This window comes from Vigna unguiculata, chromosome 8, assembly GCF_004118075.2.
Source record: "Vigna unguiculata cultivar IT97K-499-35 chromosome 8, ASM411807v1, whole genome shotgun sequence".
Classification (NCBI taxonomy): domain Eukaryota; kingdom Viridiplantae; phylum Streptophyta; class Magnoliopsida; order Fabales; family Fabaceae; genus Vigna; species Vigna unguiculata.
In genome coordinates this window covers 7,045,618-7,189,796 of record NC_040286.1, presented here as the reverse complement: position 1 = coordinate 7,189,796, position 144,179 = coordinate 7,045,618, and the positions used below count along the sequence as shown (strand labels likewise).

The 144,179-nt window shown below is 33.8% G+C and overlaps 6 protein-coding genes and 1 pseudogene across 21 annotated transcripts; 4 read left to right on the top strand and 3 right to left on the bottom strand.

The window, feature by feature from the left end:
- Window positions 1-9,069: 9,069 nt before the first annotated feature.
- Window positions 9,070-15,958, top strand: LOC114193129. Its single transcript, XM_028082834.1, has 3 exons — window positions 9,070-9,292; window positions 10,807-11,307; window positions 15,129-15,958. The coding sequence occupies exons 1-3, from the start codon at window positions 9,085-9,087 to the stop codon at window positions 15,653-15,655; spliced, it is 1,236 nt and encodes a 411-aa protein (XP_027938635.1). The 5' UTR covers window positions 9,070-9,084; the 3' UTR covers window positions 15,656-15,958.
- A 14,997-nt stretch (window positions 15,959-30,955) lies between these two features.
- LOC114194055 (peptidyl-prolyl cis-trans isomerase CYP95-like) lies at window positions 30,956-38,137 on the top strand. Of its 7 annotated transcripts, none has more exons than XM_028084097.1 (15): window positions 31,048-31,158; window positions 31,272-31,340; window positions 31,634-31,751; window positions 31,846-31,900; window positions 32,093-32,181; window positions 32,489-32,513; window positions 33,185-33,223; window positions 33,341-33,458; window positions 34,087-34,214; window positions 34,415-34,766; window positions 35,077-35,195; window positions 35,755-35,959; window positions 36,046-37,149; window positions 37,243-37,314; window positions 37,502-38,137. In XM_028084097.1, the coding sequence occupies exons 3-15, from the start codon at window positions 31,674-31,676 to the stop codon at window positions 37,809-37,811; spliced, it is 2,694 nt and encodes an 897-aa protein (XP_027939898.1). In that variant the 5' UTR covers window positions 31,048-31,158; window positions 31,272-31,340; window positions 31,634-31,673; the 3' UTR covers window positions 37,812-38,137. The 7 variants fall into 7 exon arrangements, with proteins under 7 accessions (XP_027939896.1, XP_027939899.1, XP_027939898.1 ...); XM_028084094.1 differs by having other exon boundaries at window positions 31,629-31,751; XM_028084095.1 differs by lacking the exons at window positions 31,048-31,158; window positions 31,272-31,340 and adding an exon at window positions 30,956-31,041 and having other exon boundaries at window positions 31,629-31,751.
- A 21,617-nt stretch (window positions 38,138-59,754) lies between these two features.
- LOC114194549 (peptidyl-prolyl cis-trans isomerase CYP95-like) lies at window positions 59,755-72,545 on the top strand. Of its 3 annotated transcripts, none has more exons than XM_028084860.1 (15): window positions 59,755-59,998; window positions 60,349-60,473; window positions 60,566-60,620; window positions 60,874-60,962; window positions 61,231-61,255; window positions 61,854-61,892; window positions 62,010-62,127; window positions 62,698-62,825; window positions 63,060-63,110; window positions 68,263-68,566; window positions 68,847-68,965; window positions 70,211-70,409; window positions 70,498-71,676; window positions 71,774-71,845; window positions 72,055-72,545. In XM_028084860.1, exons 2-15 carry the CDS (start codon window positions 60,396-60,398, stop codon window positions 72,338-72,340), a joined length of 2,742 nt encoding a protein of 913 aa, XP_027940661.1. In that variant the 5' UTR covers window positions 59,755-59,998; window positions 60,349-60,395; the 3' UTR covers window positions 72,341-72,545. The 3 variants fall into 3 exon arrangements, with proteins under 3 accessions (XP_027940661.1, XP_027940663.1, XP_027940664.1); XM_028084862.1 differs by having other exon boundaries at window positions 59,788-59,998; window positions 60,354-60,473; XM_028084863.1 differs by lacking the exons at window positions 59,755-59,998; window positions 60,349-60,473 and adding an exon at window positions 61,372-61,420.
- An 8,523-nt stretch (window positions 72,546-81,068) lies between these two features.
- LOC114194091 (peptidyl-prolyl cis-trans isomerase CYP95-like) lies at window positions 81,069-88,299 on the top strand. 5 transcript variants are annotated; one of them, XM_028084146.1, is made up of 16 exons: window positions 81,090-81,201; window positions 81,896-82,012; window positions 82,088-82,142; window positions 82,378-82,466; window positions 82,598-82,646; window positions 82,771-82,795; window positions 82,915-82,963; window positions 83,443-83,481; window positions 83,597-83,714; window positions 84,335-84,462; window positions 84,678-85,032; window positions 85,361-85,479; window positions 85,738-85,942; window positions 86,032-87,312; window positions 87,409-87,480; window positions 87,686-88,299. In XM_028084146.1, exons 3-16 carry the CDS (start codon window positions 82,135-82,137, stop codon window positions 87,996-87,998), a joined length of 2,850 nt encoding a protein of 949 aa, XP_027939947.1. In that variant the 5' UTR covers window positions 81,090-81,201; window positions 81,896-82,012; window positions 82,088-82,134; the 3' UTR covers window positions 87,999-88,299. The 5 variants fall into 5 exon arrangements, with proteins under 5 accessions (XP_027939945.1, XP_027939947.1, XP_027939946.1 ...); XM_028084144.1 differs by lacking the exons at window positions 82,598-82,646; window positions 82,915-82,963 and having other exon boundaries at window positions 81,069-81,201; XM_028084145.1 differs by lacking the exons at window positions 82,598-82,646; window positions 82,915-82,963 and having other exon boundaries at window positions 81,099-81,390.
- A 4,125-nt stretch (window positions 88,300-92,424) lies between these two features.
- LOC114195606 (kinesin-like protein KIN-7O) lies at window positions 92,425-120,351 on the bottom strand. Of its 4 annotated transcripts, none has more exons than XM_028086130.1 (33): window positions 120,144-120,351; window positions 119,969-120,058; window positions 119,748-119,866; window positions 115,186-115,299; window positions 115,008-115,089; window positions 114,590-114,657; window positions 114,436-114,510; window positions 114,132-114,277; window positions 113,954-114,056; window positions 113,571-113,651; window positions 113,247-113,315; window positions 113,069-113,128; window positions 112,830-112,991; window positions 112,076-112,132; window positions 110,578-110,820; window positions 110,428-110,496; window positions 110,160-110,342; window positions 109,384-109,488; window positions 107,118-107,204; window positions 106,824-106,973; window positions 106,534-106,647; window positions 106,378-106,464; window positions 106,075-106,278; window positions 105,805-105,981; window positions 105,211-105,417; window positions 104,217-104,306; window positions 103,971-104,111; window positions 97,039-97,136; window positions 94,509-94,590; window positions 94,289-94,429; window positions 94,046-94,156; window positions 93,600-93,671; window positions 92,425-92,880 (listed from the first exon to the last, which is right to left on the bottom strand). In XM_028086130.1, the coding sequence occupies exons 1-33, from the start codon at window positions 120,262-120,264 to the stop codon at window positions 92,674-92,676; spliced, it is 3,915 nt and encodes a 1,304-aa protein (XP_027941931.1). In that variant the 5' UTR covers window positions 120,265-120,351; the 3' UTR covers window positions 92,425-92,673. The 4 variants fall into 4 exon arrangements, with proteins under 4 accessions (XP_027941931.1, XP_027941932.1, XP_027941933.1 ...); XM_028086131.1 differs by having other exon boundaries at window positions 110,428-110,493; XM_028086132.1 differs by lacking the exon at window positions 94,046-94,156.
- A 16,456-nt stretch (window positions 120,352-136,807) lies between these two features.
- On the bottom strand, window positions 136,808-140,489 carry LOC114194788 (annotated as a pseudogene).
- A 2,103-nt stretch (window positions 140,490-142,592) lies between these two features.
- On the bottom strand, window positions 142,593-143,864 carry LOC114195218 (transcription factor MYC2-like). The gene is made up of 2 exons (XM_028085612.1): window positions 143,103-143,864; window positions 142,593-142,948 (listed from the first exon to the last, which is right to left on the bottom strand). The coding sequence occupies exons 1-2, from the start codon at window positions 143,768-143,770 to the stop codon at window positions 142,756-142,758; spliced, it is 861 nt and encodes a 286-aa protein (XP_027941413.1). The 5' UTR covers window positions 143,771-143,864; the 3' UTR covers window positions 142,593-142,755.
- Window positions 143,865-144,179: the final 315 nt, after the last annotated feature.

Here is a 144,179-nt window from a genome sequence, read left to right as displayed (position 1 = left end):
TTAAGAAAGAAGAAGATGATGAAGTGGAAATTTAATTTCACTTTTTAAATTAATTAATTTGTCACGTGTCCCAAACAAAGATTGATGTGGATTATCGTTTTCTACATCAAAGAAAACACTAACGATGTTAGCCATTGAGAATTGATTCCATAAATTTTGAAAAGATAGGGACCTAATTAGACCAAACGTTTGGTATGTATTTGTAGCGTGAATGAATAGGTCACTAGTGTGTTGAACTTAAAAGTAAGAACCACAAGCAAAATCCTATCCAGGGAGATGTTAATAGCCCTCCAACAATAAGTTACTATTAAAATATCATCAACCAAGTAAATGCATGCGCGAACAAGATGAGCAACTGCGCCAACAAGAGGAATAGATGAAATTTATGTTGCATTATATTTAATTGAATAATCTTATGTCAGCTCCTTCCAATCATGGTGGTAGAGGAGATGATATAGTAGACCAATCTAGTGATGGTAAATCACTTGACCATTAGTTGTAATTTTAATTGTATGGTGACATCAAAACTTGCATATTTTTTTAGAACTATTTCCATTTTGTTTTTATGTTGAATCATATAATATCTATAATTAATTTTTATACTACTCTTTATTACATTATATATTTGAGTTCATTATTATTTAACATAATTAATTTTGTAGTATTTATAAGTAGGTTAGAAAATTGTTTATAAGTATGTCAAAATATTATATCTAAACAAGTAAAATTATGTACATAAAAGTAGCTATTGAGATATATTGGTTGTTAAATTTTCTCTTTTTTTTTTTAATTGATTTAGCCACCAAAATATATTGCTCGCTAAATGTTTTTATTTTTTGTCATCGATTTACCTATTGGCGACTGAAAAATAAGTGGCACTATATTATGACTTTTGCAACCGAATTTGCGACCAATTTTTTTTAAAATTTTAATAACCTTTTTAATGTTAGCAATCGAAAAAGGAGTCACTAAATTTTTTTGTTTTGTGATTGATTAGCTAGTGAAATTTCAGTGGCCAAATTGGTCTCATAGAAGAAGGTGACCAATCATTTCATCGACGAATTAGCAATTGAAATTTTGGTGGCTATTTAGTGACCACTTCTCAATTCGGTCGCTTATGGGTTTGCCACCAGAATTTTCGCAACTAAATAATTTTGGTCGCTAAAGGATTTACAGTCGATTTTAAGTCTTTTAACAACCAAAATAGTTGGTCGCTAAAATGCTTTTTTTTGTAGTGAATTTTGAGAGAGGAACTAAAACCAAAATCGTCTAATAGTTTAGGAACAAAATATAGTTAACCCAAATATGTAAAAAGAATTATATATTGTTAATATAATTAATTATGTTATAAATATTATATTATTATTTATGAACATAATTTTGATTATGTTAAATGTAACACCCCAAATTATTAAAATTATTGTACTAATTAAAGCATTATATATCATAATTGGTATTAAGCATAAAAACTACATAGATTTGCTTCATGTATTACATTATTCCTCAATATTTTACATAGGAAAGTTTTCAAAAACATGGTATTAAAACAATTGAAAGAAGAACTATGCAATACTAAAGGATTTAACATAAGTAACTTCCACTATCTATACATCTTTAGGATTATCTCACTACCCATGCCCCTCACCTACACTCAGAGGCAGAAGAATGAAGGGACAAGGGGAGCCACGGCTCCCCCCAATCATGTTTTTTTTTTTACTTTATTTTCTATATATTTTAAAAATAATATTTATAAATTATTATTTTATTTATATTAATTGATTTTTATTTTATTTTATTTTTTATATATTTAAAAAAAATTATATATTACTACTTTATTTATATATTATTACTTTATTTATATATTATTACCTTATTTATATTAATTTAGTTTGAAAAATCTTTTTTAAAATTTAAAAATCACGTTTTTTTCTCTATTATAATTTCTTATGCTTTTTTATTTGGTTTCTCTCTTCCGTGCCTCCATCTCGTTTTTTTGTTTTATTTTCATCTCAATTTTCATCATCAATTCCTTATTATTTTCAAAATCAAATTGCACTACGGCAAAATTGAAGAGTTAAGAAACATTTTGGACTGAACAATTTCTTCTTTTGAGTAAGTTCATCTTTTCCTCTTTTTTTTTTGAAGCAATATGTTTCCCTCTTGTATGTGGCTTTTCTGCGCTCTAAGCATATCTCTATCTATATGTTAGAGATCATAAAATCATGCTTTAATTGTTGATCAAACTCTTCTTTGTGTAGATAGAGTTATTTTTGGCTTTGAAGTTGTGTAAGGGAAGAACAAGATTAGGAATCTACTCTAAGGTAAGGGAAGTTAATCATTTAGAAGTTATTAGTTTTTTTAAAATATTGAGTCTTGCTTTTAAGATTTAATTTGGGGTATTCATAATTTTATCTTTTTGTAAATAGGTGAGAGGTGAAAATTTTATAGTGGAGCATTATTTCAAAGTTGAAATATTCTTTGTTACCGTTGATAAGCAATTACAAGAGTTAAATTGTAGATTTAATGACCAAGCAATGGAGTTATTAATTCTAAGCTCTGCTTTGGATCCTAAGGATGCTTATAAAGCTCTTAATATTGATAAAATTTGCACTCTTGTGGAAAAATATTATCCCATGGATTTCAATGAGCAATAGAAGATTAATTTGAATTTTCAACTTCAACATTTCATTATTGATGCTCGTCAAGATTCAAATTTGAAGAATTTATCAACAATGCAAGAGTTATGTACGTGTTTGGCAACAACAAAAAAGTCTGAAGTTTACTACTTGATAGATAGATTACTTCGTCTTATCATGACTCTTCCAGTTTCTATAGCTACAACTGAAATTTTTTTTTTCTGTAATGAAAATAATCAAGAACAAGTTGAGAAATAACATGGAAGCTGAATTTTTAGCAAGCACTACGATAATCTATATTAAAAGGGATATTGCAACTAGCTTCAGCTCTGATTCAATTATTGAAGATTTTAAGTCATTGATTCAATTATTGAAGATTTTAAGTAATTGAAAGAGCGTAAAGGAGCACTCTGAATATAGGTAACTTTTTTATATATATATTATTGTTGATGATAAACTTTATGTTACTATTTCATATATATTATTATATATTATTGTTATATTGTTTAGATTCTATTGTTATGAGTGCTTATTTTGAATAAAAAAATATGTAAAGAAATTATTATTTTTTAATTAAAAGAAATTAAATTTTTTTAATTAAAAAAATAATTTATATATAAAAATATAATTTGCCACCCCCCAAAATTTTTGGTCAAGTTCTGCCACTGCCTGCACTATCATTTGCTCATGTATTAACATACAATTATCATAGGTCAATAAAACCACAACAGACACAAAAATACAAGGGTAAGTTATAGTTATTAAAATTTTAATAATAGATCTATATTATGGCCATAATAAAAGATCATACATATATTTATATAGATTTACACATTATGGCCATAATAAAATATTTATCATATAATTATATTCATACACCATTTCATGAAACAAGTAATATCTCAAAGATGGAAGATGATGAGCTCCTAACCCCTATCAAAGATGAAGGAATGTGCTAGAAAAATAAACATTAGGATGAAAGCTTCTTCACCTTCTTTCATTTACTTGGTTTAAGTTTGTGTCTTAAATAAATTCTATACTCATGTTGTTTCTTGTGTTTTATAGGGTTGCTAGTGGCATCTCCCCCTTTGAGGTTCCACCTTCTAGTAGAATGAAGGGTCTAGGAGGAGTCTAGTCTAAGGGAGTGTTCTCACCACATCCCTAGTTTTGCTAAGAAGACCCCTTGAAAGTGAAAAGATGAGGAGAAGAGAACATCTTGGAGTGGGGGTACCATGCACACTTGGAGGGGAGATAACACACATTTTTTATGATTTTGTAATTAGTGGAGAATATTCTCCTCTCATTTACCATTAGGCTTGTAGAAAGATACCCTTTAATTTTGCTAGTGTATCCCTCATATTTGTATTTTTGCTAGGAGGCCCCTTTCTTTGGTTATTCAAGAAGACCTCCTCCCCACTTGTAAAGGGTTGTCGAATGAAGAAGTAAAGTTATTATAGCCATATTTTGTTGTGAGTCCCTCTCTTTGAGATTGATTTATCCCTTGGTCTTATCTTGAACTTTGGTTCAAGTGGTGACAATCACCACTCATCTTGGGTTGGTTCATCTGCCAAGTGGCGTGCCTCCTTCCCCTTCCTCCTCCATTCCATTTCTTTTCCATCTTTGTTCTTTTAATTCAATTTCTTATGTTCTTATGTTCATCTATGCTTCCACCATCTTATATTGTCTTTGTTATGTTATATTCTTTCTTTTGTTAATTTGAATTCATCATCTCTTATTTTTTTCTTGGGTTTCTTGGAATGAACATTCACATCTAAATAATCTTATTATCTTAATGTCTAGTGGGAATGTTCTTAAGATTTTTTTAAGCAACTTAAACACAACTTAATACATTATCCTCTTAAAAACAACAAAAATAACTCTTATCATTAAATGTTAGAAACTCATCCAAGTTCTTTAAACTACTAGTAATAGTAAATCTAGTGATTAACAAAAATCAATTTCCATAAAATGTTTGAAATGTTTAAGATACAAACACAATGCCTCTAATTGACCAACCAAACGAACAATAACTTTCAAAGAACAAATAAAAAATAAACATTCCTCCTTTTCCCTTCCAACTTCCTTTCTTCTAAAGTTAATAAGTTTAAAGTTATTAAGAAATACATTTTACTTGAAAAAAAGATGATTTTTTTTACAATGATTATTATCAAAACAAGATTGTGAAAGAAAATGGAAGATAAATTGTTTTCACATAATATAATTATTTATATTGAAAAATATATGACTAAAATTTTTAGTTTTAACTTAATTATTGATGGGTTTAATAATTTAAAAGAACAAAAAATAATCTATTATATATATATATATATATATATATATATTTTATAGTTATAATTATATTAAATTATATGTTATTTTTATTATATTAGAGACCGATAAAATATATAATTTTTAAGTATATTATTTTCACTTTCCAACTCAAAATTCACTTGTATGTATAAAAGAGAAATCTTAATATTAGATGAATGTTTGGACAATTATAAAAGAACTTTGATGATTCAGAAAGAGAAAATATTTTTCATAAAAGATAACTAATTATGACAAATTATGTTCGGTCATTATTGATATGGGAAGTTGATTAATATAGCTTACACAAGATAAGAATTGTAAAAAAACTTGCTAATACCATTCAATATGTCAAGTCATGTTATGTTGTGATGAGGTTTTGCATGATAATATGTTCACAAAAACTTACATTTTAGTTGGTGGCATGGCAATTGATAGAAAAGTTTCACGTGATAACTTAACTAATAAGTTTTCTTTTAAGCACAAAGTTACATTAAAATCTATATTACCTCGAGAAGTCAATGAAAACAAACATAAAAAAAAAAGTGAAATGTAACAATAAAAAAAAATGTCATTAACAGTTAAAAGATAACAAATTATTGACATATTACTAATATATAAAATAAATATTACATATCTTTATAATTTATTAGTCTACTAAAAAAATGTTTAAGTACCTTTTAAATTATAGGTGTACACAGTAGAATTTGCCCCTCATAATTGCCCAAACCTAAAACTTCACGGTCAACAACATAAATTCTAATTTTATATCATATTTATCTGTGACCACTCTCATTATTGTTTTAGAAAGTTTAACTTTGTCATTATCATGCTAATGACATTCATTGCATGCATTATCAATTATTATAATTCCAAATTATCATATACGTGGTCTTTTCTCAACATTTGTTAACCAACTTTTTTGAACACTCTTTCTTCCCAAATCTTAAACATGCCCTAAACAAACAGCACGTCAATTTTTACTTTCCTCATTCATCTCAATTTCTATTTCAGCAAAGGAAAGTTGGTGAAACCCTCTTTTCATGTCACAAAAAATATACTAAATTTCTTAGTACGTGGAGTAAAATAACGAAAAATTGAAATAAAGTGGAGTGAAAAACAAATTACTTGGAACATTTTCAGAAGGAAAGTTCTTGTCGGGCATACAAAAATTCCTTAAAGTAATCCACTTAATATGTTTCTAGAAATATATTTTTAATTTTCACTCCTATGTTGTTTTGAAATGTTTTCTTTTAATATATTCACCCAAAAATGTTTGAACTATAATAATTGTTGTTGATTAACTTTTTTGTTACAGGTTTGATTAATTACCCTTTAAGATGTGAATTTGACTCGCTAGAAAAACTAATCACTAGAGATTTCCTAAACTATGTGAATCAAATGATACAAAATTGTTTTAATTTAATCACTGGTCTCAAATTTAAATTTGGATATGCAAGTGTCTTAAATATATATAATTGTCACCATAATAATCCTACAATTTAGATCTTGTATATTCTCGACCAAAAATTCGAAATAATTTCTTGCTAGGTTGTATCCAGTACAGAAAATTCTTCAATCGGCTTCAAAAAATAAATACAATGTTTAGAAAACTCAACCGTAAATGCACATTAAAATCTGTTAATGGGAATGACTGAAATAGCATATACTCAATTATGATTCAAGATATAAAATGTTTACTGGAATTGAGTGACAGTGTCCGAAAGGTTATTTTTTCCGAAAAAAAAAAAAAGTCACTGTGAATTTGTATTATGTTTCCTTAATTTCAAGTGAAGCATATATTCACAATTCATATTCAAATGAAACTATTTAGAATAAATCTTTATATTAAAAAAAACGTGAATATGAAGCTTCAAACATCACACTAAACATATACAAATTTATGTATAAGTTTTATTTTTCTTAATACATCTGTTGTTGCCTTTATCCTTTCTCCTCTTCTTTTCTTGTTTTTCCAAGATTGATTATGTACGTGTGAGTTTTCCTTCAGCTAAAAACTACTTTGAGTGACTACTATTTTTCATATAAGAAACCTAGATATGAAACTTCAAATACCAAACCAAACACGTAAAAGTATACTTATTAAGATATATAATTTTGCTTATTTCATGTGTATCAATCATTTCCCTCTCTTTCTCATAAGATCTATCGTGTATTTATAATCTTTTCTTTAAATGAAAAAATATATGTATAAAACATTCATATAATGTCTATTTCTCTATGATTTATCATTCGTTACATCTTATAATAATATAAGGATTATTTCGATATATTTAATAGTCTCACATTCATATCGTTTAAGAACGGAGACTAATAACATTTTAAATATACATTCCTCTTCCAACACTTTGAAACATCAGAATTCAGATTTCAAAATGGATAATACTTTAAATACAATAATTGATTCTAATAATATTATTTCAATGAATTTGAGATTCAAACAAAAAAATATAAGAAAAAATCAAGTGACACAATTTTTCTATAAATATTATCAGACCTCCAAATGAAAACAATATAAATCAATTCCTAATATGAAATGCATGTCGGTAGATTATAATTACACATTGATTTGCATATGGAAGTCTCTCTAAGATGAAAATAAATGAATAATTTAGAATTGAATGATTGGGGATGGAAGATTGAAATGGACCTCATCCATGCATGAGGGTGAGAGTGAAAGCATAACCACTTTCCATATGAAAAGGGCCACATATCTTGAAAGCATGAATGAAGGCCCATGAACAAAACCAATGTGTATGTGTGTGTGTGTGATCTTTCCCAATTATAGGTGGGTGACTATTTTGCAGCAATCCCATCATCATGAAACAATGCCCAATACAGTCCACTTAGATCCTTTTTGTGGGTCACTTTCTCTTACTCTCTCTCTTCTTGTCCTCACTTTCTACCTCTTCCCCACCTTCCTCGTGATGTGTTTTCTCCATGGACTCTAATAACATGCAAATGTTTCATCTTTGAATGCACCATTAATGATTTCAGCTCCAAGTAGTATCTTTGTTCTTTTTCTCTTTAGTCTATCATAACATATTTCACTCTTCATCTTCGTAAACTTAAACTTGGGTATCAAGAAGTAAGGTTTCAGATTCAAGTTTTATAAATATAAAAGCAAAGTCACTTAATATTACAGTTAGAAAAAGATATATTTTTCTAACTGTAATACTTAACAAGAGAATGTTATCAACTAATAATTTAGAGACACCAGATTTATTTGATGGGTTTAAAAGAAATGGTAGAAGAAGTTGTGAGTTTAACTCTCTCACTTATAAAAATCTAACCACTAATATTTACAGATAAAAAAAAACAAATCGAAATGTTATCATATCTTTTATATGGATTGATTCGATTGTCAACAAAATCAGTAAATACTTTTTTACATTTTTGACATGATCAGTAAAAGAAAGTGTAGTTTGTTGACCTAAAAACTATGCCCATTCTGTTTAAAGAGATTACTATAGTTGACCTAAAAAAACTATTTTGAGATAGAAAGTAAGATCTATCAAAATCATACAAAACTATTTTTCATGTTTCATTGTCATCGGGTCATAAATAATTAGTGGTTTTTAATAAATTCATAACTTTTAAAAAATACTAAATTCCTTAAATATATGTATAACATAATTTTAAAAAGAAAACTCGTGTTTGAATGAACTTAGGTATATGTTAAAAATTAGAATCATAAAGTTTAAACTGAAATATTTGTTAATCAATAAAAAGGAAAAATATTGAAAAGGAATCTGTAAAATAATCCATTTTTGTAGGAATTTGAAAAGAAATAATCAAGATAATTTGTTTTGGAAGTACAAAAATTATAATGGGAACCTAATATTGTGAAAATACAAAAGAAAAGTGTTTTTAATGATTTTTTAATCTATTTTTGTATGATTTCGAATAACAAGTTTCTTCTTCTTTTTTTTACTGGCCACCTAATGGAATTTTATTCACAAATGTACTTGGTTTTTTATTAGCTCCCAAAAGAGTGAGATCAGTTGATATTCTAAAACCCCAAAGAAGCAGGGGCAAATCCGTCAAAATAAAACCTAATGATCTTGAAGATAAACATCGAGTGGCAGATTTGATATTTTACGTCAAATTTAAGTCTGATATGGTAACAAAGCATGCATATAAGGCCAAACCTCTCCCTGCACTGATCCACAATGCTTTTTCTCCCTTCTTTCATCTTCTTCCTTTTTCACCTCATTATTATCCCAAAATTGCAGAGTTTCTCATCCCAGAAAACATGAAGGGAAGGTTCTTATTTCTGTCGGTGCTCTTCTGTTCCACCTTCCATGTCTCCTTCTCCATTATCGATGGTAAGCTACTCATTTATAATGCACTTTATACAAATACATCTATTCTATTGTATATACATTTAAGCACTTAATGCTTCACTAATTAAAGTAGGTTTTGTAATGAAACTTTGTTAACAAAATTTAATCTTTAAACTCTATTACTGCCATTATACACTACTTGCTTATAAGGGTATTCTTGTTACACAAAAATACCTCTCATCTAATTTTATACACTTCAACAATTTGATGCTCATCTTCTTTAGCAAACCCAATACTCCATTTGTATATTTAAATTTGAGTGTCTTGGGTTGCAATTCATATAAGTGCATTTATCTCTATTTCAAGTTAGATATACAGAAAGAAAAAACACAAATAAATACAAAAGATTATGAAAATACAAAAGAAAAAACAAAATATATACATTAAGTGTAAATCTATATATTTTTAGGTCTCATGTATAAGACTGTTCATTACAAAAGTCTAAATTATTGAACTAGGTTAAATTCTCCATTTTAAAAACTTATGTGGGTTTAAAGTCACCTAGGAAAAACCCTATTTGGTCATATTTACTATGTTATCTATGAATAAAAAGGTTTTTAAGAAAAAAAAATTAACTTCATGGTGAATTATTAAGACAAAACTGTTTGAACAGTGGTTATGATTATTTAATGTGACATGTGCCTCACTCAAGCATGTTGGTAGTGAATCAAAAGGTAGAAATTAAAGTGTAGGTAATACAATATCCACAGAGGGATGAATTTATTGTAGTGTTGTTCCATGATGTGGACATAATTTATGCATGTACCCTTAACAATAATCTTTTTTTTCCTTCACTGTTGGGGTCACTGCCCTAGCTATACGACGGTGACCTTAACGTTGCACGGCTGTCATAAATTCCATATTTTAAATTCGTGATGGGACCCACAGTTTAGGGTCAGCACAATGCATGCATGTTGCTCTGGAATTTCACATGGCCCTGTGTGTTGCTAGGGACATGTAGGTGGTGGTGGTGGTCTTGGTCTGCACCTCCCCACACATGCCTTCAGAGAAATGCACTTTCTCAGGACACTGTTCCGTATGGTAAAAAAAAAAAAAAAAAACTAGCATATGCAGCAGAGATTTTAGGATTTGGATTAGACTTGCTTTTTGCATTTGACTCTTATTGTCTGTAGCAAGTTTTTTACAAATACAGTTAAAGTAAAAAAGAAAAAAGAAAAAAGAAAAAAAAAAAAAAAATATATATATATATATATATATATATATTAAGTTTTATTATTTTAATATTTTTTTAAAATTTTATCTCTTCATTTGATTTACAAAATCGAAGAATAAATGTAGTTGTAGAAATAAATCGTCGTGTTATTATCTCATTCTCGAAATAATCACCTTTTAATATTCTCCTCTCACTTGTCACTAAATAAATGCATCATTCTATTTTATCTAACAGAAATAAATTTATTTTAAAAAAAAAGTATTTATTTGAGTAAAAGGAGATTGTTCTGAGAACTAACCTCTCCGGTGAACGGTAAGCGCAGGACTGGTGGCGAACGGGAACTTCGAGTTAGGTCCAAAGGCGTCGGATCTGAAAGGGACGGTGGTGGTTGGAGGAAGCAAGTCGATTCCAGAATGGGAGATATCGGGATTCGTGGAGTACATAAAGTCGGGGCAGAAGCAGGGGGACATGCTGCTGGTGGTGCCGGAGGGAGCGTACGCGGTGCGGTTGGGGAACGAGGCGTCGATAAAGCAGAACATAAAGGTGATGAAGGGGATGTACTACTCGATCACGTTCATGGTGGCTAGGACGTGCGCGCAGGAGGAGAGGATTAACATCTCGGTGACGCCGGACTGGGGAGTGATACCGATCCAGACGCTGTACACGAGCAGCGGGTGGGACCCGATTGCGTTCGGGTTCAAAGCGGAGAGCGAGACGGTGGAGATGCTGATTCACAACCCTGGCAAGGAGGAGGACCCCGCCTGTGGGCCCCTCATTGATTCGGTTGCTCTCAGGACTCTCTACCCTCCCAGACCTACAAACCGTAAGTTACACTTTTCTCCTCTTCTCTTATTATTATTTTTATTTTTTTATCATTATTACCGACAATTTTTAAATACACTTTTTAATGTTTCTATATTTAAATACTTTTCTAATTATATATATATATATATATATATATATATATATATATATATATGCTAAATAAGGAAATTCCTCGTCTATGATTATAGATTATGTTCATAATTTCTCCTTTCTTTTATAGTTATAAATATATTATTAAGTATATGCAATCAAATTAAATTTTATTAACTTTAAATATATAATATTGTATTTAAATATCAAAATAGTATTTTATTTCAATTGTTTCTCTTACTTTTCATGGAATCAAATCAATAGATTGAGGGGAATAATTTGATTTTAATCATTTACTTACTTTTTATTGTTTTTTCTTTTGAAATTTTTAGTTTTGAACATATAATAATGTAAATGATGTTATAAACAGATAAATATGATTTAATTCCCAAACATATAAAAAGTCCAACAATTACGTAATATGTAGTTAAATTTCTCAAAGCTACGTGTCGTTAAAATGTTTTTCTAACCAATTTCATATTAAATTTGAGATTAGTTAATCGTTAAATTATAATTAAATTTTTTTTACATGTTTAGAAAATAAATCGGTATGTTTCTCAAACTAAGTTCGGTTTGTTTGACCTTATTACTTTCTTAACGAAAACAACTTTTATAAAATAAACTGATTTCTACCTTTTGATGTATTTATCTAATTAACTTATTTAAAAATAGATATTTTTCTACTTTTTTAATAAGCAATATTAATCAACTCATTAAATAAATATTTTTTACAAATTATTTATTCAAAAACAATTATTTTCATTAAACAAGTTCATCCTAATGTTAAATAACACTTTCAAGAATCGAATTCTTTTCACCCAAGGAAACTCGATCAAAATTCATCTTTGATAAATCTTGTTTAGTCGTGATCATTAAGCATTGGAGTTAACTAATTTAATATTAGTTCCTCTAATAGATATTATAGCTTTAGGATGTTGATAGTGTTTATGCATTGGAATTTGAATAGACAAAACTTCAAAAATATTCAATTTCTTAAGGGACTGTTTGGTTATTCTAGAATAGAATAAAATATAGATTACATATTACATTTGTTTGATTTAAAAGAAAAGAGAGAGATATTTAAAATTTAATTATTTTATATTAACTTGAAAATTAAAAATAGAAATAAGAATTTTTTTAATACACTTGAAATGTTTTAAATCTTTCTTCTTAAAACATTCCAATGTTGAAGGAAACAAAAATTCAGTGAGAGATTTTGTTCTCCAGCATTTTTTTTTTCTAAACATAAATAAAAAATAAAAGAAAAACTCGTCCCTTACATTCCCTTTATTTCTCTACAACCAAATACTATATATATATATATATATATATATATATATATATATATATAGTTTTGATTTAAATGGTAATAATAACATTCCCTTTAATATATTTTTAAACATTTTTAGTTTAGATTCAAATCTGTTAAAAAGTTATTTAGTTTAGTAAGTCTTGTTTGTCATTTATTAACTCTCTCCCGTCCCGATTTAAAAAATGAAATTTTCAAAGTTGTAATCTTTTTTAGAAGAATTTACTAATAGAAGAAATAAAGACTGTTGTTTTTTTCGAAATTATTGTCGCATTAAATTATAACTTTTGTTATCCATTCTACGTAATAAATGTAAATTGCCTTTGTCTTTATCTTGTTTTATTAGGTTACTTTTTTCAGTTCAAATGGTCCTAAATTTTTAGTAATCTTTATAAAAGTGAATATTCTAAACAATTTATGGCTTCGGGTTAATCTTGAAGTGTAACTCCATCAAATTTTTGAAAAGAAGACTGAAAATCTAAAAGTATTTTGTTTCATATAAATTAATTTATTTAAGACTAGACGCGAGGATTTATTTTAATTTTAAAAGATCTACTTTCAATATACTTTGTTAAAAATATTTGTTTCCTTATATAAAGTAATACTATTAATTTTTCAAGACTTTTTTTCCAAAATATCTTGTTCAAATTATTCCTTTGAGAAAGAAAAGACAAATCAGAGAAAGCTGGACAACAGTACCTTTTATAAAATGATGTGTCTAGAAATCCCAACTAGGGAAAAAAAAGACTAAAATAAACTGAATTAAAGAAATTTCATTTAAGACACTAAAATCTAACATACGAAATTTTTTACACTTATTTAATATTATACTTTTTCATATTTTTTATAATTATTTTACTATAATATGTTGCCAAATGAAAATGAATGTAATGTATGTTAAACTTTCATTATTCTAATCATAATCTTAATTTTTCATTAGCTATATCAAATAATCACATGCACACAAGGTGTTTGATTTGATGTAACATTCCTTGTGATTATTGCTGCATACCTGTTTGATGAAATGCTTATTACACAACTAAGAACAAACATTAATAGTTCAAGAAAAAGAAGATCGATTAAGAAACAGGTTAAATATATTTATATATATATATATATATATATATATGTGTGTGTGTGTGTGTGTATTATATGCATGTTTATGCATAGATATGTCAGAAAATTAAGTAAAAACAGGTTGGAAGTGGTCCTACATTCATAGTTCATCATATTATCTAGGTAGGTAGGATGTTCCAATCATATTTATGAAATGCAATTATGCATCCTATCCCTCTGAAACTGCTATAGGAGATAGTACAAAAAGCAGCATAAATTCAAATTCAGAATGTGTCTGATATTAGAATATAACATCTGTGTTCTTACTTGGTCTTCATTGCATTGCATCTGTGATGTGGAATCAGATCACTGTTCATTACTTATCTAGGTGAATAAAAGGCTTCTGATAGAACAAAACATTGCTCCCTTTAAAGTAGAAAAAAAACACTGCTACTGAAAATTAAATAAATGTTTGTGTATTAGTGTGTATGTGTTTGTCTTAAATTATACATATGGGACCACAACATGTAATGAATAACCAACTATCCCCTTTATTTCTTTAGTTATGTGTATTTATGCACAATGAGTCTCACTCGTAATTCAACTATACATATATGCATTAATGTATAGTTGAATCAGTTCCTACAAGGAATCAAGCTCGGTTGATTTTGTGTGTGTGAATTATTTGTAAATTTTTAGTATTTGTGTTGGATATCTATAAATAAAAAAAGTCTTAATGTATTTATGAACTTTACATTATTTCCATAATATACTTTTGGAAAAACTCAGATAGGGATTGGGATTTTATTTTCATTCAATATTCCCAGTGAAAGGCATCGAGATCCCTATATGAGATTGCATAGCATTATTACAAAACTTTCATTCTTACCCTTTTAACTTATTTTGCACCCACTTTCACAGAAATTTCCAGCAATTGGTCAAACATTTTCTTAATACAATATTCAAATATGGCAGTTCCATCATTATTATATTATCAAGTGTTGTTATAAATCATTAAAGAAGACTAATTGATAAAGAGAAGATAAATTGAAATGAATTTTTTTCGAAAACTAAAATTAAGTGAATTTTTTAAGTGTAATTTAATATTACAAAATTGACTTATAAAAGGTTTGTACTTATTCATATACTCATTGTATATATAATTTATCTTTAAATCTCCAACAAATTAATATATAAGTATCTTTAAAGACAGAGTGTACTATGAAATTTTATTTTCATGATAAATAATATACTTTGACACCAAAATAGTTTTTACATTCATTTCACATTATCTTTCACTATTTTTCATTCTCCCTATCTCTTATATTAATGTCTTAATTAACTCATTTCCCATTCCTCCACAGAGAACCTATTGAAGAATGGTGGATTTGAAGAAGGACCCTATGTGTTTCCGAACTCATCATGGGGTGTGATAATCCCACCCAACATTGAGGATGACCACTCTCCTCTCCCAGGGTGGATGGTAGAGTCTCTAAAGGCAGTGAGGTACATAGACTCAGAGCATTTCTCAGTCCCTCAGGGCACAAGAGCAGTGGAACTAATAGCAGGAAAAGAGAGTGCCATTGCTCAAGTGGCCAGAACCATCCCTGGCAAAACCTATGTGCTCTCATTCTCTGTAGGGGATGCCAGCAACTCCTGTGAAGGATCCATGATTGTGGAAGCATTTGCAGGCAAAGACACCATCAAAGTGCCCTACGAGTCCAAGGGCAAAGGAGGGTTCAAACGTGCAGCCCTTAAGTTTGTGGCTGTTGGACCAAGAACAAGAATCATGTTCCTCAGCACCTTCTACACTATGAGAAGTGATGACTTCTCTTCACTCTGTGGACCTGTGGTTGATGATGTCAAGCTCATAAGCCTGCGTAAGCCATAAGAATTTGGATCATCCATAAGGGTTCTGAGCCTTGAGCCTTTGAGTTTATGATATATAGTTAGAGAATAATTTTATGAGCATGTGTTTCTTAATTTCTGTCTTTTTCTTTTTTACTAAGAGGCCTGAGAGTAATGACTATGATCTTCATTCTGATATATGGAAATAAGTGTGTATAACAAGTATCATTATATCGTATAGACTTATATAGTATACAAGTGGAGGGTTTCTAACCCCTTTTATGTATTTTGAATAAATTATGCTGAAAAATATAGATTATTCTTAAATAAAAATGTTTCACTCTAATTGATCTTCTATCATGTCATTGTAGTTGATGTTAAAGAAAAATATTCATTTACATAAAAAATAGTTATCAACACTTTATATATATATATATATATATATATATATATATATATATATATTATACCTATAAAATGAATAATAAAACTAACGAAAATAATATTTTAATACCAAAAAATTATTCAGTTTTATGTCAGCGGGGTAAATTTATGAAAATAGCGCTAGGATTTTCTCTATCATTCGCTCTTGTTCTCTTTCTCTCCTTCCTCATGACCATTCCTTTAGGCTTTCTCCTGCCATTCTCCAACTCTCTTTCTTTTGTCTCATGACCCATCTTTAAGGGAAGTTAATTACACTATTTTGAGTTGTAAAAATACTAAATTGGTAAATTGCATGATTTTATTGATATCATGTGGGAATTTGAGTTGTTGTAACTTTCATTATGTGGGAATTTAGGTGTTAGCTCTAATGTTGCATGCTTAGAAGCATTTTTTGATTTGATATTTCATTAAGACTAATTGTTACTGATGTTTGTGGTGAAACTGTGTTTGGTATGAATTAGGCATCTGCAAAATTATGTTGACTCGTTGATCGAGTGCGAACTCGTTGAGCGAATCCCAAGTCAGGAAGTTTCTGAGTTGGTAGTCGTTGAGCGAGTATATGCTCGCTGAGCGAATCCAAAGTCAGAGGCTCACTGACTTTAGAGTCGCCAATTAGGTATATGTTTGCTAAGCAATTCCAAAGTCACAGAACTTACTGACTTTGTAGTTGCTAGTCAAGAATACACTCGCTAAGCGGATTTTGGAGGAATTTGCTTTTGTGAGTTCCATTGATGCACTCGTTGGGCGAGCCATATGATCGTTGGATTAGTGGACTTTTGTACATTTTTTGTCTAGTGAGTGGATGGTCTCATTGAGCGAATGTATCAAAGTCTAGTACTCATCCTTATGTGCAAATTTTGGTGTGTTGTAACAAGTGTGGATGATTGCTTAGGTTGGCGTGTGTGATTAATTTGAGATTTATTATATGATGAGCTTCTCAAGATTTCAAGGAGAAATTTTATGATGGTGGTATTTTTAGTGTATGCATTAACATAAGGATTAAATATGGAAGTATCTTTTCTCTAATAACTACTCACACTCAAATAGAGCATAGTAGGTTATGTGGTGAAGAGAAGAAGAAGGTCCAAGTCACTAGATTAGTTTGGTCCTAAGCGTGAAGGGGACTTACCTTGTGAGTGGTTAGATGATAACCCCTTGAGGCCAAACTTTGCAGAGTTTGAGAACCACCACAGGTGCACACCACCAGTGAGTCTGATGTCAAGTGTATGTATCCAGATAATATAGTTTAGTATCAGATGTTTGTTTATATGTTTATATGTGTGTGTGTATATGTGTGCGCGCGCGCGTGTATGTGTGTGGGTGGGTGAGTGCATGTGTGTGTGTCTTAATACTCCTTGTTCACATTAGCTTATCATGTTATGTATTTGTGTGCTTATGCTTGGTTATCTTTTTTGCAATGATCACTTAATTATATGAGTAAAGGAGGATACAAGTGAGGATACCTCTCTGAAGGATAGTAGTAAGTGTGCATAGAAGGGTCCATTAACTGTGAGACAATTTATGTTTGTCTAGTTTTTTAAAACTTCTTAGACTTGTGTGTTTGGTTATGTATATATTTATATTATTATGGTTATTGTTTGGATAACTGTATTAATATTTTATATGTCTTCCATTATCTATTTTTCTTTGTCAATACTTAATATTTTGTTTAATAATTTTAAACTATTAAATGGGATGTTAATTTTTTTATTATTTTTTCACTGCTTTGTCATAATATGGATATTAGTTAAGTCATGTTATCTATTTTTTTTATTATTGCTTTAAATAACTATGTAATTTATTTCTACCCTTGAATTACATTAAAGAAATACAACATATACATTAGAAAAAAAGTATAAAGAAAAAATAATATGGAATGAACGGTTAAATAGAAAGTAAACATGTTTTTAAAGATATTGTAACAGATAAGTCTTTAAAAGATTCTTTATTTATAAGGGCTTTAAAACCAAGGTTTGAAAGTGTGAGGATTTAAAAACCTTTACCAGGTTCAAAGTGTGAGGATTTATTTAAGTTGTAAAAAGTGGTAGGATACTGATCGGGCTTTTCAAAATTGAGCATAATAAGAAAAAGTTAAATTATGGGCAGGGAGTTTCTTCCTGCACCCCTAATATTTCTTTTGCACCTCTAAAGATATGTGTTTTTCCATTTATGTCCTTGAAAAATTAAATTAAAATAAAAAAGTGAATTAGGTAAATAAGTATGAAGTTCTAGAGTTAGGTGGTTGCCTAAACAAAGTTATTAATTGATAGTATTTGGTATATATGGACCCGTTACACCCGTAAGTGTTTCTTGCCCTTTCACTTTCAGTCACAGAGTTTAAAAGAATTTTTCTTACTATCTTGTTGTTCTGAAGTGGATTTTGCAGTTCATCTGTTTGTTTATGTTGGGTCCATTGCTATTTCACCATCTGAAACCTTGATTCATTTCATTTCAAAAAAAAGATACGCATTGCAATGTCTGATTGTGATTTATTTGTTATGATATGTTTATATTTGAGGTAGAGAAATGTTAGATGAAAAAAAAACGGAGCTGGGTTTTTAATCTTCTACAAATGTGGACATCCGACTATGGCTTTGACGAAAGTGAATTCTCAAAACAATACACATATACAGAAGTCAACTTTCAGAACACAATAAAAGAAATCTCACATTTCCGAAAGTGGACTTCCAGAATTTCCTATAACCGAATGTGGACTTTCGATCTTTAAATGCCCGAAAGTGATATTTTTCTGTCACACTCTTCTAGAAGTGGACATCCAAAAATGAAATTAACCGGATGTCAACTTTCGGTATTTATCATTTTTGGAAGTGGTGTGTTGATTCCATTTTCTTCTAGATGTGGACATTCGGAATGTCCATTCCCAGTTTTGGTTTTATTTGTTTGTATGGTACATAGGTTTAAGGAATCCAATATATTGTGAGGTGCATGTTTTGTCTTTTTTTTTTTCTTTATCCCTGGACATTTGCAACCATGAGGTGTGAAGACATTGAATAGGGGAAAACATGAATGGCATGGATGTGTTGTTTCAATTGTTTATCTAATTGTTTATCTTTGGTGTGTTTTATTGGAAGTCCATTTCCGGATAATGTACAAAGATTCTTAATTTTTTATTTTGTTTTAATTGGTAATCTTTTTACAATAACTTAATGCTAATGCTTTATTTATTATTTATTTATGTTTTATATTTAATTTTTAGTTACATGAATATTTTTTTTGTTTTTATATTTTTTATTGTTATATTTTTCAGTGTTTTAATTGTTATTTGTTTGCATTTACTATTTATTTATGGTTTTTTTGTTTTCTTTTATATTTATTTTATTGTTACACAAATATTTTAATTTTTTTATATTTTTTTTATTTTGAAAAAAGTGGTATTGAATACTAATGTTAGATTATAGGTGGGGAAAGTTCTCTAAGATGGACGATCTCCCTTTAACTTTCATGGAATCACAAGTAAATTCGAGTTTCATCTCATATTTCTCTTCTTTTATAAATGAGATGTGTGACGAAGATTATATAAATAATTTTATAAGTGATAAGATATTTTCAACACAATATGAGTTGATTCAGTGGGTTGGAGGGATAACATTTCATCTTGATTTTGTTATTGTCACTATAAGATCTGACAAAGCTACTAGTCAACCTAGGAAGAAAATGTACGTATTGTTAGGCTGTGAAAAGGGTGATAAGTATATGAAGTATAAATCTAATGTTCAGCCTAGTGTTTCTTGCACAAGAAAATGTGATTGCCCATTTAAATTCAGAGGTAAACCAATTAGTAATGGAGACGGTTGGATGTTGAAGGTAATTTGCGGATATCATAACCATGATGTGTCTCAGACGCTAGTTGGTCACCCATTTGCTGAGAGGTTAAAATCTTTTGAACAGTCCTTGCTTGTAGATATGTCTAAGAGTCAAGTCAAGCCTGCAAATATTCTACTCACTCTGAAAGAAAATAATGAGTGTAATGTCACAACGATAAAGCAAGTTTATAATGCAAGATAGACTTATAAACAATTGTTGAGAGGTTCAAGAACTGAATTACAACACTTGATGATGTTGTTAGATCGTGATAATTACATCCATTGGAGTAGATGTCAAGACGAATCTGAGGTGGTTAGTGATCTGTTTTGGACACATCCTGATTCCCTTAAATTGTTGAAGGCATTTAATATTGTATTCTTGATGGATACCACCTACAACCCAACAAATATCGATTTCCATTACTTGAGATAGTGGGGGTGACATTACATGGTTGACTTTCTCTGATTGGTTTGCATTCATTTCTAATGAACGAGAATCTAATTTTACTTGGGCCTTGGAAAGACTGAGAGGATTATTCATGACCTTTGAGGGTGGTCCACAAGTATTTGTGAACGATAGAGACTTTGCTTAATGAATGCTATTGGCAGTGTTTTTCTTGATTGTTTTCATCTCCTATGTCGATTCCATATTCAGAAAAATGTGCAAGCGAAATGCAAAATGTTAGTGAATTTTGTTGACGCATGGGATGTTGCGATGGAAGCATAGGAAAATGTTATGTGTTGTGAAGATGAGTCGATCTTCACTAATTGTGTTGACCGCCTTCATGTTTGTATTTCATGGCCTTTATTTTATGAATATATCAATGAAAGTTGGACAATTCCTTACAAAAAAAAACATTGTAAAGGCATGGACAAATCGAGTAATGCATTTAGGAAACACAACATCAAACAGGTATGTTTCATTGTCATTTTCATCAGTTATCTTCTTACTTCACTTATTATATTGTTTTTGTTAATTATAATAGGGTTGAGAGCCATCCCACTAGAGCCTGAAGAAAGTTCTGGGAAGTAGTATGTGAGACCTATGCTTGTGTTGGGATGCAATTTATAACGTGATTATCCTCCAACATAATGAAATCAAGGCGTATTTTGAAATAAGTATAAATCTGATTAGTGACGTGTATAAAGGAGACATGTATAAAAGATTGTTTGGAATTGTATCAATACATGCTTTAGGACTCATTGCTGATGAGGTTGAACAAGTCATACATATAGGATTTGATAGTGGGAGTTGTGGATGTGTGTTAAGAGCGACATATGGTCTACTATATGCTTATGAATTAGCACGATATATCTGTGGGGTGATTCCTCCGACTATTCTTCATATAATGTGGACTAGATTAAGCTTCTCAAATATTTCATCAAATGCATCGCTTCCAAGGTAATGCATTGACAAGGAAATTGATATGGTGGTCAATCGTTTCAGTGAAGTCGACATTATAGGAAAAGTAACAATCAAACAAAAGTTACTTGAAATTGTGTGTCCTGCAATGACATCAATGGTGACTCCAATGCAAAAAGTTAAAACCAAAGGTGCACAACATAAAAAAGTTCATCGATCTTAACGGTCTACTAAGCGTGATCCATCCTACTTTGAGCATGTCAACACCTTCTTTCCCCCTACATAGTGGTCATTCCTTGAAGAGTGACACGAAATCTAAAAGGAAATGTAATGAAATTTTTGGATTTACAGAAGAAAGTGCAATTCCCATGTTAGATCAGTTTCATCCTATCTGACACCTTTATATTGTCAATGTTATTGATGTGGTTGTTGATGGTCATTATGGGTATAAATGTATTGCTACCTTGTTAGGGATGGGTGAGGAATTGTGGCCCCTAATCCAACATGATCTTTTTAAAGAACTTAATTAATGGCGTGATGAATACGCAAAATTAGTGGGATCTTATGACCGTTTTCAAGAACTAAGGAAGTCACTGTTAGTGAGTCACAAGCAGGGGTATGCTATATCTGTTTCCTCAAATTTTACTTTTTATTTCTTTCTAATACGTTGCTTAGCCAATATTTATCATTAATTATATATGGATAAATGGAAGATTATACATGATATGGGCTACGCGATTACTAATCGATATAATGTAATCTTAGTTTGCTTATCATCATGGAAAAATATTAAAGTTTTTTCACTGCGTATCAGACCACCTACTGATTCAAGACAACATAAACTAATATGTATAGGACATGTTCATGGTTCTCATTTTGTGCAGGTAAACTAATTGTTTTCTTTTAATTTGATTTACTATTTCAATGTATTACATCATTCATTTCTTACAGGTTCACCTAAAATATGGTTGTCCTATACCCATGGTAGATATCATATCATCTACACATTGCTATTCTGAGGCTCGAGCTTGGTCTATGTTTTACGCTAACTGGATGCAGACATTTGTGCACTTGATGGGTGTCAATACTAGTTATGTGGACCTGGGCATCGATTGATATTTTTATTTTTATTTTATTTTTTTAAGGTAAGTTATTTTTGTTACTTAATATTTTGTCTTATGGACATTAAAAACTATTAGTAGTTATTATGCATATTTATAAAATCATAACTCCTTTGGCCAAGGGACAAATATATTTTAGCCTTAATGCAATCACCATTAAGTCAACAATGTCAATAATTGTAAAGAAACACACATTAAAACACATAATGTGAGTAAAAAAAATAAGAAGTTCTACAACACAAAATATCAAAATTTCATGACTATTTAACTAATATATCGGGTGGAAATAAAATCATGTCCACATAAGAATATATAAAGGTCTCATATCCAGAACTAGTTGAGTGCCTCCCTCGCACAATTCGACCTCCTCTATTACTGTTGCCATATTATTCGGCTATTTGGTGACCTATCTGCAATGCCTCATTAGTGCATTCCCATGTTACTGTCTCATCACTAACATCACGACAGTTTATCATCCTTTGTAAGACGAACATCATGCGTCTAATAGCACCTTGTAATGACAACATCAAATGAAGTATATTTAAAATTTTACATGTATAAATATAGTTTTGAGATACTTACATATAAATCAGATGATGAATCTGGTGATCTCCTCTACGGTGAAAGATCATCTGGTACATGTCGTCAAAGTCGGGGGATATGTTGTAGAAACCCAAATTGGGGCAACACACGTTCCAACAGATGACGATGAGCGATTTCACCCACCCCGATGAAGCTAGAGAATAAAGCAATGGTGATAAGGGGACGAGTAACCCGATGTGAGGCATATGGGTTCCATTTGACCCCATTGTACGTTAGTGCATCCAACTGTGCCCTAACCTCATGCAGAGTACAATTCAGTATGGGTGTCAAAAAACACGTCGCCCGAGATCTCTGTTCATCATAATTGTCCAATAATTTCTTCTTTCCCAATTCCGAAAAGTGCTCATATATCCAACTATACAAATAAATGCAAAGGTTTTTCAACAATGAAGCAATAAACATGACCAAAGTAAAAAATAATTTTTGCAAAAATAATTGTGTACCTATAAAAGAGTAAGATATCCAACTAATTGTCTGGTGTGTGCAAGACTCGCATTACCAAGTTGCTTATAAAAGTGCAGCAACTCCCCATGCAAACCTTCCACATGATTGCAGATCTACAAACATATTCAGGTAGGAGACACTGATGGACGTAGCACTCTTATACACAAAAACGGTGTAGCCAACAAGATGCAGCAAATATGCCCATGTCGCAAACTGCCATTGCCGATTCTCACAACACTCAGTGTAGAGGTCTCTCAACCAATTGAGTCTTACATGGGGACCACGACATTGTCTGAGCTCAGATGACGCCCTCGTCCGTTCATCGCCTAAAAGATTAATCACACGCTCCAAAGCAACATTGAAGTCTAGTGCTTTGTTTCTAAAAAGCTCTCCTACTACAGACAAATGGAGGAGAACAACAACGTCATCTAGTGTCATACTCATCTCTACAAAAGGAAGATGAAAGTTGCTCGTCTCTGTAACATCACTCCTAGAAATTACTTAAATAAAAGAAATAACTTATAATTGAAATTCAAATCGTCATAATTATTTATTCCTAAACGCGAGAAAATTTAAAATTCATACAACTCGCCTAAATCCGAATTAACAAAATCCATAAAACCATAATAGTTATACAAGTTCCCAAAAACAATTGAATGAAAACTAAAATCGTAGATAAACATAATCAAAATCCCATGCTAACCCTCTTTCCGTCTCTAGGCATCATCATTATCACCTGAAATATCATTTGCTCCCGTGTGACAAGTCACACGATCATCGCCAAATACAAACAGAAAGGGTTAGCTTATAACATCATAAAACATGCACAAATAATAAATATAAAGATTCAACCAACCCATTTTATTTCATTTAATACTTATACTTGAAACATTACAACTCTAAGGGTTTCCGATTATCATCTCATTGTTGCAATTGAGACTATTGACCCAAGCATAATTAGAGCTGTCAAAATTGGTTGGAACCCGCGAGCCAACCTGGCTCACCACGGGTTTGGGTCGGGTTGGGTTGAAATTTTTTTACAAATTTCAATACGGGTTGATTTTTGACCCGACTCACCTTGAACTCGGCTCATCCAGGTTAAACCCGTGATGAGCCGAGTTGGTGGTTGGCTCACCAACCCGTAGATAAAAGGGTACACAAGAGTTTTTTATTAAGTTGGGCTTTACATTTGGGTCATGTTAGGTTTTTTTTAGCCAACACATAAATAATTTGTATTTTTTTTATTTTGGTTTGTATTTTGATTGTCTTAAAGTTTATTTAGATTTTAATTAGAATTATAATTTAGTTTTGACTGAAAAAATAAAAAAATTGTATTTTTTTTTAATTAAGTGAATCCGTGAGTCAACCCGTTTAACCCGCCAACCCGTGGTGGGTCGGGCCGGGTTCAAATTTTTTTGGCTCGCTAAAAAGTGAGTCGGGTTGGCTTGACTCACTAAATCATCAACCCGTGGTGGGTTGAGTCGGGTCGAGTCAAGTTACCCGTTTTGACAGCTTTAAGCACAACATACAATTACATGACAATGGACCCAGGATATAACATGCTTCCACGAACCTGTCCGCTCGTGGTCTTGCCTCTTTGAACCTCCCCGCTCGTAGTCCAATTCTACGGACCTCTCCGTCCGTAGTCCAACACGCGTGATCCAACCAGCTACGAACCTCTCCGCTCGCAACAGTCCTAAAGTGTAAGCACGAAACATACGAACCTCCCCGCTTGTATCCTCACACGAGAGCATCATAATATGAGCCTCACCGCTCATATTATCACTTGTTCACGACCAACCATGAACCTACCCGCTCATGACACAATCAAGCATCTCCTAGTCTAAGCCTAACATCATAAACACGCAAAACACAAGCCAAAAGAACACACTACTCTTTGCGTTATCGTCTAGCATTGCCTAAGCACCGTAAGATGACATTCTAGCGCAAACCGCTTGGCGGAAACCTCTCATCGTCAAGCGCTACATCCAAAATAGACTCATTGTTCTACTGTCTATCGTCTGGCGGTTCATCCGTCACCGTCAGGCGCCACGTGATCCAAGTATACCCTTGGTACCCCTTCCGCCTAAGACCTCTCCCGCACCGCTGGACGATATACCAGTAATGTGACTTTACTGATTTTAGCACCCCCAAAGCAGGTAAAAACAGTCCAAAACACATATAAAGTTTATAACACGCATCCAACTATCAGTGCATAATTCAAAATACACTTCACACAACATATGCTTCTATTATATATGCACACACATATGTTATTCATCCACTTAACTCAACCAAAATCTGAAATTTGGAACCAACACAACCATAGTCCGCATTTTACTTATGACAACCATAATTCTTATCTCAATCATAATGCAATTACAGTTGATTACAATATCACATAATTAACATATTTGAGCAACTCTCACAATTATTCAATTAAAATGTCCAAAGTCCTAAAAGTTTAAACCCAAAGAAATCAAAATTCCTAGAAACATGCAATTTCCATTATAATTAATAGGGTTAAATATGTTTTTGGTCCTTTAACTTTCGGTGAAAATTGGAATTAGTCCCTCCTTGAAACTTTGAACCAATTTAGTCTCCCATCTTTAGAAATACGTGGATTTAGTTCTTTAAACCAAATTTTGTTAAGTTTATTTGACATTTCAAGCATATTTCATGATATTATTTGAGTTGTTTGCATCGTTTGATACATTCTCCCTTCAATGTTAACTCAAAAATTATCCTAAAATGTCCTTGAAATGTTAAATAAACTTAACAAAATTTGGTTAAAAGGACTAAATTCATGCATTTCTAAAGTTGGATGACTAAATTGGGTCAAAGTTTCGAAGAGGGAATAATTCCAATTTTTACTAAAATTTAAGGAACCAAAAATATATTTAACCCTAATTATTAGTTATCTCCTTTCAATTGCAATTTCAACACCAATTTCCATATACACTTTATTATGTACATACCATCACATTCTCTTCATTGACTCGTTCCAAATTACTCCTGTTTAGTTGCACTATTATCGCAACCCTGAATTTATGAAAAAATCCCATAAAACCCAAACCTCGCGTCCTCCACAGCTATAATGCAAAATCTGCGAATTAGAGATATCACCTCGCAATAGATTATGCGCCACAAGGCGGCGTAACAAATTTTGGGGAAAATCCCAGCTTTCCCATTCCTGTGAGACTCCCTATCCTTTCCCAACCCAACCTAGTCATACAATTAGACCACATTCACGGGATATTCATGGAATACATTGCATAAAACATTTATACGATTCAATTAATAACTAAACATTGGAATCAGATTACCCATTTAACCTCTTTCAAACCCCTCTCATTATTTCATGGTAACACACGCACAATTGCTCCAAGGCATTACCATACAACCCAATTCCATTAATTTGACAACATTACTCACTCAATAGAATACCCATAAACAAATTCTAGATTTCATTAGAACCATTGCACAAACCAAAATCAAAACGGACCCAAGCAGCTTCACGTCACCTGGCGAAAACTTATCATCGTAGGCTAACAAAACCCAATAATCTCGGTCAAAAGGAGATGAGTCGCTTGGCGGGTCTTTAACGTTGCTAGGCGGTTTTTGGGAAGAACTTAGAAAATTACGAAAAATAGCACAAAACATATGAAATTTCATGCATTTGATTCATAATAGTACACAATAATTCACACACAAATAAAACACGTAAGAACAGCTCCCCTTACTTGGTAATCCTTGCTCCAAATGAAATTTCTAGGGTTGCTTTTTGATCCACAAGAGCCTTCCTTTGCTTCTCCAAAACTAATATTTATCTCTCTCACTCACCAACACACGTATACTGCTTTGTAAAATCTCACCCCACTACTCACCACTACCTAAGGGGTTTTTCAGCCTCCCGAGCTGCCCCCTCTAACGGTTAGGGTTTATGTCCCTCCCATCCATACCAAAAAGAAATTTGGCAAAAAGGAATATATTTCAACCACACAATTACCAAGCCAATGCACAACCATTCAACCAATTCATGTTTCGTGATAATTCATACTCATCTAGGATTATATTATCACGCACTATGATCAAGCATATCATTAAAATAATAATCATAATTAAATAAGCATACTAATGGCATACACAAGACTCAAACCCAAGTCCTCTGACAATAGTCAAATACTCTCAACCACTTGAGCTAGTATTATTCCTTATCATAACTTTCTACATTAAATGCCATAAATAATCTTTACCCGCATTTATATTAAATAATTATTTAATTTTCTCGGATCTTACAGTCTCTCTGTGCCACCTCTCAACAAAAGCCAATATGAGACCCTTATCAATATATTCATAACATATATGACATAGTGGTATCAACCCAAAATTTTGAACAAATGGCTCAACAACTTCATGAAAAAGTCTGAATCTTTTTCATTTTTTGCCATGAGACACTAACTTCATGTCCATTTGGTCCTAATAAAAACCATTATACAAATATTTTAAATTCATCCACCAATTTCAACGAAGAAATTATTAAAGTACTATATTAACCTTGTCATCCTAAATAGCACATGCGACTTAATCAACAAATCTTGTCAACAAGAAGTATCCTTAGGCCCTCCGAGAAATCCTCCTAAAACATTATGGTCCTGATCCGTAATAACCTCCTCGTGTTGGATTACATTTTCTTGCTCAGCAGGCTCTGGTGATGATGGACTAGCTTCTCCATAACCTGCTGATGAACCAGCTTCCCCATGAGCTGATGGACCATTATCTCCATGACGACCCTTACCTCTTTTGCGAAAAAATGTTGTAGGTCTACGTCTAGGCTCCTAGTCAGAAGCCTCAGCATGTGAAACTTGAGCCACCACGAGGTACAAATGTTCCTCTTGTGCAAGCCATGTTTGTAATTAACAAATTTAAAAACATATTAAAATTATAATTAATTAAATTTAAAATTATTGAAAAATATATTTAATTAAAATTCAAATTAACTACAAATAAAATTTACAACATAACAATAAAAAAATTATATAACAACTAAAATATTTCACAAATATTAAAAATAAAAAATTAAAATGAAATAATAAAAAATTAATAAACTGGAAGTCGACTTTCGGAATCAACTATCTCCAGAAGTCAACATCCATTGAGTAAATCTACATCTGAAAACCAACCACTTTGCCATTTAAATTCACCGAAAGTCGACATGCGTCCAGCAACCTTACGGAAGTCGACTTCCGGTTACAGTTTCTACTTATGGATGTCGCGTTCTCTTACGGAAGTCGACTTCCGGTAATCAATCACTTACGAAAGTCGACTTCCGAATGTGGGTTTATGAAGATTGGTTACAAATGTCACACTAGTTACAAAAGTGGCGTTAGCTTACAGAAGTCGACTTCCGATAATCAATAAATTACGAAAGTCGACTTCTAGAAGTGGTTCCTTTGAAGCATTACTACGTAAGTCGACTTTCAAAATTCAATAATTTAGGAAAGTCGACTTTGGATTTTTGGTTCAATTTTTCGGCACCGTTTCGTATACATCTATTCTCATATAAACTAAATCATTTGTATATATATACCTATGTATGTCATGGCAGCAACAAGTAAAACGAAATAAACCAAGAAGGAAGATGAACATTACATGTTAATGGTTAACGAATATGGGAGACGAGAAGAGAAGAGACCACAATTACTAGAGGAGGAAGGACTTAAATGCGAGGAAGAAGAGTGAGACAAAGTGGGATTTGGGGACAACTAGGTTAAAAGAAGTGGAGAATTCGTTTTCATTAAATAAAAGAGAGGGGAAAGATTCGAATTTCAAACATTTAATGCAGCGTGTTCAAGTGGTTAAAGGACCATTCTAGATTTTACAAAATATTCTGGGGTGTAGATGAAATATTAAGGGTGCAGGAAGAAAACCCTCATGGGTAATACATTAAACTTGGACTACAATGGTCAACAAAGTGTAAGAAAAAAAACAACACCTTCAGTTAAATACAATTTGTTTTGTTTGATAAACATATTATATTAATATAAACTAATGATTGATAACTTAAATGAGTTTGCCATATAATTTTGTGTATAAACAAGGTTGTTTAAATATATTTGTTCATCATTTTTTTTTAAAACTCAGTCACTTTCCTAATTAAGAATAATGTTTGAAAAAGAAAAAGAAAATACATATTTAGAACACTAAACATCAACAACATATATAAATAAAATCAAAAAATAATCTGTATGAGTGCAACACATATATTATAGCCTCCCAAACCTTAACTTTCTTATCCAAATCTTAATTATTTACTTGATGTCATAATATATATATAATTTTATATATCACTTTTTTATGCATAGAAAAATGGAAAATAATTTTTTTTAATTATTAATCAAAAATAATAATGCAAATTTCCTCCTATCATATTCATTAATATGTGAATTTAATTCTACAAACAATTAATGATCCATCGTCCATCATTTATTTCTAAAAATCCTATAAATTTTTCTATTAATATTGAACTGATCAAAGTTATTCCAATCAATTCTTTCATAATAATTAAATCATTCTTAAAATATTTATTTTATTTAAAAAATATCTTTGAAATTAAAAAAAATTGAATTTTACTTTTCCAAAAATATTATTTCAATGGGCATATTGAATATCCCTTCATGAAAAAGATTAATGAATGAATTATTTTTTATTAAATAGATCAAAATCTTAATATATCAAATTTTATTAATAATTTTTTTTATCTTATTTAGTATAATCCAAAATAAAATTTAGGCTTAAGTCAACTTTTATTCCTGCTAGTTTTGTGAATATACAATTTTAGTTTCTACAAATTTTAAAGGTAGATTTAGTTCTCTACTTTTCTAAAATTAGATGTGTATTTTCATATAATTGCTAACCGAAACTGTTATTAATTGAATGATATATTATTAATGAACTAAAGTTGCTTATTAAAAAAAACAAAAACCACCATTAAAATTAAAATTTAATGGAGATGGAAATTCCTCATTTATAAAATTATAGAATTATTGGAGTAAAAATTATTTAAGCTAGAATTTTCCTTTATCCTTTAATTATGTGCCACGTGTGCAAGTTAATAAAAGGGTTAAATATGTTTTTGGTCCCTCAAGTTTGAGCGAATTTTGGGTTTAGTCCCTCATCAAAACTTTTGACCAATTTAGTCCTTCATCTTCCAAAATGCATGAATTTAGTCCTTTTAACCAAATTTTGTTAAGTTTATCTGACATTTCAAGCGCATTTCATGATAGTATTTAAATTATTTATACTGTTTGACACATTTTTGCTTCAATATTAACTTAAATACTATCATGAAATGCGCTTGAAACGTCATATAAACTTAACAAAATTTGGTTAAAAGGACTAAATTCATGCATTTTAGAAGATGAAGGACTAAATTGGTCAAAAGTTTTGATGAGGGACTAAACCCAAAATTCGCTCAAACTTGAGGGACCAAAAACATATTTAACCCTTAATAAAATAAAGATATTTCACTTCAGTGTATTTGTAAAATTGTTCTACAGAAGCTTCTTTATTTCACTTTCTATCCCTCATGGCTCTTCCCTCTCACAATATAATCACTTACATCGCTTAGGTAAAATGAGTTCCAACGCGTGCTTAACATCTTTGTTAGGTTACATTTTAACACTGTTGTATCTATCTGTTGTTTATGCATATGTGAATCGTTTTTCGCGTTCAGCGTGTTCTTTAGGTTAGTGTCTCTAACTAGCTAGGGTTTTAGGGTTGTATCTCAAATTCTACGCAACTACTGCGATTTCGCGTCGTTTATTCCAATCTAATTGATTTTACTGTTAATGCTTTCAGTTCCTTTCGCACTTCTCGATCTGCGTTGCTTGTGGTTTGTCGTTTTTGAATGAACCAGTTGTTTTGGTGGTACGAACTGCGAATTATTTGCTAGGAGTTATTTTTTATTTTTTATTTTTAATGTGATGTGATCTTTGTGTAGCTCACGTTCTCTCATTTTTTGTTTAGTTTAGGGCTGAGTTGAGAATGCTAGTGGAATAGAAATATTTTGAAAAAAATATATTGCGTGGAAATGCAGCAGTGTAGTTCTGTTGTGTTACTAGGTTACTAGGATTGGTATTTCTTTGCTTAGTGATGAATTATTGCTTGATATCATCTGATAGAGGGTGTTTGTCTAATGATGTTTTGTTTATTCAGATCAGCTGTTAAACAGATTAAGTTTTGATTAGTGAGCGGAGGGGGATGGCAAAGAAGAAGAATTGTCCGGTATTTATGGATGTGTCCATAGATGGGGATCCGGTTGAAAGGATGGTTTTTGAGGTACCTTTTTTGTCCCTATGAATTGTCATTTTTAATCTATGCAGAATGCAGTAATTTTGCGGTATTTGATATAAGTTCCTGATTGTGCCGCCAGCTTTTCTATGATGTTGCTCCGAAGACTGCTGAAAATTTCCGTGCATTGTGCACAGGTAATAAATTTGACCTGCGTGAAAAATTCATTTAATGTTGATATTTGTTTATTAGACCTTTTCAATATAAAATTCTATGTATTGAGTTGTGCTTGAAAAATTGGAACATTATATATAGTTATTCCTTGTCTAATCAATAAATAACTGATTCCCCTACCCCATTTCTTTTCCGAAATGTCATTGTATGTTCAGGAGAAAAAGGAGTCGGTCCAAACACTGGAAAGTCACTACACTACAAGGGTTCTTTCTTTCATCAAATCGTTAAAGGCTCCATTACCCGGGTATGTTGTTTTAAATTTTTTGTGCATTTAGCTCTTACTGTAGTAGTTCTCTATGTCCTCACATCTTTTTGTGGTTAAAATTGGCTTAGTAGTGTTCCCTCTTTTAGCCAGTTACTGTTGTTTATTCTGTAGGATACAGGGCTGATGGTCACAGCTACCTTTCTTGTGATATAGTTTTAAGGTTGTACTTACTAAGTTATATCTCATTAACACTCATAACTCTAATAAGGCCCATGATGACCAAACACAAGTGTATGAAATGTTATTAAGTGATTGTATGTGCTAATGGTTGGTTTACTTTTTGCAGGGAGGTGATTTTGTAAACCGAAATGGTACGTATTATGTTGATACACACCACCTATAATGAATTATTTCACCATTTTTTGAATATTTCTATTAATACAGTATATGTAGTTACTTTCTTTTTTATCATTTGATCATTCAGTTGACCGAGTAACAAGCCTTGTTCCATTTTCATGTTTCCTGTGACAATGGTATCTTCTTTTCTAGGTCAATTAGGTAACTAACAGAGCTCCTTTGCAAGTATATATTTGCTTGTAATGGGGTGGGTAGTATCAAAGGAATTTTATTTTCCATTTTTGGTTAGTTTTTTTATATTACCATGATGTGGCTTGTTGTAATTTTAAAACTATAGCCATGCCATCATATGCTTTTTATCTGTCGTGTAACTTCTTCAATTGTTCTCTAGCATCTCTTAGTGTGTTTTTGTTAAAATCATGCTATGCTGGGGTTGTTGCTTTTTTTCTGTTAACCAAATTGATCTTGAACCACTGTAAAGCAAAAGGGGTCTTTAATAATCACATTCAGCCTTCTCTTCTATTGTACTTTGTAGTTATGTGGAAGAAAAGCAGGCTTGTCTTTAAACCTGTTAAACCTCACTGGCAGTCATCTATTATTCTTTTTACAGCATTCCAAATGCTGCACATGTTGTATACTACATCCTTCTACACTCCCACATCACATTGTCCTGTGTGTTTTGCAGGGACTGGTGGAGAAAGCATTTATGGTTCCAAGTTCCCAGGTGAGAATGCTAAGCTGTGGTCTATAGCTTTCATAATCTACAGCATCAATTTGGAACTGTCATGTTTATGCATCTAAGTTGATGTGGTTTTAACAGATTGTACTTGTGATGTTTCAGATGAATCACCTAGGCTAAAGCACGATGCTCCAGGCCTTCTTTCCATGCCAGTTGCTGATCGTGACACTCTTGGTTCTCATTTTATAATCACTTTTAAAGCTGATCCACATCTTGATAGGTTTGCTTATGTGGCTTTTTTAATGGCATTTAGCATTTCGGTCCCATTTGGATAATTTTATTTTCAGCTAATTTGAGCTTATCTACTGCAATAAGTGACTATGAAACATTTTAGTGCTATTTGGATGAAATGATTATTGAAACAACTCTTGAAAACCCCATTTAAGCTGTCTTTGGATTATTTTTATTAGCTAAAACCTAACCAGCACTGGCTTTTGTAGATGTTAACATCAGTTTACGTGGTAGCTATTTTTAAATAATTCATTAATTTGATTAAATTAACTGTAATGCATTGTCAAAAGTCATCTAGTGGGACAAGGTTTTATTATTGTATTGTGGTAATTCTATTTTTGCTTCAGTGTTCTCTATACATATATTCATATGCCATCTGCCTTAATTTAAAATTTAGTCGAGGAAATGTAGCATTGAACCTTATGTTGCAAGAATTTTTCAATTTGAAGTACATGATTTGTTGTATTGTTTTTATGAATGGGATCTTTGTCTCTCTGGTTATTGAGTGGGAGAAGGTGAATTGCCTTATGTTTAGTCTTATTTTTAGTGGAACTTGCCTTATGTTTAGTCTTATTACCAACTTGCTTATCTTGTTCAATTCTGAGTTTATTTTGCAGGAAACATGTAATCTTTGGCAAGCTTGTGCAAGGACATAATATATTGAAGAAAATTGAAGATGTGGGTGATGAAGAAGGACTTCCAAGCGTAACTGTTAAAATAATTAATTGTGGTGAACATAATGAGGGTGAGAATTCCTTTGACCTGTAGGCAGAATACTAAATTCTACCCTTGATGTGAACTATATTATTTGAGCAGTTAAATTCTTAATAATCTTTCAAGTACACTTATTAAAAATGCTGAAGCATAACATTATGTGTTGTTCATTTGAATGTGATATATTCTGATTTATATTTGATCTGTTGATTTGAATCTTTACCTTTGTAGATGGAAAGAAGATAAATAAGTCAAAAAAGGGAAGAGATGGATCTACTGAAATCCATAGTCCTGAACTGCATAGGGGAAAGCACAAAAAATCTTCAGGTGACAAAAGGAAAAGGAGAAAGTATTACTCATCAGAATCGAGTAGTTCCTCAGATTCAGACACGAGTTCTTCAGAAAGTGATAGTGATTCTGACTCAGATACATCTTCATCTTTCACAAGTTCCTCCAGTGATGACAGGCGGAGAAAGAGAAAGAGGTCTAGGAAAGATAAACATAGACGAGGAAAAAGAAGAGAACAACACCGAGACAAGAGACGAAGGAAACAAGACAAAAGATCAAGACGCAAATCAAGAAGGTATTGATTTTGATTTTGTATTTGGTTATGGTTTATAAATTCCACATTCTAATTATAGATGCGTGCTTGTGAAGAACTTACAATAGCTGTGTGTATATTTTGTGGTTTTATGGGTTGTGGTTTATTTATTCTATTAGCATATTGCATTTTCTTTGGTTATGAGTAGAATCATAGCTGCTGTCTCATTGAACGATGCTGCATTCATTGCTCTTGAGATAAACATTTATATGTATTGAAGGGGCTATAGATGTAATCTTTAGTGCAACACTATCAAAAAGTTGGCTGACACTGAGATTGTCTTTGGTGTTAGGGAATTGACCTGTCATACTGATTCAGATAGTGATAATAAGAGTGGCAACAGCTCTGGCGGTGAAAGTTGTGGTGCTCAAGCAAAAGATCAGAAGCATAAAGATCATTCTCAGAAGCATGGTAATGTTTTAGTCATTCACTTTTTTAGTGTATTGTGTACAAGAAATATAGTTTATCTATTAAACCGTTTTCTTTTTCTTTACCTGGTCTCTAAAGATATAAAATCCTGAAATATTAGCTAGAATTTTGTAAAATAGTGATTTGTTGTGGGCCTATACTGGCCTAGATTTTGGTTGCATTGTATATTGAATTGTTGCCTAGAGACAATCCAGTTCAGGTACCTACTTGGCAGGGAGGGGCGACTGCTTTGATTTGCCTAACATTGTATTATTTTACCATGTTGATACTGTAATTGTGAATACTTTTGTATTTTACTTTTCTTTAATTGATCCGTACTTAAGCTTTTGGAAAGAAATATGATGTTTTCTTTGAATTGGCAATGTCAAGCAAAAATGATTGTATGTTTTACCTTCTCGGTATGTAAGTCACTTAAATGCGGCATCTAGAAACTTGTAGCTTGTGTAAAAGAACAACGTTATTGTGTAGATTATAATTTTATTAGTTTTCATTTTTTGGCTAGTGTAACATGTCTTTATTCTTCTTTTTCATTTTGTTGCAGCTGAAGGTCAGTCTTCCTTGGTTGTGGAGAAAGATTTACCAGCTGTGCTCCTTACAAAAGGGGAGAAATTGGATATGCTGGAGGAGGAAAAAATCCCAAATGAAAATGGAGAGCGGCGTAGCAATGGCAATGGAGCCAACTATAGATCTGACAGAAGTGAAGGCAGGCAGCCTGATGTGATGGATGATCAACCAGGCAAATCTAGGTCTACTTTCCACTCTTGTCGCACAGTTATTTCTTATGCTTACCATTTCTTCAAGATGTGGTATTTTATTAAAAGTTGATAAGCAGGAGTCAAAGCATGAGTATTAGTCCAAAGCGTGAGAGCAGAAGTCCTAGCGTTAGTCGAAAAAGGAGGTTGAGCAGAAGTCCTAGTGGTAGTAGAAGCCCTCAAGCTCCATTACGGAGGAGTTTGAGCAGGAGTCCAAACAGAAGAAGCATCAGCAGAAGCCCAGCGAGAGGTAGAAAGGGAAAAAGTGTCAGTAAAAGCCCTGTCCGATCTCGTGGATATAGAAGTGTCAGTACAAGCCCTGTTAGATCCCTTTCTCGGAGCCACCAGAGGACTTCATCCAGAGTACCATCACGAAGATCAATCAGCAGAAGCCCTGTGATTAATCATAATCATAGAAGTGTCAGTAGAAGTCCTGTTAGATATCGTGATCATAGAAGTGTCAGTGTAAGCCCTGCAAGATCCCTTTCCCGGAGCCGCAAGAGTTCACCCAGAGCACGATCACAAAGATCAATCAGCAGAAGCCCTGTGAGAACACACAATCATAGAAGTGCCAATAGAAGCCCTGTAAGATCTAGTGGTCGGAGAAGTGTCAGTGCAAGCCCTGTGAGACCCCTTTCTCGGAGCCGGAGGAGGAGTTCACCCAGAGCACCATCTCGAAGATCAATCAGTAGAAGCCCAGTGAAAACTAATATTCGTAGAAATGTTAGTAGAAGCCCTGTGAGATCTCATGGTCATAGAAGTGCGAGTGCAAGTCCTGTAAGATCGCCTTCTCGGGGCCGCCGGAGGAATTCACCCAGAGCACAATCAAGAAGATCAATCAGCATAAGCCCTGTAAGAGTGTCCAGAAAGACTATAAGCAGGAGTCCAGTTAGATCATCTGCCAGAAGCATGAGCAGAAGTTTGAGCAGAAGCTCTGGCAGAGTCCCTTTAAGAAGCATTAGCCGAAGTCCAGCTAGAGTGCCAAGCAGAGGCAATCGCCACAGTTATTCTAGGAGTCCACGTGGTAGAAGCTTGTCTAGAAGTGTGTCACCTGATGTTTCCCCAAAACGTATTAGAAGGGGAAGAGGTTTCAGTGAACAGTACTCCTATGCTAGAAGGTATAGGACTCCCTCTCGATCTCCTGTGAGGTCGTACCGCTATAATGGAAGAAGTTACCGTGACAGGTAAATCGGTAAAGTTGTTTAGAATTTCTAGTTAGCCATGGTGCTAAGGTGGCATGTTGAGAGTTAAATAACCTTTTTACACTTTCTGCTCAGATATTCAGGTTACAGGAGGTACTCCCCTAGGCGTAATAGGAGCCCACTGCCACGTAGAAGAACTCCACCAAGGTTTTCCTTTTGTTTATTTATTTATTCCAACTTCTTATAACATTTACGTTACTTGAATTTCTTAGTAAATCTTGTAGAGGCATAATTACTTTCCCATCGATCTATTTGGCCACACATTTTGTTTTCTGAGGCAAGTCTTATTTCTTCCCCATCATTTATGAATATGATTGTGAAAATCTAAATACAGGTTCCGGAGGAGGAGCAGGACACCATCTGTATCACGCAGCCCGCGATATCGAGGTCGAGGTCGACGATATAGTCGAAGCCACAGCCGAAGCCCTGTTCGCAGTGGTTCACCTGTAGGTACATATCGACCTCGTGTTGAGAAGAGCAGGTCTTTGTCCAGGAGTAGAAGTCCATCACGATCCAGGGCTTCTATAGAATCACAATCTCCACTGAAGGCGAGCAGGAACAGTAGGTCAAGGTCCCCGTCTGAAAGCCCAGATGCAAAGAAAGGCCTTGTATCCTACGGAGATGGTTCTCCCTATTCAAACTAAGGTGAGATAATATGTCTGGCGTGTCTAGTGAATCTGTTTGCTTGCTGGAATTCACCGACATCTCTTATTTTCCTTTATAGACCATTCTTTGGATATTTTTCTTCTATTGAATTGAAATGGCTTGCAAACGGTAGTTGTGTTAGAATATTTAGAGACTAGAATGCAGTTGTGTTGTTTCGGTGTAGTGACCGAGATGATTCGGACATGTTACCTATGAAGTTATGTCGTAGTTATTAAATGCATCTGAGCTGAATTATGAAGTTTTGGCCTCCAAACATGCTCTTGGTTAGTATTTTCAATATATTGGACATTTAGGTTCTTTGTTATCTATTTTTAATGGAACATATTATTATGTTTAGATTACTGTGATATAATAAATTGCATAGGGTAACAATATTACCTAGAGCCTCTCTCTAAAGAAAAAATTACTCTATAAACAAACCATGACTATTTTCTTTACAAGAATTTTGTAAGATCTTTTCTTATCATATTTCAGTTCAAGTAGTTTTCATAATGGTACATGGTTTCTAATAATATTCTTTTGTAAGTTTTATTCTAATGTGAGGTTTTATAGGATTTATACTCTTGTAATGTTTTTGTGCACTTCAATTTTTTACAAACTTAAAAAATTAATTTGATTATTATTCAATATTAATTCAATGTGATTATAATTATATGGAAAACTAATATTATAATTACAAATATATTATAATATTATAATTACATTTTTATGTAACATTATTACACAACAAATAACATTTTTACACGAGTAAAAAATATATATTTGTATTGATCATATGGTTCTTGATGTTCTTGAGTATTCTTACAATGTCAATGTGGATAATTATTTTCCTTTAAAATTGATAGTTTAAACCCATGGATTAGGTGGAAAGGGAAAGAAAGTATTTTTCCTTTAAAATTGGTAGTTTAAACCCATGGATCAGGTGGAAAGGCAAAGAAAGGAGGAGAAAGAGAGTAAAAAAATATGGTTGTTTGGATGTAAGAAATGTGTATGAAAATGAGTGAAAAAATTGTAGATAATGTGAGTGAAAAAAATGAAACTAAATTGTTTAATTTATGCAGTTATTAAAACATTCTTAAATATAGTAAAAAATGATTTATTTCATACACATGATTCTTAGAAATGGGAATAGAATGTAAAATCAAAGTACACATTATGTTTTCCGGTCTTTAAAAAAAAACAAAGCTGCTTCGACTCCTTTTTCTTTTTCCTTTTTTCTTTTAAATAAGTATAACCGATTTTGGCCTAGCTTAATCACATAATATTTATTATGTTACCACCTATAAGCATAATCAATATTTTTATAGATTACAAAACTTCATCGATGTATTTTCCATAATAGCATAATTTATATCCAATAATATTCGAAAAAGAAAATCTTTGTAAACTAAACAACTTCTCATGTTTATAAATAGTTTCACAGTAAGTGAAATAAAATTTCAATTCTCTATTGGACCCTTCATAACAATTTTCTAAAAATTTTAATCTATTTAATTAATTGAATCTAATTTTATAAAATTGAAGATCTCATTTTGACTTACTATATAAAATTTTTCATGGTCTTTCTAGTAATTGAGCTCGCTCCTGTTTAGAATTTGAAATTTGAAATTTTCAGAAAAAGAAATTTTATTCAAGATAAAAAATGGTGTCCAAAAATTGTAAGGTTTAAATGGATGGAAATTTTATTGAGTTTAGTTTTAGAATATGCTGTTAGTTTTCAGAAAACATAATAATAGTTGTTACATAAATTTCGTGGAATGTAAGATATTCAGTTTGAATTTCCAGAACTATAGCGCTGATTTGTTTTCTTATTCAAAATGAAATACAAGTCATACCAACGTAAATTTTAAAAATTCAAAATATAAGTTTTATATTATGAAAAAGCAATTGAATGAAATATATCATGTTAAAAATATTATTAAAATAACCATAAGAGCTCAAATTATCGAAAATGAAAATTTAAAATTATAATATATTAACCTACTTCGTCTATAAAATAATAATAATAATAATAGTAATAATAATAATATTAAATAAAACAAATAAAACGTACTTTATTAACGCTTTTAATGATTATAATTTACAAATCAAACTCATACTCTTTCGATGATTTAAAATCACTAGCAAAGTGGAAGGGTAAATAATTTTAAAGGATTTTCAACGAATGTGACAAAAAGGAAAATGCTTACATGTCAACACTCTTTTGAACAAATTTTTATTAATTAAAAATACTTGTATATTTTGATCCTATCGTTTGTGAATTTTAATTAATAATAAAACGTGTGTTAGAAATATATTCGATAATGCATGATTAGCATTCGTTATATTAAACATATTTATTAGTATAAATAAAACATAAATGTTTAATTATTTATAAAATAAAATTTTGTGGAAAAGTTATGGATTTGGTGAGTGATACACCTTGATTGTGCAAGACTTGATAAGGAGAGTTGCATTAAAAGTAACAAACGACACATTCAATGAGATCGATCCGTCACATGCAACCTAATTCAATACTAAGCAATTCAATCACGAAAACATTACATATTACGATTACACTTACGAAAAAAAAAGTAATTGTGTTATAAAAATGCCTACCATTCTACGACTTTCATTACATATTTGTTACATTTCCAAAAAAATAACATCAGATTAACGGATAGGAATAAAATATATATAAGATACAATAATATAATATATTCAAAATATATTTAAGTATGAGTGAAAATATTGTGTATCCAGAATCAATGAAAGATCTATGGAAGCACGTAGTATGAGATGCTACTGTTATCTTTCTGATAGATATTTTAAAAGGTAAGAGTGTTTTACATTGTTACTTAAAAACTGACTAATAGGTATCAGTTTTATATCCTCTCGGCAGAGACTAGGGACCTCTCAAATAAGTATCTGATTATTCAAACCCATCATGAACCGTTCATCAGAAAACCAAAACTATATATATTACCCATACAATAATTAATTATGTGCAATATAATTAACATTAACAAATAACTTAATTTATTGATTAATGTTAATCCTTAATAATAACAACATAGAGAATAATAATTTTATATAATAAAATTATCACTAGTGTAAAATAAATGTTTTATACCGGTTAAAAAAGGCTTTTTATATCAGTTCTAGCATAGGTATAGATGCAGGCGGTATAGAAGGTTTGATCTTTCTACATCTATTCCATGACAGGTATAAAAAAAATTTTTATACCATTTCTAAAACCGGTATAGAAAGTCCTCTTGAAAATGGAAAGTTATGTAAGAAAAAAATGACTTATTATACCGATTATAATTCTAACCGGTATAAAAAGTTACATATTTTACACCAACTATGACCTCAACCGGTATAAAAAGTAATTTATTATTTTTTTATGGAAAATTCATTTATGCTTCCTACCATATACCAAACCTGTATATAATTACCCAAAACATCCAGAAAACAAATTTCATTTAATCTAATATTTGCATAGAATAGAATCTAATGTTTATATGAAATATAATACTACTCCAAAACGAATTACTATATAAGTCATAAAACACCTAACATCATCTCATATAAACACTTAAAAGAAACGAAGCCCACTCTGCTCACGAACTTCCTTCAAGACTCCTTGATCCATTGGAGATGTGTCATTGAAAATCTACACAATGAATAGTTGAGTCAACAATCTTTTAGGGATAAATACTTAAGATGTGATTTATAAATTATACATATTACCATATCCCATGAGTCAACAATGTTTGCGGATATGATTCTATACATGTGCGTCATGGTATAATATCCACACTCATAGCTTCCCGGTTGACGTGAGCACTACAAGTTAAATTTATATAATATCATAAATTTGATAATTGTATTTCAATAGTTTGAAGATTAACTACTTACAGTTAGCGCAATGAACTGCAACTTCTTTCTAGAAGTGATTTGTTGTCCCTACAACCTGGAATGAGCCTCAACTGCTCTATAAAATTTAATGTATATTGAAATTGTGCCTAATATGGAACTTAGTAAAATGAAATTATATAACACAAAATAAGTTAATAAAAAAAACTTACGCTTGTAATGTACTTTTAATTTTCAAAGTGTTAGGCTTCTTGTGTAATGAACACAAAAGAACCACAACAAACTTCTCAGGAAGAATTACCAGCAACTGCCAGTGACCCCTACAGATTCAAATACCATTATATACAATTATGTTTTACATAAATATAATTTAATGTATAAAAGACATTCTTACTGGTTCAAATAAGGAGCTAAGTACACTTCTTTTTTCCCAACATCAAATGCCTCTAATAGGTACTTTTGAACCTCTTCACTTTTATTCCCAACGCCTTGAATGGCAATAGGATCAATAAATCCATATATGTGATCATTCTTCTTCTAAGTGCATCTACGATGTAAATACCTTAAACATTGAAAAGTGGAATAGCGCATAATGTGAAAAGTGAAAAGGATCTGTCTTTCTTAAGTATCAGTCCAAGCAGCAAAAATTGGCAAGTGAGACAAAGAAATAGCAGGAGGTGGCCTCATTTGAACCGTTGGTGAGGGTAACCAAGAGGTAACACTGGTACTAATGGGGTTCACAATCTTTTTTTCCATGGAGTTACCATGGCTATAGCAACAGACATCATGCATACTAGATTGAGTTTAAAGAAGGTTTTTCATTCTCTATTTCAACAGAACTCCATTGTAGGTGTAGTTTGCTTCCATCATTATTCATTGTTAAGTTCAACAAACATGTTTTGGATCATTCACTCTTTCCCTTTTGTTTCTCTCTCCAATACTTACCAGCATCGCATCACCTCTAACCTCACAACAAAAGTTCATAAGCAAAGCCCCAAAACAAGGCCACAAAGTTCCTGTTATAGCTATCCCAACATCATAAAAACACTTTTCGGTGCTTTAGAACAACCAAAAACTCAAAGATCAAAATTATTGATTTTAAGTTTATCATTGCGTATAGAAAACACCTTGCATAAGTGCCTTTTATAATTGATGTCATCACTTAACCAGATTATAGACCCTTCATGCTTTTAGACAAATTAAAATTGACCCTAGGAATGTCTAATTTCTAAAACTAGTTGGTCATCACATCAAAGGAATGTGAGGCATGTACTATTTTAGTGTAAGTTTGTTGCCAACTGAAAGTGGATTAGGCTAAAATACAATGATAATTACAATCTGAAGCACATAGTGAATTTAAGGTGTTCATTGCAAATCGATATGCCAAAAGAAAATTGAATAGCTTTAATGGAAGCATTGTATGAAAAGATTACTACCAAGTAATGTAAATTGACCAAGTTTAATGACTTGAATCAACTATAAGCACAAATAACAAATGAATACTCAAGTTTAAATAGGAGCAAGAAAGTACAGAGACAAAATTCGTGAAGGGATTAACGAGAACCAAAAACTAACCTTGGCCGTTTTCACTCCAACATCAATCACACTTAACTCCTGCAAAAGAACAACTACCAATTTCACTCATTCAACAAAACAACAGTAATGTGTGGTTAGGGTTCAATGTTGACCTTCAGATGGAGAAAGCGTATAAGAGATGGACAGTGAGGGCGACGCAGACTAGGAGTGACTTCGTAGGCGACTTCGCACGGTGATGCTAGCAAACGAAGAGCGCAGAAACAACACGCGACAGTGACGAGGCAACTTCTCATGGTGATGGCGACTTCGTAGGCGACTTCGCATGGTGACGGCGACTTCGCACGGTGACGACGACTTCGTAGATGACTTCGCACAGTGACGGTGAAGGTCTGTGAAGGTTGGGAAGTTGGAGCGACAAAATGAACTATGTTCGAAACGAGGAACGTGTTAAGGAAAATGAATGAACGAAAGAAATGGGATACGAGAAAATGCCACCGCATTAATTTATACCAATTCTAGACATAACTGGTATAACAAGTTTTTTTCAATATTGCAAAAATGCCACCGCATTAATTTTTATACCGGTTGAAAGTATAATTGGCATAAAAGATCTCACATTATTTACAAAATTGTCATTCGCCTCTTGTTTTATACCTGGTGGATTGGAATAGGTATAATAATGTAGGTATAAAAAGCTTATTTTGCACTAGTGTATATAAAATATAACATTCTCCCACTTGGATAACATTAGTAAATAAATTAATTATATCAATTGCAACATAAGTACAAATACCAATTAAGAAATATAAACATGAATCACAAAGATAATATCCGATAAGGATACTTACCATATGCTTAGATTTCTTAAATAATGGATAATATATAGAATAAAAACAAACATAATAAATATGTGATCCCAAAATGGTTCATAAATTCTCTATGTAGAAAGAGAAAGAGATGTAACGAAACTGACGTCATTGAAAAATTTACATCTCATGAAAAACCATAATAATATAAAGTGTAAATCTTGGACTCCCACTAACCCAATGCATCAAAAGACGTAACCACACCCATATGCGTTACATGATTTTGAAAAAATCCAACAAATAAGCCTTTAGTTAGTGGGTCTGCTAACATATTTTCTGTAGCAGTATGCTCAATCCGAGTTTGATAATCCAAAACTTTCTCTCTAACAAACACAAATTTTATATCAAAATGCTTTGAGCGAGTAGAACTTCTGTTGTTTTGAGATAAATGGACGACAGCAGTGTTGTCACAATATATCACAAGTGGCCTAGAAATACTTTCAACAATTTGAAAGCCAGAAATCAAATTTTTAAGCCACACAGCTTGACAAGTAGCTTCATAACAAGCAACATACTTTGCCTCCATAGTGGAAATAGCTGTAAGAGTTTGTTTAACACTCTTCCAAGAAATGGCTCCTCCTGCCATCATAAAAATAAGGCCAGAAGTAGACTTTCAGTCGTCAGGGCAACCATCAAAATCAAAATCAGAATAACCAATGACCTGAAGTTGATCAAACTTCTTAAAGGTCAACATATGATCCTTAGTTCACTACAAATATCTAAAGACCTTTTTAACAACTTTCCAATAATCCAAACCTGGATCACTCAAGTATCTCCCTAAAGCATTAATAGCAAAAGCAATATCGGGACGGGTACAAACTTGAGCATACATTAAACTACCAACAGCGGAAGCATATGAGATTTTTTTCATTTCACCTCTGTCTTATCATTTTGAGGACACTGAGATTTGGAGAGTTTGTCACCTTTTTGAACAGGCGTTGCACATGAGGAGGAAGAATGCATGTTAAACCTCTTGAGGACTTTATCAATGTATCCTCTTTGAGACAATCCAAGAATGCCACGTGACCTGTCACGAGAGATCTGAATGCCCAGAGCAACAAAAGCATCCCTAAGGTCCTTCATATCAAAGTGGCTATTTAACATAAATTTTATCTCCGTCAAAAGTTCAACATTGTTACTAGCAAGAAGAATATCATCAACATATAGGACAACAATGATGAAATGACTCCCATTTTTCTTCAAGTAAATGCATTGATCTGAGGCATTTTGCTTGAAGCCAAAAAAAGTGACCACCTGATCAAATTTCAAATACCATTGCCTAAAAGCTTGTCTTAGTCCATAAATAGACTTCTTCAACCTGCAAACCAAATGCTCCATACCTTTTTTAGCAAAGCCATCAGGTTGAACCATATACACTTCTTCAAATAAATCTTCATTCAGAAAAGTTGTTTTAACATCTATTTGATGAAACTCCAAATCAAAATGAGCTACTAAAGCCATAACAACACGAAAAGCATCCTTAGTAGAGACTGGTGAGAAAGTCTCCTTATAATCAATGCCATCCCTCTGACTATAGCCTTTTGCTACAAGTCTAACTTTATACCTCTCAACTTTTTCATCTGGACTACGCTTAGTCTTGAAGACCCATTTACACCTAACTGGTTTACATCCTAGTGGCAAATCTACAAGATCCCAAACATCATTATGGGCCATAGAAGCTAACTCATCATGCATAGCATTTAACCAATCATCACCATGAGAACTAGAGATAGCCTCTTCAAAAGTAGTAGGATCATCAACATTATTTAGATCATATTCATGCTCTTGAAGATACACAAGATAATCATCAGGTATAGAAGACATGCGTACTCTTTGAGATCTCCTCAAAGAAATTTCTTCAACAACATCAACATGAACTTGTTCATCTACTACAGGTGATGTGGCTTCCACAAGATCTGGAACAAATTCATTTTCATCACGGACAACTGGAATCACATTATCTGTAAGAAGATAAATGTATGGCACGGGAATAACAACACGGTCTTCTCTAAAAGTGACTGGTCGTGGTGCATTGTTCCTATTGTCCAAATCATCCTCAAAGAATATCGCGCGGTCAGACTTAATAACCCGCATAGAGTAAGAAGGACAGTAAAACCTACTACCACGAGAACCCACACAATAACCAATAAAGAACCCACTGACAGTCTTGAGATCAGGTTTTTTTAACTGAGGATTATAAGGCCTCACCTCTACCTTACAACCGCACACATGGAAATGTTTCAAACTTGGTTTCTTCCCAAACATGAGTTCATAAGGAGTCTTTGAAACAAACTTGCTAGGTACTTGATTAAGAATATACACAGCAGTTCTTAAAGCATCTCCCTAAAGGAAATCCGGTAAAGAGGAATGACTCAACATACATCTCACCATCTCTAAAAGAGTGTGATTCCTCCTTTCTGCAACTCCATTTTACTGAGGAGTACCAGACATAGTATACTGAGCTTCAATACCACATTCATCAAGAAATCTTGCGAAAGGTTCAGGATTTCTTCCAATCTCATCATATCTGCCATAGTACTGTCCACCTCTGTCAAACCTTATACATTTTATATTCTTTCCTATTTTCAACTCAATAGCAGCTTTGAAAGACTTAAAAGCATCCAAGGAACTTGATTTTTCCTGTAGGAGATCTATCCATCCAAATCGGGAATAATCGTCTATAAATGTGATAAAATACCTATATCCCCCATGGAAGTGGGTGTGATAGGTCCACATATATTAGTATAAATAAGCTCCAACACATTGTCACTCTTGTTTGCTCCTGTATTTCTTACTTTTGCGGTAAGCTTGCCCTTAACACAGTCAACACAAGTATCAAAATCAGAAAAATCTAGATCATGCAGAATACCCTCTTTAATCAACCTCTCAATTCGAGGTCTAGAAATATGTCTCAGACGTCTATGCCACAACATAAAGGAATTTTCATCAATTCTAATACATTATGTCCAATAACAGAATTAACAGACACATCATTCAGATTCAGCATGTAAAGTCCATCATATAAAACTCCTGAGCCAACAATAATTGAATTGAAATAAACAACAAGTTTACCATTGCCAAATTCAAAAGTGTAGCCACATTTATCCAAAATTGAAACTAAAATCAAATTCCTTCTCATAGAAGGTACATAAACAACGTCTTTCAATAACAAAATATGTATAGAAGGTAAATTTAAAGAAACTACTCCTATGTCTTCAAATAGTGCTCTAGCTCCATCTCCCATGATAATCTTGGACTCGACATCACTTGGTTTTCTCAGACTTGTGAACCCCTATAAAGAATTCACAACATAAATACTGGCACCCGAGTCTAACCACCAAGAATTGGAAGGAACATCAATAACATTAGATTCAAAACAAGCTAAAGCATATAGGAGTATACCTTCCTTATCAGCATTCTTCTTCTTAAGAATATAACAGTCAGTTAGCTTGTGTCCAATTTTTTTACAATAGGCACAATTCCCCTTGAAGTACTTCTTTTTAGGCTCCAAAAGCACTAATGCTTTCCTTGTGATCCCCTTTTCAAGACGAGATTTACCTTTGAACCCCTTTTTCACAGGTTTAGTGCCAGAAGTAGTAGCTGTGAACTGCACACTATGAGACTTGGTCTTTTTAATTGATGCTTCCTCTTGAGAAATAATAGTTATCATTTCATCAATTGTCCATTCCTCCTTCTGAGTGTTTTAAGAAGTCTTCAACACATCAAACTGAGAAGGAAGAGATTTCATAACCTGCCAAATCAAGTAACTATCACCAAGCTCTACCTTTAGAGATTTAAGTTTGTTATAATAGTGCACAAGCTTCATCATATGCTCAAAAACACCACTAACACCATCATATTTGGTCTTCTCAAGAAGTGACAGATATTGACCCTTTTGAGCTTTGTCAAAAGTCTTAAACTTCTCACCAACTGATCTCATAAAATCCTTAGCATTGTCATTATCCGGAATGCTCTGTCGTATAGACTTCTCCATGGTATATCTTGTAAGACCCGGGAAAATTAATTAATTAAATAATTAATTAATTAATCAATATGGGTAGAAGGCACCTTTATGGCATTAATCGTTGTTTAATGTGACGTGGAAAGGTACTAGCTCATGTGGTTGAGAGTACTTTGATTGGTCAAGAAGACTTGGGTTCGAGTCCTATGTATGCCAATTATGTGTTGTTGTTTTATGAATTATTTTTAATAATATGTAAGAGTGTGAAATTTGAAATGTAAACGTATGTTGATTGTGTATATCACCAAATATGAATTGGCATGGTGGTTATGCTTTGGCATTATGAGTGGAGGGTCACGAGTTCAAACCTTGGTAGACAAAACTTAACCTTTATTTTTATTAAAATTTGGTTTGGAGTGAATGTGGAAAGGTAGAGAACCTAGGGCAGCCAAGAGGGTTGGAAAACTATCAAATAATTAACATTAAGAGGAATTAAAACCCACCCTAAGCCCAAAATTCGTTTTATTTTTAAAACCCATCTTAAAGGCACCTATAAAAGCCAAAAGTTATGTAAATGGAAGGGTTTTGGCAGTGTGGTGAACTGGTGTAGAGAGGAGCACGGGATTGAGAGGGTGAATTGAGTTTGGGTGGGCAAGAGCTGAAGCAAGAAGAGATTTTGAATTAAGGGACCCTGTCTTCACAATTTTGATCACACATTCCAGGTTAGGGGAGTTGTCTCTGTGTGTTGTATGTTAATTGATGGTTGTGTTATGATTCTGGATTATTGCTTCTTAATTGAATTCTGAATGGTGGCAATTTCGCATTCTATGTGCTGTGATTGTGAAATGGAGATATTTGAAATTTGGATGTTTGATTATGTATGTGGAATAAGGTGTGGGATGAGGGTTTTGGATAATTTTAGTCTTATATTCGCAATTGGTGGTATATTGGGTTGGAATGGATGATTCTGAATGTCATTTGTCATTATAATTGCATTGGTATCGATTGAATGGTTTGTGGTACAATTTTTGGGTATGAGTTAACATTGTTTTGGGTAAAATGCGTGTGTGACAGTGAGGGAGCTCTGCAAGTCTCGCCCAAGCGAGTCTATCTCGTCTAGGCGAGAGTTGCAGAACCTCACGTCTGGTTTGGGTCGCGCTGCTCGCCCAGGCGACCTCGGTTTGGTGTTGAGCGACTTAGTCTCGCTCAAGTGAGGGACAGTTCGCCTAAGCAAGATCGCGAGGAAATTTGGGCGCTTTGAGCGCAACATCTCGCCCAGGCGAGAAGTATTAGTGTTTTGAGCGACTTAGTCTCTCGCTCAGGCGAGAGACACTCGCCTAAGCGAGGTCGCGATGAAAAATGACGTGGTTTAAGTGGATCCTCGTTTAGGCGAGGTGTGGGTGATATTTTGAGCGATGTTATAGCTCGCCCAGGAGAGGGGATCTCGCCTAAGCGAGATAACGTGATGTTGTGGCTGTTTTAAGCTCGCTCAGGCGAGGTAAACTAGCCTAAGCGAAGCAAAGGGCTTAGCTTGGGCGAGAGGCCCTGGCTTAAGCGAGATTATGTGAATTTCTCATGTTTGTATGACCTTGTGTGTGTGGAATGACTACTTTTCTTAAGTATAGGAAGTATATGCATGTGTTATGGTGTGTGGGCTTGAAGGACTAAGTCCAATAGGGATCTGGGATGTGCTTGGTGGTTGGACACATGATGGGCATGGAACTGGTTGAGTTCTCGTCGGCTACTAATGGGCGAGGAGTCCTTAGTATGGTGATTGCATGTGTCGGGCGCACGATGGGCAAGAAACTGTTATGTTCCCGTCGGCTGCTATTGGGTGAGGAGTCCATAGGATGGTGATTGCGTGCGTGCCAGGGTCCAAGTTATGAGGCTTGGATGATTTACTACAGGCGAGGAGTCTGTAGGGCAGGACTATGAGCGAGATAGGCTCATAGGGTTGGACCACAAATGAGTTAGTTTCGTGGGAGCACAGTGGAGTCCCAAGACCTAGTTCATGCATATGACTCATGAAGAATTATGAAGTCATGGTTGGGTAATTTGATAATGAGATAATTAGTTATGTTATTTTGGGATGGGTGGCATATTTATTTCATGTATTTGTTTATATCTATATTGTGCATAGCTCACCCTTTCTATGTGTATGTGGCGATGATCGGATGATTCGTTATCCGGGAGTAGATGATTTGACAGGTGGGCCAGGAGATGCCTAGACACGGAGCGAGGGATATCTGGGATTTTTTGTATATATGTTATTTATTTCTGTTTTGAGATAATACTGTAACCTTTTGGGAGCCATTTGAATTTTATTTCGGTTTTATTATTATGGACTCCGGTAATTATTATTGTATACCGTTTTAAATTTTCCTGTGTTTTTGGGAAATGGTTTTATATTAAATGCGGTATTTATTTTATTTTGGAATTTATTAATTAAATAATAGTAATATTCCTTAGGGATGTTACATATCTCATCACCATCAGGCACACCCTATTTGAGTGTTCCCATTTCACGAGAAGCTCTCTGGACACTAGTGGACTCAAGTGTAAGAGTTGAAGGTTCTGCTTCTCTCAAGGAAAAGTCCACGTTGGTAATTGCCAGATACAAATCCAAAGATTCTTTCTAGTCCTCAAAATTTGTCCCATTTAAAGTTTTGATCGAAGTCAATAGCATAGGCAAAGAAACTGGTATCAAAATAACAAAGAAACATTTAATACACACTTATTGTGCAAATAAACAAAATAAATGTTTCTGAATACACAGAAAAATATGCCTATAATATCAAAATATTTGTCATTTACTATGATCCCGCCTAAGGGTCCCGAATCATAATAAATAAGAAATATAATTAGAATAGAAAATACAATGCACATCTTATGTCAAAAGAAATCTAATACCGATAGGGTACAAGACAAATAATTGACATAATAAAATTCAAAAATGCATTGTATCAAGAAAAATAAAGTACATTAATAATAAAATACCGATAGGGTATGATTAATATTAATGTAATATCAAATTAATTAATAAAAGAATTAAATTATATCATTCCCACAAATTTTCATACAATTGTACCCACGATAGGTGAGTTAACAATTATATAAAATTATATCATGCTTAACAAAAATATAATAAATTATATAATGCATGAAATCATAATAATAATATTTTTATTTTTATTTATTATTTTTATTAATATATATATATTTCACGTGAAACTTGCATGGTTTATGGCTTCGAACCTGCTTCACCATATTTCATCATTGTTTTAAAGATATTATATATAAATAAATTGATTTAAGAAAAACAAAAAAGATGTGAATGGGCTAGCTCATGTTTTCCGCTTGGACTTTTTTGTGTCCTTTGGACCCAATAGGTTGAGACACATGTGGAGCCTGCTTGACCCGCCGCTGCCGCTCGTCTTCTCGACTAACAGAACGCAGGCACCATGCAAACTGTCGGAAACCACTTAGATCGGAGCAGTAGAACCAGAAGTGTTTAACGAGCAACAAAAACAGCGTAACACAGGCCACCACCACGCAAATTAAGCACTGTGACTAGGGATGTCAACAGGGCAGGTAGGGTACGGGTAGTAGCTCCCCCGTACCCTACCCGCTGGATAAATATTTGCCTCCTACCCGTACCCATATCCGTCGGGTATCCGTTATGCGGGTACCCGCCTATTTTTTTCATATCCGCGGGTATCCACAGGTACCCACGGGTGTTTGCAAAATTATTTAGAAATAAATATTTAATCATAAATTCAAATAAAATAAAATAAAATACATCATTGTCATAAATTTTAAATATAGTTCAAATAAACTCAAGTTGATACAACTCCAAATAATTGTAAAAGTAAATATAAAATGACGTTCAACACAATGGAAATTCTTTAATTAATGTTTTGATCAACAAATCCACTTTCTCCGATTGATTCTAAAAAATAAACAAAATAAACAAATAATAAACCTCAATTGCCACATGTCAAGTATTCTTATTTTGATTTCATCATTTGGCAACAAGCATATCATAAACGTCATTGTCTATATAAGGTTTGATGTATATGCCCAATTTCAAAGAAAGGAAAGAGAAAAATGTCAAGGGGTGTAAGTTTAGCGGGTACGGGTATCCACGGGTACAGATACTATGATACCCATACCCACCCCGTTAACATGCGGGTATCAAAAATACCCGTACCCGCGGGTAGCGGGTATCCATTTTTAATATTCATTTTCTATTTGTTGCGGGTTTTATCCGTGGGTACGGATTTTTTTTTGACATCCCTAACCGTGACCCATCACTGTGTCGCATGACCTTTAACTGAGCGATGTCATCGGCAACAACTGTGACTCCCAACTGTCAGCAGGATCGCATCCCATCACAAGAGAACAAAACTACAGGCCACCGTGACGTGAACAAGACCACTAACGCGAGCAAACGACCATTGTTCGCACTACCGCAAGCCTCCACGACGAAACTATCACTGCAACTGCTGCGAACCACTCGCGAAAGGGGTGACGAAATCTTGCGAAACCACCATGACTGGGAACCTCTGCGATATCAGCATCACACTCCACCACACCAGTGACAGATACTAAACAAACCAGACGCACCGTAGCTCCCCACCGGTGACAAGTCGTTCAATTTCCAAGCAGAATGAAGAAAGGTTCGAAAGGTATTTTAATTAGAGTTAGGGTTTCTTTAATTTGGGGTTTCAATAATTTTAATCCCCTTCAGAATTCATTAATTTGCAATCAGCATGGAGTAGCACCAGATCATCGAAAATGAGAAAGAGAATGGGGACACATAACAATTAATGTTCATGGCAATCAAGAACAAAACATAAAATCAATTAAACCCCTTCATCAATTCTCTAATTAAAACGATAAAGTTAATATCTCCATATAATATTTCACACCTCAGTGAACAATTATGAAAATTATGATACACTTTCCAAAAGAATAATTATATTTTGTATCTTATAAGCTCTGATAGTACTTGATAGGAATAAAATATATAAAAGATACAATAATATAATATATTCAAAATATATTTAAGTATGAGTAAAAAGATTGTGTACCTGAAATCAATGAAAGATCCATGGAAGCACGTAGTATGAGATGTTACTGTTCTCTTTCTGATAGATATTCTAAAACGTAAGAGTGTTTTACGTTGTTACTTAAAAACTGACTAATGGGTATCAGTTTTATATCCTCGCAGCAGAGACCAGGGACCTCTCAAATAAGTATCTGATTATTCAAGCCCATCACAGACCGTTTATTAAACAATCCCACCCATCACGGATCGTTCATCAGAAAACCAAAACTATATATATTACCCATACAATAATTAATTATGTGCAATATAATTAACATTAACAAATAACTTAATTTATTGATTAATGCTAATCCATAATAGTAACAAAATAAAGAATAATAATTTTATATAATAGAATTATATAAAATATAACATTAACTACTTGTTTTACTAGATTTTTATTCTTTTGTAAATTTAAATCTTTCAAGTTCTTAAAAATTTTGGTTGAATTTAAACCTTAAATATATGAACCTTTGTTGAATATATAAAACTATTTAAAAATAATTCTTAGAGATTTTAGTTTAATAAAAGAGTAATTTAATCATATAAATGTAATTTTCAGAATATAAACATCATAAAGGTTTCAGTAATTTAAATTGTGTTAGATGTTTAAAAAAAACTCAAATTGTAAGAAAATAAATAAAACCATTTTTGGGATTTTACTAAATATGTAGAAGGCAATAAAGATAAGAATTAACATTGTGAGTTAGTGTTAGGGTTAGATTTCACAAAATTTCACTCTCATACACATAATCACTTAACTACTTTTCAATTTAACGTAAAAATAGCCACAAGTTTACTCAAGGCCTGATTTCTGAATAGAATGAATCTAAGTTTCCTTATTAAGAATCAATTCCTTGAGTATTTAATAAGAAAACTTGTTATTACAATAAGAGTTTAAGACAACTAATGAGTTTAGCTTCATTCCTAGTTATAAGTTTCATTAGGAATGATATTACAAGTGATCAAATAATTGGTTTTGCGTCTAAGGAAATGCAACTTTAGGACTTGACTAATTTACTTGTTTAAAGGGTTTTGAACACATTCTCATAACAACTTTTCTTCCCAAATAGTGCATATGATTGGTTCGTCTAATCACTCAAACGATGTTTAGTTCTTAATCAATTAATTGAGTTTCACTAAGTAGACCAATGTTGTAAAGAATATAACAAGTATTCTTTGGTTTTGTAACCACTATTGACTAACCCATTGAGTAATATTTAGGTTCGCAACAACTCATGGATAAAGTCATCAATTTGGCCCAACCCATAAGGCTTACATGGGTTGGGGCCAAAAGAGTCCACATGGCCAAAAAGTCCTCAATTAAAAAGGTCCACGGAGCCAAAAATCCCAAAAAAGCCCTATGGGACATGACCAACTCATGTGCTTCCTTTTTATACATGAATATATATATATATATATATATATATATATATATATATATATATATTATTAAACTTTCAATTTAGGTCGGCCTGATTCGACCATCAACTTTGCACCATCATCTCATCAATCAGCCTAACCCAATAAATATCAATTGTCGCCCAGCCCGGGTTATCTCGGCCGTGGCCAGGACTTATCATGGTAAAGGGCCTAGGCTAACCCATCTCGGTGTGGGTCAGGATGGCATGTCTATGTCGTGAGCCTATGTCGAACCGTCTCAATCATTGGCCCAGGCCGGACTGTCTCAACCGTTGGACCGAGCTGGCCCATCTCAGTCGTGGGCACGAGTCGACCTGTCTCGATCGTAGGCACGGGCCGACCCATCTCGGTCATGGGTATGGGCCGACCCATCTCGGTCATAGGTACGGGTCGACCTGTCTTGGAAAAACGAGTCAGGTTGTCTCAGACGTGGGCCAGAGATGGTATGTATTCCATGAGCCCATGCCGAAACGTCTCGGTCGTTGGCCCGAGCTGGCTCATCTTGATTGTCGACCCGAGCAGGCCCTTCGGCAAGGGCCGACCTGTATTGACTGTGGGCACGGGCTGGCCTAGGTTGGCTCAATCTCGGTCGTGGGCCCGAACTGACTCGTCTTGACCTTCAGCTCGTATCGGCCCATCTCGACCATCGGCTAAGGCCGACCTATCTCGTCTGTTGGCCTGGGTAGGCTCGTTTCTCCCATCACCTCGACCAAGCCTTTCTCAGCTGTCTATCCAAATTGTTTCTGACGCCCCGACTACTATATTAAATAATTATTATTTGATAAAAAGATGGAATAATTTTTTTTGTACAATAAGATTTTCCTTGAGAGGACACTAACAATAACATAACTCCATATATATATATATATATATATATATATATATATATATATATATATATATATCAATAATTTACATCTCTGTAATTATTCATGAAATATTATAAAAATATGTATTTGTATAATTTTAAGAGTTATACATCAGAATAGAAGATTATCTATATTTTTAATATCTCTACAAGATATTAATATAAATTATCCACGAGTCAATCTTTAGAAGATCCACCAATAATATCCCGAACAACTCTCACTAAGCAAGTTCCCCTTCTACTCTTGCAACAAGTACATATGAAAGAAAAATATGAAAGGAGTGAGGTCTTTATAAGCCTGAAATATCAATCTTAATAAACTCAACAAACAATACAAACACTAGGAGCCTAGAATTGGACCTACAACCACAAAACTATATCTCGTTATACTAGATATATGGATCCATATTCCACTTCTGATGATCCATTATGAACATCAAAAGTTACTTTGGGAAGTGATTAGGTAGTTGAGTAGTTCTCATAAAACATTGGTACAATCATAATTATTTCTTTCTCGAGAATATTAGCCATTTATCGGTCCATAAGAAAGATATATACTCACTACCTAACATTGACGATGTCGAGCAGGTATCGAATAGTCCAAAGTTTGGCCTATGAATATCCTAGTCCAGCGTGCTATTCTGAACTATCCAGATATTCACCCACTTAGTAAAACTTCCTTAGACCCCACCATGGTCCCTGCCTTTCATTCCGTAGTGTACCAAACTGTGACTTCCCAAATACAAACACTCTACTGGTTTAATCTCCACTTATTGAAATCAGACTTAACTTTTACTTAACTGACATAATCTTGGATATTTTCAAAAGTCATAAAATGTGATAACTATCAAATCATGTCATTGTATAAACTATACACAAAGAATATAAAATAACAATAAAATGTACATGTAATTTTCTTTTATCAAAGCTCATTGAGTAAAATAATATTTACTTTTACTTTATTTTTATTTTTTTAATTATAAAATAATGATAAAATAAGAATTGAAACAAGAACTTTAAATAAATAACTAGATAAGGATTAGAATGTTATAAAAAAATATAATAACAAAAATATAAATTAAACAGGACCCGTGCATAACCGAAGATATATTAAATGAAATAAATAAACAATACTCGTGTGTGCAAAAATGAAGATAAATTAAATAAAATAAATAAACAAGATTAATGCATAATTGGAGATAAATTAAATTAAATAAATAAATAGAATTAATACATAACTATAGATAAATAAAATAAAATAAATAAATAGGACCAATGCATAACTAGAGATAAATTAAATAAAATAAATAAACAGGAATAATACATAACTAAAGATTAAATAAAATAGGATCAATGCATAACTGAAGATAAATAAAATAAAATAAATAAATAGGACTCGTACATAAATGAAGATTAAATAAAATAAATTAAATAAACAGAACCAATACTTAACTGAAAATAAATAAAATAAAATAAATAAAAATGATCAGTACATAACTAGATATCGACTAAGTTAAATGGAAGTAAATAAAATAACATATAATTCAAAAATAAATAAAATATTGATATAAAATCCATGGGTTTATCAATATTAATATAAAAAGAGCTTAACCTCACTCCCCTTTTACTGGAGGGCACACTGATAATATTTCTAGAGAACTAGGATCTCTTTGAATCTTTTGCTCTAAACTTTCTCTCTCTTTTCTTTCTTTTTCTCCTTTCTTTCTCACTTTCTCATGTAACTTCTTCCCTCATTTCATATATATATATATATATATATATATATATATATATATATATATATATAAGTCATGCATGTGCTCCTTTTTTTCAAATCATCATTACTTCCATTAATGTTTATCTCTTTAGCTTATCTTCGTTTTTTCCTTTTCCTTTTTCTTTTCTTTTTTTATTATTTTATTTTCTTCTTATCTTCTCTCCTTATCTTCTTATCTCTTTAGGATATTCTTCATCTTTTTTAATACACACCTATTTAATAATATTTTAATTAATATATTTTTACCTAATATTTTTTTAATATATATATATATACATATTTTATTAGTTTTGTTTTCTTCTTATTGTTATTTTCAATAAGTAAAAACTACATCATGATAAAATATATTATTAACGTTTAAACTATAATTAGATAAAATATGAAATATTAGTAAAAATAGAAGATTTTCTAACTGTTTTATTTAAAATAAATAATACAATTTATTAAAAATAGGGATGTTACATTTCTGCCCTCTTTTTAGGAATTTTGTCACCGAAATTCACTTAGTTGTGAATAGATGGGGATACATCTCTTTCATATTACTTTCTAATTCCCAAGTTGTATCATCGTCATCTTGCTCACTCCACAATATATTTATCAAAGGTATGTTCTTTCCCCGAAATTGTTTAGTCCTTCAATCCCCAATCCTCACAAGAAGCTCATCATAAGTAAGGTTTTCTCGTATTTGTACTACATTGGGTCTATCACATGAAGAGAGTCATGAATATATTTATGAAGTAGAGACACATGAAAAATAGGGATGTTACAGTTTTTGCTCGTCTCGTCCATTGGCTCGGGATGACCCATTTTGGCCTTCGGCCCAGGGTGACCCATCTCGGTCTTTAGTCCGGTCATCCAACCTCGACCTTCAGTCCTGGTCAGTTCAAGACGACTTGACTCCATCTTTGACTCATACTTAAAATATTATTTTTAAAAATTAGTTAAAGTATTTTAGTGGATCAAACTCACATTCACCTTGACCCTAACCCATTTGAGATGGGGCTTTTGGGGCTGGGGCTTTCTTTTTGCCCCCTCAAAGGGGGCTTAGTAAGGAGTGGGCTAGGGCTGGCCCATGGGCCATTGGTCAAATTGACGCATTTGCTTATGGAATCCTGGTTAACCCCTTAAGTACTTTTTTCTACAAGCCACTCTTGACTTAATTAAGTATTCTTTTCAAAAAGCATTATGGACTCAACCAAGTATTCTTTCAACATGTCACTTTTAGCTCAACCAATTATTTTTCAACAAGTCACTTTTGACTCTCTTAAATTGGTACAACATTGTAGATGGAAAATTTTCCAAATTTAGCTTACAAAACTTTTCTTTATTGTTTTGTTTTATTCTTAAAAGTTAGAAATGACTATATGTGTTAGCTCATGTTGTAGAATTTATAGATATATACTATATTAAGATAATAAAAAGAACAAATTATCATAACTCTTATGAATTCAATATTATAGAGATTGATTAGGAATAAGAATATGAGTCATGTTACTTGTTCTAGTGCAATGGGAATATGATGTATATTATAATGTATATTTGATGGCTATCTCCTTTACCCCCTCAACAAAACTGAAAGGAAGAAGATCTCCATAGATGAGTGTGGATGCAGAAGCTTGGAAGAGATTAAGGTAGCATGGTGTTTGGTTTGCTATAGGTGAGTTTCCTAGGGAGAGGTAAGGTCATCTCCTAAGGAAGGAAACTTAAAGTAGTTTAGATGAGGAGACTAATCTAGGGAGAGCTTAAACAAGAAGTGTACACTCATTTGGGCAACAATTCTTTACTCAAGTTCAAGCTAGATTTACATGAGGTAAGCCTTTTTATAGGTTAGAAGGAGAGTGAGATGTCTCCAAAAAAAGGAGGGAGAAAATGGTTTAGAAACTTGAAAATTGGAGCCAAAAGATATGCATGCACAAGGTGTGACTTGCCACTCAAGCAAGAACATGATTTCACACCATGCTCATGCCCTTCACACCTTGGTGCGGTACTTGAAGTAGCTTGGTCTCCAAGCTAGGGTTAAAAACCCTAGTTTCTAAATGTCGCACACCTTAGCCCAAATTAGGCTCATCTCCTTTTAAGCCCAAAATAGTTTACTAGGCCTAAACCCAAATATATGGTCTAAATAAAATCATATTCTACTAGATTCATAATACAATGCCAAAATATTATTCTAATAAAGAATCTTAGACTAAGTCTTTACAACTTTTTTAGTGTAAACAAAACATTAACTTAGGTATGCTTAATTTAGATGAAGCTCAGTCTTCTTGTATCCTTGTTGACATGACTCTTTTAGTTGATGTTTTGACTAGAGATTTGCATTAATATTATATTAAAATATAAGCTGATTTTTTTTATTGTAACTTCTAAGTTAAATGAAATTTAATGTTCTAAATAGATTAAAAAAAATCAGCATTAAAAGAGGTTTTAACGAAATCTAAAAATTAATTTAGTGTTTTAACCCATGTCCAAACCCTCCTTAAATTTCTCATTTCCCATGTAATAGAATAATCCTTAAATTTTCCATTTCTCATGTCATAGAATAATTAGGTGACTTTCTTCGTGGTCTCTCGTCTCATTTCTTCACTTACTCTGTCTGTTAAATTACTTGCAACACTATGTTGCTTATGTCTGAGTGACCACCTGCATTTCAGTTCAGCGTATTCCTTAGGTTTGGGACTGTAGCTAGGGTTTTAGTGTCCCATCTCAAATTCCACGCAACTACTGTCCTTTCGCACCGTTTATTCCAATCTCATTGATTCATTTTACAGTTAATGCTTGCTTTGCCCTCTTCTCGATCTGCTTTTCTTCAACTTGTTGTGGTTTCTAGCTTGGTTTTGCATGAATCGGTTATTGTTATGTTGTTATGAAGTGCGAAGTTCTCTGCTAAGAGTTTCATGTGATCTCTATGTTGCTCACTTTCACTCCTTTTGGTTTAGTTTTGGGATGAGTTGTGCTATGTTAGTGAATTAGGTAGATTTTGTAAAAAAATATGTTGTTGGACGTGCAGCAGGGTATTGCTGCTGTTTTAACTGACCTGGTGATGTTTGCTTAGTCATGACTTATTGCTTGATATGAGTGGATAATTGATGTCTGTATAATGGTGTTTTGTTCCTTCAGATCAGTTGTTAAGACGGATTAAGTTTGGATAAATAAGGGGCGGGGTGATGACAAAGAAGAAGAATTCTCTGGTGTTTATGGATGTGTCCATAGATGGGGATCCTGCTGAAAGGATGAGTTTTGAGGTACTTTTTTGTCTTTACAAATTGTCATTTTTAATGATGTATGAGTAAGGTTTTGCAGTATTTGATCTAAATTTTGGTTGTGTTTCCCTCAGCTCTTCTATGATGTTGCTCCAAAAACTGCTGAAAATTTTCGTGCATTATGCACAGGTAATAAATTTGACTCGCATGAAAAATTGATTGAATGTTGACATTTGCTTATTGGATCCTTTTCCAAAATTCCATCCATCACTTATCTGCCATCAACTGAACAAGTTCTTGATATGAAATTGCATTTTGCTTGCATAAATTGTGCATGGAAAATTGGAACTTTATAACTTGTCTTCCCAATAAATAAATAACTGATTCCCCTACCCACTTTTTTTTTTTTTTTTTAATTTCTGAGATGTCATTGTATGTGCAGGTGAAAGGGGTGTTAGTCCAAATAGTGGAAAATCACTGCACTACAAGGGGACTTTCTTCCATCGAATTGTAAGAGGATCCGTTGCCCGGGTATGTGGTTTTAACTTTTCTGCCATGTACATTGTACTTTAGTAGCTCTCTACGTCTTCACATTTTAGTGGTGAAAAACGTTACTGCTGTTTATTCCGGAGGACAGTACTGATGGTCACAACTGCCTTTCTTGTGATATAGTTTTAAGGTTGCGCTTACTAAGTTATACATTATTACCCTGTCATTCTAAAAACCTTGTCATGACGAAACACAGTTTGTATGAATTGTTATAATGTCATTGTGTGTTAACGGTTGGTTTTCTTTGCAGGGTGGTGATTTTGTGAATCGAAATGGTATGTATTATGTTGATACCTGCCTCTTAATATGAATTATTTAACCAGTTTTATTGAGATTGCATTTAATACAGTATATGTAGTCACTTTCTTTTTTTTATCATTTGATCATTCAGTTGTCCGAGTTGCAAGCCTTGTTCCATTTTCATATTTCCTGTGACCATGGTAATTTCTTTTCTAAGTCGATTAGGAAACTAACAAAACTCCTTTGCATTTATATAGATTGGCTTGTAATTGAGTGGGGATTATGAAAGCAATTTTATTATTATTTTGGTTATTTTTGGATTTTACCATGATGCTTTTATATGTTGTGTAAATTCTTCCTCTACTCTCTTCCTTTAATGTGTTGTGTCTGTTACAATGTGTTATGCTGTGGTCGTTATTTTTCCTGTTTTATCAAATGGTCTTGAACCAATACAAAGCAAAAGGAGTCCTGAATAATCACATGTAGCCATCGCTTGTATTATATGGCTGAATAGTATTTTATTTAAATCTACTAAACCTCATTGACAGTCATCTCTTATTCTTTGTATGACATCCCAAATGCAGCACTGTACTACATTATGCTATACTCTATCACATTCCTTGTGTTTTTCAGGGACTGGTGGAGAAAGCATATATGGTTCCAAGTTCCCAGGTGAGAATGCTAAGTTGTGGCCTTGATCGCATAATCCACATCGTGGATTTGGAACAGTTATGTTTATGTCTATAAGTTTGTGTAGTTCTTACAAATTGTACTTGTGATTCATTTCAGACGAATCACCTCGGCTAAAGCATGATGCTCCCGGCCTTCTATCTATGCCTGTTGCTGTTCATGACACTCTTGGTTCTCATTTTATAATCACTTTTAAAGCTGATCCCCATCTTGATAGGTTTGCTTATCTGTCTTTTCTTGAGGCATTTAGCACTTAGGCCCCATATGAGTGATTTTATTTACAGCGCATTTGAAGTTATCTTCTGCAATAACTGGACATGTAGTGTTTTAGTACTGTTTTGATGAAATGAACTCGTCAAAACAGCTCTTGAAATCCATATGCAGCTTTTAGCTTATTTTTATAAGCTAAAAGCTATCAAACACAGGCCATTGTGAAAGTTAAAAATCAGTTTAAATTGTAGCTTTTCTTAAACAATTGCTTAATTTGATTAATTTAACTGTATTTTTTCGTCAAAATTATATATTTGCTTTAGTGTTTCCTCAAACATATTCAAAGGCCATTTGGCTTAATTTAGAATGCACTTGAGAAAATGGAGCAGTGAACCTTCTTTCGTTACTGAATTTTCTTAATTTTAAGTACATGTTTATGGTACTTATTTTCTGAATTGGGTCTTTCTCTCATTATTGAGTGGGAGAGGGTGAATTTCCTTATGTTTTTAGTCGTTATTTCTGAGCGAACTAATTGATCAACTTGCTTATCTTATTCAATTCTGATGTAATTTTTCAGGAAACATGTGGTCTTTGGCAAGCTTGTGCAAGGGCATAATATATTGAAGAAAATTGAAGATGCGGGCAATGAAGAAGGACTTCCAAGCGTAACTGTTAAAATAATTAATTGTGGCGAACATAATGAGGGTGAGAATACCTTCCTATTTCATGGAGAATCCTAAGTTCTACCCTCAATGTGAACTATGTTATATGGATAATTAAATTATCAATCATCTGTTGAAAATTTCATGTTCAACTATCGAAATGCTGAAGCATAACTAATGTATTTTTCATTTGAGGTGAATGTGACATTTGCCAGCTGGTAATGTCATATTCAATTATTTTTAGTCTGTTGATTTGAACCTTTACCTTGCCTCATAGATGGAAAGAAGATGAAGAAATCAAAAAGGGGAAGAGACGGGTTTCATGAAACCAATTGTTAGAATTATTACCTATACCTATTGTATCATTAACCCTATGTGTAGGGTGTTGAGTGTGGGAAACTACCTACTGCCATATCTACTGTTGCATGTAATCATGCCTAGTATCTTAGAGTAGTCTTTTCATATCTTTTCATATGTACGTGCTTGCTTCACTATAAATAGAAGAGGAAGAGAGTGGTACTGTTGTCCACTACTCATATTTTAAAGTCTCAGTCTCAAGTTGGTATCAGAGCGGGTCGATCCCGCTCTGGTTTCTGTCTCAGCTGGTCCGTCACCGCTGTCCGCGGTTGATCGCCGTTAGTCACCGCCGCTGTCCGCGGCTGTCTAAGTTCGGTTAACCTCGTTTCTGAACTACCCAACACTGTCAAACAACTTCTCAACACTGTCCGCCACTGTCTGCGTCCTCCGCCGCTGTCCGCCACCGTCCGCCGCCGTCCGTCGCCGTCCGCCGCCGTCCACCGACGCAGTTCCGTCCGGAAACCACCGGATCTGAACCGCCTCTCCGCGCGACAGCCAACCCCGCCGGTGTCGCAGGTAGCGCCGTCGCCACGCGCCTCCACGCGCGTCTTCTCTGTTCGCTGCAGTCAGGCGCGTGCCGCTCACGCGCCGCCTTCCCGTCGCCAGTTCGTCGTCGCGCCACCTCCGTCGCCGTCGTCGGAGCCTCCTCTACCCGTTTTGACCATCAAATCTCTGTTCCGGTGAAGTTCAGTAGCACCTCTTGTGGAAATCGTCCCTTTCGAAGTCGAAAATCGTCACTGTTTCACTGTTTTCGTCACTGTTTTACTGTTTTCCGAGATCCTCTCTTTATCATGGCCACTGGAGGAACTGGGAGTGCTATTTCATTCTCTGGAAGCCCCTGCATTACGTCCGAGAAACTAAATGGCCAAAATTACTTATCTTGGTCCGCTGCCGTCGAGATGTGGTTTCTCGGTCAAGGACACCACGAACACCTTGAGAAAGATGGCAGCCACGTACCTTCTGAAAAAGCTGAACAGTGGAAACAAGCGGATTTCCAACTATGTGCTCTATTGTGGCAATCGGTGGAACCACGACTTTTGATGTCCCTACGGGCCTTCAAAACTTGCCACTCGTTTTGGAAGCGAACTCAGAATATCTATGCAAATGATATTCAACGCCTCTATGATTCGGCGAACAAGTTGGCATCTATGAAAATGACTAACCATGATATGATGTCATTCATGAATGACGCTCAAGCTGCTGTGGAAGAACTCCGAATGTTCTTGGAAGTCGACTCTCTAGATGAAATGAAGAAAAAGCTTGACAAGTACTATATGGTAATGATCCTCCGCGCTATACACCCAGACTTTAATCATATCCGAGATCAGCTTTTGACCTCTCATGAGGTTCCTTCCATGGAAACTTTGATCTCCCGCATGATACGTGTTCCAACTCTTCAAACTCCCGAAACTCTTGCTGTAGTGGAACCATCTGTCATGGTTGCCACCCGAGGAAGAGGAGGTCGTGGAACTAGAGGAGGTGGACGTGGAGGTCGTGGGCGTCCTCAGTGTACGTATTGTAAAAGGATGGGTCATACCCAAGAAAACTGCTACACTTTACATGGATTTCCTGCCAAAACAGCCAATGTCTCCCAGGCAGAGACTACTGACTCCAAGTTCACTGAGGACGAGTATCAAGAGTACCTACGCCTCAAATCCAACAGCTTGGCACAGTCATCCCAAGCTCCAAGTACATCAACTGTTTGCATCTCTCAATCCATGGAAGGTCACAATTCATGGGTAATTGACTCTGGTGCTTCTGATCACATTTCTGGTAATACCTCCTTGTTCTCAACCATCTCATTCCAAGAAAAATCTCATTTTATAACCCTCGCAAATGGTTCTAAAACATCCTCAAAGGGAGTCGGTCAAGCCATCTTATCTCCGTCCTTAAATCTAAAATCTGTCCTTTTTGTCCCTAATTGTCCTTTCAATTTAATTTCCTTAAGTCAGTTAACCAAAACATTGAATTGCTCTGTAACCTTCGATGACAAATCTTTTGTTATACAGGAGCGTGGCTCGGGGAGACGGATTGGAGAAGGATATGAAGCGGGCGGATTATACCATTTTGGATCTCGTCCACGTGTGTCATGTGTTGCAGCCCCCAATCCTAAAATGTTACATGATCGGCTTGGTCACCCTCACTTGTCCAAGTTAAAGAAAATGTTTCCTGAACTTAGTCGTCTCCAGACTTTAGAATGTGAGTCATGTCAACTAGGAAAACATGTTAGATCTACCTTTCCTAAAAGATCTCAATCAAAGTGTACTTCTAGTTTTTCTGTCATCCATTCCGATATCTGGGGACCTAGTCGTGTCTCATCTTTTGGCTTTAGGTATTTTGTTACTTTCATTGATGAATATTCGAGATGTACTTGGGTTTATCTTATGAAAGATCGTTCTGAATTATTATCCCTCTTCACATCCTTTTTGAATGAAATCAAGAATCAATTTGGTCAAGTAATTAAAATCTTAAGAAGTGACAATGCCAAAGAGTATTTTTCGTCTGCTCTTTCTAATGTTTTGAGTTCCCATGGTATCCTGCACCAGTCTACTTGTCCTCATACGCCACAACAAAATGGTATAGCAGAAAGGAAAAATCGACACTTAGTTGAAACTGCTCGTACCCTTTTGCTTAGTGCCAACGTTCCTGTCCATCACTGGGGAGATGCCATCTTAACTGCAGGTTTTCTTATTAATCGGATGCCATCTTCCTCTCTCAATCATAAGGTCCCTTTCTCCATTCTGTTTCCAGACAATCCTCTCTTTAACACTCCCCCTAGAGTTTTTGGTTGTGTATGTTTTGTTCATGACATGTCTCCCGGGTTAGACAAGCTTTCTGCTCGCTCTCTCAAATGTGTTTTCTTGGGCTATTCACGACTTCAAAAAGGGTATCGATGTTACTCTCCTGAAACCAAGAAATATTACATGTCTGCCAATGTTACATTTTTTGAACAGACCCCTTACTTCTCTCCATCTGTTCAAGATGTCCATGTCATCCAGCAGGTCCTTCCTATTCCCGTGGTTGAATACAATATTTCCAATGTCCCTGTCCCTCCAAGTCTCGACCAAAGTCCTCCTGAGCCATCATCTCCACCTATTGACTCTCTCCAACACAGGACGCCGACGAATAGTCCAGTTGTTCAAGAACATGGTGAATCCCCTACTTCAGATTCTTCTCCCTCGTCTCTTGATCCCATGACTCCTGATGAAGGTGATTCAGGTTGGCCCATTGCTCTCAGAAAAGGTACTCGTTCCTCTCGAAATCCACATCCCATTTATAATTTTCTTAGCTATCACCGATTATCGCCTTCCTATTGTTCACTTTTATCCTCAGTGTCTTCTGTTGTTATTCCCAAAAATGTGAATGAAGCACTTGATCATCCTGGATGGCGACAAGCCATGATTGCAGAGATGCAGGCTCTTGAAAGCAATCATACTTGGGAGCTCGTGCCCCTCCCTTTGGGTAAGAAGGCTGTTGGTTGTCGATGGGTGTATGCAATTAAAGTTGGCCCTGATGGTCAGGTTGATCGACTCAAAGCCCGATTGGTTGCAAAAGGGTACACTCAGGTTTATGGCCTTGACTATTGTGACACCTTCTCTCCCGTGGCCAAGATGACTACTATTCGCCTCTTCTTTGCAATGGCAGCAATTCGTCACTGGCCTCTTCATCAATTGGATATCAAAAATGCCTTCCTTCATGGTGATCTTGAGGAGGAAGTTTACATGGAGCAACCTCCTGGGTTTGTTGCTCAGGGGGAGTCTGGTATGGTATGCAAATTGCATCGATCTTTATATGGCCTCAAACAATCACCACGAGCTTGGTTTGGAAAATTCAGCTCCATTGTTCAGAAATTTGGGTTAAGGCGCAGTGAGGCAGATCACTCAGTCTTTTACAAACATACCTCTCCTGGGAAATGTGTCTACCTAATAGTATATGTTGATGATATTGTTATTACAGGAAATGATACTACTGGAATATCTCAACTGAAGGAGCACTTGTGTAAACATTTTCAAACCAAGGATCTCGGAAGCCTCAAATACTTCTTGGGCATTGAAGTAGCTCAGTCAAAAGATGGAGTTGTAATCTCTCAAAGGAAATATGCTCTTGATATATTACAAGAAACAGGTATGATTGACTGCAGACCAGTAGAGAGTCCTATGGACCCGAATCAGAAGTTAACAACAGTAGAAGGCGAATTATTCTCCGATCCAGAGAGATATAGGAGGCTCGTTGGAAAGTTAATTTATCTCACTATTACGAGGCCTGATCTATCTTTCGCAGTTGGAATTGTTAGCCAGTTTATGCAGACTCCATGTCTTGGACATTGGAATGCCATCATCCGTATTTTAAGGTACCTCAAGAAGGCTCCAGGGCAAGGTTTGCTATATGAAGATAAAGGAAATGTTCAAATCTCTGGGTACTGTGATGCTGATTGGGCAGGCTCTCCTATTGACAGACGCTCTACTACGGGATATTGTGTCCTCCTCGGAGGAAATGTTATCTCTTGGAAAAGTAAGAAGCAAAATGTAGTGGCTCGATCCACCGCTGAAGCTGAATATCGGGCAATGGCGTCTCTCACGTGTGAACTCATATGGGTAAAGCAATTTCTTCGAGAGCTTAACTTCTGTGAAATTCAGACCATGAAGATGTATTGTGACAACCAGGCTGCTCTCCACATTGCATCAAATCCAGTGTTTCATGAGAGAACTAAACACATAGAAATTGACTGCCACTTTGTTCGAGAAAAATTGATGACCAAGGAAATTTGTACTGAGTTCGTTGGGTCAAATGACCAACTTGCAGATGTGTTGACCAAGTCATTAAGGGGACCTCGGATTGAGTTCATTTGTTCCAAGCTTGGTTCATACGATTTGTATGCTCCAGCTTGAGGGGGAGTGTTAGAATTATTACCTATACCTATTGTATCATTAACCCTATGTGTAGGGTGTTGAGTGTGGGAAACTACCTACTGCCATATCTACTGTTGCATGTAATCATGCCTAGTATCTTAGAGTAGTCTTTTCATATCTTTTCATATGTACGTGCTTGCTTCACTATAAATAGAAGAGGAAGAGAGTGGTACTGTTGTCCACTACTCATATTTTAAAGTCTCAGTCTCAAGTCCAATAATCATGAACTGCATAGGGGGAAGAACAAAAAACCTTCAGGAGACAAAAGGAAAAGGAGAAAGCATTACTCATCAGAATCTGATAGTTCCTCAGATTCAGACATGACATCTTCAGAAAGTGGTTGTGATTCTGACTCAGATATATCTTCATCATCTTACACAAGTTCCTCCAGTGATGATAGAAGGAGAAAGAGAAAGAGATCCAGGAAAGATAAGCATAGGCATCGAAAAAGAAGAGACAAACATCGAGAGAAGAGACGAAGGAAACAAAACAAAAAGTCAAAGCATAGATCAAGAAGGTATAGATTCTGATTAAATGCTTAATTATGATTTACACGTCCCACATTCCAAATATTGATGGTTGCTTGCGAAGAACTTAAAATGGCCATGTAGTGTAGATCTTGTGGTTTATTTATTTTATTCTACAAGCATATTGATGTTGTGTTACTACATGAAACTTCATTCTTGCTATTGACATGAACATTTATATGCATTGAAGGGGTTATACTTTTTCTTAATCTAACAAGTCCTTAGCAGTTTCAAAAATTTGGCTGCCACTGAGATTGTTTTTGGTGTTAGGGAATTGACTACTCATACTGATTCAGACAGTGAAAGTAAGAGTGGCAACAACTCCGATGGTGAGAATTGTGGTGCTCAACTGAAAGATCAGAGGCATAAAGAACAATCTCAGGGATATGGTAACTTTTATAGTGATTCATGTTTTAGTTTATTGTGTACATGAAACATAGTTTATAGTTTAATTATACTTTTATGTTGTCTCTGAATAAACAAAATTCTAAAATATTAGCTACAATTTTGTAAAATGGTGACTCTTCGTAGACGGACTACTGGTCTAGATTTTGATTGCAATGTAGTAGAGTTGTTGCCTGAAGATAAAGACAGTCGGGTAACTATTTCGAGGGTATGGGGACTGCTTTTAATTTCCTAAACTTGTACTATTATGATAGGTATCACCACGATTACAGAAAAACACCAAGACAATATGATAGAAATAGGTAAAAGACTCAAATCTTATTATCAAGATGAACGTGTGCAAATGAGCAGAAATGCTCTACAATGCTTAGATGGGTTCGAGAGTCAGAGGCTCCTCCAGAGAGATCCCTCTCCTCTATCTAATTCTCATATTCTTCATAACTCCCTCCCCTTTACCTCATACTCCCCCATATACCTGAATGCCCCTACAATCAGCAGTCCCATGCTACGTCCTCTCTCTCCTCTAACTAATTTTCATACCCTGACCCCATTTTCTTTCTTCTAGAATACACATTCCATATTTTGGACCTATCGTGGTGTATCTCTCTATTTTTCTCCTCCTGCTGTACCAGCCCACTGTCGAGTGTCCTATCACAATACTTGGTAAATCTTTATTAGGAACAATACTGTTTCTGCCAATGTAGTAGTAACAGAAACAACAACACTTGAGGGACTTCCGAGAGGTCCTCACTCTCCACTCCTGTTTTCCTAGAATACACCCAACAACCTTTTTCCTCCTAACCCTCTGACTATTTATAATAGTCAGTTACATGAAAAGAAAAAGAAACATCTGCAGGAAGTTGTAACTGTCATATTCAGTCATTCTTCTTATCCCTCCTCTTATACACAATTCAAACCTGTCCTGACCCAACCTATCATATTACCTTGTTCATACTGAATTTATGAATACTTTTATTTCGTGCCTTCCATCAATTGATCAGTAACTGTAAGCTATGAACAAAATATGAAGTTTTCCTTAGAATTGGCAGTGTAAAGCAATTACTATTGTACTTTTTGTCGTGTCTGTCATGTAAGTTAATAAACTTGTTGCCTGTGTAAAAGGGCTATGCTATTGTATAGATTCTTTTACTATTTAAATTTTCTTCGTTTTCATTTTTTGGCTAATGTGCAATGTCATGTCTTCTTTTGTCATCCTTATTTTGTTGCAGCCGAAGGTCAGTATTCCTTAGTCGTGGAGAAAGAATTACCTCCCATGCACCTTAACAAGGAGAAATTGGATATGCTAGAGGAAGAATTCCCAAAGGAGTATGAAGAACAATGTAACAGTGGCACTCGAGCCAACTATAGATCTGACAGAAGTGAAAGGAGGCAGCCTGATGTGATGGATGATCAACCTGGCAAATCTAGGTCTACATTCCTTTCTTGTCACACATCAGTTATTTCTTATGCTTACATCTCTTCAAGATTTGGTATTTTATTAAAAGTTAATGAGCAGGAGTCCAAGCATGAGTATTAGTCCCCGGAGAGAGAGGAAAAGCCCAAGTTGTTCAAAGATGAGGTTGAGAAGAGGTCCAAGTGGCAATGGAAGCCATTGTGCTCCATCACAGAGTAGCTTGAGTCGGAGTCCGGTTAAAAGCACAAGCAAAAGTCCAAACAGGAGAAACATAAGTAGAAGCCCAGTGAGAGGTAGGAAGGGGAGAAGTTTCAGTAGAAGCCCTGTAAGATCTCGTGGACATAGAAGTGTTAGTGCAAGCCCTGTAAGATCCCTTTCTCAGAAGCACCAGAAGACTCCACCCAAAACAGCATCACGAAGATCAATCAGCAGAAGTCCTGGAAGATCCCTTTCTCAGAGTCGCGGAAGGAGTTCACGCAGAGTACCATCACGGACATCAATAAGCAAAAGCCCTGTGAGAAATCACAACCATAAAAGTATTAGTAGAAGCCCAAGATCTCGTGGTCGGAGAAGTGCGAGTGCAAGTCCTGTAAGATCCCTTTCTCGAAGCCAACAGAGTTCACCCAAAGCTTCATCACGAAGATCAATCAGCAAAAGCCCTGTGAGAACTCTCAATCATAGAAGTGTCAATAGAAGCCCTCTGAGATCTCGTGGTCATAGTCATAGAAGTGTCGGTGAAAGCCCTGTAAGATCTCTCTCTCGGAGCCATGGGAGGACTTCACCAAGAGCAGAATCACGGAGATCAATCGGTAGAAGCCCTGTGAGAACTGACAATCATAGAAGTGTAAGTAGAAGCCCTGTAAGATCTCGTGACCATAGAAGTGCTAGTGTAAGCCCGGTCAGGTCACTCTCTCGGGGCCACCAGAGGAGTTCATCTAGAGAACCATCACGAAGATCAATAAGCAGAAGCCCAGTAAAAGTGTCAAGAAAGAGTATAAGCAGGAGTCCAGTTAGATCATCTGCCAGAAACTCTGGCAGAGTTCCTCTAAGAAGTATTAGCCGAAGTCCAGTTCGAGTGCCAAGCAGAGGTAATCACCGCAGTTATTCTAGGAGTCCTCGTGGTAGGAGCTTGTCTAGAAGTCTTTCACCTGATGTTTCCCCAAAACGTATCAGAAGGGGAAGAGGCTTCAGTGAACGATACTCTTATGCTAGAAGGTATAGGACTCCCTCTCAATCTCCTGTGAGATCATACCGCTATAATGGAAGAAGCGACCGTGACAGGTAAATTTTTTAAGTTCTTTACAATCTCTAATTAGTCATCGTACTAAAATGTGGTATGTTGGGAGTTAAATAAATTTTGTACACTTTGTGCTCTCAGATATTCAGATTACAGAAGGTACTCCCCTAGGCGTAACAGGAGCCCACCACCACGCAGAAGAACCCCACCAAGGTTTTTCTTTTATTTACATGTTCTTCCATCCTCCTAAAACATCTACATTTCTCTATTGTTTCTTTAGGAATGAATTATTTCTCATCTGATTTGATTAATTTGTAAGATTTTTTCTGACGCCAAGTGTTTTTCTGTGTCATTTATTAATAACAATAGCACCGTGCATATATACTTATAGCTTATATGATTATGTGAAAATGTGTATATAGGTTCCGGAGTAGGAGGAGCAGGACACCATCTGTATCACGCAGCCCACCTTATACAGGTCGACGATACAGTCGAAGCCGTAGCCCTGTCCCCAGTCGTTCCCCTATGGCCACTGATCGACGTCGCGGTGAGAGGAGCCGGTCTTTGTCCCGGAGCAGGAGCCCTTCACGATCCAGGGCTTCGGTGGAGTCACAATCTCCACGAAAGAACAGCAGGTCAAGGTCCCGGTCCTCAGATGGAAAGAAAGGCCTTGTATCTTACGGAGATGGTTCTCCTGATTCAGATTAATGGTGAAATAGTAGTGAAATCGTCACCTTCAATGTTATGTTTGCTTGCTCAAATTCGCTTAACATCTCATAGTTTTCATTTATAAACCAGGTTTAGATCTTTCTTCTATTAACTTGAAAATGCTTGCTGAGAGATATAATAGTATTAGAGTATGCAAAGACTGTATATTTTTCAGTGTATCCCAAATGAGAGGGATTGCTCACTAGTTATTTCGTGATTGCATCTGAGTTGAATGAAGAAGTTTTGGCCTCTAAAAGTACTCTTGGTTAGTATTTTTGTGTGTATAGGAACCATGATTAGGATAGTTTCACAAATCTGACTCGCACACTAGTAGGAGTCTACATATGAAAAAACAAATGCATAAAATATAGTTGATTCTAATTCAAAATAGTAAACAATATTTTCATAATTCTAAAACAATCATGTCGATTATATAAGTTCAAATAACATCAAAACACGTGCATACAATCACAACATAAATTAAGGTCATAATAACTAAGAGTAGAAAGATATCTTCAAGTTTCTCTAATCTTCTAATAATATCATCTTAACGGTCATTATCATCTTTATAACTGTTAAACCCTTTCTTAAATATTAAGTATGGATCACCAATTTTGGTATTAAAAACTATTTATTATGATTAAGTGTATCTAGAGTTAGATTAGTTGAACATGTTATGTAAGAAATATCTAGAATAGTCTTTTTACAATTATAAAAGACATTATTTGGAAACCAAATATGAGATAAGAAGTAATTCGGCGTTTACATTGTCTTAGTTATTATTGTATGATAGAAAAATGTTTCTAATGATAAAAACATGACGAAAGATTATAGAAAAACACAATCAAACATATAAATGTCTAAGTTAAAAGGAATCAACATGTCATCATTGTTATTTTTGCTACTTATTTCTAGTTTCTAAATTTTTTTTCTCTATATGTTATTGTGTGATGAAGATGATCTCTAAGATATTTTATAATGGATTGAATCAATATTAAAAATATATCACATTTATCTTAATTGTATGAAGATTGAGATTTGTTAATATTAAAATCTACTAACATTCTCCACGTGTTGCCAAAAGTAGAACGAAGATTTTAACTCATGGAGATTTTCTAATTATTGAGATTTTCTAACATTTTCCTAATTGGTGTATTTATCCAATTATCAATTAGAATAAAAAACCATATATATGAATCACGGTAAAACAAACATGATTTGCAATTATATGTGACTATGTTTTTTTTTTACAAAAACAAATAAAATTATCATCCGTTATTTATCATTTTGAGCCTTAAAAAATAAAATAAAATTTCTTTCAAACTATTTTGAATAAGGGTCACTCTCACACTAAATATTAACATAAAATTTGCATTTGTTTCATCCAACTGAACTAATAAGAAAAAAGAGTAAAAAAACTTGAAAAGAAAAAAAAGAGAAACAAAAGTTTGAAAATTAAACTAGATGAAGAAAATATAAAACATATGAACAAATAGAAGTGAAAATAAATTTTGGGTGCAGCATTAGTAAAAATCCTTGTTCCAAAATAATCCTCAGATTTTTTATTCTTTTTTACTTTTACCATCCACTTCTTTTAACCTACTTATTTGCTTATTTGAATTCTCTATAAAAGTATAAAAGTGAACTTATTAGGAGAGAGGGTGAAACCTCTCACTTTAAATAGCCATACCCAAATAGTCCTACAAATTGGTTTAAGGAATGGTTCTATTAAATGGGAGTGGCCAAAACTCATACTACCGTACTCCGTATTCAGAGATTATGATAAATTTGAAGAATTAACCCTAATTTTAAAGTCCATTTTGTCGAATTTTTATTCTCATATGGAGTAAGTAGTAGTTTCAACACCAGAACATTTCTTCTTCCACCCAGTGGTTTCTTTAAGAAAATATATGTTTTATTATAATATTTTAAATCTTTTATTCTTTAAATTTGGGGTAAATCCTTAAATTTAAAAACATATTTAAATTTGAATTGCGAAAATATAGAAATATATTTGAATTTATAAATTATTTAAAATTTTTAGGTGATGTAATTAAAAAAACACATTTTATATTATACAATATGAAACATGCTTTTTATTACATAATTAGAAGCATACAATTCATAATATGTTAGGATGAGAATAAGTTAGATAGTATTTATTGCTATTCACCATGTATATTACAATAAAATTGTAACGACCCATTTAATTTAATACATAAAATTAAAGGAAACGTCACACAGAGATAAATCAACAATTGCAGTCCTGGGATTCATAACGTCACCCCTACAAAACCAGGCACACCACGATGCCAACAAAAGTAGGATAACCGTTTACTTAAGAGTTTACAGTCCAAAGACAACGAGTACAGGGGCCATAGCCCTAAGGAAAACATGAAAGAAAGAAGCGTGAGGTCTAGCCCAGATGGCTAAGCTGCTGGATCATCGTTCCCTTGCTGACCACGAGAACCTCGTCCAACTGCTCCCATCAACCAAGTTGATGATCATCGCAAGGAAAAACGGCCACATACAACACAAACATGTAACGAAACGGGTAAGCTAGAGCCAATCAACATATTCAACATGCAATCAAATATCTTTTCATCATCTCATCCACATAGCAATCAAACATATTATGACTCTTCATTCAATACACTACGACTCGACTCGACTCATCCGGATACGTATAACTTGGTCGGATTCAGCGGATGCTTGCACTTGTGGTGGATACCCCTGCTCGACCCTGAGCTGCTCGATCCTGAGCTATGTGATACCAGTGTTACAATGAATCAAAATCTCCCCCACCACAAGGTTAGCCCTTAATGAGTTTCAGGCCTTCTGCTACTCCCACCACAAGAGTCAGTCCGCTCTAAGTGAGACTAACTGGCTCCTCGGAGCGTCAGGATGCAACCTTACCTTGAATCCTTACCTAGTTATACAGATGGGGCACCACCATGAACACCCACTAGCAGGGACCATGGAATTACGTCCCGACCACTGAAGCGCGACCCCGAAGGTCTCACCTAGAGACCCCAAGGAATTACACGCTGACACAGACCAACATTCATAAATCAGCAATAAGAGAATATTAAATTATATTTTTCAATTCCATATCAACCCTTTTAATCCTCGTATCAATCACATCTCAAATCCATACCTCTGATCATCACCACCCCAATGAGTCTGGGGCCTAGTCTCGTGTCAATATCATGTTCCTTTAATCCCAAACCACACATTCATTTCTCATGCTAAACCTCATACCAACCCATTCATCCACAATTCATGAATCATGCCAAAAATATACTTCACGCTCCATTACATACATGTTCATCATCATACAATCATACTCGACCAACATGGATCACTCGGGAAGCATTAAACATCCAAATCACAGCACTGTCTCGCCCAGCATCTCGCTCAGGCTGAGGGGTCTCGCTCAGGCGAGCCTCCCCCTCGCCTAGGCGAGAGCGCCAAAAACAAGGGCATGGGCAACACGGGATCTCGCTTAAGCGAGATCCTTCTCGCTTGGGCGAGTTGCCTGCTCGCTCAAAAGTTGAGCGAGCCGCCCGGGCGACTTTTCGCGCAATAAACCTAAGCGAGCTCCCTGTTTCATCTCGCCTAGGCGAGATTGACTCGCTTGGGCGAGATTAACAGGTCTCGCCACTGTTCTTCACTGCACAGCCATGTCTTCCGGCCAAACAACACATGCAAGCTATTTACACGCAACAAAACGAAGGATCTAACCGTACAACCAACTATAAACTCATACACAGATCAAAGGATGACTCAAAACTTGAAACTCTAGCTTCCCGTACCTGGACAAGCTAGCTGAGAACCTCGACACCCAAACTGTGGAGGACGAACGGCTTCTAGGAGCGAACTCGAAGCTGGAAAACAGTGCAAGAATGGGTCAGTTCGGAACCCTAACAACAGCTCACGAAAAACAGACCAAGGAAAGGAGACTACGAGTCCGAGGGCACTTACGTGAGCTAGGAGCGGCCAAACGGGAGGCGGACCTTAGGGCAAACCCTAGCGGAAGGGGGTGACGGCTGCAGCTCCAAGCAAGGACAAGGTGTTTCTGAAAGTGTAGGGTACCCTAGGTTTTAGGGCAGACCTAAGGGCATATATGTTGGGCCGGCCTTAGGCCCAACTACAAGGGCTGAAAAAATAAAAAAAATAAAAAAATGGGCCTTACAAAAATTATTAAATAATAATCAATTTTATGACCAACAACAATTTAGCATCTAATCTTTAATTTTTAATTAGAGATTAGTTTAGAAACCATTTCTTTTGGTAATCAAAGTCCAGGTAGCTAATGTTAGAAAATTAATTTAGAGATTAATTTTTGAAACTATTTTAGTTACTAATCATTTTTAGTTTATAAATTATTATCTAAATTGTTTACTATAATGACTAATTATTTTTTGTCATTATATATATATATATATATATATAAATATAGTTTTTTTTAATCAAATATTAAATTATTTAAAAGCAGGTACTTAAAATATAAATTTAGATAAAAAGTTAATTTTAAAATATTGATACAAATAAATTTAGTTTTTGTAATAAACAAATCTTAATGAGTTGTATTACATTATAAACTCTAAAAAATCAATCTTTTTAAAAATATTTTGAAGTCTAAATAAAAAAATATGTATGTAACATCTCATTTTAGCATCTTAAAACTAATAAAATATGGTGTTTCATTATAATATTCAAAAACAGGTAATCCAATGTATATTGTATATTAATACAGTCATATTTGATAGGAGTACAAATTTCACACATATTCATTCTTAATCTATTATACTATGCTTCTATCACCAAACTATACCTAACAAGATCTAATGTCGCTCGACCACCCAAACTGATGGTGCCTCAATAGCAAGAGGTATCATTACACCTACATCTTCATCTGCTCACACAAATGGGTGATCATTGCAAAAGAAAAGACAAACGACACAAGACACATAGTGCAAGGGTAAGCTAACCGATAAATTATACAAAAACACTTTAAATCATTTCATATACATATAAGTTTTATTTCAAAATATACAACACAATCATTCAACATGTCATATTATAAATCAAACTCTTCTAGACTCAATATCATCTAGATACATGCTCTAAAGTCAGACTAGTGAAATCATGCACTTGTGGTGATATAACCTGCTCTCCCGAGCTGTTCTCCTTGAGCTACCACACAAGGTTAATCCCTTTTACAACCATAAGAAAAATGAAACCAACCTTATGACAGGATCTCCTCCTACTCTCACCACCTAATCATTATCCTCTATGTGAGTAGGAATGGCTAGTAGAGTTCAAGATAGCTTCACAAAATAAAAAGTACTTTGTCAAGGCATACCCTAATGAAACACATCACCAATGAGATTTCTTTCCCGAGAAATACCTTACAACAGTTCACCATATATCTTTGTTTCATAATATAAACCAATCATATACATCATTAATCACATATCAATAATTCCATTTCAATTGATTCCAATCTCAAATATATACATACAAAAAGTACATCAAGACGATAGAAATCATTTTTCTAACTACAGACTTCAAAACAAAGATCCCACCAGTCAAAATGAATATATAAATCAAAGTATAAATTAATATTTCTCTTACTACTAACTTTAATTTTATCATTTATTTTTTAAAATAATTATTAGCTAATAAGATACTTGTTATTACTATATTTGTAGTCATCCCATTGATAAACAAATAATTAAAATATTCGTATCAATTACTTACAAAAATTTATTTTAAATTTTTCTACTAATATTTATGGGTATAGACTTTTTTTTCATCACCAATAATACGTTATACATTATGTAATTTAGAGTACATTTTCAAATTATAATCCAGGTTCTAGAATAAAAATATATTTTTAAATTTTGAAGTTTCAAATTAAGAATAGATTCCAAAATTATGCAATTTGTAATGTTTGCATCTATCAACAAATTTACACTTTTTCTATATTTATAAAGGTGTGAGGAGAAAAAGTATGGGTGCTAAAAGATGAATTACACTGTCACAGGGCCCATCCTTTCTCCAAATCTCTTTTACCAAATAGCATAAGGACTCTGGTTGAAAAAGACTTGAAATCGAATATCTTAAAGAGAAACTTAGACATTAGATTCTCCATACCCAAAACACCATAAGTGGAAAAATAAATAAAAATTATAGTTGATTCTAGTCGGAAAAACTAAAACTGAAATTAAAAGAAAGCTCTCTATATTCAAACGAAGAATTAAAATATGTGCTGGAAGACCCTGATAACTAACAACCACATCAAATATGACTTTATTTTGTTTATCTTTAATAGGATTTAAAATAAAAATATGTTCCAAACAAAAAATAAACTACTCAATCTAATATGATATGAATATTTTTATCTTAAATTTGTAATTTTATTTATTATAAAACAAGAACAAATCTAGTGCTTAGTACTATTTTATAGGATTGCAATTTGAATTTTGTAAGAACTGAAAATATGTTATGATGAGATAAACATGTAAAAGGGTCTTAAAAATGACCGTCAATCACAAAATTAAATAATTATTTTTCTATCTTAAATTATATATATATATATATATATATATATATATATATATATTAACATTCCATTATTAATAACTGTTACACTATTAAACAAAACATTATATCATGATAAAATAAAGCAGATAGTAGAAAGAAAGTTAATATAGAGTATTAATACAATCATCCAAAATAATTATAATAATGCTAGCTATATTTACAACGTCGGTCGAAAATAGAGTTAGAAGATTTTCAACTATAAACAAAACATATAAGCAAATACTACCACCAATAGGTCCCACTCTACCATCTCAACTCCTATTCAAGAGGGGAGTATCATCATCTGCATCTTTCTCTGCTCATACCATTTAGTGATCATTGCAAAAAAAAAAAATCAAACACAACCACCCAGAACAACAAAAAGGGTAATCTAAATTTGATTAAGAGAATCATATAATTCATTTATAAACATAATATTTGATTTCATGTTTTCACCCAAAAATCACTAAATCATGACAATAACGAAATAGACAGTTGACACTAGACTCAGTTATCCGGATCTATGTAAGTGGCATTAGACCTCTTGGTGGTTCGCACTTGTGTGTGGTTTCCAAACTCTGGAGAGTTTGGCCTCAAAGGGTTATCACCCAACCACTCACAAGATAAGCCCCCTTCTCGTCTAGGACATGATCAAGTCCAGAGACTAGGACCTCCTGCTGCTCCTCACGACATAATCCATTATGCTCTATCTAAGCATGAATGACTATTGGAATTTCAGGATACCTTCAATAGTGAGTTCTTATGCCCTTACACACACTAATGACATATCTTTTAAAACTTCTCCTTGAAATTCTCAAATCCACAACATGTATCATATTCTAAATCATTCATTAAGTTCACACATGTTATCAAACACCATCTCATACATGCCCATTCACCAATTTCATGCTTTAAAAATTTAAAGTACTCATTCATCCATAACTCACAGAAATCCTAAATGGGTTGTTTTCGCCTGAGCGAGACTCAAAACAGAGAACAATCTAAGCTTTCTCGCTCAATCGAAAATCACTCGCCTAGGCGACAACTCGAACAGGGGACAAAGATGAGTTTCTGGTATTTTCGCTCAGGCAAGAGTTGTTCGCTTAGGGTGAAAACATCAGATTCCCAATTTGCTTTCACATGCAAAACAAGAAAATTCAAGCATAAACTATATTCACAACAAAATCATGCGATTCAAGCATCAGCCCGACACCAAATCATGCAATCAATGTCATTAAAAGATGGTTTCTATGCGAATTTATAGAAGACAATTTAACTTCCCTTATCTCTACTTAAATTGAGCTTGGTGAGATCAACCTCAAATACTAAGGGCACAAAAACATCAACTCAACCTACGAAATTGCAACACAAGGTCACAGGGAAAGAATAAATTTCGGATTAATCTCAGAACAGGAGGCGAGGTTCTGAATTTGAAGCAGAAAGAAAACCGAACGAGAGTTAAATATGTTTTTGATTCATTAATTTTAAGGCTTAAGGGAACACACTCAGATTTATTAAAGGCTACCACACATAGGAAACACACTCAAATTTATCAAGGTTAAATATGTTTTTGATCCATTAATTTTAAGTAAGTGAAAATTAGAATTAGTCTCTTTTCAAAACTTTAGACCAATTTAACTTTATAGAGGCATGAATTCAGTCATTTTAACTCCATTTTCTTAACTTTATTTAATGTTTGGGACACGTTTCAGGATAGCATTTCAACTACCGTTGAAACAAAAATATGTCAAATGGTATAAACAATTCAAATGTTATCATCAAACACATTTGAAACGTCAAATAAAATTAACAAAATATGGTTAAGAGGACTTAATTCACGCAATTATAAAGTTAGAGAACTAAATTAGTTTGAAGTTTTGAAAATAGACTAATTTCAATTTTTACCCAAAAGTAAGAGATACAAACATATTTAATCCGATTTATTATATACTTAGCTAAACTTAAAATTAGTAACAAAAGAAATTGTTAGAAGTAATGTGAAAATGTAAAATATCCCATAAATTAAAATGAAGGTATCCTGGAAAAACTTCTCCCGTAAAAACAAATATAAAAATTATACTCACCAATAAAAAATTTAAAGAAAATAATAATAATAATAACTGCAAACCAAGTTTACTGATGTTCAGATAAACAACAATAATAAGTGTGTTGTTGCAAGCAGGCGCGCATAGGTTCTTCTATGAAAGGCTCTCTTTAAGCATTTTTTATGCAAACCTAGATTTTGATTTATGATTTGTGTATCAGATGAGGTGAGTTCCACCGTGTACTACCGTTTTCATTTCTTCAACATATCTCTCAGATTACTTCCAAAAACACTGTTCTCTCTGTCAGATTAATTTTGTACATTGGGACTCTAGCTAGGGTTTTAGGTTTCCATCTCAAATTCCGCCAAACTACTGTGATTTTGCGCCGTTTATTCCAATCTCATTCACTTTACAGTTAATGCTTGCTTTTCCCTCTCCTCGATCTGCGTTTCTTTAACTCTGTGATTTCTTGCTTGGTTTTGACGTGAGCGGTTATTGTTTTGATTCTACGAAGTGCGAAATTCTTTGCTAAAGTTTTATGTGATCTCTATGGTGCTCACCTTATCTCCTTTTTGTTTAGTTGAGCTATTTTAGTGTTTTCATAGGTTTTAGAATACAGTTGCGACTGCGATTTTGGCCCCTATGTCATGTCAAGATCTTTGGGGTCAGCTGCGCCGTATGGTCACCCTAATTGCGACCACATATCCTTAATTTGTTAGCAATTTTCGACAATCCTTAAATTTTGTGACAAAACCGTGTCCACGAGTGTAGAATTTGGGAAAATATACTGTGAAAGCTTTGAAGTGCAGCAGGGTAGTTTGATGTGTTACTAGGATTGGTGCTTGTTTGATTAGTGATGGATTATTGCCTGCTATCAGTGGCTAATTGGTGTTTGTGTAATGGTGTTTTGTTACTTCAGATCAGTTGTTAAGACGGATTAAGTTTAAGTGGTGGGGTGATGACGAAGAGGAAGAATTCCCTGGTGTTTATGGATGTGTCCATAGATGGAGATCCTGTTGAAAGGATGGTTTTTGAGGTACTTTTTTGTCTTTTTGACTTGTCATTATGTATGCAGTATTTGATCTAAGGTTTGGTTGTGCTTCCATCTCAGCTCTTCTATGATGTTGCTCCGAAGACTGCTGAAAATTTCCGTGCATTATGTACAGGTGATAAATCCACCTTGCTGAAAGATTTCATTGAATGTTGACAATTTGTTTATGGGACACATTGTAAAATTGTACATAAAATCATTATCATTTATCTGCCGGCGTACATACAAGTGTTGGATATGCAATTGCATTTTTCTATCATGAATTGTGCATGGAAAATTGAAATTCCTAATCAATGATTAACTGATTGCCCTCCTATTTTTTTTCCTGAAATGTGGCATTATATGTTCAGGAGAAAGGGGAGTTGGTCCAAATACTGGAAAATCACTGCACTACAAGGGTTCTTTCTTCCATCGAATTGTGAAAGGCTCCATTGCCCGGGTATGTTTATTTTTAGTTTTTCTTGCATTTAGACTGTGCTTTGGTAGTTTTCTTTGTCTTCGCATTTTTATGGTTAAAAATGGCTTAGTAGTGGTCCATCTTTTAGCCAATTACCGTTGTTTATTCTGTAGGATACAGGGCTGATGGTCACGACTTCCTTTCTTGTGATATAGTTTTAAGGTTGTACTTACTAAGTTATATGTTATTCACCCTCATAATTCTGATAAGCCTTGTGATGACCAACACATTTTGTATGTATTGTTATCTTGTGACCCTGTGTTAATGTTTGGTTTTCTTTTTGCAGGGTGGTGATTTTGTCAATCGAAATGGTACGTATTATGTTGTTACATTGCCTTCTTTTATGAATTATTTCTCTAGTTCTTGAAGATTGCATTTAATATAATATACATGGTCACTTTTCTTTATGTTTTATCATTTGATCATTCAGTTGTCCGAGTTGCAAGCCATGTTCCATTTTCATGTTTGCTGTGACAATGGTAATTCCTTTTCTAAGTCAATTAGGAAATTAACAAAGCTCCTATGCATGTATGTAGACTGGCTTGTCATTCAGTGGCGAGTATGAAAGGGATGTAATTATCTTAATTCAGTTAATTTTTGGATTTTACCATGATGTGGAATGTGGCAGTTTTGAAATTATAGCCGTACTATTACATACTTTTTATCTGTTGCTTAACTTCTTCATCTGTTCTCTTCCTTTAATTAGTTGTCTGTTACAATGTGCTATGCTGTGGTCGTTATTTTTCCTGTTTTATCAAATGGTCTTGAACCAATACAAAGCAAAAGGAGTTCTGAATAATCACATGTAGCCATCTCTTGTATTATGTGGCTGAATAGTATTGTATTTAAATCTATTAACCCTCATTGACAGTCATCTCTTATTCTTTGTATGACATCCTAAATGCAGCACTGTACTACATTATGCTATACTCAATCACGTTCTTTCTGTGTTTTGCAGGGACTGGTGGAGAAAGCATATATGGTTCCAAGTTCCCAGGTCGGAATGCTATGTTGTGGTCTTGAGCTCATAATCTGCAACATGGATTTTGAACTATTATGTTTATATCTGAGTTTATGTAGTTCTTACAGATTATACTTGTGATTTATTTCAGATGAATCACCTAGGCTAAAGCATGATGCTCCTGGCCTTCTTTCAATGCCAGTTGCTGATCGTGACACTCTTGGTTCTCATTTTATAATCACTTTTAAAGCTGATCCCCATCTTGATAGGTTTGCTTATTTGGCTCTTTTCTAATGGCATTTAGCACTTAGATTCCATTTAGATATTTGTATAATTTTATTTATAACTTATTTGAACATATTTACTGCAATAGGCGATTGTGAAGTATTTTAGTACTCTTTGGATTAAATGAACTTATTAAAACAGCTCTTGAATCCCACATTAGTTGTTTTTGGTTTATTTTTCTAAACTAAAAATTAAACCTAATGAATTCATGCCTTTGTGAAAGTTAAAATCAGTTTAAGTTGTAGTTATTTTTAAATAATTAATTAATTTCATTAAATAAACTGTAGTGTATTGTCAAAATTCAACTAGTGGGACAAGGCTTTGTTGTTGTGTTGTCATGATTTTATTTTTTCTTAGTGTTTCTCGAAACACATTGAAATGTCATTTGGCTTAATTTAGAATGCACTTGAGACAATGGAGCGTTGACCTTTTGCTGCAGGCTTTTCTCAATTAAAGATCATGCTTTTAGTATTGTTTTTCGGAGTAGGGTCTCTATCTCATTCAGTGTAGGAGAGGGTTAATTGCCTTATGTTTAGTAATTACTTCTGAGTGGAGCTAAACGATCAACTTGCTTATTTTGTTTACTTCTGAGTGAATTTTGCAGGAAACATGTAGTGTTTGGCAAGCTTGTACTAGGACATGATATATTGAAGAAAATTGAAGATGTGGGTGATAAAGAAGGACTTCCAAGCGTGACTGTTAAAATAATTAATTGTGGTGAACATAATGAGGGTAAGAATTCCCTGTTCGTTTTTGAGAAATCTAAGTTCTACCCTTAATATTATATGAATAATTAAATTCTTAATCATCTGTTGGAATTTATTGTTCCACTGTTGAAATACTTGAGTATAATGTATTCTTCATTTGGTGTGAATGTGCTATATCCCAGTTGGTTAAGTCCTTCTCAATTTTATTTGATGTTTTAGTTCGACTCTATACCTTTGTAGATGAAAAGAAGATAAATAAATCAAAAAAGGGAAGAGATGGATCTTCTGAAACAAATAGTCATGAACTGCATAAGGGAAAGCATCGAAAATCTTCAGGTGACAAAAGGAAAAGGAGAAAGTACTACTCATCAGAATCTGATAGTTCCTCAGATTCAGACACAAAATCTTCCGAAAGTGATAGTGATTCTGACTCTGATATATCTTCATCATCGTACACAAGTTCCTCCAGCGATGATAGGCGGAGAAAGAGAAAGAGGTCTAGGAAAGATAAACATAGACGTGGAAAAAAAAGAGATAAACACAGAGAAAAGAGACGAAGGAAGCAAGATAAAAGATCAAAGCGTAGATCAAGGAGGTATTGATTCTGATTAAATATTTGATTATGATTTAATAGATTCCACATTCCACTTATAGATGATTGCTTGTGAAGAACTTCTAGTAGCCCTTCAGATCTTGTGGTTTTAAGTGGTTGAGTTTATTTATTCTATTCTACAAGCACATTGTGTGTTTTTTAGATTTTTAATATCATAGCCATTGTCTTACTACGTGATGATTCATTCGTTGCTCTTCAAATAAATATATATATTCACTGAAGGAGTCATAAATGCCTTTTTAATATGACAAGTGCTACTACTACACAATTTCCAAACGTCCGCTGCTAATAAGATTGTGTTTGGTGATAGGGAATTGTCCAGTCATACTGATTCAGATAGTGAAAATAAGAGCAACAAATGCTCTGATAGTGAAAGTTGTGGTGCCGAAGTGAATGATCAGAATCATGAAGACCATTCTCAGAGACATGGTAATTCTTTTGTCATTCATTTTTTTAGTTTGTGTACATGAAATGTTGTTTATCTATTAAATTATTTACTTTTACTTTGTCTATGATGCATCAAAATCCTTAGAATTTTGTATAGTAGCGAATTGTTGTGGGTCTACTGGCCTACTTTGTGGTTGCATTGTATATAGTTATTACCTGAAGATAAAGACAATTTAATCTTAGTTTTCATTTTTTGGCTGTGTGTCATATCATGTCTTAATTCTTTTTATTTGATTGCAGCTGAAGGTCAGTCTTCCTCAGTTGTCGAGAAAGAATTACCTCCAATGCACCCTAAAAAGAGGGAGAAACTGGATATATTGAAAGAGGAAGAATTCCCAAAGGAAAATGGAGAGCGGTGTAGCAATGGAACTGGAGCCAACTATAGATCTGAAAGAAGTGAAGTGAGGCAGCCTGATGTGATGGATGATCAACCAGACAAATCTAGGTCTGCTTTCCATTCTTGTCACACCTCCCTTATTTCTTGTGCTTACCATTTCTTCAAGATCTGGTATTTTATTAGAAATTGATGAACAGGAGTCAAAGCACGAGTGTTAGTCCGAGGAAGCGCAAGAGCAAAAGCCCAAGCATTAGTCCAAAAGGGAAGTTGAACAGAAGTCCAAGTGGCAGTAGAAGTCCTCATGCTCCATTACAGAGGAGTTTGAGCCAGAGTCCTGTTAGAAGCACAAGCAGGAGTCCAAATAGAAGAAGCGTCAGTAGAAGCCCAATGAGAGGTAGGAAAGGTAGAAGTATCAGTAGAAGCTCTGTAAGACGTTATGGACATCAAAGTGTCAGCACAAGCCCTGTAAGACCCCTTTCTCGGAGCTACCAAAGGACTTCACCAAAAACATCATCACGAAGATCAATCAGCCGAAGCCCTACGATATCTCCTGGTCAAAGAAGTGTCAGTGTAAGCCCAGGAAGATCCCCTTCTCGGAGCCAAAGAAGGAGTTCACTCAAAGCACCATCACGGCGATCAATCAGCAGAAGCCCAGTAAGAAATCGCCGACTTGGAAGTGTCAGTAGAAGCCCTTCAAGATCTCAAGGTCGTAGAAGTGATAGTGGAAGCCCTATAAGATCCCTTACACCAAGTCATCGTATATCACCCAGAACAAAATCTAGAAGATCAATCAGCAGAAGCCCTGTGAGAACTCGCAACCATAAAAGTATCAGCAAAGGCACCTCAAGATCTCGTGGTCATAGAACTAGCAGTGGAAGCCCTGTAAGATCCCTTTCTCGAAGTGGCCGTAGGAGTTCACCAAGAGCACCTTCGCGAAGATCAATCAGTAGAAGCCCTGTGAAAACTGGCAATCATAGAAGTGTAAGTAGAAGCCCCTTGCGATCTCATGGTCAAAGAAGTGTGAGTGCTAGCCCTGTTAGATCACCTTCATGGGAACGCCGAAGGAGTTCACCAAGAGCACCGTCACGGAGATTGATCAGTAGAAGTCCAGTAAGAGTGTCAAGAAAGAGTTTAAGCAGGAGTCCAGTTCGATCATCTGCCAGAAGCTTGAGCAGAAGCTCTGGCAGAGTCCCTTTGAGAAGCAATAGTCGCAGTCCAGTTAGAGGGCCAAGCAGAGTCCCTTTGAGAAGCATTAGTCGCAGTCCAGTTAGAGGGCCAAGCAGAGTCAATCGCCGCAGTTATTCCAGGAGTCCTCGTGGTAGGAGCTTGTCTAGAAGTTTGTCACCTGATGTTTCCCCAAAACGTATCAGAAGGGGAAGAGGTTTTAGTGAACGATATTCTTATGCTAGAAGGTATAGGACTCCCTCTCGATCTCCTGTGAGATCATACCGCTATAATGGAAGAAGTGACCGTGACAGGTAAATTGGTGTAGTTGTTTATAATCTCTAATTAGTCATCATACAAAAAGGTGGTATGCTGAGAGTTAAATATATTTTTTACACTTTCTACTTCAGATATTCAGGTTACAGAAGGTACTCCCCTAGGCGTAACAGGAGCCCACCACCACGCAGAAGAACCCCACCAAGGTTTTTCTTTAATTTATTTGTTCCATCCTCCTAAAACATCTACATTTCTCGATTTTTTTTTCCCAGAATGATTTCTCATCTGATTTGATTTATCTGAAATATTTCATTTTCTGATGCCAAGTGTTTTTCTGTGTCATTTATTGTTAACGATAGCACCATGCATATACTTCAGAGTTTATATGATTATGTGAAAATGTTCACGTAGGTTCCGCAGTAGGAGGAGCAGGACACCATCCGTTTCTCGCAGCCCACGTTATAGAGGTCGACGATACAGTCGAAGCCGTAGCCCTGTACGCAGTCGTTCACCTGCTGGCGCGTATCGACGTCGTGTTGAGAGGAGCAGGTCCTTGTCCCGGAGTAGCAGGTCTCTGTCCCGGAGCAGGAGTCCATCACTATCCAGGGCTTCAGTGGAGTCACAATCTCCACGAAAGAACAGCAGGTCAAGGTCCCGGTCCCAAAGCTCGGATGGAAAGAAAGGCCTTGTATCGTACGGAGATGGTTCTCCAGATTCAAGCTGAAGGTGAAAATTTTAGGGAAAGCTAGAGACCCAAGGGTTTAATTTTGATCTTGCTTTGTTTTCTTGCTTTAATCGGCAAACACGTCTTATTTTTCCTTTATAAACCATTGTTTTTATATTTTCTTCTATTAAATTGGAATGCCTTGCTAACTAGTATTTAGAATATACTGTGTTGTTTCTGTGTATCAAAGTTGGCTCGGACGTGTTACCTATGAAGTTATTTCGCAGTCAGTAAACTCATCTGAGTTTAATTTTGAACTTTCGTCCTCCAAATATATTCTTGGTTAGTATTTACTTTTATATATATATTTGACATGAGGTATTTTGTTATCTATTGAGTTTGTTTTGGAGCATATTATTTTTTTAGACTACTGATAAAAATGTCATATAATCGAAATTTTACCGAGAACTTTTTGATTGAACAAAAAGTTTACTTTGAACAGCTCATTGCTTGAATGTTTTTGCACTCAAACATGGTGATGATCAGCAATTATCCGAAGTTAATTATTCGTGTTTAATGGATCCAGCTAGACTAGTAATGGATGAGTTGCGCTTATTGGATGGTACGCGAAAGGTGCTCATAACTTCGGCACTAGATTAAGCTAGAGTTTAAATTTTCCGTATGTTTGAGAAAAAGTGAAATAAGTTTTTTCATAAATTAATTTGGCTTACGCTTAAATTTAATTTGATTTTATAATTAATTTAATAAAATTTTGTATATAACTTATGCATGTTATTTATTTATTGAAAAGATTATTCGTATATTTTTTCGATTATCCTCCAGGTACAAGTTTTAGAAATTATTCAAAACACGTTCAATGTTATTGTACGAACCTTCTGGTAAGAATCGAATCTCAATTTTAGGGATTTAAGAAGTCTACGAGAGATTTGATGGTTACATTTCTAATTTGAAAAATTAAAATTTTATTTTTTTAAAATTGTTCTTTCATTTTAATTTAATAGTTAATATTATTTTTTTATTCTGACCTAAAGTCATTTTGATATAGGGTTCGAAAAGATAAAAAATCCGTATTTATTGATATCAAACAATATTTTTCATGGATATTTATATACATGTATGTTAATTAATTATTCACTTGTTTGTGTAAAAATGAAAATCACGATGTGTAACGGATATTATTATGTGTTAAGTATGATTTTATTTTTTTAATTTTGATTCAAAATTGGAATTTGTTTGTGTACGAAACTTTGATACGTTTTGGTCTTAAATTTTAAAAGTGAATGAATTTAGTCCTTTTAACTCGATTATATTCCTACTTCTTTTGATGTGTTGAACGTGTTTCATGTTAGTATTGAAGTTGTTTACACCATTTGACACATTTCTGGTTCAATATCTATAGGAAAATGCGTTTGGCACCTAAAAAAAACATAATTAGGTTAAAGTACTATATTCATTTATTTTAAAGTTTATGGACTAAAATGTATCAAAGTTTCAGACAAGGATAAATTTCAATTTTAGGTCAAAATTCATGGACTAAAAACATATAACCCTATTATTAAAAAATTTCATTTGGTATTTTATAAAATATCATAGATCAAATTAAAATAATTAATAAGAGAAATAGTATCATTGAAGAATTGTTTATAATTTGATTTTATACATTTATATATTTTTTATTTGTATTTATGAAATTGAAGAAAGTTAATTATTTAAAATTTATACTTTGTGGTGTAATTTATTTAAATTTTATTTTTAAAAATATCGTATGTTAATTTATATTTAAAAAATCATTTTTAAATAATATTATTTGAAATTGAAAAAAATATAAGAAACTCGGAAATGTCTTAACTAATAGCAAAGCAAGTTATAGGACAAATGTCTTAGAAGGAATAAATATAGATAGTGCCTACCTATTATAGTCCTATCCATACCCTTTATAATAGGTACTACTCATACGTCCCTCATCTCACAACACCGTACTTGTAATGATTATAATATTTTCTTATAACTCAAGAAAATGTTTTTTCTAACTCAATATTGTTTTTTAAGCAAGTGAATAATATCTATGATTCCTGTATATGAGATCGTGGGATCATTTTGTAGAAAACCTTTTGTCAACAAATATGCTAATTAAAGCCTTGATGAGACATGAGAAGTGGTGAAAAGTTCACTATCTACTTTTTTCTTTAATAAAGTATTGGTTTATTTTGTGTTTGGTTTTGACATCTTGAATTTGGATGGTGAGTAATGCTAATAAATAATTTTTAGGCTTTTCACGTGTCATTTCAAAATCAATGAAAATAATTTTCAACGGTAACAGTTCATACATTCCATGTGTCATAACCTAAAGTTCAACCTTTGCACTATGTCACAATTTTGTTTCTTACTTTATCAAGTCACCAAATTTTAATTCAAGAACATGAAATATTTTTAGGAGGGTCTCCTATCTGTAATAGATCCTACATTATCACCATTAGTAAAAACCTCCATTTTTTTTCATTCATCTTAAACAACAATCTCATTCACGAACGTCTCTTTAAATATTGAAGGAATTTGTTCACAGTATATAAATGTCATTCTCTTGGATCATGTGTGAACTAACTAACTGCATTTACAATATAAATTTTGCTGAATACAGTATAAGTTTTTTAAAATCTGATATGGGTTAAATAAATGAATTTCTCAACAAGTCTTTAATATTAGTCTTTATTTTTATTTACGGTAGAATTGTCTACATCACACCCAATTCAATGGTTGTTATATGGGAATTCAAGTAGTATTGCAATCAATCCTACTCATAAGAAAAAGTCAAACACCGACTATTTTAATTAAGTGTTAAGAATAATAAAGTATAAAATATGGTTGTACTTTATCTGTGAGACACAAGCTTTGTTAAGAACAATGAATCATCAAGGATAAATCGAGAAGCTAATCAGTTGATAAGATAGAAAATAGTGAGGACAACCTCTACACAATAAGATTTAAGGATAGACATTTAAAAGAGAAGGGTCTATGTCATTTCAAAAAGGGGCTTATTTTTTTTTTCTTTTCTTTTAGTGTTTTCATTTTGTTATGTTGTATCCACACATGTGCATTCATGGAAATACCATTTTTAAAAAGAAAATTTGACATTCATGATTTATGTCTTCTCTCCCTTTATCAACTTTTCAAATTGTGTGTTTATCGTACAAAAGAATTTGACAAATAAAACTGTTCTTTCAAAATGAACCAAATCAAAAGGATGAACATTTTTTATATTACCAAAAGGTTAAAAAAATAAAAGACAGATATCCTAGATGACACTAAAGAAGGCAATTTTGAAAGGGCATGGAAGTAATGAAAGACTGGAGATAAGAGGTAATTGTTTGTTTACTAATACTATTCTTGATTTCCAAATCTTCGAGGAAATACAATCCTCCTTGTTCCTTCGTAATAAGATCCTAAAAACATAACGAGAGAAAATGTTACATAACGATTTAGTTCATCATGAGTAAGTTTTTAAACAAACATTAAAGTTATTAGAATGTTTTGGAAAATGAAAAACATCTTTAAGGCAGATGGATGACAAAAGAAAAATATCACCACTTATTTAAGGGGTCATATTGTCTATCACACTACAGTTTAAAATCCAAGAATCCTTACATATAGATTTATAAACATTAAAAGAGAAATTAAATTTTTTACAACTTCAACATATAGTGCAACATTCCTTCTTCAATTGAAGAGGACGAAGAAGTCCTACCAAAGTTTTTAAAACCTAGAATTACTTGATAAACCTTCATTACAGGCTGAATATACTTTTCAAAATCCTAATAAAACATAACATGAAAATGTTTTTGCCTTGAATAAAACGTAGCTAAGTGGAAAAGGATTTCATCACCAAAAATTCTTGTCCTTTTCTAATTACATCTGAAGCCCCAACACCAGTGTTATTTACATAGCCTCTAAAGGTTCAATTGTCTTTTCCCTTCAAACAATATTCACTTACCTTTATCAAATATAATAAAGATCCTATGTCATAAGAGATATACGTAGATAAAATAAGCTTACCCTCAGAAATCTTCACATTTTACATTTCAAATACACCTTCAGATATTCTTGATAATTTACAACTTTATTACCTGAGCGCCCACACAAAAATATATTCATACCTGCACAATGTTATTTTTTTTTTCAAAAACAACCTCGTAAAACAAGAAAATTGCTTTTAAAATTAAAAAATAGAAATTAATAAAAGAAAAAGTATACGTCAATTGAAAGTATAACATTTAGCACGTTTAAAACATTCAGAGGTTTGAAAAATTCAGAGATTCTTTTAAATCTTGTTCATTGTATGTCCATAAATTGCAATATCCATGCGTACAAATTTTGAGTGAACATTATATCTATGTTCAAGAGTCAAGACTGAGTGGTGCTGTGATTTGTGGTGCTTTAGATAGTAAGTATTGCATATTTGCACTAAATCTTGCAATTCATGGCCAAGTCACAATTTACTAATTGAGTTTCTTATAATATCAGGGGGGTTTGTTTTGCAGGAAATTGATAGTTATTATGAGGAATTGTATGAACTTGTAACACGCATCATTCAAGATTTCACAACTGGAATAAGATTACAAATTACTGAGACCATTGGGAATGATGGCCTGACCTGTAATTTTAATAAACAAAGAGGCAAGATGCGAGATTGCATCCTTTAACATACCATGCAGATTTCCTATTGCCCTTTGACTGCTGCTAACTCTTTCTTTAGGTTAAGCACTTGTACTCCTTGTGAAGCCAACTGGTCTTTATACTTCTTATTTGTTATAACTGATTCATCGATTGCTTCCTTGTATCTACAACGGAAAGCATCCAGTTTTGCTTGTGTTCCGCGGAGTCTCATTCTGAGCTTAGCCATTTCTTTGTTGTTTGTTACACCATCCTGTCATAAAAAAGATGTTTTCACTGGTGTCAACTATGCCTATCTAGGGGTTGAACAATACTTGTTCATCCAGACACAAACAATCTAAATAACTAATGCAGATAAATTATTCGTAAGAGTTATTCGCTTGACAATGTCAATAAGGGATTAGGTTATTTCTTTTTTCCAGATATACGTTGTATATATTAGGAATAAGATATTTACTTAGTCATTGCAGAATATATGCTTTCCTGATTTTGATTAAATAAGTTAAATAGAATTATTGTCTTAAATACTATAATGGGTATGTATTATTTATAGACATGAAGAGAATCAATGAAATCATCAAAGAAAGAACAGAATTATTGTCTTAATTACTATAATGGGTATGTATTATTTACACATGATGAGAATCAATGAAATCGTCAAAGAGAGAAATTCTCACATGGTATTAGAACCTATGACTCGTCTTAGAAATTGTCGACTTGCTTGGTTTGACAAACAGATACGGAGGGAGGGGCGATGCTGGGAAGTTCCATATCATCTGTCTTAATTTTTAGAGTGCGACTTATGTATCTATTCAACTTAGTATTGTTGCGTCTTAATTACTGTAAATGGGTTTGTATTATTTATGAACGAGCAGAATCAATGAAATCATCAAAGAAAGAAATTCTGACAGGCAATTGGTATATGTGATCAATACAACCCATATTTGAACTGATAACCAATAAGGTACTTACCGCATGCATTTTGATTTCCATACAAGAAAGTTTCTGTCTTAGTTCTTCAACCTGGACCTTTCCCTTCGATAACTGATAAAGAATATGCATAATGTGATTACTGAAATTAAGATAACAGATAAAGAATATTCCTTAATGTAATTACTAAAATTAGTAGCATCCGGCCTTTTAGGCTTCTTTCAAAAAATTGAGAAACTGAGCTAGAAACATCTTTTGAAAAGTATGGGTGAAGGAACTTCTAGAAAAAAAGAAAAAAAAAACTTCACTCCTCACTTTCTCGTCTCTCCCCATCCTTTTAGTTCTCTCAGATTATCTGTTTTAAGCTAAAAAAGAAAAAAGTTCAAACAGTGTTCTACTTTCTACTTTATTTTAAAACTTATTGAGGTCTAACTTCTAAAGTCAAACACACCCTTAGAAACTTTCAAAAGGTAACATTTTCCTTTTACCTCATCCTCGAAATTCTTTCGCAGAAATTCCATTTTTTTCTCTTGATCTTCCATCTCTATCGTCAGGATATCTTTTTCTGTTGTCAAATGATATAGTTTGGTCTCGAGATTCTGTCAAGTAACCTGGGATGATCAGTAAGACTTATATGGTACATGGAGTCTTAGATTTTTATTCTCTTCCCAACCCCTTATTATAAATAATATATGAATGGACAAATATTCTAGTGACAATGAAGGAGAAACCTGAATCGCGTTCGGGTTGGATAGATTATCTCCTTTATCAAGAACATCCAGTTCCTTCCGAGTTTCGTTTTCTTTCTCTTCCATGGGACAGTCATGCGGATCATTCTCCAAAGGTTGTACCTCTGAAGTGGCTTTTGACACCTAAAATAAGTGCAAATATTATGCCTTGCAGTAAGTCACAACTCAAACCACGAAATTGTTAACAATAAATAGTCCTTACTTCTAGTTCTAGAGATTGTTTGCTTTCAGCATTGGTTGTTTCAATGTGATTTTCCAGTTGATCCCACTCTGAAACCTTTTCCCTGTAGCCATAAAATAACATGACAGGAATAGTGATTTAATAAGTTTGACAGTTAAAGCTGGCGAGCCATCTAATGGAAAAATAAAAAAGACTGGGAGTAGCAGACAGGGTGGCTGAATAGAGTATTCAAGCATTTCTAATAAGGAAGTAACCAATAGAAACCAACCAAGTCAAATATGAGAATGGCTAAAAAGCAAAAACTGACACAAGCTGAGATGTGTCGCAACGCAAATAAATTTAGATACAAAAAGGCAAAGGGAATGAAATTCCAGCTGCATTAACAGCTTCAGGTCGTTATAACAAATGCAGTGTAGAATGCACATATTTGGTATGTTTCTATGTCACTCTATCATAGTCAAAATACAGAAAATATGGTCAAATCAACAAAAAAAAAAGTAAATCTCCCCCAATAGATGAAATGTTTTCTTGTTTATAAAATTGATGAGCTTAAGTTTAAAATAAATGGGATTAACTCTTGTATGGTCTTGCAAGTTGCAATAGATAAAGTAGGACCCCTTTAAAAGTTTTGGAGAACAACAACTTCAGACTTGCAGACTCTTATACTAAATTAATGTGATGGGATCGTGATTTAGCATATTATAGAAGAGTATATTTGTGTTATATTATGCTAAGTCCTCTTTCTAGATGATTTTGATTTTATTGGATAATTTCCAGTTGTGAGTAAATTTGAATGATTTGATTTCATCAGGTTGTATCTTATCTTCATCGTCAAATGATGTAGGTAAAAACTAGGAATAAAACTATTCGCAGAACTATAGAACTTTAGGGATTCCAATGAAAGAAAAGAATCCGAAGCATATATTTTGAAGAAGATTACTAGAGTGTTATTCAAAAATCATATCCCCTCACTTTGTTTAGAGTTTGCTTATTTATAGAAATGCATTACACCGATTAACTATCAATTCCATGAATAATAATCCTAATCAAAATTAAACTGATTGGTAATCAAAATTAGTCTGGTTGATAATTGGAATTAGTCCACGTAGCTTCCTTCTTTATCTTCCTATATCAATTCCCCTGCCTTCTAAAAATCCTTGTTCTCAAGGATTAAAACCTGGATACTTCATCTTTAGATCGTAGAAACTATTAGATATTTTTATTAATTTTCCATGATATCCTATTTTAATATATGTGGTGTGAATTTATAGGATAGTCAGCAAAAAAGAAAAATGGGAAACGATATCTAGAAATCTATGCCTTTTTAGGTATATTCCGTGGGTAAAATTCCTCTTTAATGAATTGATTACCTGCTAAATCATTAATAATAGGGCTGCAGAATTTCCTAAAACAACAATGTTTTAATCAAAAACCATATCATTTGAAGATTTCATGCAATTTCTGAGCATGGCTCGAGTTAAGGATACGCGAATTAACTAGAATAGAAGCATTTTGCTAAGAGCATTTTTTTCTAGTTGTAGGAATACACAAACCAAATAACTTGAAGAACTGTTGGAAGTCCCACATCGACTAGAGATAAGGCAATTTCATAATATATAAGTGAGGTGCAAATCTCACCTTACAAGCCGGTCTTGTGGGGTTGAGTTGGGCTTAAAGTCCACTTCTAACATGGTATCAGAGCCAAGTTAGAGCCTATTCTAGCAAACTTTCTTGGATATTCTATTCCACCCATTATCGGGCCGCTAACGGACCACCCACTAATTTCTAGTCCTACGCACAAGATGAATATATCTCGACATAAGAGGGTGTGTTGGAAGTCCCACATCGACTAGAAATAAGGCCAATTCACAATATATAAGTGGGTGCAATCCTCACCTTACAAGTCAGTTTTGTGGGATTGAGTTAGGCTTAAAACCTACTTCTAACAAATTATTAACATACGACAGCCTAGTCCTAACTGACTAAAGGCTATACAAATTTCCTAAGACATTTGAAAAGCAACAAAGAAACTAGAAGCCTACAACTTTCTTGTTCATCCAAAGCCCTAGTTCTATTTTCTCTAGACAATCAGCATGCAAGAGTTCATCCAAAGCCATAAGTCCATCTCTTTAGAAAATCCACATGCAAGAGAAGAGGGTTATCATTTTTCATTTTCTGCATAGCCTAACTGTAAAATTTTATAAATACAATCCGGTTGTGCTAATTATAAAATGCACGATCGTTCTTGCTTGTGAAATGATGTTCACTAAATTTTATAATATTCTAATTGTACATGGGGATATACATATATATATATATATATATATATATATATATATATATATATCTTTTTTTTTTTTCAAAAAGTAAGGTTAATCTCCACCTAAGCTATTTATCTCACCAAATCTGATATAGCTAAATGATAAACCAAACTTTCAAAATTGTTTTGCAACATAGCATGTTAAATGTAGTAAGAAAACATATTAGAAAAATAAGAAAGTAGTACAAGAGAGGTTAAGAGAGAAATAAATTTAATTAACACTAAACAAACCCGAAATTTTCCTTCATATGTGAATGTTCATATGTAGTAGTCAGTCTTTCACGTAGGGTTCTGCATTCTTCTCTACAAGATTCCAATTCATTCCCTACCTAACATTATAGACAAATTTGATTAATTTAACCAAATGGAACCATGATAATAGGAAATAAATCTATCTATCAAACATCAAAACAGCAATAACCAAAAATCACACACTTTTATCTACTATTTACTTCACTACTTTATTACACTTTTCAAACCGCATATAATTGCATTATCATAGTGCAGGTTATCCATTATTGTCAATATGTGCATCACCAATCTATCTAATGATCATTCATGTTCAATTAGAACATCCCAAGTTAACAAAATTGTGGAAGATGATGTAAAGGATTTGTAAATTTTGGATTGTGAGTCCCGCCAATTAGAACATGTTCTTCACTCTTCTCTTAATAGTCTTAGTTTACATACTTGAGGTTCTTCCGGTATGTTAACCCATTTGGTTTTAAATATTTGATTACCTTTATTGAAAATTATTCGAGTTGTACCTAGATTTGGTTAATGAGGAGTTGATCAAAAGTGTTTTTAAATATCAAACCTTTTGAATTAAATCAAAATCAAATTTTGGTATACCGATGCATTTCTCGTGTTGACAATGCTAGTGAATATTTGTCTAACCAATTTAAACAAATTATGAATTCCAACAATATCCTTTATCAAACTTTGTGTTTTCATATTCCTCAACAAAATGAAGCAACTAAACACAAAAACAAAACATCTTATTGAACTACTCGAACACTTCCTCATAGCCATATTCCTCACCATTTTTGGGGGAATGCTTAAAGTTTGCGTAACATGTTCTCTCATTAACAAAATCTCATCATCTATCCTCAACTTGATACACCATTTTGTCCTTTTTCTTTGTTGCCCCTTCCTCATAGCCATATTCCTCACCATTTTTAGGGGAATGCTTAAAGTTTGTGTAACATGTTCTCTCATTAACAAAATCTCATCATCTATCCTCAACTTGATACACCATTTTGTCCTTTTTCTTTGTTGCCCCCTATACAGTCTTCCACCACATGTTGTTGGCCACACATGCTTTGTTGATGCCAAAACTATGTTGCTCTTAAGCACAAATAACATTTTCCATCAATCTACCTACCCTCATACATCTCAACAAAATGGTATAGATGAAACAAAAACTATACACCCAATTGATACGACTCATACTTTATTGCTTGGTGCAAATATGCATGTTCATTATTGGAGTGATGGACCGAATCAAATTTTCGTTTACAGTGGTGCAAGTTTGAGTATTTCTAGTTGCTAGCTCATCTTCATTTGTCTCACCTTTTGATTCTCAAGTTCTGTTTCGTTTATATCATTTGTTATTGGTCAATTGGACTATTTCCTTGGTCTTGAGGTTAAACATTTATTTGATGGTTCAATTCTCATGACTCAAACCAAGTATATCCTTGATTTACTTCACAAAACTCACATGGCAGAGGCTCATGCTATCTTTTCTCCAATGGTGTCCAACTGTAAACTCTAAACATGGTGCTGATATTTTCTTAGACCTTACTCTTTACATATCTATAGTTGGAGCCCTACAGTATGCTACCCTTACTAGACCTCAGATTAGTTATGCAGTTAACAAAATCTCTTGGTTTATGGCTCATCCTCTGGACTGTCATTGGGCAATTGTCAAACGAATTTTTTGATATCTAAAAGCCACGTTGTTTTATGGTCTTCATTTTCAACCAACTTTGTTGACTAGTTTAATTTCACTGACAACATTCTATGATGCTGACCAGGCTTCCGATGTTGATGATCGTTGCTCTACATCTGGTGCAGCAATAGTTCTTGGTCCTAATTTAATCTTTATGGTCTCGCAAGCAAAAGGTCATTGATGGTTCCAGCATAAAAGCTAAGTACAGAAGTCTAGCCCAAACTTCTGCTGAAATAACAACACCTCGAAGAAGAACATCACTTTTGGCCTGAGATTTAACAAGACAAAAGTGAGGATGGAATTCAAAATAAACATTATTATCACGAGCAAATTTACTGATACTATTAAGATTTTTGGCAATGGAGGGAACATGGAGTAAATTATGTAAGTAAGAGAAAGACAAGAGGCACCAAAGCCAAGAACTGGCAACCTTTCACCGTTGGCAATATAAACTTGATCAGGCCCATCAAAGCTAGTAAGTTATTGTTGAATCTAGTATCCAAGTGGAGGAGGAAGGGTTAGGATTTGAATTGGCAAGCATAGTAGTGGGAACTTCAGCAAAGGGTTGTGAAGATGGATTGACCCAAGTATTAGGATTTTCGGATGCAATGGGAGAAGTGGAAGGGGAAGAGGCTGATGAGTGATGGGATCATAGAGCACAAGAGAATCAGAAGTCTAAAAAGTAGATCACCCCTAAAAAAGCAAACATTTGTAGTGTGGCCATATATAAGTCAAATTTGGCGTTGGAAATTAGCATAGCAACCACCACAACAACAAACAAACCTACCACCACCATGTTAGGAACCACCACAAGAGAAATTCCCACAAGTAAATGATTTGGATGGAGAAAAATTGGAAGGAGCACCAGAATAACGAACCGAAGGTGGAAAAAACTTTGTCTGATGGCTATTGGTACAAGATTCATGGGCAAGAAGCAAAGCCTTAACCTCGTTGGGGGAGTCTCAAATTTGCTTTCAATGAAAGAGATGACAACAACATAATTAGGAGGAAGGCCTTCAAGGATGGCATCAACATGTTCATCAGGTTTAACAGGGAAACCAATGCCATCAACGTCATCGACAATAGACTTAATATGACTAAAGTATTCCTACATGATTTTGTTTTCAAGAGTTTGAGTGCGAAGATCAGTGCGCAACTACTGTGCGCGAGCTTCCATTTGTGCAAAAGTGTTCATGAATCTAGACCCAAACTTGATAGGAATGAACCACACCAAGCACCCGAGATAAAATACCTTTGGACAAAGTAGACTAAAGCCATGTGAGTAAGGGTTAATCCTAAACTTCACATTTTTCATAAGTGGAGTTGAGTACACCATTGTCACAATCTTCTATGAGAGAAGTCGAAGGGGAATGACAGGATTAACCACAAATCAATGAAGTTTGTAAGATTTGATGGTTCAACATGCACCTTCCAAAGAAGATAATTGGAGTCACAAAGTTTTTCAACAACTGAGTGTGAAAGGTTAGAGGACGGGTGTGATGAAGAATTAGACATCATAGGTAGGGGTGGCAAAACGGGCTGGGCCCAACAGGCCAGCCCGTCAGCCCGTGCTAAAAGGAACGGGCTGGGTTGAAGATTTCAACCCGTCAGCCCGTTCTGGCCCGTCCCGTCCAGCCCGTCAACTTGACGGGCCAAAGTACGGGCTGGCCCGTCCTGGTCCGTTGGCCCGTTTTAAAAAAATAAAATAAAATAAAAATAATTAAAAAGATTAACTTTTTAGATTATATATTTTAAATGTAGAAATATATAATAGTATTGTAATTTAAATCATCAACACCTACAAATTAAGTTTGAATTATTAGTTATAATTGAATAATTTAATATGTAAATTTAATAATTATTTTAACTTATCTAATTAAAAACATTAACTAATCAATTAAAATTTAAAATAATATTTTATTTGATTAAATATGACTTTAATAATAATTTATATGTATATATAAACAAATTTAAAAAATAAAACAAATTAAAAAATTTGAAAACTAATTAAAAAAAATAAAAAAATAAAAAAAAAACTAGACGGGCCAGCTCGGCCCGGCCCGTTAGCCCGTCCTATACGGGACGGGTTGTGATTATTGGCCCGTTTCTATTTGACGGGCTGGCCCGTCCCGGCCCGTTTTTTGACGGGCCACATACGGGCCGGGCCAAAACGGGCCGGGCTGGCCCGTTTGCCACCCCTAATCATAGGTGGGTAACCAAGATCAATAACATGCTTTGGATACCATATTGAGTTTGGAGAACTGTAAGAAACAAAGAGATAATGTAACAATATAGCAAAAAATCAATTTGATATTCAAAACATAATGATTGTACACTTTAGAGATGTAACTGAGTTTGTTTCAAAAGAAAAAAGAAAACAACATAGTGTTTCCAAGACAAAGGAACAACCATAACTTACCAAAAACACAACTGCCTTAAAATAGACAATAAACTATATCACAATCCTCACATTACATAACGTAAAGAGAGACCAACTAAATACAAGTGTTGTTATTATATTTTCAAAAAAATACTTTTCCCATATATATATATATATATATATATATATTGTTATAATATAATCAGTTATTATAGATTCATAGGAAATCAACTGTTATATAATCTCAAAAATTAAGATGATTGATTCCTAATTATTAGGTATATTTGTTCAATAGTATAAATACATATTGTGTGCTTTGCATTAGACACACAATACATTCAGAACATATACAATTGTATATGGTATTAGTAGTTTAAGATTTTGATCAGGACTGTCTTCATCCGACAACCACCGCACTTTGTTCGTCGTTTCGATCCGTCACTACATACGCCCTCACTCGCGGTCTCTTCCTAATGCGTTCGTCTCACATGCATGTCTCTGCCTCGTTTTGCTCACTGTTTCAACACGATCCACTTGCCAACACACCCTCTGTCTCCTTTCTCACACCCAGGCACCCCTTTTTAGCCCATTTCAGGTACTTTTCCCATGGCTTCCGAAAGCTCACACTAAAGTCATAGTGGATATTGTGGTCAACGCTTTTGTTGCAATTTTTGCCAATAGTATGGCCATACTAAGGCAAAATGTTATACAAAGGCCAGGCATTACAAGATAACTAATATTGCTCAAGTCAATTCTCCAAAACCATCAGATGAAGTTTCAATATTAGTTGATGTCTATAATGAGTTTCTCCAATATAAGGCAACCATGCAGTCTACACAACCTTTCATCGTCGTTGCTCCATCTTGTAATTTTGTAGCTTGTATTTCTAAGTCCTCCTCCCTTGGATCTTGGATTCTTAATTCTGGTGCCTCTGATCATATGTCTGGGAACAAGCCCTTTTTCTCTCAACTGACATATTTAGATTCTTTACCCTCTGTTTCCATGTCAAATGGCTCTCAAATAAAAGTTCATGGCATTGGTCAAACATGCCCTTCTTCTAATCTTACCCTAGATTTTATGCTTTATATTCCAGTTGTCCTTTTAATTTAATCTCCATAAGCAAGCTCACTCGCACCTAAAATTACTCTGTTCTTTTTGCTACTAATTTTGTTCTTCTTCAGGATCGGCGTACCAGACAGATCATTGGAGCAAGACAAGAGTCTCAAGGATTATACTATTTGTCACAATCAGTTGCTTGTATCTCCATTGTATCTCAAGCTCTTGGGAATCAACGCTTAGGTCATCCTCGTCCTACCAAAATGCGTCTCATGCTTCCCAGTCTTTCTCACAATTCGTCTTTTCAATGCAAGTCTTGTCAGTTAGGCAAACACACTTGTCATAACTATGGTACTCAAGTTAATAAGAGTGCTTCGTCATCTTTTTCCTTAGTTCACTCCGATATTTAGGGTCCTAGTCGTGTCTGTTCTACTTTGGGTTTTTATTACTTCGTTACTTTCGTTGACGATTTCTCCCAATGTACTTGGTTATTCTTGATGAAAATCGTTCTAATGTTTTTTCTATATTCAAAGATTTCTCGACTAAAATTCAAAACCAATTTGGCACATCTATTAAAATTTGGCGCATTGACAATGCTCGTGAATGTGTTCCTAATTTCAGTCTTTTCTAAGTTCATAGGGTATCCTCCACCAAACATCTTGCTCTCACACACCACAACAAAATGGTCGCCGAAAGAAAGAATCGACATATATGCTTGTAACAAGCTTGGTGCATATGAAATATATGCTTCAGCTTGAGTGGGAGTGTTAGAATATAATTAGTTGTTATAGATTTCTAGGAAATCAACCATTACATAATATCGGAAATTAAGATGATTGATTCCTAATTATTAGTTGTCTTTATTGTATTTGATTCTATTCAATAATATAAATACATATTGTGTGGTCTACATTAGACACACAATACATTCAGAACATATTGAAAACTCTTTGCAATAAAATAGTTTTATTCTACCCTAATATTGAGAGATCGCAATGCTAAACCTCTACCAAGTTATGGGAGCCACTTCCTGATCTTGAGAGATATAACATATTGGTTTTAAAATTGAACTACCTAACAATCACTTGTCTTGACATTTGTTTTGTGGCCAGTCAGTTTCTTAATTTTGCATGTGTAGGACATTGAAATATAGTTATTCGCTTTCTAAAGTATATTAAAAAGACCCAAGGAAAAAAGATTTGTTATATGGACACAATAATCATACTCATGTTTTAGGAACTCTAATGCAAATTGGACAATTTCACCTACTACAAGAGATCCACTTTCAGATATTGTCTCCTAGAAAAGCAAAAAAGTACAATGTAGTTGTAAGATCTCATGCAACAACAAAGTACAGAGCAATAGTTTCTACCTTTTGTAAGCTTATTTGGCTCAAATTGTTGAAGATCTCACACCAACAAAGAATAAGGTCAAATTATAATATACAAGTGAGGTGCAATCCTCACCTTACAATTTGGTTTTGTAGGACTGAGTTAGACTTAAAGTCACCATTATCGAACTCTTGTTAGACTACCCATAAATATCCAATCCTACGCTCGAGATATTCATTTCTCGACGTGAGTGAGTGTGTTAAAGATCTCATATAAATTAGAAATAAGGTCAGATAATAATAATAATAATATATAAATGAATTGCAATCTCACCTTACAAGGTTGTTCTGTAGGCTTCAAGGAACCCCATGAAGGAAAAGAAAATTATAAAGAAAATAAAGGGAACTAAAAAAGGTTTCCCAAAGAGTGGAGCTGTAAACCTTACTTCTAATAATTTTGTTGATAATGATGTAATTTGCATATTGTTTGACTTTGTGTGTTCTTCTATAGCTAGAAGTGCTGCTTTCTCTTTGGCAGACCATATTGCCCTTTCCTCCTCTATTTCCAAAAGTGAATCAGTGAGTTGCTGCAAGATCAGGAAGATACAATGAAATGCCTTAACAAGAGAAATCTCCTAAAAGGGGAAGAATCACAATAATGTAGAAGAAAAAAATAGCTGCAGCTGCACTACCATAGCCAACTCTTCCTTTTCTTCCATTAGTACTTTGATAGAGCTTTTCAAATTTTCTTGGTTGATATCAGATTCTTCCAATCTTTGCTTCTGGGTGAACAAGAATAAGATACCAAATTTATGGTTTGAGTGAGAAAGCAAACTAGCTATTAAATTGTCATTGTTACAGTAGATTGCTACTTATGTTGGCTTCTAATCTGCAAGTTAGAGTAGTAAATTTCTGTCAACTGTTGATTAGTCCGTTCCACGGTTATAAAAATACCTCAATTTGCATACATGCATTGATCTCAACAAAGACCATTAGCAAATCACATTAAATATTGTTAGGTATAATTTGGTCAAACTAAATAGGGATATATATTTGATATAGAAATATCTTAACAAATATTTCCTATTATTAGGTAATGCTTTCCTTCTTTATTATTGTATCTCTTCTTCATTATATAAAGGAATACTCATGTTTATAATCTACCTCCTTGATTAACAGCTTTTTGGGCTTCAAAGCATGCACAATGTATTGGTCAACTACCTCGTGCTTCAATACAACATTTTATTAGAATAATGGGCACCACAATGAGAATTTGATGATACATGAATGGTTTTTTAATTTTTATTTTGTTAAACAATATATTTCTAACATGTCTTCCAATTTTATATCATGTTTGCAACAGATCTCAACAGAAATCATTTGAAAATTATGTCAAAAACCAAAAATGCCAAAAGCTTTAATTATTAGAAGGTGATTACATCAATGGTCTTTTGATTTTTATTTTGGTAAACATTATGTTTCTAACATGTCTTCCAATTTTATATCATGTTTGCAACAGATCTCAACAGTCATTTGAAAATTATGTCAATAATTTCAGATTCTCCAACTCTCTCAACTCAACTATATTTTACTTTCTATAATTTTTCCCTCAATTCGTTAATTCTATCAGCCATCTAACAACTGAGTTAAAAGGGAAATTCTAGGAAACTTTACAGAAAAACTTACAAGAGCATAAATTTCCTCCTTCAGATGATATAGTTCAGTGGTTGATGTGTTCAGTTTTTCAGTCAAGCCTTCCAGTTCTAACATCAAACCTTCATTAATAGATATCACCTCTTCTTTCTCCTTCAACGTAGCTGTTATTTCTTCTTCTAACGAAGCAATTCTTGTTTCTGATTCAAATGCAAAAACTTCCAGTTTTTTGTGCTCTTCCTAATACATGACAATATATACATATATATAAAAATAATCAATTATTATACTTAAAATTATATTTATACATAAACACGAAATAATATATAAAGTAATTCAAGCATGTTCATAACTTAAAAATGGCAAAAGGAGGGAATGACAAGGTGAGAGCTCAGGAATGGCATAATAACAGCATAGAGAAAGTGTAACATACAGTTCTTTATGGGTACTGTCATGTAGAGTAACTGAACATAAAATATTGTCACCAAAAGCATGAATTAGGAAAGGCACTAAAGTTTAAACATATGTATACACGTACAAATATGAGAAAGAACAATAATTACACCAAATTCAAATGAACGTCAATCAACAATTTTCAACAAGCATACATCAAGTCCCAAAGTCAACCTGTAATGTCTGTTCTAGGCCCTTCGGTCTTTTACTATCAAACATCTTAGAACCCCTTTCAACAATTGAATCACGTCTTCTTCCCGCAAGTGAATCACGTTTATTGATATCACGCTCAAGAAGAGAGATTTGGCCACGCAATTGTTTAATCTCTCGCTCAGCATAGGCTTTCTCACCCTAAGGTACACCTAATATGTTAGGGCATAAATTTGAAAAGTAAATAGCTAACAATGAAACCAAGGAATCATGAGATGTGCCAAAAAAAAAAACCTCAATTTTTGTTTTCTCTTGTATCGCAATCTTAAGTTTAGACTCAGTTTCTTTTAATTTGGTTTTAGCCTTCTCCAAATCTTTTCTTGTAATTTCTCTATCCTTGGCCACTGTAGATGATGTCAAACAAGATAAATCCTTTTCAAGAGCTTGAATATAAGAAATCAACTCTGCATTTTCAAATTTCTGTTGTTCTAAGTTTTCCTGTAACAATAATAAACAGTTAGTGTCCCTATTCTCTGTATTGCATATTCAAAGAAATGAACAGATAGGATAGAAAATATTTCTAAAATAAAGGCCAACCAACAAAGAATTTTGGGACTTCTCAGCATCTAGTTTTGATTCCTGAAGATGCTTCTGTAGATCAGCTACTTGGGTGTCTAGAAGAACCTGCAGCACAAATATTAAGACCAACAAGGACATCTCTAGAAATATTTCATAATAGAAAGGAAGCTTTACCTTCTCACTCTCAAGCTCAAATATTTTCTTTCTTAGGCAAGAAATCAAATTCTGAGAATTATTCAAGATTAAAACTTGATCTGCAGAATCCTCATATACTGAGGTTTTGAAAACCTGTATCGAACCATAAAATATTAAGCCCTTCAACTAAAAGCATACACAATTTAGATATTAGTTAGAAAACAAATGCTAATCAATAAAGGCATTACATGAAGTAAATGTTCTGCAATTTCATTTTTCTTACAAATAGTGTTCCTATAGTGCCTCAATGGCTCTATCAACGCACTTACAAGGAGAGTATCAGAGAGAGCAGAGAAACTTTTAATAGCATCATCCACCATAAACATAACACTTTGAACAGCATCTTTTGCGTTTTGAATTTCAGATGCAATTTCTTCAATTTCCATGGAAACACTGATTGGAAAGTCAAAATTTTCATCCTACATAAAGCTTCAAGAATCAGCTTTATAGGATAGGATATAGTGTGAATCATAGTCGTATAGAATTGTAAATTGATAGTTAATCACAAAGACATTACACAAAAGCACGAATCACAATATTTATAAAAGCATCGATTTGCATACATTAATGTTGCTCACAGTTTCAGCGGAAGTAAGTTGCTCATTAGCCAATCGAGCTGCCTGTTGTGCATTTATAAGCTCTTCATAGAGCTAACCAGATGAAACAAAATAAAGGAATTATAAATCTTAATTAGCAATAAATGACACAGATTTATATATTTCCAGTCTAAAGAATGCAAAGAAATATATCAGATAAATACCCATGGGTGCCCAATTTAGGAATACAATTTATGTAGTTGCCCTGACCCTTGGAGTGACCCATCTTTGCTACCATATTTTGTCAATAAAAAAGGCAAAAATACCATAAATATTTTAAAAGATAAACTTAAATACAACATATACAAAGACAGGTAACATTTAGTATTCTCTCCTTTTCCCTTTATTTCAACTATAGAGTGAAAGTAGCAAGATAAACAGAAGAGGTTGTCGTGTTATTGAAGTTATTCTTGATATCTTGAAGTAATTTACACATCAAAAGTTTAAAGATGACAGTAGAATACAGAAAGTCTTCATCGGGCCTTGGCTGAGGTTTAGGGTACACCAACCTGACCAGAGTTCAGCGGGTAGATCAGACAATTTACAAATCTAGAAGTCCAAATGACCTCTGCAAATTTCTTGTTCAGATTAGATCCATTCTATGATGCACCGATACTTCAATTAGTACTCTTGTCCGATATTTCAGGATACTTTATCAATATTTATCAATGAAATATCTAATCTATAAAGCAATAGTACTTTTATGATGACAATAATTTATAATTTTTTATGTTAATCACTTTCATACATATGATTTTAATTTGGATTCATATAATAACAATCATATATTTACCATGTTTTTAAGAATTATTGTACACTTTTCAATATGCATATATAATGTATCGTATCTTATTATTTTCAAAATAAACCTATCGACATATCAAATTTCTGTCCGATATAGATATCATATTCGTGCATCATAGGGTCTATTACAATTAAAATTTAATATAAAATACAACTTTCTCACTAAAAGAATTCACCTAGTCTTAACCGTCGTCTAATATTACAATAGTGGATGGGAGTAGCCCTTGTACCTTAGAACTAATAAAAAGGAGATCATTTAATCCACTTACAACTTGTATTGCTTGATCTTCCAATTTACGTTAAGCAATAATGGGAAAAACATTCAACAAGCATGTCTCAGTACAAGAACATACCAAATAAATGTGAAAGTCTCAAGTGCTTCCCAAAAACATATAAGTTGGCAAAAAAATTCAATTACGATGAGATCACCTTGTTTTCTCGAAGATGATTCTTGTTGTAAATATGAGTAGTGCAATTTCAAATCTTTCGAAATTTTATCAGCCTTGTACATCCAGAGAATACTCTGATCAAGAGAGATGACACTGAATGAACAATCCATGGAACAACTGTATTGTTGTATTGACACCATAACATATTCATTTTATCCAATTTTGATGGTTATGGAACACTTCCATTAACAAATTCGACTTTGTTCTTTGCACTACAAGCAATTAACATAGATTGACTACAAGAATGGTAGCAAGTAGAATCATGAAATGGTGATATAATAGTACTTGCTGGATTTTCATTCGCATGGAGATACTAAAGGCTATTGTTAAAATAAAAGAGAAAAAGGACATAGGATGAATCCCTAATGTGTATTGAGCACATAGGGTTATGCATTTATAAGCCCCACACTAGAATCCCGTGCTTCCAAATTGCAACTGGATCCTGACACCCACCATGCTCCCCAGCCGTGAAACTACACAAGCTGACTGTGCACTAGCCCTTTCACTAGTCTTGAGTAAGCATAGCAAGAGACATGGTGGAAAGCTCTGATCTGACACCAATTGATTAGAACCTAGGAAAACCACAACATAAAAGTCCAGCTATTGTAGTTGGAAAGCCCAAGTCATTATAGAACCCACACTAGAGTTTCATAATTTCAGTGGAACTCAAGTCACATACCTTGTTGCATTTGGATCCCAATTTAGGATCAATGTGAGTGGACTCTTATGCCTTTCTAGAGAACAGTTATGCTTTATCGAGTTTAATTTAAGTGGATATTTATGGGGTTGTATTTGTAACTTTCTGAACATATATTTTCTGTAGGTGAGAACATTGATGTAGTATGTAGTTTGTGTGTTTTCTGTGTTTCAATAAATATTTCAGCTATTTCCTGGTGTTCTATCAAATCTGGTAATTAGCATCTCACAATCAGATTAAAAGGCATAGAGGAAGAAACACTGTTGACTTAAATGATTATTACCTCTTTGTATTTCTCCTTAGCACATATATTCTGCTCTGTTACCAGATCAACAACATTATCCAGGCTTTGTTGGCTTGATAAGTTTTCCATTTCCAAAACCTTAATCTTCAAGATGCACGTTAAAAATATAAGACACAGATAGAAATCAGAACATGTGTGTATATACATTCTAATGCAGCATAAAGTAGAAAAATGGTTATAAAAATATTTTAATCATGTGAGTGTATAACTACTTTCTTCAGACATACAGTTATTTAGTTACAGCCATCATTATATGATGTATTCACTTGGAGTAGTTTGTTACAGCTGCCACTGTCAGGATCCAGTCAATTAGAGTAGTCTATATATAGCTTCTGCATCAGAAGCTCGAAACTAGAACAAATCTCAAAAAAATAAATACAAATTTCCTTTCTCTTAAGTCTGTTTTCAATAATCATATAAAATTTGGAAGTAATTCAATAATCCCTCTGTTTCTTTTTAAGTGTAAGGTTCTTTTGGAGAGACCAATAACTGTAATAATTTTTCAAAATTTTAACCAAATAGATGAGATTTTCCATTTTACCCTTTTTCATTTTTACATTACAATAAATGCATGTGTGAATTAATTAAATATTAACTGAAGAGTAAGTGTACAATTGACAAAAAGAGTAACTAATATTGTCTTGATCTTTGAAAAGGATGGTTAAACAAAAACAATTTATTTCAAAAATCAGAAAGTTAAAAAGAGAGAGGGAATCATTGATAAAAAGAGATGTGAAAAATGGAAAGAACAAAACCTGCTCTTGAAGTCTCTTGATAACAAGAATAGCGTCTGATTCTCTAAAATTCGCATTTTTCTCAACAATCAAGCAACCATTATGGGCATAATTTAAAGATTCAACAGATTCCTTAGAATGGAGAGAATTTGAATCAATTAGCTGTTTTCTCAATGACTCAAGCTGTATATCACTTATAGTTCTCTGCAATAAGAAACAGGTGGGCATTATATATCTAGTCTAGCAAACTCTGGATTTGGAAGTGAATCAAGAATTAACAGGGGGAAACCTGAGTTTCAAATTTTAGAAACAAACTCTCATATTCTGCTTGCAATTCTAGAAATTTGTTGTCCTCCTGCTATATTTACTTGATATTAGAATACAAATTACTAAAATTTCAAGAAATGAAAATAGATATGGGACATCTAATATAACAAACCATTGACAAGCTTTTCTTCTGTGACGGTGCCTTTTTCCTGTTTGTTACATGCAATAGAGAACAAGGGTTTGGGAGATTACAATCGTTGTTTGCATCATCTTTATTATTGTCCATTTGCTTAAAGGGCTCATCCACATAAACATCTTCATTTACAAGTTCCTCAAAAGCAAGAAGTGGTCCCATGTCTCGATTAGGTCTCATGGGTTTTACATTAGAAGCACTAGGTTGGATGATAGGGTATACCTACGTGCATAAAACAAATGAATCAGTATTTCAAATATAAGATACAAGCAACAAGACAACAATCACAGTCCAAAATAAATGCCATAATAGATATGCACAGATAATGTTAGTAATAATTTCTTAAGTTTGGAAGAAAATAATTTTTCTCTTATTAAGTCTCATTACATACATATGATATATATATATATATATATATATATATATATATATATATTTATATAGATAGATAGATAGATACATTAACTGGATAAATTTGGAAATAAGCACGGCTTATTCTAGGAAACAAATCCCAAAGATTGTGGGATTGATATGCTAGTAATAAAATCATGATACCAAGGATTAAAAACAATAGGAATCAAATCTGAAACTTCCTAAATATTTTGACACTACCCTTCAAGCTAGCGCATAAGTGTTCTTCATTCCCAACTCAGATATAATCCTTTCGAAGTTATTGTTGTTCAGCCCCTTGGTAAGTATGTCTACAAGTTGTCCTTGAGTAGATATATGGAGTGCAGATCATGCTAGATATTTATAGGTGGTTTAACGGTAATAGCATGATAGACTCAACAAACCTTGTTAAAATAGGCTCAGACACCATCTAAGAAAGTCTAATTCAACTATACAAAATTAACTCCTAAGGTAAAGTTTACACTTATATATAGTTGGGATATATCTCTAGCCAATGTCGATGTCCAATAGTAACTAATTCTAGGAGACAAGAAGGAAATAAGGAAAGCAATCACAAAGGATAATGTATGATAAAATATTTTCTTATATAATACACAAACCTAAAAAAAATTAAAATTAAAGCTCATTTAACTTGTGTTTCGGAGTAGTAATACACCGGTGATAGTGGCTGAAGGTAGACAAAATAAAGAACGCCCTATAAAAGCCAAAAGATCCATAACAATAAACTACATCCCCGCAATGTCAAAATAGCAGCTACAGGCCAACTCTGTTTTGCCCCATCAATGTATTGCAGTCTTAGTAATGTAGGTTAAGTATAGATAATTCAGATATTGATTGGACCAGAACAACTAGTAAACCATCTGCCTACAAAATGCTTCTTAGCAGTTCTAAATTTATATCCGTTGCTACAGCATAAGATTGTAGCATAGAAGTTACTAAATTTTGCCTCAATAAAGGATGGGAGTTATACAATTAATTTAATCAGCAAGAGACATAGATTCCATTCACAATTCATAAAAATAAGACCCATCAAAACTAACAATATAGCAAGAAGGTGAAATGCTACATTTCCTGGATGCTCCTGTGAAAGTTTTCCTATACACCATGTATCGCGCCTCTTGTCCTGCAGTGCATGCATGAAAACGTAATCACTCAATTGTAGAGAGAGCAAAGGATGAGACAAGGATAAAAGGATCATGCAAAAGCGCAATAGTTGCACAGGTTGACATTAAGAAAAGGTAAATATGTTTACATGGGCAGCAATTGCATGAAGAGAAATGAAAATAGAAATGGAAATAACAGTATTAAAGATGAGATTAGGATAATCAGTTGCTGGAGCAAAGTTTCATTACCTACAATTCTTGCATAAGCTAAATTCGTGATTACTGCTTTAGAAGCAGGTTGTTAGTACTTATAGCATCCTCTTTAATTATGATTAGTATTTTACATTTGGAAGAAATGAGCGGCTTCCAGGTTCAAGCACAGAGACTCGTGTTTTAGAGTTTGAAAAGCAAGTTGGGCATGATAGATATCAGTGCACCAACTTGAAGGGGTAGGAATTAAAGGTAAGTAGTGTGCTTTGCTCTACGCATCAAGGATTTTATTTATTCTATTTAAAATATATAAGATATTCATTATTACTTGCTTTATTTTGTTTCCCTTATCAGTTGTTGAATGAAGGAATACACTTTAATGTAATATTTCTATATAGGCAGTAATTTTACTGCCTATATTTGTAGAATGTACCCAAAACATAGTAAAATTAGCTTTAACGACCTGTAAAGAAAATTAAAAAGAAAACATGGCATGCTTAATAATACCCTTTTAATAAGCTCACGACTTTCATCCCGGTTTGAAAACAGAACCATTGAACTCAAATTTTCAATTTTCTTGGCTTGTTCCTTTACTCTTTTTTCCCATTCAGCTTGAGCTTTCTTTTCCTCCTCTAATTCCAAAGCTATGCGTTCCCTTTCCAGTTCAGTCTGACAAGATAAACATAGTAAGATGCAGAATTCACAAAAAAATATTTACAATTAACCCAAAAGGAAAATTCATAAACCTGTAATAATGTATTTCGAAGGCTCAGAATCTCCTTTTCCAAATGCTCTGAATGAGAACCCTAAAGAAAAGACCAAAGCATAACTATGCCAACATTTAAGTAATTAATTTGTTTGCTTAATTTTTCTCAAACAATATGCTTATCAAATATAAAATAGCAACTGAAAAATTTGACCCACCATCAATTTGGAACGAAGATCTTCAATCTCTTTCTTTTGGCGCTTTAATAAAGCAGCATCGGTCAAAATCTGTGAGCAAAAACAGAGTGAGAAAATTACTATGAAAGATACACATCACTGCAGAACCAAATCATACAAAATAAGACAGAAGGCAGAACTGCTACGAGAGAGGATGCAATGAAAATATACTTGCTATGAAGAATACCTTTATTAGAGAGGAGAAAGTAACAGAGAAAACAACTTTGAAAGGCAAGCAATACAAAAAATAAAGAACAAAATCAAAATAAAATAGCCCTAAAAATAAGGGAAATAGATAGACGAAACCTCATTCACTTGAGCACAATTTGTGACACGCAATGCTCTACTTGCAAATTGAAGGCTGCTTTTAGTTTCATCTGTATGTATCTGTCATATAACAAATGTTATAAAACAACTAGATTGAAAGAATATTAAAGGATAATTTTATGCTTCTTCATAAAATACGAAATGTGATCGTAAGGTGTGCATAGAAAAGAATACAGGTTATTGATCTGTCTGACAAGTGATAGCTAGGAAACTTAATTCTTAGATTAAATGGATATTAATCAAGTGATACACAAAAGACCTCGCAATATTTTATCTCCAAACAATTATTTCATTGTGTAACGTGGTAGCTGTTAAGCTCACAGATATTTGATTTAAGAGTGTCAAACACAGGAAGACCTTACCTGCGCAAGAGTGATATTACATATTATAGCAGTTTTAGCATTTCCTCCTAAAGAAGGTTGCAAAATTCGAGTCAGCTTACTATCTCGATATGGAACATGACCCCTGCATAAGATATTATATTTTCTTCTTTCCTCAATCAAAAATTTAAATAAGTTAAATATAATCATTTAAACTTACCCTTGACTCTCAGCACCTTCACTCAACTTTTTAATCACGGTTCCCAAAGTCATTAAGCTTTTGTTTATGTGAGAGCCTTCTTTGAGTCGAACGCCTTCTGCACCAGTTTTTGCAGCACGTTCTGACCCAGCAAGATCCACTAAATTCTAGACACAAGAAGATAACTATTACCAATACGAAAAATTACACAAGAATAGTCATTTAAAAAGGAGAAAAGATGAATGCATGTGAATAACAATAAAAAAATAGAAAAACTTTTCCCCTTAGAGAATACTTGTCAGTTAAAAATGTGACACTAACATACCAACACTGATACACGGACAGCATCACAAGAGCTGCCACTTTCTCCATCTTCGCTTCTATCCCTACTCTCAATTATCTATTAAACACAAGATACTAATTAGAAGCACCTAATAAAATTTAAAAAAAAAATTATCATCGCAAATAACACTTATTACCATGCGGAAAATAGTATGGGACCTACTACTGTACACATTCATATTTGTCTCTCCAATATGTCTATGAGCTGATACAATTGCAAATAACATAAGAAAAAGTTAGTCAACCATTACAGGTAGCAAAAGATATGCTAAAAAGTACAGTGGGTATAAATATGGTGTTCGCTAAAGGGAGATAAAAAGTAATAGTCTAAAAGATACTTCACAAATATAACATACTGCAAAGTTAACCAAAAGCATGCAGAATCACACAAAAATGCTACCCAACAAAGGAACCAAAGAAATCAAGTTGAAATTGCCGTTCTCTTTCCATTTCAATATCAGTATAAGTTCAAATATATTTGAATGAAAATTTAAGCCACAAAAAAATGGAGAGCTAAAATGTAAAAACATAAGTAAAATGCAACAGATAAATTACATTCTCCAAACTCCATGAGATTAAGGACTTGCTCAGGAGAGGCAACAATTTCTTCTCGCAACCCCGCAACATATATCCCACGCTGTGATTTCAAAGAGAAACTATATAAATATTAAGGAATACATATATAACACCAGTGACCAGAAATGGACAAGCTTGCAAAATATATGTAAACAACCTCTAGATTTTCATGAATCTGCAGTTTTCGATGTTCAGGAGCCAACAAATCATTTATCTCTTCATTATAAATCTCCATGTATGACATTCTAAGAAGAAATTCTCGATCCACGTCCTAAAATAAGTATCAAGAAACAGTATTCCAAGCACTGAGATCAATATCAAAAGGAGATAATGCAAAAATAATAAAAGTTAACAATGTTATCATAATTGTTGGTGTATGAGTTAGTGTAGTCCACACTTGTACAATTGTCTCTATTGATAATCAAATCATAATATTTTGAATCTTATTGCATTAAATTTACTTGCGAAATATAAAAGAATAAGTAATAAATTTGAGAGAGTAAATTTTCCTATCTTGGGATCTCATTTTATAATCACTTTGGATATATCAGATACAATGAATGAGAGAGAAGAGAAGAATATCTCAAAAGATATATCCAGGAACTAGGTACAACATAAAGCACACAACACATTTCCAATACATTCTATATAAGACTATTTATTCTCCTTCCAGTAAGTCTCCATCTAATATAGTCAATATTCCTAGTACTAACAAGATTCCCGTGATTTGTGATCCTCTAGGTGTGTCGTGTCCGCCGTCAGTTTCTTCTCCATCACAACTTCAAGTTTATAGTCGCCGACATCGTTCTCAACAATCACTGTGTGACTCAACTCAAGTGTCAACTTCTCTGTTTCCTCTGGCTCGACAACTAAGTCTGACCTTCCACCAAGTGACCCTCCAATTGCCCTCCAAAAAGGTATACGTTCTACATGTAATCCCTCTCCACATTATGTTGCTTTAAGTTATCATAGATTGTCTTCACCTTTTTATACTTGTCTTTCGTCTATTTCTTTTGTGACTATTCCAAAATTTATTTGTGATGCCTTAGTCCATCCTTGTTGGTATTAAGCCATGCTAGATGAACTAAGTGCTCTTTATAATACTGGAACTTGGGAGCTTGTCCCATTACCGTCTAGGAAACCCGTTGTTGGTTGCAAGTGAGTCTTTGTAATCAAAGTTGGTCCTGATGGTACTATTGACCGTCTCAAAGCACGTCTTGTGGCCAAAGGTTACACATAAATTCTTGGGTTGGATTATAGTGATACTGATAGGATATGTAATGTGTATGTTAGGAGGAAACTAAATATATGTAAGAAGGAAGAAAACAAGTAGTTAGTTCGGGGTAGTTGGTTGGTTAGACAGTTAAGGTGTGATAGTCATCCCTGGTGGGAGGCTATTTAAAGTGGGTTTGTGTTTATGTAAAGGAGTCTTTTTGGAATTTGAGAAATAGTAACAAGATCATTAATGTCCTAGTGAGAAGGGAAACATTATCTCTTGGCAGTGAAGGTGTTGGAGGTGTGTTGAATAGCAAATAAAAGAAGTTTTTCAGTCTTATATGGTGTTGTGTGTGCTTTCTGTTAGTGATTAGTGCTGCAATTTTGGTTTCTTTAATCAAAGAAACCTAACAATTTGGTCCGACCTGCCGGATTCAAAGAGAAGGGAAAAATTGGGAAAGTTTGGCCAGCAAGCAAGGAAGAGTTAAGGCAAAGATGAAAGGAGGGAGAAAGCCAGATTTAACCAACTCCTTGAGAAGAGAAGTAACTTTGGATCCATTGGCTAATAATAGCATGATGATTTTTAGGATAAGAGATAGAAGAAAACAATGAAGCGTTACCAAAAATATTATCAAAAGCGCCTAAATCAATATCCATGATCTTTGACACCTTAAGGTTTGAGAAATGCAAGCTTTTGAGAAAATAGAATGGGTGGAAGATCGTGCTTGGCTGCCAGACTTTAGCCTAAGATATTCCTTATATTCTTCATTAGATAAATTTGACTTAGAAACTTCTAATTTGGAAATATTGATTGCCTTATTAGGAAAATCATGAAAAAAGTAACAATTTTCTTGAGTGTGACCTATTCTTTTACAATATGTGCATTAAGGATGCCCTCTACCACAAGAACACCTTCCATGGCCTCCTTTTCACGAGTAGAAATTATGGCCAAAATTATGACACACATAGTCCCTAAAGATATGCTAAACAAGGTGAAGGTAGAGAGACAATGCAATAATGCAACAGAGATGAACAAAAGGCATCCTATGATTTCTAGAGTGAGAAAGCCAGGACTTCAAGTGAGAGAAATCGTATTCAACTCTAGAAGACTCACCAAATGCTCTTGGAAAAAAGAACAAAGGGCAAAAACATGCTTAGAATGCTCTAGTGAGTCAAACCATGGTAGTCTAAGATTACAATCACTAGAAGGCAACATGTGAGACACATGTGCCTAAGGAAGCGCAGTGGCTAGACAGCACATGATGGCACGTCATTCAAAATTTTGATGCACAACCATAGAGGTTGGGTTGCACTCCTCAAGGCACACCAGACCCAAGCTTCGGAGGACAAAAATTTGACAACGAACAGCATAAGCTGTAACCAATAGACAATTCCTTTGCTAAACAAAGACAAGAAGATTATGATCGACCCGCGCTAACCAACTTGAGAAATATAAAAGAATGGGTAATGAATTAAAGTGTAAATTTCCCTCTCTTAGGATCTCGTATTTATAGTAACTTTGGATACATAGTTACAATGTATGAGAGGGAAGAGAAGAGAAGAGAATCTAGAAAAATATATTTGGTGCTAAAGTAGTCAAAACTAGGTATAGGGGAGCCATTGTGTAGAAAATACACATAGGATAATATATTTATACGTGAAGAAAATATGGGCTAAGGCGATACACATAATATTGTAACTAGCATAAGATATTGTAACTAACAATATCTAACATCTAGGAACTAGGTACAGCAAAAAGCACAGAGCACCCTTACAATAAATTATATTTTAGATTATTTGTTCTAACAAATTTATCCATAGATATGAATATCTTATTTAGGGGAATCAAAATGTCCTCTAATCATGTGTAGTGAATGCAATAAGCTTATATACTCGTGCAATTGTGTGGTATTCTAACATGTGTTTTGATGCTCAACATGCCTCTAAGTTCTCTCGTGTAAACATGGTATCTAGAGCCCAAGAAAGTGGTTATTTGAAAACGGTTTTATCCTAGAGGACCCACTATCCCGGAGATACTTTTTTGACAACTGTGTATATGTCTGATTCGTCATCTGTGTTGGCCCAATCACTTTTTTCCGCTGATGTTTCACTTTACAACAACTTTTGCTACAATTTTCTGGAAACAGCGATTTACATACACAGAACAGTGCACCTTGGCCTTCCGGCGTTCCTCTTCTGTCTCCTGTTTTGTTTTTGTTTGCAAGCTACAACCCCTCCTTGTCACTGCACCCTCTTTACATTCCAAGACAGAGCTCCCTCTTGTATCCAATTCTCGCTGCCTATAAAGATTTTCTCCAGTGGTTATAGGGTCGCTAGAATTCTCGTGCTACAGTTTTGGCTGCACACAAATGGGTAAATCAATTGTTTGCATATACCACCACCCCTCCTTGGACCCTTGGATAATTTGACTCCGGGACATCTAATCATATATTTAGCAATGATTCTCTTTTCTCTTCCTTTTCTGATTTTTTACCCACCATTATCTCTACGAACGACACCCATACCCAATTATATATTGTAATAATAATAGAACAGTTTATAAGGACAGATTTCAGGATCATCTATAGATTCCCTAAGGCAGAAGCCTCATTAAGAGCAAAGTTATAACAACCAGCACTTCTTAATACTACCAGTTGCAAGTTCAGATGCACTCCCGACAACTCTAGTCTCCAGTACCTTTAATAGCAAGGAGGCGCCCACAAGAACAAAGATTGTCTTTAATTATTAAAAAATACTCATGAACTAGAAATTAAATAACAATATCCAACGTTTCAGAAATTTAGGCACGCCACACATTTCAGCCTCTCAATTAAAGATTATAGTATCACAGCATTAATCCTTCAAAGGATTTAGTTCTCCGAAGTTCAAAATTCTAAAATTCCATGTTTATTTGTCCCTGTGAACGTCTAAAGTGGAGACACAACAGGATGAATCTGATAACTGTTATCCATATCTGTACAACAAATTCAGCAACAAAAACCTTTGAAGAAGCAATTTAAAAGTGTCAGATATAGAACCCTTCATCTACTTTTCACCCAACACCTGAACTTTTCAACAGTTGATTCACGGTATATATATAATATAATAGCAGAGTCTCTAAGGTCTAAAGTTTTATTTTTTGGCCCAGTTTAAATAAACTTCTACATAAATATCAATACAAGACAAAAAAAATGTGAATTGAACTTCTGCACTTAACTTTTATGAAAGCTATCCGGCCTGACTTAAGAGTTTGCTCGGAACAAAGAAACCCCAAAAGCTCTAGCTTGTATTGTATCTAAACAAGCCTTGAGCACATAAGTTGATTCTAGCTAATGGAAAAACACAATTCATTTATTTTCTTACTCCTATAAGTGTGTATACAGAAGTGTATCCAAACATTGTTTATAGAAATTATTAGAATTCAATTTCAATAGTTTTGTGTCGCTTTTCGACTCTTGTGTACTGGTTTTGTCCCAAAAAAAAATGAAAGTAAGGAGTGGTTACTTGTTGAATGATTCGAAACAAATCGTTAACAGCGAGAGGAATCACTCCAGGTTCAGCTTTCGAGCCTCGCATCGTGTAAGTCTTCCCACTGTTCGTTTGGCCGTAAGCGAAGACAGTGCCTTCAATTTTAACATCACATCACAAACCCTAAGTTATCCAATCCAACTAATTTACCGACAGCAAAATGAAGAAGTAAGCAAATAGCAAAGCATGCTGCAAACCGTTGAATCCCCGAACTGCGGCTTCCACGATATCCTTGGTGCGAGCTTCATAGACTTCCGCGGTCGCACAACTACCGCTGAATATTTGGTCTGCGAAACATGACTTGCGTTGAGAACGAGATTTGCAAGAACAAGAAAGTGAAGAGAAAGTGAAGAGAAAGTAACAGAAGAGTACCAAAATCAAATTTGGAGAGGTTGGAAATGGCGATGGAGTTGCCGGAGATTCTCCAGAGACTTGTTTTCGCATCATCTTGAGAGAGAGGCTTTGCTCGGACGCTGACGTGAATCCTCTCCATTGCAATCACAGTCCTCCGCAACACCTTCCTCTCTGCAACACCTCAAATTTAATTTTAATTTTTTTCTTCCCGCCTTGTGTGACGAGTTAGGGCTGTTCCAGATATGAATGTGAAAATTTTGAAGTGCTTGGATTATATAATTACAATAACTATTAAAAATTAGAATTGTTTATAATTATTATATATACTATGGAACCACACACGCTTCTCCCTACTTGTGTCCATTTTTATTTTATTATTATGAAAAAATAAAAAGTTAACTATTTTAATTATTATTAATAAAGATAAAATTAATAATGAAATACGTATCCCAAAAACAAACAATTATAAAAAACAATCTTAATAAGTAAAAACACGTGTTTTGTGGCTCACTCTTCTTTTGTATGATAAGTAATAATTTACCTAAAGTAAGTTAAATTTACATAAATAACTATTTAAAAAGTAAAATAATATCTTAGTTTAAAAAATATTAAATTTAGATAAATTATTATTTTTAAAAATAGTAAAAAAGTATGTATATATGTTGTAATTTTATTTTTTATATTTTAGTAAAATTTGCAAGGTCAAAATACATGTGTTTACATATACGTGTGTTTTACTCTTATCTTATAATAATATTGAAAAAAAATCTACTTATTATTATTAAAATAACAAAATACTATTAAAATTATATAATTATATATCCATAGAAATTAATTGTAAAATAACTTTTACAGTTCTAATTTATGTAATTTTTTATTGGAAAAAGTTAATTGAATTAAAGAAAGTTCAATATGTGTTGTACATGTTGCTTAGCTTTTATCATTTATGACTTTTAGTCACGGATCTTGAACATATAGTTTACAGGTGTCAAAATAAATATATTAAAATTTTAGACAGGTCAAATATATAAATTATATTAAAATTAAATTTACTTATACAATTTTACATGTTTTCAAAACAAAATTGGAGAGCCAAAATTATCTACACTAAGCTCGCCACTTATGTTTTCTATACATCGTATTATATATAGAAAACAAAAGTGTATTATCTTTGTAAATATTTCAAAATATCTCGATAAATATAATTTTACTTTTATATGTTATTCTTTAGAGTTATCCTTATAATATTCAACATCTTTTTTAGTTAGAAATGGCAAATATAAAAATACTCCTTATAGCAAAAAGTAACTTATGTCTTTTCTTGTTGTAATTAGATATAACAAATATAAAAAATACTTTTTTTATCATTATAAAAGAGAATTATAAGTGATTTTATGTATTAATTATAAGTTAAAATTGTCAAAACACAAGTGTAAAACAATAATTTTAGATCATCAATTGATCGTATCGAAATTGATATAACAAGAAAAATGTTTATTATCAACGGTCAGAATCTATCAGTAATACTTAATCTGTCAATAATGATGTTTTACTGATAGATTTTCGACGATTATAAAAGTTTGTTGGTAATTTCTGACAAACACATCCGTCGACAGAATTGTCAATCATTACCGACGAATCAGTCTGTCAGGAATTTTCGACGGTCACATCCGTCAGAAAGTCCATTCGTTCATCCACTGCCATTACCGACGGATCCATCTGTCGATAATTATCGGAGGATACTTCCGTCGATAATGGCAGTGGATGAATGAATGAACTTTCTGACAAATGTGGTCGTTGGGAATCTGTCGGTAAGTGAATAAATTTTGTTTGGGTTTATTTGTTAGTTTAACATTCCATAATACCTGCATATAAAAATTTCCAACACAGACAATCTAGCATTTCAACATTCCAGCGTTCCATTATATCAAATGACACATATATAGCACTCTACAATATATATCACATGACACACTGTTTATAAAACATGGAAAATAATATGTAGCATAGGAATATGTTTGCCAAATATTACATAATCATTGTCAAACTACAAGTAAGAATATAATTATACACAAGTTTATTAAGTACATGCTGAAGAAAGTTTTTCTGAAGGACATGAAGAGCTAATAATCTTCATAATCAGGAGAAGATTCTTCATTTAGATCGTCCTCTTCATTATTTGGTTGCTGAGAAGGGGGTTAAGGGATTTCAGAGTTATGTTGAGTAGGGTTTGGTTGTTGTGGTTGTGGCTGTTGAAGACGAGTATGAGAATCAAGAGGGAAATATTGCAGGACTAGTGATTGAAAGGATCGAAACTCAGACCTCAATTGCTCATTTTCCTCCAAGTTGCGTGAAAGTTGATGCCTAATATTATTGAGGTCCTCAGTATTAGCAAAAGAAGAAGTTGGTAGTTGGTTCAAGCTTTCATTTGAACCCGTATATTTTGAAACAAGTTGACCAGCCCCATAAAGTCTTCCTTTCTTTTTTCCTCCTACTATCTCAATCCAACACCTAGTCCTGATATTCTCATCTTGTGTAGGATCAGCAAAGGACTGCTCTTATGTTCCATCAGCACATAAAGAAACCTCAGATCTAACTTAAGAAAGATTAGTCTGAAATTCTTCCTGTAAGTAAAAAATGAACAATTATTATGTGGTGGGATACATATATAAGTTTAAGAGTAAATAATAATGAACAATAAAAGAGACTTACATTTGTCTTCTTAGACCGCTCATTCACATATTCACTAGTACCCTTCTGAATATGTGTTTGTTGAAAGACTTTATCAAGAAACAATTCATAATATTGAAAAAGATTTGATCTAATTTCAAACTCTAAAAATGTAGTTCAAATGTGAGAAATACAAACAGTTAATGTGTATATCATACGAAGGGCATGCTCATGAGTGGTAATAGATCCACCTATGTATAGGGCCCCACCCGTTTTAGAAGCCCTATTCTTTTTTGCTGCAATACATTTGCTCTGATAACTTGGAGAATTCCAATGTTCTAGCAGCCTTGTCCACACATCATTAGGAATCAATTATGGCCTTTCTTTAGCCATTCTAGCGTCTCTAAACAGCTTAGATAACGATGAGAAGCTCTGCTGTTGAAATTTCTCTTAATTTCAATTTCATGCTCTGGTGCCCACTAAACTCTCCTCTATAACAACACAATTTAAACATATAATACATATAAATTTATTAAACATGGAATAATAATTAACAACTTAATTTACCTATATAATAAGTTAGAACAAATTACCTTGAAACGTTGCCAGAAAATATCCTTGTCTTTTTCAGGTATTGCTCCCCATGATGGTCAAGGATTAAGAAATTGTTGTTTAATTGTCTTTGTGGTAGCCTGTGAAGCAACTCTAGATGGAACAAACCTAGAATTCATGGAAAATTGTCAAAAGATGAAAAAAGTTACATAATATAAACAATGAGAATAAATGAATTGATATATTACCCTCGACCGACAGGTGCAATCATCAGGTGGTCCTGTAGAGGAGGGTCATGTTCTGCATCTAAATCAGGATCAACCATAGGCTGTGGGACAACTATATCACCTGCAACTAGGGATGGTGCAGATTGCTGACCAACAGCAGAAGATGGACCACCAATCGAGGTTGCTTTCTTTACTCATTTTCTATCATCTTTAACATGATCCAATTCATAGTTTTAGAATATAAAGCTTAAATCATCAAAACCCCAAAAAGTAGTTAATTTTGTTAAATTTCCCACCACTTGTTCATTCTTTGAGTTTCAATGTGAATTATTTCTGTTTTTCTTCATTATGATAGTAATTTGATGATTCAAACATGTTTGTTTAGGGTTTACATTGATGTTGGTTTCAAGTTGTAACAATTTTCAGTCACTGTACAAAATTTGACCCATTAAGTTTGGTTTTGTTGTCACATTAATAATGAATTTTGCTGTCAATTATGGTTTAATTAGTGGTTTTGCATTTTCTACATATTTGATTATGTTTCTGCAATGTATCCATACCTTTAGGCATATCAATAACTTAGTTTAATGATTAGCATTGGATCACAACCTTAAAATTGCATGATTATATGTCTTTACTGTCAATGAGTAGTTCAACTACATCAAACTGCAATATATATAAGTTTAGCTTGCTTGATTTTGTAATTATTAGTAAAAGCCACAAATGTTTTCTCAAACCAAACAAGCTCATGGCTCCCATCATTCTTTATGTAATATGAAATGGTGCATTACAAGTAAACCAGGGGTTTACATTCAACAAGTAATTGGAGGGTTGATGAAGGAAAAAGAAAGAAGAAACTAGGGCTGAGAAATTAATTCTGCAGTAGTTTTGGTAAAAACTAGTATGGTTGACTTTTGGGTTGACTTTTTGGAATTTAGCTTTTATACTTGATTCAACATTAGGAATATACGTAGTGTTGGCAAAAAGAAGGAAGTCAAGTGATTTTGAATGATGATCAAGATGAAGACAAAGTGTTCAATTATGCAAATGTTATCTTGTAAAATAAAATAAGTGTATTGTAGAATAGTTTAACTTAGAATCAGCAGCATGGCATTCGTCTTTCTAGAAGGTTTCTTATTTTTAGAAAAATTACAGTGATAATCGATTATCACTATTGATAATCAATTATCTGTGCAGAACTTGTATTTTTCGAAAACCTACTGGAATAATCGATTATCTCCTGAAATAATCGATTATCCTGTTCAAAATTTATTTTTCAGGAAACCTACTGGAATAATCGATTATCCTTAGTGATAATCGATTATCCTTGGCAGTTGAAACACAAAGATTCAGTTTTTAACTTAAATTTCGAAAACCTACTGGAATAATCGATTATCCTTAGTAATAATCGATTATCATTGGCAGTTGGAACATAACGGCTCTATTTTTCGAAAACTCTATTTAAAGAACTGCAGTTCAACTTGAAAAATACCTTTTTAAGATTCAGAGTTCTTTAGCTGTGACTGCAAAAGTGTGGCTCTGTGAGATTCTTAAAGAAAGCTTGAAAAACCTAGTGTGAGTGAGCGATAACTTTTTCTAAGTGAGTTCTTAGAAGATTGAGTGTTGTGCTGTTGCTAGGAAAGCTGGTGGTCATCCTCTGTGAGATTCAGGGGGAGTTTTGTTCATCTCTTGTGGTTGTTCAAGAGAGGTGTTTTCTAATCTTTTCTCTCATATAAATCTGTTGTAATTTTGATTATTATAGTGATTGAGTTAATCTCCTTGTTTAAGAGATTAACAACTGGACGTAGGGTCTTTTGATCCGAACCAGTATAAATATCAGTGTTCTCCTCTTCCCTTAAACTCTTTATTTATCTGCACTTGTATTTAAAGCATCTATTACTTTAAGTTATTTAATTAAATTTTGAGAAAAATTTTAAAACCTGTCAAGATTTTTAAAAATACAATTCACCCCCCTCTTGATTTTTGACCATTGTTTAGTCATTCCGCTGCGCGATACCAACAATTGGTATCAGAGCTTGCTTTGATAGTCATTCAAATTTTTCGAAAATGGTAGGGTCAAATCAAACTTTTGCTGAAGGTGCGTCTATCAATAGACCTCCACTTTTCACGGGTGAAAACTATCCTTTTTGGAAAGTAAGAATGCAAATATTTTTAGAATCAGTTGATAGGGGTATTTGGGATGCTGTTTTGAATGGACCATTTGTGCCTGTTAACGTTGTTAATGAAGTGCAGGAACCAAAGCCTTTTGCTCAATGGACTGCTGATGAAAACAGGCGAGCTCAATATGACGTTAAAGCCAGAAACATTATATCATCTGCTCTAACTCTTGATGAGTTCTACAGAATTTCTGTTTGCACCACTGCACGCGAGATGTGGGAAATCCTTCGAGTGACTCATGAAGGAACTGACGATGTTAAACGAGCTAGAAAGAACTCCTTGATACAAGAATATGAGATGTTTAGAATGCAACAGGGAGAAACCATCTACGATGTGCAGAAGCGGTTCACACACATTGTCAACCATCTCAATGGGCTAGGTAAAACATTTGACACTGATGAACTTAATATAAAAATTCTTAAATCTTTGAATAGGACTTGGCAGCCAAAGGTGACGGCTATCACGGAGTCTCAGAATCTTGCAACAATGACCATGGCGGCTCTGTTTGGAAAACTGAGAGAGCACGAGCTTGAACTGGGAAGACTGAATGATGAAGAAGATCAAGGAAGAAAGAAAAATATTGCATTCAAAACCGAGGTTGTCAAAGGGAAAAAGCAAAAAGAGGAAGAAGATTCTGATGATGATGAGAATCTCAGTCTAATGATAAAGAAGTTCACAAAGTTCATGAAGTCTAAAGGAAGAAATCAATTCAAGAGTAATAAGAAGGAGAATCAAGGAAGCTCCTCAAACTTTAAATGCTATGGATGTGGAGAAACTGGTCATGTAAAAGCAGACTGCCCAAATTCAAAAAGGAGTGATGAAAAGAAAAGCAAGAAATATTTTAAGAAAAAGGCATACATAGCGTGGGAAGATAATGCCTCAAGTTCATCCAACTCTGAAGGATCCGATGAGGAAGAGGCAAACTTTTGCTTAATGGCCAATGGTGATCACTCTGACAGTGAGGTAAGCTCTTCTGACAATGAAAATGATTATGATTCTCTTTATGATGCTTTTCAAGAATTGCTTGCTAAATCCAGTAAATTAGATATTGCTCACAAAAAATTGAAAAAGGATTTTAAAGAATTACAAGACAATCTTGAAAAATCTCTAGAAGAAGAAATTGTTTTGAAAAATAAAATCTTAAGTTTAGAAAATAGAGAAATTGAGGCAGTTGAATGTGAATCTTGCAAAAGCTATATGTTTGACTTAATGATTTTAGAAAAACAACTTAAAGATGCTTTAGAAAATAAATCTTTTGAAAAACATGCTTTTGAGAAGAAAAATCTAAGTAGAAATAAATATGTTCCTAAAAATAAAAAGACTCGCAGAGTATGGGTAGAAAAAGGAACTGCTCACTATAGAAATACTTGTTTAGCTACTTGTTTTTATTGCATGAAAAAGGGGCATACATCAAATAAATGCAATATTAAACATTATGATGTTCCAAATGGGAAGTATACTTGGATGCCTATTGCTAGATAATTCTTATATCTCTCTAACCCCAAGGACCCAATAAAGTTAATGGGGACCTAAAGAAATTATTTTTATTTTGTAGTTAACTTCCAAAGCTAGAAAATCATTGTGGTACCTTGACAGTGGATGCTCAAGACACATGACGGGTGATAAAAGGAAGATCAAGAATCTCAAAAGAAAGGATCAAGGTTTTGTTACATATGGAGATAACAACAAAGGGAAAATAATTGGAATTGGAGATGTTGGTGGAGGAGATACCCTAGAGATCAAGGATGTGCTACTTGTAGAAGGACTGAAGCACAATCTTCTCAGTATTAGTCAACTATGCGACAAAGGTCTTAAAGTTATCTTTGAAAGTGATTACTGCACTATTCACCAAAAGGATTCTAATGAAATTGCTTTGAAAGGTATGAGACACAACAACATCTATTTAATTGATCTTGATTGTGCATCATCTAGTGATATAACATGTCTAGTTGCAAAGGAAGAAAATCCTTGGTTGTGGCATAAAAGGGCTGCTCATATTCACATGAAACAGTTGAATAAGTTGATGTCTAAGGAATTAGTGATTGGTTTACCAAAAATTAAATTTGAAAAATATAAAATATGTGCTGCTTGTCAAAAAGGAAAACAAGTAAAATCATCTTTTCATTCAAAAAATATTTTATCTACTTCAAAGCCTTTAGAGTTGTTGCATATGGATTTATTTGGTCCCTCTAGGATTAAGAGTTATGGAGGAAATTATTATGCTCTTGTTATTGTGGATGACTACTCTAGGTTTACTTGGACCTTCTTTCTTACCTTAAAAAGTGAAGCCTTTAAAGCATTTAAAAAATTTGCAAAATTAGTTCAAAATGAAAAAGATTTGAAAATTAAGATCATAAGAAGTGATCATGGTGGGGAATTTCAAAATGAGTCATTTGAAAAATTTTGTGATAAAAATGGAATTTTGCATAATTTCTCTGCACCTAGGACACCTCAACAGAATGGAGTTGTAGAGAGGAAAAATAGATCCTTAGAGGAACTAGCTAGAACAATGCTAAACGAATATAATGTTCCTAAATACTTTTGGGATGATGCTGTGAGTACTGCATGTTATGTTTTAAATAGAATGCTTATTAGGCCTATTTTAAAAATTACTCCTTATGAATTATTTAAAGGTAGAAAGCCAAATATTGCTCATCTTAAAATTTTTGGATGCACGTGCTTTGTTTTAAATAATGGAAAAGAAAATTTAGGAAAATTTGATTCTAAAGCTGATGAAGCAATATTCCTAGGATATTCTCTTACTAGTAAAGCATATAGAGTCTTTAATCGAAGAACTTTGAATGTTGAAGAATCCATGCATGTTGTCTTTGATGAAGTTGTGGACCTTGAGGTGAACCCTCTTGAGTCAAATAAGCAAATTACAGGTGATGATGAATATATTCAGGAAGCCCTTGATGAGATGTATTTAAATGAGAATCCACCTTATCAATCTGAAGATCTTGAAAAATGCTGGAAGTCACCAAGAGGACTATCTCTAGACAACATCATTGGTGATATTTCAAAAGGGGTAATCACTAGAAATATGAACAATTTTTGTATGAATGTTGCTTTTGTCTCGCAGATTGAACCAAAGAATGTTCAAGAAGCTCTTCAAGATGATCAATGGTGCATTGCAATGCAAGAAGAGCTCAATCAATTTGAAAGAAATAAAGTATGGGAATTGATTCCAAGAGATGAATCACTTCAAGTGATTGGAACAAGATGGGTTTTCAGAAATAAGATGGATGAAGATGGAAATATTACTAAGAACAAAGCTAGGCTTGTGGCAAAGGGATATCGACAAGAGGAAGGTATAGATTATGATGAAACATACGCCCCTGTTGCAAGGTTAGAAGCTATACGCTTACTTCTTGCTTATGCCTCTATTATGAAATTCAAATTATATCAAATGGATGTCAAAAGTGCTTTCCTAAATGGTTTTATCAAAGAAGATGTGTACGTTGAACAACCACCTGGTTTTGAGGATTACAAATTTCCAAATCATATTTATAAATTGAAAAAGGCACTTTATGGTTTGAAACAAGCACCTAGATCTTGGTATGAACGCTTAAGCACATTTTTGCTCGAAAATGATTTTGAAAGAGGTAAAATAGACTCAACTTTGTTTATTAAAAGAGTAGATAAACACATTTTATTAGTTCAAGTGTATGTTGACGATATAATTTTTGGATCAACTGATAAATCTCTATGTGAAGGTTTTGCAAGCATAATGCAGGGTGAGTTTGAAATGTCAATGATGGGAGAATTAAACTTCTTCCTTGGTTTACAAATTAAACAAATGGATGAAGGGACTTTCATATCTCAATCTAAATATTGTAAGGAATTACTTAAAAAATTTGAAATGGATAGTGCTAAAGCAGCAAGTACTCCTATGGCAACTTCTTGCTATTTGGATAAAGATGAATCAGGTATTGAGGTAAATCAAACCATGTTTAGAGGTATGATAGGATCTCTTTTATATCTTACTGCAAGTAGACCTGATATTATGCAATCTGTATGCGTTTGTGCTAGATATCAAGCTAATCCTAAGGAATCACATCTTATAGCAGTAAAAAGAATCTTAAAATATCTTAAAGGAACTATATCTTTTGGACTTTGGTATCCTTCTGGGGCATCACTTAGTTTAATAGGATACTCTGATGCTGATTATGGTGGCTGTAAAATAGATAGAAAAAGTACCAGTGGTACTTGTCATCTCTTAGGAAGCTCATTAGTTTCTTGGCACTCCAAAAAACAAGCCTGTGTGGCTTTGTCAACTACAGAGGCTGAATACATTGCTGCTGGCAATTGTTGTGCTCAAATCCTATGGATGAAGCAACAATTAGAGGATTACAATATCTATCTAAATCATATACCTCTAAAATGCGACAATACTAGTGCCATAAACTTAACTAAGAATCCAATAATGCATTCTAGGACAAAACACATAGAAATTAGACACCACTTCTTAAGGGATCACATAAGTAAAGGAAATTGTGTGATAGACTATGTAGACACCAAGCATCAATTGGCAGACATCTTCACAAAGCCTTTAGCCAAAGACAGATTTTATGAGCTTAGGAGAGATTTAGGGATATTAGAAATCTCTTGAAAGAGCAATAATCTTCATTTTTTCGTAAATCAACACTCAATAATCGATTATCACTCAGGATAATCGATTATCTTCTTCCAAAATAAGTTCTACATTCCTGGAATAATCGATTATCAAGCAGAATAATCGATTATCATGACCCTGATCAAAATACTCAAAATCGCTCTGGAATAATCGATTATTACTTACAATAATCGATTATCTGCTCATACCAATCACTTCTGGAATTCACATTATGAAACAATAATCGATTATCACTCAGGATAATCGATTATTGCACGTCGTTATGTCAAAATTTTCGAAAAAAAAATAGCCGTTGTAACGGCTAGATTTGCTTTGATTTTCTCATTTTAGCCGTTGGGAGCCTTCTCTTTATAAATTCTGTGTCCAAATTTTAACTATTCACGCAGAAACGAACTCCTCTCATCATTTACCCCTTTTTCTTCAAACAAAACCCTAAAACATATCATTCTCTGCTCTTGCAATCAGCACCATGGCAGAATCATCTCGTAGAAAGATCCTAACACGTAGACGAACTGCTCCACGTCCAACCCAACCTTCCATCAGATCAGCATCCATTGAAGGTTGGATCTCTGATGAAGATCGAAGAGATGAATTTGTTCAGATTTGGAAAAACAAAGCGCTCATCTCTCCAAAGTACATTACTCTTCGAAAATTCACAACTGCAGGTTTTGAGTTTCCTGCTCTCTTTAATTTTCAAGGCATCAGACCATTTGTGGAAATGCATGGAAACTACTATCCTGATCTTGTACGAGTGTTCTACTATAATCTTAAGATCAGAGATGAAGTTGCTACATCAAAGGTGAAGGGAGTGGACATCATCATCGACAATGATATTTGGGAAAATGTGGCTAAATTTCCCATCAATGATGCTGCAGAATCAATTCTCCATGGGATTGCTGGCTTCAATCGAATCTTGGCATATCAATCCTTCTTACGCAACCCAGCACAGGATGTTGGGAGACAATTATTGGCTGGAGGACTAAAAATGGATGAAAGACTCATCCATTACTTAATTGTCTGGATTTTGTGTCCTAGAGGAACCAATCATGCTCAGTGCTCAGAGGCTGACCTTCTCATCATGTATGCGATTCTGAATCGCGTTCCGATCAAATGGTCTAGTCTAATCCTAGACACTATGCTCAAAGCAAAAAGGTATCCACAATATCCTCTCCCATATTCCCTCTTAATCTCAAGGATTTGTGAATACAAAGGAGTTGATACCACCGGAGAGCTTTGTCAAAGTACCTTACGTGCCAATGAAATTGCTGAAAGCTCTCTCAAACAGCTAAAACTTGTTCCTCTTGGTGATACTTATGTCCATCGTGATGATATGCCCAATTATGACGCTGAAGATGACGAACTTCCTCCTGCTGATCCCATACCTCCTGCTACACACAATGTTGGTTCTTCAAGTGGTGCTGGCTCATCTTTCTCTATAGAAGACAACATAGCCAACATGAACAAACGACTAGAAGAATTATTTCTTCTGTCTACCTCTCGTCATGAAGAAGTTGTCGGACTCATTAGGGGGATTGATACTAGAATTTCCAACTTAGAAGATAGGTTTGACGAGGAATTCACTCATGATGATGACATGAGTGCAGAATTTTAGGGGGAGAATTCTCTAACATATGTTTTTCCACTGTTTTTAGTCTCTTTTCATTTCTGAATCAATAAATGATTAAGTATTTTTATTTCCTGCTGTGTGCCCTCAAGCATTATTTCATTTAAGGGGAGTTCTACCCTTTTCTCATATGATCAAAAAAAGGGGGAGAATAAGTTTAAATGCTCAAAACACATTATTTTATTTTAACCATTCTCTTTGCAAGTCTCTAAATTGCAGGTAGCAACAAGTCCTTAAACATATTTTTGATCATCATCAAAAAGGGGGAGATTGTTGGCAAAAAGAAGGAAGTCAAGTGATTTTGAATGATGATCAAGATGAAGACAAAGTGTTCAATTATGCAAATGTTATCTTGTAAAATAAAATAAGTGTATTGTAGAATAGTTTAACTTAGAATCAGCAGCATGGCATTCGTCTTTCTAGAAGGTTTCTTATTTTTAGAAAAATTACAGTGATAATCGATTATCACTATTGATAATCAATTATCTGTGCAGAACTTGTATTTTTCGAAAACCTACTGGAATAATCGATTATCTCCTGAAATAATCGATTATCCTGTTCAAAATTTATTTTTCAGGAAACCTACTGGAATAATCGATTATCCTTAGTGATAATCGATTATCCTTGGCAGTTGAAACACAAAGATTCAGTTTTTAACTTAAATTTCGAAAACCTACTGGAATAATCGATTATCCTTAGTAATAATCGATTATCATTGGCAGTTGGAACATAACGGCTCTATTTTTTGAAAACTCTATTTAAAGAACTGCAGTTCAACTTGAAAAATACCTTTTTAAGATTCAGAGTTCTTTAGCTGTGACTGCAAAAGTGTGGCTCTGTGAGATTCTTAAAGAAAGCTTGAAAAACCTAGTGTGAGTGAGCGATAACTTTTTCTAAGTGAGTTCTTAGAAGATTGAGTGCTGTGCTGTTGCTAGGAAAGCTGGTGGTCATCCTCTGTGAGATTCAGGGGGAGTTTTGTTCATCTCTTGTGGTTGTTCAAGAGAGGTGTTTTCTAATCTTTTCTCTCATATAAATCTGTTGTAATTTTGATTATTATAGTGATTGAGTTAATCTCCTTGTTTAAGAGATTAACAACTGGACGTAGGGTCTTTTGATCCGAATCAGTATAAATATCAGTGTTCTCCTCTTCCCTTAAACTCTTTATTTATCTGCACTTGTATTTAAAGCATCTATTACTTTAAGTTATTTAATTAAATTTTGAGAAAAATTTTAAAACCTGTCAAGATTTTTAAAAATACAATTCACCCCCCCTCTTGATTTTTGACCATTGTTTAGTCATTCCGCTGCGCGATACCAACACGTAGGAAGTCCAATTACATTTGTTGGAAGCAAGAGAACCATGGAAGAGGGATATAGGGTGGAGTCTTGGACCAATTTCATGCTACTTGTATCTACCTAAGTTTAGCATAGTAAGGTAGATTTTAGCAAATTGTTGCTAGGATTTGGGAGGCTTTTAGAGGTGCATTTGGTGAATTGTTGAGTAGCTTTGAAGCACAAGAAGTGGCCTGAATCATGCCAGTTGGACCAGAGTGGAATGCAGCCTATTTAGAATGTGTTTTAACTTAGTTTTGGTTAATTTGGAGAGAATTTTAAGTAAGTTTTACTTAGTAGTTCAGTTAGCTAACTAGTGGTACTTAGTAGTTATATAAATAGAATATGAACTAAGTGAAAAACACATTTTTTATAGATCCCAAAATAGTTCCAATTTTAGTTTCTTTCTCACAGGGTTTCTCTCTCCCTTCTTAGGCTTGAGGCTGGAAAACCTAAGTGACATAGGTTCATACTCTTCAATTCTTGGAGGAGAAAGGGGGAGATGTGTGACTACCTCACTACACCATGACTATGAATGGGAAAGAAATAACACATAATCCAATCAATGCATTAAAAAATAATCTTACCAAATACCATCATTCTATCTAAATGCATATAACAATTTAGAGAATTTCAATATGGACTAAGCATCAATTAGTGATAATCAAACCAAAAACAGAACCAATCAGCAATCAAACCAAAAACAGAACCAATCTAAATGCATATAACAATTCAGACAATTTCAATTTGGACTAAACATCAATCAATGATAATCAAACCAAAAATAGAACCAATTAGCAATCAAACCAAAAATAGAACCAATCAATAAATTTAAAATATAAAGAGAAAGGGATAAATGGTCACACCTTACAATGATTCTGATATCTCGCAAACACACTGGTGCGCTCTGTGACCAACAAACATGGGAAGATCGAACACAATCCCTTACAAATCAAAGAACCATGTGAGAACAAGTAGCAACGATCAACATTGCAAGAACCATAATGAATTAAACTCACAAAAACGACGGTGAGGGTCGTAGAACACGGTGGCCGATGAGAATACAGAGCCGATGTGTTTCCTCCACCAACGACGAACTTGGAATGTGGAAGCCAGACCCACGGTGGCAGCGGAGAGGTGACGGTAGCGAGGGGCCAGACCCACAGTCAGCAGCGCAGGGTTTTTGATTCGCGTTTTAGGAAGAAAGTGAATTTGGGGGAAGAGGAAAGTGAAATGCGATTTCATATGAGCGAGAACTTTATCGAAGGATATCATCTGTCGGTAAGTACGCCATTATCGTCGGTGCATAAGTGATCTATTTCACATGAACATTATCGACGAATTAATTCGTCGGTAAATAAGAAGACAACTTCATACAAACATTACCGACAGAATAATCCGTTGGTAATAACAATCATGGATATTCGTCGGTAAGTCTGTCGGTAAATGTCTGTTACTGATGAATATATATTCGTCGGTATATATCTGTCAATAAATAAGATATTTTTGGTAGTGTAATAGAAAAAATATTCATGTTCTTTATCTTGGGTATAGATAAAGGTTTTTAGAAGTAATTTGGTGTAGTCATTGTAATTTTGAAGTAACATCGAGAGTGATTAATTAAAAGAGGATTAAACTTAATTCAATTTGAGTGAATCATGGTAAATATGCAGAGAAAGATAAAATGGAAAAATATTGCAGTGTTTTCGTATTGCAAATGTTGTGTTTATATAAACACAATACAGGTACAATCATAATCTATATAATAAAGTCATAATTGAATATAATAAATAATATAGAAATATAGGAAATAATTGATAATGATGACTACACACATGAGAAATAATACACAGGCATAATATCAGGGATATTGGGATAATATCATTGACATAATATCTCTTATATTGGTTCTAATAATTAGAATCACAACTTTTTCTAACTCCCTCTCTCAAATTGAGGTGACTTAGTCATCCAAAGTTTGCCTCTCAAAATGTTGAACATTGTGTTTGTGAGAGGTTTTGTTAAACAATCTGCAATTTGATCTGTTGTGGGTACATAGGCTGTTGTGACTTGATTCTGAAGCACTTGACCACAAATGTAGTGAACATCTATCTCAATACGTTTAGACCAAGCATGCATCATTGCATTGGATGCCAGTACCTTGGCACTCAAGTTATCACACCACAAAATTGGTTTTCTAGGCTCATCTATAAGTGATTTGATCCAAGTTACTTTTGCTGTTAGGTCAGCTAAAGCTTTGTACTCTGACCCAGTACTTGATTGTGACACCACCTTTTGTTTTCTTGAGGCCCACGAGATCAATGTCTCTCCAAGAAAAACACACTACCCTACTATAGATTTCCTATCATTTATGCTAGTGGCCCAATCTGCATTAGAGAATCTAGTTATATCAAGATCGGTCGAGGGTTTGATATGAAGACAAAAATTTGTTGTGCCATGGAGATATCTCAGGATTCATCTTTCTTCATCCATTCACCATTTCAACTCTCTTTGTGCTCTAGATGTATAGGAGTAGCTAAACTCCATTTCATTAGGGTTGGATGTAATGTACCTAAACTCATTATAGTTTCATCTTTGCAATAAAATCTCTTTCACTACTTTTGTGTTCTATCTACATTATTTATGTTCATGATGGAATATCTATGCATTTTATGGTATCTAATAATTGGAAAGTGTTTTGGAACCCCAGACATGGATAGAACAACCTAAAGGTTTGGTTCTAGACAAAGCTCTTGGTCATTCTAGACATCCTTTTCAATGTGTCTTTTGTGTTTAGATATCTAAGAAATTAGTATTTTTCACATAAAAGTTCAAAACTTGTCCCAAAGATTAGGACTTAAATACCTTTGATATTAATGCTTGAGTAGATTAGAAAAATGTATTGTAAGATGATTGCTTAGAGTTTTGGTCATGAATTCCAACTCCAACTAGTCTTTGCCCAGATTATTTTATTACTTTAGTTTAGAAATATTTATGTTTTCACTTGTTTCGAATTGATTACATTCATTGACTAAATTAGTAAGTGCGCATAACTAAACAAAAACAATTCTTGTGGAAAAACGATACTTGGATTTACCATTACATGACTTGATACACTTACCAAAGTCTTAACAGTAACTCGTCGAGAATGAAAAAAAAATTTAAGGTTAGAGATTAAAAATATACCAAACAAAAAATGGAAAAAAATTATTGCAAAAAGAAAAATCCAATTGAGAACCCACAAGCTAACATGATTACAGAACAAATGAATTTTTATATTTGTAAAGTACAATGTTAAATAGATATAAAAGCTTTGTGAGTATCATAATATCATAGAAAAAAAAAAAGTATCCATAACTTCAATTTTGCAATGGATTGTTCACAATATAAGTCACTACGGAACCTGTTTGCACAATGAAGAAAGTGCAGCTAAAATGGAAATATTCCATAACATCTTGTACACAATAAAATAATTTTGTCAGCGTACCTGTACAGACAAGGTGTCTGCACCAGATTACACAATCTTATGTTTGTATAAACACTCACGTTGAGAATGTGGTCCCTTGCTCGGATTGTCGCCCAGATCTTCATTGTTCTTGCTTTTGGAATCAACGCAAGGAGACAATGGAGGGAAAAGGTGAAACAGATTGCAACATAATTCTCCTGGCTCCTCCCACAGGACCACTCTGACGAGGAGAAACTCGTTTTTGACTAGGAGAATTTACTTTTACAGACCTCACGAGAGATGAAGCTTCTTCAATTTCATTTACTATTATGTCAAAGAGCGTGCTATCTGATCCAGGACCATGTAAGTGTTGTGTAAGTGGTGAGAATCGGGAAGGAGAAACAGTTTTCCACTGATTATTGTTGCTGTGCTCATCTTCAGAAGATTGAGACTTGTTTGAACAAGATGAAAACACGTTGGCATCAGATATTTTCCAGAAATAACTCTGGATTCTGCAGCCTCCTTGCCTTTGCTGCACAAATGTAGAAAGGTCAATTTCCGTAATTTTCTTCATATCATCAAACCAGTGGAAACGACCGTGTGTCTGCATTTCTGTAAGATAGATAATAAGAAAAAAAATGGTTATCTATAATCTATAACTATATACAAGAGTGTACACATTTTGTATGCTATATTTTATCTTTAAAACAGGAAAGTGTTATATCTTTATATTAATGTACAACTATTGATGTTGGAGAATTTACAGTGATAACAATCTTACTCAGAGCATTGCAATGGTGGCGCTATAGGTGTGAGTATACGTAGATCATAATCTGTCTCGCTTGTCACCATTTCTGTACTTGAAGTATGTTGAGATGCAACATAATCTGAAATAAAAAAAAAACAAAAATGTGCAACAAGGATGAGTGTTAAGGAACAACAAAAACCTTCCAACATTCATTTCATATCACTCTTATCAGACAAGTAAATAAATTCGTTGGTGCATCAAGAATTTACAATGGCTATAGCTATTCATAATATAAAACTCTTGCCTTCTTTCTTGCCATAGGAATTCTTACAACCCTGACATTGACATCCACTAGAGCATCCAACTTTAGCCTTTTTCAAATATTAGAAAGAAAATGGTTCTATTAGCAGATAGAGGAGATTAAAGGGGTGAAATGTTTAGAGTGTGATGAGGAAACTGACATATATACACAACCTGATAACATTCGCAATACTTTTTCAGACATGTAGATCTTTTGCATCTGCAACCTCTTTTGAGCCTTGCAGAATTTTCCTGATATATTTACAACACGAATCTATCAAATTCATTTTCGGTAAAGAAAAATTAGACATCAGTGGCAAAAGGGTACAATCTTCAGCACAAATGGTACCTGATTGCGGGATTCAATTTGTCTTCTGCACTCCATAATCATCCCTTCATATTGTGGTCTGTTATAGCAGTCTTCGCAACCACAAGTGCCAATGCAGTAGACTCCGGTATTAAAACACTCACAGTAACTGCAATGTGCTCAAATAATAAAGACATATACTGTGTATATCATATAAAATACCAAAACATTCACAGATTCACTTACAGTTTTATACATTTACTCTTCTTACAGTTGCACCGTCTACACCCACCTTGATTAGCAGGGATTGATGTTTTCTTCCTGAAGAGCAATGCAATATTTGGTAATGCAACTAAGCATATATAAAGAGTAGAAATCATGAATTATAAGGTAAGATCACATAAACCCACTTTTTCTTTCCGGGGCTAGGAGATTCGTTGAATTCCTCGGAGTTTCCAGCACCCGTAGCATCAACTTCATGACTCTCAATTCTGTCTTCAACAGATGATTCTTTAAGTAAAGATCTCTTCATGTTCATCCCTGCTGCACTATCGGGTAATCTCACACTCGTAGTTGCAGCCTGAATAGTTGGCAAAGGTAAGTTTCCACAACATTGGTGAGGATACAAGGTGGAAGCAACAGATTCAACCAGCTCGATCCTTTTCACGTTGTTTGAAGTTGCATTCAGTTTTTCATGAGACTTGTTACTTCCAATAGCACTGGAAGCACCTTCCTCAAATTGTAGCCGGCGTCTTCCAACATCATGGTACTTCAGAGTGGCCTACAGTGATTGTAGTAATTATTGTTATATATTACAGACAAGACAACCTGACAACAACTCTTTATCCTACGAAAGAACAACAAAATCCAACTAAATGTTAACCCAATTCCATGTTGGGAAATCCCCAACACTGCAAAGGACTACTACAGGAACCTGTGGTTTACCTGAGGAAGTAGTGGATCATGAGTATATCGTTTCTCAGCATCACTTAGCTCCCTTTCCATCTTTTCAGGTGCTTCACCGTATACTGGTATCTGTCGATGAACCTTGCCAGAATCCTCTGATAGAGGCAAAGATTCTTTGTCACTAAGACCATCTTTCGTGCCAATGTTTAATATATTTGACTGAGTTGGGTAACTAAGTGATGTTTCAGCCGCAACAGTAGATTGTTGTTCTACATCTTGGTCAGCTGAATACATTTGATCAATTTCCCCTGGATCAGCCAAATATTTATAAATAGACAAATTCCCATCGTAGTGTTGCGTATTCGCGTCAATATTGGGGTCAAAAACCTTTTGAGTGTCGACTATAAACCTCTCTAGCAGTGGCTGATGAAAATTTGATTTCCAGTAATATTCAGGAGCTTCACCATTTTCACTTTGAGATCGCACTTCTTGTGTCCTGGTATGAACAAATTTAGTAAGCAAATAACAGCAAGTGAATTTTCAATAAACAAACAGGCACACACAATTGAAGTCACAAAACAAACCTTTGCATGAATTGTCTTTGGCGGTGACTAATTCGTGGAGACTTGAATACAAGGGGTGGAGAACTGAGCCCTATAAAACTTTGTGTGCCATGTGAAGCCTTGATGTTTATCGGTGATAAAGAGCTTACATATCTAAAATAAGAAGATTCCTGAAATTAAAAAGACGACACTTGTTCATTTATTTATCATTCATTATTTGATACTGCAATTGAAATCAAATAAAACAGTCTAAACATCTCTTTCACATCAAAGAGGGTTAAAAAACATGTAAAACACAATGCATACAACTCCATCACCACTGCAATTCAAGGAAACAGAGTCAAAGGCATTAGTATGATTCACAAAACCTTAAACTTGTAAACGAGTGAGGTTCATCTAAATTATAAAACAAGCACCATCCCAAGCAAGCTTTTCGGAGTAATTCACGAACCAAATAAATTCAATTCGCTCATTCCAAGATTTCCAAACCCAACATTATCATCTGATGCAATGATCAGCAAACAAGAAACGAAAAAGAAAAAAACCAAAAGGGTCTCATTCATCAAGTAAGCAATTAGAAATTCACTCAAACCCTTAAATCCTCCCCCACATAACCAAGAACCGCCAAACTAACTCTCTCGAATACACAAAGAAACAAAGAAACACACAGAACAGCCAAAATTCTTATTGCTTCCGAAGCTCTAACATAGATGACCACCGAAAGAAAAAAAAAAAAGCGAAATTTTTTCATGAAGTGAATGTTAAACTAAGTGAATCTACTTCTTGAAGGGATTCCGGTGAATTGTTGTTGTTGTTCAGAGCGGAGGCAGAAGAACTGCCATTGTTGTTGTTCTTGGAAGGTTCAGGAGAATCCATCGTTATGAAAACAATTAACTTTCTATTTCTTCTTCTTCTTCTTCTTCTTTTCTGCAGAGTGGGATTAACCCTACACTATATAAAGATTTTGCTTAATTTCTTTATTTTTTATGTTTTTAATTAATAATTAATATCTAAAGCTGTTATCGGTTCAGTGAAGCGAATGATAGGAGCGAAAAGCGGCAAGCGGAAGAGTTGGTTGCCACGGCGAAGTTTTAAATGGGAGCGGGAAATCACTCACTCGCTTTTCGGGTCGGGCGGGCTGATCGGGTTTCTCACTTATTCGGGTCTTTTTTGTTTTGTTTTTATAATCACATGAGTTTAGGTCAATAAAAATAATCGCTACCAGTATTACACAACACTAAAATAAAACCAGAACCATTTATTTTACTAGAACTAAATACATATCTAAGGGTTTTTTTTTTTATAAATTAAAATTTATCTTTCTGTAATTCTTCCTATTGTTCTTTTTAGCTTCTTGTAATCTTACCAGAAGCGAGATTAAAAATAATATGAATAAGAACTAAAATAAATTAAAATGATATAATGACTAAAATAGATGGTATTTATTTTCTGTAACATTCAATCACATGATATAAAAAATATTAGAATGATAAGATTGCGATTTGTGAGAAGGTGAAGGATTTCGTGGAAAGGTAATCTTTTATATGGTTTTAATTCTAGACAGAATCTTTTCCGTTTGAATTTGAATTAATCAGTAAAAGAAAAAAAACAGACTTGTTATCGTATTATATTTGAAATATTTTCGAAATTATCTATTTCAGTTAACTTCTAACAAAAAAAATGTATGAGTTTATAAATTTGAGTGTTTTTTTGCTTAGAAAATATTTAAGTATTTATTTTGAAAGGTGGGATTTTTCCTCCTTTTAATATTCTAATTAATTTTTTTTATTATTTATTCCTAACTCATTACATTCTAATTTTTACACATAATATTGAGATAGTTTTTTAAATTTTCATAACTTTCTTTAAGTTTAATATGTCTTGAGTCTTTTTTAAATCTCAATCAGAATGAAAAAAATAGGCTTACATATTAATTATTTTTTCTTTGAAAAAAAAAATCTATTATGTTTTCCCGGTTGGCTCACTCTTAGATTTGAAGTTTACTAATTTCGGATTTATTTTTATTTTTTTAATTTTGACCCATGCAATCATGCAAAATTTTAATAGAAGGTGATGCAAGATAAGACACAAATAACTTGGTCCCAACATAATATTCATGTTCTTCATCAAACAATCAACATGTGCCATACTCTTAAAAAATGAGTTGAGTTAACGATTAAAATTAGTCTTTCCTAAAAATTTCGAACCAGTTTAGTTCATTAACCTTGTAAATGTGTGAATTTAGTTTTTTTAAATAAATTTTATTAATTTTATTTGACGTTTCAAACACATCTCATTATAGTATTTTAGTTTGTTTAATATATTTTCGCTTCAAAACGCATGTGAAAGTCAATTAAATTTCAAAAAATTTGGTTTAAATGACTAAATTCACGTATTTCTAAAGATGAAAGACTAAATTTGTTCAAAGTTATCAAGAGAGACTAATTTCAATTTTCACTAAAAGTTGAATTACCAAAAACATATTTAACCCATTTATTAAAAGAAATAAGGTGATTGTTTGCATAAATATAGAAAAACATATTTTTAGATTAAAGTAGGAGAAAGAAAAACCTGACCAAGCTCTCTAAGAATCAACATTTAAAAGTACCATGAAGATTCAATATATTCATGAAAATTTCTACCTTTGAAAGTTGTGATTAGGCTTTCTATTTAATGGACTTCATGACAAAAAAAAGATTTGATCCTCAATATGATAAACATCTATATTTGTTGCATGAAAAATATGACTGAATATAACTTGTCAAACATTTTGCTAAATTTATTCCAGTAAAACAACTCATATAAGAACATATGTAATCATTACCAATATATTATCTTTAGAAGTGAAATATGTCATGCCATGATCCTATTAGTTTAAGAGATGTTTGACAGGGAATCAGTCTTTCATCCATGTCTAACCATATATGTGTAAACCAATTCAAGAGAAGAGACATTTTCTATTTCATAATGAAGCCTTTCTAAATCAATGAAAAATTTCTCTTCTGCTTCCACCACTGCTTACATTGTTTAAATTCTCCATATTTCCCACAATATTAAGCTAATTTGATGCTTCCTCATTGATAATTTCAGTTCCCACAAGTACAGAAATTATAAACTTTCATGAAAAAAATACAAGACAAATTTAGGAGGGGCCAGAATAGTCGTAAGAATGTGAACGTGTGCTACGAGAGGCTCCATCCGAACTTTCTGATAGCATGAACAATGAGCATTTTGAATCACTTATCTTTTCTTTTCCTCGAAATTTCTTAGACAAGTTCTCGTCTTCATGATTTTGCATCTCGGTATATTCTCTTTCATGCAATCTTTTATCTTCCCTGTGATTATGTGTTGCACATCAAATATAAAAGCAAAAAATAAAAAAAGATCATTAAAATAATCTATCTCGTTACAATTATTTCTGCAAACGTTTTAATAATAATTTTAGCGATTAAATGAAGATTTTAGAATGAGTAATATATTTGGAGTTACCGTGGTGGTATGATTTGGTGAGAGGTTAGGTCCCTGACCGGGTAATTGAAGTCGATAAAATCTCGCACTTTGCTCATGAGATCAGAGTAGGGTAGAACCACTTCAGTGGAGGCCAGCTCAACGACACCGTTTGGGCACGGTATACAAACCATAGTCTGAAGCCCAAACTCCCGCAACTGGCGGGCCCGTTGGCAGGCGGATTCAGATAACCTGTCTGGCCCGGTGACCCATACCAGGGCCCCATTGAAGAAAGCTTGGCCCGACATGCCGCTGCCGTGGAGAAAGGTGTGAGCCATGGAGAGCAAAAAGAACCACTCTAGATCAGTGACGTCCTCGTCGTAATCACCAGGAGTGGCCGAGCGGCTTGAAACTAATAAATTGAGTAACCGAATAACGCTCTTGCGCTGGGCCTGTTCTGTGGACGACGTCGCTTTGCAGGCTTTACCATTGTAGTCGCCGTTGTAATAGCCGTCACCCCAACCGAGAAGGGAAGTTGCAGAGGAGTATTCCCAGTAAATTACATATATCCACGTCTCTCTACCACCTTCAAGTATAGTCTCAAACAGCGGTTGGAAGGGAGTCCGATTGGGTGGAAACTGGGATCGGAACAGCGGCGAGGTGCGGCTTGAGGCGGTGGATTGCAGCGTCGCCGGACCAGAGGCCTCCATTACGGAAATAGGAGGATCGGAACACCGTGTTTGTATTTTCTACTTTTATTTTACTATTTTCAACACGCGTTTCTTCTTACATGCATTATATTTTGCAGCATTAATCAAATTTTATTAGTACAGTGGTCGGCATAATGATTGTTGACTATGACTTATGACTTCGCTTTACTAAGTCTTCTATCAAATATTAACATATATGGTTAAAGATACTTTTGTCCTTTAAAATTTTAATTAGTATCGTCACGTGTTGGATTTTATTTATTTTTAATGAAAATTAAATTTTTTATAAAATGCAGCACCACTTTTTAACATTTAAATGTTTTGAACGTTTTAATTAAAACAAATCCTTTTAAGCAAGTTGAATACATGCTGAAATGAAAATGTTTTGGTGTAAGGACTCCGTCTCTGT

Excerpts from the sequence above, each read along its gene's own strand:
- LOC114193129 (XM_028082834.1), top strand. The coding sequence starts at position 9,085 with ATGGTAACAAAGCATGCATATAAGGCCAAACCTCTCCCTGCACTGATC. Across the intron at positions 9,293-10,806 it reads CTCCTTCTCCATTATCGATG|GACTGGTGGCGAACGGGAAC; the intron begins GTAAGCTACTCA and ends CGGTAAGCGCAG. Across the intron at positions 11,308-15,128 it reads CCCTCCCAGACCTACAAACC|AGAACCTATTGAAGAATGGT; the intron begins GTAAGTTACACT and ends ATTCCTCCACAG.
- LOC114194055 (XM_028084095.1), top strand. The coding sequence starts at position 31,674 with ATGGCAAAGAAGAAGAATTGTCCGGTATTTATGGATGTGTCCATAGAT. Across the intron at positions 31,752-31,845 it reads TTGAAAGGATGGTTTTTGAG|CTTTTCTATGATGTTGCTCC; the intron begins GTACCTTTTTTG and ends TTGTGCCGCCAG. Across the intron at positions 33,459-34,086 it reads GCTGATCCACATCTTGATAG|GAAACATGTAATCTTTGGCA; the intron begins GTTTGCTTATGT and ends TTTATTTTGCAG.
- LOC114194549 (XM_028084860.1), top strand. The coding sequence starts at position 60,396 with ATGACAAAGAAGAAGAATTCTCTGGTGTTTATGGATGTGTCCATAGAT. Across the intron at positions 61,893-62,009 it reads ATATGGTTCCAAGTTCCCAG|ACGAATCACCTCGGCTAAAG; the intron begins GTGAGAATGCTA and ends GATTCATTTCAG. Across the intron at positions 68,567-68,846 it reads TCAAAGCATAGATCAAGAAG|GGAATTGACTACTCATACTG; the intron begins GTATAGATTCTG and ends TTTTGGTGTTAG.
- LOC114194091 (XM_028084144.1), top strand. The coding sequence starts at position 81,935 with ATGACGAAGAGGAAGAATTCCCTGGTGTTTATGGATGTGTCCATAGAT. Across the intron at positions 85,480-85,737 it reads AGACCATTCTCAGAGACATG|CTGAAGGTCAGTCTTCCTCA; the intron begins GTAATTCTTTTG and ends ATTTGATTGCAG. Across the intron at positions 87,313-87,408 it reads GGAAGAAGTGACCGTGACAG|ATATTCAGGTTACAGAAGGT; the intron begins GTAAATTGGTGT and ends TTTCTACTTCAG.
- LOC114195606 (XM_028086130.1), bottom strand. The coding sequence starts at position 120,264 with ATGGAGAGGATTCACGTCAGCGTCCGAGCAAAGCCTCTCTCTCAAGAT. Across the intron at positions 112,992-113,068 it reads TTCGAAATACATTATTACAG|ACTGAACTGGAAAGGGAACG; the intron begins GTTTATGAATTT and ends TTATCTTGTCAG. Across the intron at positions 106,648-106,823 it reads CTCTCTCTGATACTCTCCTT|GTTTTCAAAACCTCAGTATA; the intron begins GTAAGTGCGTTG and ends GGTTCGATACAG.
- LOC114195218 (XM_028085612.1), bottom strand. The coding sequence starts at position 143,770 with ATGGAGGCCTCTGGTCCGGCGACGCTGCAATCCACCGCCTCAAGCCGC. Across the intron at positions 142,949-143,102 it reads CACCAAATCATACCACCACG|GGAAGATAAAAGATTGCATG; the intron begins GTAACTCCAAAT and ends ACATAATCACAG.